Raw genomic sequence first — 119,916 nt, forward strand, 5'->3', positions numbered from 1 at the left:
TGGCCCTTCCCTCCAGCCTCGGAGACCGGCTCGCCCCGGCTCCTTCCCCCAGAGTCCTCATTACCGCCTCCTCGGCTCCCGCGGCCCCGCCCTGCCTGGCTCCCGGGGCTCCCGGGAGGCGTCCTCTCCCCAGCGGCCCCCGCACCTCTGCTGCCCCCAGCTCCCCGCGCGCAGCCGGGGAGGGGTGGAGGAAGGTCACGGTGTTCTCGCCACGGGGCCCTCGGGCCCTGCGGTTCCTGGCTGGACGTCCCTCCCTCCCCACCTGCCTCCCTAGGACAAACAGCAGAAATCCTGCAGCCCCCCAAGGGCCAGGTCCAATCTGGAAGCGACTCCAGCGAGAGCTGCAGGGCCTGCACCTCCACGGGCATCGCCAGCCGCCGGCCCGCAGCGCTGGACGAGCCCTGGCACGTGGGCTCGGGCCACCTAACCCTAACGCTGGCGCAGCGAGGCCCGGGGTTTCCCGCCTGCTTCCCGGCAGGGGGAGCCGCAGGGACGCACCTGAGCCCCAGCCCCGCTCCCCCGGGGCGCCGAGATCTGCAACAAGTTAGAACAGTCCCGGGCCGCCTTTCGGGCCGCCACGGCTGCCTGCTGAAGCCATTTGTGCCCCCGCAGCAGCTGAGCGGCGCGTTCCAAACAGGCTTAGAGGTGACGGGCGGAGAGGCTTCGCTAGGGTGGAAGAGAAGCGTCCGCTGAGAGAGGAAAGTTTTCAGTCCTGCCCAAGGCTTCAAGCGGAACCCTAGCCGAGTTCGCTCTGTGCCTTTCTTCAATAAACCAATAAATACTTAACTGCCAGCCGCTGTGTGCCAAGCATTGGGTACCGCAGATAGATCAAATGTGTTCTCTGCCCTCCAGGAGCTGGTGGGAAAGAAACCCTCCTAAGTAGCAAATACCATCAAAATAAAGGAAATCACAGAAATGGAAAATTAGGAAAGAAGTCATCTACTATGCACCTATTGTATGCTCAAAACTGCTCTAAGCATTTTACATGCGTCATTTTGCTTCAGTCTTCATCTGTTTCTAAGGCATTCCTATCCCGATTTCACAGATGAGAAAACCAAGTCTTAGTTGTTTAATTGAATTGCTCAGGTCACATAACTAATAAGTAGTGGAGCTAGGGTTTTTAAACTGCCAAATTGACTCTCAAACCTTCTGCTTTCTACTGAGAGAAGATACTACGGTATGCTACACTTTGTGAGTACAAATGAGCCTAAAGCTTCAAAGACAAGGTGAAGCCTGAATGTTTTTTTGAGAGATGTTCAATAGAAGCTCCTTAGGTAGCCAGAGATATTTTTCTTGGAGTTGTTGTGAATTTTTTTTCTTTAGTGAACTTTTTTTTAATCTGAAATAATTTCTGAGCAAATAATTTAGCTAATACTCAACTCAGAATTTTCTGAGAGCACCAAGATGATATGGCTTATTAAAAAAAACAAAGGCTATGTAACACTAATATTCAAGTCAACTTTTAAAAGAGGAGGGGGAGTCCTGTGATATCACTATCCGCCCCCACCTGTTTTAATCACTCTTTCCTCCCAGTTCTTGTCAGTTCACAGCACATACCTGGGTGGGATGGAAGGCAGTTCCATACTGGGACCCAGTGAGCCATAGAGGGCTTAATGGGATTTACAAATGCTCTGAGTGGCTGTTTCCATCAGTAACGTGTCTGTCTGAATCACAGTACTTAAGTAGGAGAAAAAATCCAATATCTCCATAAAAATCACTCATTTCTCACTTTCCCAAGCAGACACACCCAATATAGTTTTTACAGAGGAGACAGCCTCCTTACCTGGTGCCCATGGCCCAAATCTCCCTCCCAAATGAGACTCTTGCTCCTCAAATACTTCACTCACCTCAAATGCCCCTGCCCTAACATTGTTCTAACAATGTTCCAGGTACACTCCCATCTCCAGGGCCTGCTTGAATCCTTCCCCCTTGCTCCAGTGTCTGCCCTCTTCCCTAATTTCCTCAGATTTTTTCAAACACCATTCTTTCAGATCCAAATAAATTCCTAACTTGTCGATCAAGCTTTCTCAGCATCCTAGAGATTTTTCCTGCCTCCAGTTCTTCCTACATATACCACTCATTGCTTTATATTGTTGCATCATTTACAAGCATGTTCTGTCTCCCAGATTTGAAGATCTTAAAGGTAAGGACTACATTCAAGTTCTCCACTTCTGTCTGCTCTCAATGGACACTTTTCAAATGTGCATTAATTATAATGGTACTGGCCATCAGTGCTTCAAAACACTACAATTTCCACTCATAAGAAAGAGTATGGCACATGCCTCTAATCCCAGCACTTCAGGAGGCTGAGGCAGGAGGATCCCAAGTTCAAAGCCAGCCTCAGCAATGGCGAGGCATTCAGCAACTCAGTGAGACCCTGTATCTAAATAAAATAAAAAATAGGACTAAGGATGTGGCTCAGTGGTTGACTGCCCCTGAGTTCAATCCCCTGGTACAAAAAGAAAGAAAAAAAAAAAAAGAATATGGACTCAGAAGTCAGATTGAGCCTGATTCAAATCCTAGTGCATCCACTTACTGATCATGTGACCTTGGGAAAGTTTCTGGACCTCTCTGAGCCTTAGTTTTCTTGTTTATAAAACAGGAATGGTAATAGGGCTATTGTGGAACTCTAGTGTGGTAATGCTTAGCACTGGGTAAGAGTGCTTAGTGTGTCATACATACTGAATAAATAGCTGGTGATATTATATTTATTATTACTGATAGTAATGATGAAAAAACAAAAGACGGGTGTGCTAATAGATTTCAAAGAGTACTTGTTTAATAAAAGTCATTGTCCTCCAACATGATAAAATTATCTGTCAAAGAATGTCACATTAGAGAAATTGTACAAGTGAGTAGTTCTGGGAACTTTGCACTTGAGTGAAACTTCATAGCTCTGAGATTTTGCCATCCAATACCAAATATCTGGGACCTCCACACAAAGTTCCCAAGTATATAATCATCTAAACATTCACTGCTTATTTCCAGAATTTGGGATGACAAAGCTAATTCAGTCTTCTAGAACACTGCAGCTGGGAGTAACGCCAAGGACAGCCCTCATTCTGTGCAGCAGGCCTCATACAGTCACCTGATACAAGGAAGTCACCTGGCAGGGAAGTGGCAGAGCTAGAATTAGCAACCAAAATATCCTGACCTCTAGTTCAGAGCTCAACACCACCAACACCTCATTGGCTTCTCAGAGAAAGAGTGGCACTGGGCAGCTTGTGCCCCGCATACCAGCAACACTGGGGTTTGATCTCCTCCAGCTGCATTTGTTCCCAGGAAGTCCACTGAGCGGTCAGAGTTATAGACTGCAGGAAGAAGAGAGTGACTTGTCCCATGGTTGTTAAAATGTAAACTGGCAACTCTGTTGCTAAAACCTCCTGGCTCCTCCAGGAGCTGCTATCTAAATACTCCATATTCTGAGAATAGTTAATGCTCAAAGATGCTAGCAACTGCTGTAGTCTGCATCTCTTCTTGAGTGTTCACACTCTGCATTTGAATCCTGCTTCTATCCAAGTGACCTCACAGTTTTCTCGAAGGTAGCTCTGGGTAATATTAAAAAGTCACAGAACCTCCAGGAATTCATATACAGAGGTGCTTGTGTATATAGAAGCAGACAGGGTGAAAAGGTTGTATAGAACATGTCATCCTTCTGACACACTGTGGGCCTAAATATAGTCTCTTGCAGTGATGTTTTCACCTAGAAGAAAAGCAAAGAAGAGAAATAAATGTTTGTTGAGTGAATAACTGATTACCAAAAGTATAATTCAGGAATCACAGGCAGCACCATCAGTCATTTCTGAGCAACTAAAATTTTACAAACAGAATCATCACTCACCTGGCTTACAGGGCAGAGCCTGGCTAGTATTCTGGGGCTTTCTCAGATGACAGATTGTAGGAGTTTGTGGCATAGAGAACTCACAATAAAATTTGCTCAGTGGTGCATCTTGCCTGAATCAAATTTAACAGTCACAATGGTCCCCATAAAGTCACTTGGCAGAGAAGGACCATCCCTACAGAGCAGAAGCATGCCATGATTGATGAGGAAGCCCCATCAAATTAAGGCCCAGAGTAGACCCAGATGAAGTTCCCTTCCACACCTCACCTTCTATGAATTCAGTCATAACTCTTATCCTGAGGATCCAGCAGGTCTGTTACCGGCTCAGTGTGACCTCATCACACCTTGCCCTTACCTCGTCCCCACACGTGTCCTCAGAGCCTTTCACTCATTATTCACAGCCCTACTTGCCTGCCAGGGTAATGTTGAGCACAGCGACTACACTGGCTGACTTCAGGGTTCCCAAAGCTACCCCCTCTAGAAACAGTGGTGCGTGATCTCTGGGCCTAGAGCATCTGGGGTATAGATGTATAGAATCCCAGATAGCCCATTTGTTCATTGCTTACTGTGTGCTAGGGACTTTGCTAAATATTTTATAGGTGTCATCTGATTTTTATTCTACTGATAGCCAAATGAGGTAGATTTTATTATGCTCATTTCGTATATGAGGAAACGATCAAGTGACTGGTCTGAGGTCACACAACTAACAAGTCGCAGGGTGAAATTAGGACCCAAATGTGTCTCACTCTACAAGCTTGTAACCTCTGCACTCTTGAGGGCTCTGTCACGTTGTCTCTCATTGCTAAGCTACAGCACTGTGCACCCACAAACACCAGATATGCAGGACTGGAGACAGCTGGAACTAGTCCCAGTCTAGCTTCATTCATCCATCTATTCATCCTTCCAGCAGACATTGACACCTACTGTGGGCCAGGACTGCAGCAGGTGCTGGGGATTGAGAATAAATAGCACAGAGATTCTGCCCTTAACATGAGGATCTTAAAGACAAACAGGACTTACTCTGGAGGCTGCTTAGTCTGTGATCGATGTATGATCACTTATACCGACAGACATCATCTTGGCAGGGAGCTCTGGTTTGGACTGAGCTGGCTCTTGGAACATGGATCACTCAAGGTTCAGAACAAGGGGCCAAGGGGCATTGCTGTTGACTCATAGTAAGTATTTATCCCAGGGGAACTTCAAACAGCAGAAAGAGTAATCTAAAACCCACCCTCTCCACCTGTCTGGAATTGCTTTTGGCTACATCTTTGAAAAACCCCACTAAAAGCGATGTTTCTGGAGCCATCCCAACTCAAGGGCAAGTGTTTTGTGTTTCTTCAGATACTAGTTTAACCTGGTAGAGAAAGGTTGGAAGGCCCTGGACAAATTCTGCTGCATGGACCAAACATCTGCTAACATTTCCTATACAGTTAGTGATACTTTTTTTTTTTTCCCCTCATGGGAAACTAATAGGATTAGAAAATTGTGACTGACCCCCATGCCAAAGTCATACCACATCTGCATCCTTCTAGAAGACTGCTGAGTCAGCCCACCACATCCATGGGCTGGGAATCTGTGCACAGAAGATGGAGCTTTTCCACTGCAACCTTACATGGCAGAAGAGCAAAAAGGACTAAGGTGTTCCACCCCCCCCACCCCAGTTTTACAAAGTCACTAATCCCATGCATGAGGGCTCTGCCCTCATGACTTCATCCCTCCCTAAAGTCCCACCTCTTCTTACTGCTCATACTTTTTACAACAAATGGAGCATGAAAGGATGCAAGACTTCTGTAATAATTCTTCTGTGTCCAACAATGTTATTTACTTGCACTTTAAGTATTCTTGTTAAGAATAGAGAAGGCCTGCCCACTGGGACAGCGTGTCCCAAGAGGGAACACTCCAGTTTCTTCCCCTGGGAGGTAACCAGAGGAGCTGAAGAGGGCTCACAGAACTCAGCCAGAAAAGCGTCAGCAAATGACTTCTGTGTTTACTCACTAAGACCAAGTAGGCCACTCCAGCTAGGGATCCTAGAGTATTCAGACTTCCAGCACAACCCAGCCCTGAAAAATGAAGGCAGGTCAGGTCAAAGTGCTGCTCATCAGTGCTTTCCATGGAAAACAAGTATTCCTTCAACTGGGCTCCTGCTCTTTGTGTCCTAAAATATCCATCACAATCCTTCATTAAATATATATATATATGCCACCCTTCCCAAAGAAGGATTTCTTTGATATGTTGGCAAGACGGGAAGCAGAAACTCTTAGTAGGGTAAACTCCTATTGGTCAAAACAGCATTATGCTCATTGAGCCCCGTCAATTGTGACTGCTGTGGGACAAGAGGCTTTTGGTTTGGTTTTTCTAGTTTCATTCCTTTGGCATAAATAGAAGAAGAAAAAGAAAACATTGGGTTATCCCTGGTTTCTCTTTATTCTCCAATTTTTCTGCAAGAATATATATGTTTTCTTTTTGTTCTAAGATTTTAAAAGATAAAATAAGGTTAGTAAGAATTTGGGAAGAAGGAGTTTCTATAATTGAACAAATATGGCTTTGAGCTTTCTAACAGCTCAAGAAAGGTTTCACACTTCTCAGTAATTATTGTGAAAATTTTGTTTGGTTTGGTTTAGGGTACTAGGGATTGAAAGGGGCACTTTACTCTTGAGCTATATCCAAGCCTTTTTTATTTTTTATTTGGAGACAGGGTCTCTCTAAGTTGCCTAGTCTGGCCTCAAACTTGTAATCCTCCTGCCTTAGCCTTCCAAGTCACTGAAATTATAGATATGTACCACCATGCCCAGCTACGCAAATGTTTTCTAATGAACACTTTTCTGTATGCTGCAGAAAATTTATAAGGTCAGCTTTTATAACATGAAAATATTTTGATACTATAAACTATTTTTAAGGGACTGATTTTAAAGTACTGTTTGTTCTGGTCACTTGTTGTTTTCACTACACAGTTTATACAACTTTCTTCCAGCAACTGACCAATGGATGGAATATTATTCAGCCTTTAAAAACAAAGAAATCTTGTCATTTGCAACAACAAGGGTGAACCCATAGGATGAAATGAAGTAAAACCAACACAGAAACACAAATACTACATGATCTCACTTACATGTGGGTTGTGAAATAGTTGAACTCTTAGAAACAGAGAGTAGAATGCTAGTTACCAGGGGCTATAAGAGAAAAGAAATGAGAAAATATAAAAACATCAGTTTGTACAACTAAATCGGTCTAATTTCTAATCGTCAACAATACTCTAATAAAGCTATAGAGGGGAAGTCCATATGCAAAGGGAAAGGCGATTCCAGAAATGGGCATGAACTCAGGCCTGAAGGATCCTAGCATCACAGTCCCTATCCCATAGAGACCACCTAAGGAATAGACATTGGCCTAATCATAGCCAATGAGATATAGGGAAAATTTTGTGGAACTATTGAAAAAGAAATATATACTCTTTTCTACTGGACTTACTCTTGGGAGGACAAAAGACTAAGGTTACTTGAAGCCTTCTTGCCATGACTTAGAGAAAGATGAAATGAACACAGGGAGAACTAGGGTCAAGAATAGGAATGAAATTTGGGCCCAGTGATATTATTTGATCTCCTGGACCAAACCATACCTGAAGCTATTCTACCCTGTATTGTTTGGTTGCATAAGCAAATAATTTCTTCCTCTTTCTTTCTTATTTATTTATTTTCTCAAGCCAAAATGAGCTGAGTTTTTCTGTTACTTGCATCCAAAACATTCCTAAATGATATGCTCGTGAGTTAAATATCCATTTGCAACGGGATGGCCAAGCATACCTTTTAGAAATCATAAGTGTCTTGCAGAGGCTGAAAAAGATCCCCACAGGAGTATTTAAGGGAAGCCATAATAAAAAGTTAGTACTTCTGAAATCTGAACTCTGAGACCAGATGTCTTTTTTTTTTTTTTAGCTTTCATTATCACCTCTGATTATACAGTTATCCTCCTTAATAAGAATGCCTCATTAGAGTGCTATACTGAAAACTAAATAAGATAAAAATATATTAAAATGCCTAGAACAGTGCTTGACACCCAGCGGATTCTCAACATATTTTTATTTTCTCCCAGAATATTATTGTCAAAACACAAAATGCATAGAGACAAGAAGTTTGCACATTATCGAGAACTCCACCGATGCTCAAGATAGTTGTTAGGACTTCTTTTGCATGAAGCATGGTCAGAACATAGGATATTTGCAAGACCGCATCCTCGAAGCAATGATGCTCTTATACTTAGAAATGATGAATCCAAATGTATGTCTCATGAGGAGAATATCAACAGTGGGCACTTCTGTGAAACAAGTATCACAAGATCAGAATTGACTACATGCAGAGTTTGTCAGATGGGAAGCAGGAAGACCTACCAAGGAAAAGGTGATATGTTTGATGTGCTCACTGATAACAACAAGGGCATGAAAACAGCTCCAGAGACCCTGAGGAACCCACGTCGACCCACGAATACAGGAAATGTGTGTCCCAAACCCTGAGTTTCTTTCTGGAAACGCTGCTGATGCTCTTAAGAGCAAGATAATGTAATACAAAGAGCATTTTTTTAAAGTAAGATAGATTGCTGGGTGATGCATACCTGTAATCCCCGTGGCTTGGAAGGCTGAAGCAGGAGGATCACAAGTTCAAAGCCAGCCTCAGCAAGAGCAAGGAGGTGCTAAGCAACTCATTGAGATCCTGTCTCTCCATAAAATACAAAATAGGGCTGAGAATGTGGCTCAATGTTCAAGTACCCCTGAGTTCAATCCCCAGTACCCACTGAAAGAAAAGTGGCGCAGGACTGATCAAACACACACCTGGGATAAGAAGTGGGTTTATTGTCAGGAGCCCGACAAAGCTCTCTGCACGAAGAGAGGGACACCAGCAGCAAGCGAGACAGAGCAGCAGCAACTCCCCCTTGAATGTCACCTTTTATAAGCTAGAATCATGGCCAGGCACTAGGGGCGGTTTAGTCTTGACTGTCATAGTAAGCATCCCCCAATCTTGTAGAAAGCAAGTTTGTTTCTTGGGAACAGAGACAGGCAGTTTTCCTATCTCTCAGAGGGGGAACAGGAAAACCGACATGTCCCTTTATCCTCTCGAGGAGAGAACAGGGAAACCAGTACATCTCCATCTCAGGGGCCGGTGAGTTGTCTCCTATCTCTCAGGGAGAGAACAGGGAGAGACTGGCACATCTCCATGCGGGTAGGTTTTATCTGGGGCTAGCTTCTATTTTGAGGAAATAAGAACAGTATTCATAAAGTGGGGGTAGGGAAAAGGAATATGGCTGCAATTATGCTAACACCCTCCCCCCCAAAAAATAAGATAGGTTCACATTATAATCCCAGATCGCTGTAATCTTCTATTTACAGATCTTGAGCTATAACTTAAACTAAGTCTCAGTTTTCTTATTTGTGACAGTTAAATAATATCATGTGCCGGATAGTAGTTCCTTTCTTCCAAGATGTGACAGTCTCATCCAATTCCCCTGCAAGGTATGTTGTGGTGTAAAGGTAAAATTTCTAAGCTGATTCTAAGTTGCAAAAGTCTGAGTTAAAGTGTAAAAGACCGGGCATTGTAAGGTCTCTAAATGGCAAGGCCTGGGCTAAAAAGTAAAGACTAGGTATTGTTACAATTCCTCTGCTACCCCCGGAACCTGTAATCTCTGTAGCTGTTAGGACAATACCTGAACTGCCCAGTAAATATCTCCATTGATTAATAGCTAAGGGCTCCAAGTAACTTGGCACGTAAGCATCTAGGCTCCAAAACCAATCAGTTTAAATGTGTACCCCGCTTAGGAATGACCAATCACCCCTGCCCAGATTGTTCCCGTCAATGTATGTACTAATCCTGACTCAGAATTGTTGTTCAATTTTTCCCGCGCCTCATGATGATTTGTTCTGATGTATGCAAAGCCCCCCACCCTCTCCAAAAAGTGTACTTAAGCTCCGCTTGACCTCTGCTCTGGGCTCTGGGCTGCTCTCCCTTCCTGAGTGAGCCTTGAGCCCCAGCATGCTGGTTCAATAAAACTTCCCCCTGAAATTGCATGAAACTGGTCTCTTATGTGGTCTCTCCCTCCGACGCTCCACCGGACCCTTACAGTGGTCTGCACTTCTCCATCCCCTGTGAAGGTAGGTTTGTTCTCATGGTTTGCTTTGGAAAATGAAATACAAATTGAACTGAGTTGTGTCTGTTGAGGTGAAAGCTTTAAGAATCAGAGTATGATTCACTAGATCCTCGTCCACCCAATAAAGTGATTCTAGAAGCAAGTGTCAAGACTGGACCTCTGTCAGCTTGTGTCCCCTGCTGTCTGTGATACACAAGCTCCCTGATAAACTGCTCTGATGTGAGCCATGAGCAAGTGATCAATTCTGAGTTGTTCCTTACTTGAACAACCCAGCCCTCCTGTTTGATAACCACATTAGACCCTTTCAATTCATGAAGCCATTTAAGAGATGTTTGGTTATACTTTGAATCTTTGCATATATTACAATCAATATGAAGATACTTCTAAAACTTTAAAAGCAAAATTCAAAAGATTTAAAATAAAATGTATATGATTAGAAAAGAGTGATAGTAGGGCTGGGGTTGTGGCTCAGTGGCAGTGTGCTTGCCTAGCATGTGTGAGGCACTGGGTTTGGTCCTCAGCATCACATAAAAATAAATAAATAAATAAAAGCATTGTGTCCATCTACAACTAAAAATTATAAAGAAAAAAAGAAAAGAATGATAGTACCTAGTGCCAAACAAGAAGTACAATGAAAAACATTCTCACACTTTTGTAAGGAATGTAAATTGAGTAAGATTTCAAAGGACAGTCTAGCCCTATCTGTAAAAATTGGACCTAGTCTAGAAATTTATTCTTAGGAAATTATGAGATACTTATGCAAAGTATAGATAAAGACATTATTGATGTACTTACTGTAAAAAATTGGGAACAACCTAAATGTCTAACAATAAGAAATTAGTTTTCCAGGAGTTAGAGAAGATAATGCTAAGTGAAGTTAACAATCCCAAAAAAACAAATGCCCAATGTTTTCTCTGATATAAGGATTCATGGTAGGGTAGGGAGGAGGAGCATGGGAGGAACAGACGAACTCTAGATAGGCAGAGGGGTGGGAAGGGAGGGGAGGGAGCATGGGGTTAGAAATGATGGTGGAATGTACATGTATGAAGACAAAAATTGGTATGAATATACTTTATATTCAACCAGAGATATGAAAAATTGTGCTTTATATGTGTAATAAGAATTGTAATGCATTCTGCTGTCATATGCTGAGGGCCATTGCCAAGTAGGAATGACGCATTGAAATTTCCTTGCCAGCGTACTCCATGTTAAATGGAAATTTGCTGTAACATTGCATGTGTCTTTGAGAAAGGTGACCCTGCTCAAGGACCAGGGTGGATCCAGGTTTAAGGTGTATCCTGCAGGTTTTAGGAAGTATCCCTGTTTAAGACAATAGGGTTTAGGGAAGTTCCAGGTTTAAGGTTATTGCTGCTGGGTATAGGGCGTTCCTGCTGCCTGAGTTCCCGTTGAGTTCTTGTGGAATTCAGAAAGTATTGGGACGTGAATGCGCGGCAGAACTTGGATTTCCCCAGAACGTGTTTGTACAGGGCCGGTGTGAGTTCGGGAATAAAGAATTGCTGTTTGAATCTACAAGGTGTGTGGTGGCTTGTGATCTTGTGCCCAGCCAAGACTGCGGCAGTCATATATGAATTTTAAAAATTAATTAAAAAATAAAAATATCAAAAAAGATTATAAAATTTTATTCGTAAAAATTTAATACTTTTGATGCTTTTGTAAATGATATTTTTTTCTATTTCATTTTATGTGTTTCTTGATATTTTATAAAAATAGTTCTTTTTTAATTAAAAGAAAGAAAGAAATGGGTTATCCAAAGCATGGTGTAAGGGTCTGGCGAAACGTCGGAGGGAGAGACCACCCAAGAGACTGACTCCATGCAATTGGCAAAAGGGGATTTTTTGGGGATCCATTCCAGCGCGCTGGGACTCTGTGCTCACTCAAGAAGGGAGAGCAGCCCAGAGCCCAGAGCAGAGGTCAAGCGGAGCTTAAGTACACTTTTTGGAGAGGGTGGGGGGCTTTGCATACATCAGAACAAATCATCATGAGGCGCGGGAAAATTGAACAACAACCCTGAGTCAGGATTAGTGCATACATTGGCGGGAACAATCAGGGCAGGAGTGATTGGTGCTCCTAGGTGGGGTACACATTCAAACTGATTGGTTTAGGTCCTGCAATGCCTACGTGCCAAGCAACTCGGAACCCTTAGCTATTAAACAACCAGAAAGTCAGTGGAAATATTTACTGGGAAGTCCCAGTATTGTCCTAACAGCTACAGGGATTACAGGTTTGGGGGGTAGCAGAGGGACTCTAACAATACCTAGTCTTTTACTTTTTAACCCAATCCCTGCACTTTGGAAACTTTAGGATGCCTGGTCTTTTACACTTTAACTCAGGCTCTGCGGCTTAGAATCAGCTTGGAAATTTTACCTTTACAATGGTAGATACATACATAGAGCATTGGGCAGAATATGGAGTTCAATATATATTTTTATTTATTTATTGTTGGTTTTTTAGGAGTTTACACAATAGTGGGATTTGTTGCAATGTATTTAGACATGCATATATTTTGATCAATTTCATTCACCAGCACCTCCCCTTAACCTCCTCTCCTCCCTCAATCTATATTTTTAATAAGTATATATCCATAATACATAATTTTAGCAGGCTAAGTAAAATAGCATGTCGCCCACGTCCTGCACAGCCACAGATTCAGGGTCACTCCACGGGAATTGGGCTGGCAATGAAAAGACCACACAAACACAAAATACCTTTTTCAGGGGTCAGGGATGGCTCTGCGACTTCAGGGGTCAGCTCCTGTGCTGGAGGGCAAAAGAAGAAAGGCAGCCAAGAGACAAGAGAGAGAGTGCACCCCTAACCCCTGTTTTTATTAGGGGAAAGACATTCGATAGAATATTCCACCCAAATAAGGCAAGGGATAGTGTTACAACAAACAGTGGGGTGCAGCCCAGTCCATTGGGTGACATCCAATCCCAGAGCTGCACTTCCTTGCTGAGGGAAGGGAAGGCCCACTTGCTTCACACTGCATTTGATTCCAGTTCCACACCCCTATTACTCAAGGCTAAGGGGGCATGCTCAACCCCTGTTCAGGGTGCCTCCACAATAGCACATATTATATCAATCTTTTTTTCATAAACGTATGTTTGGGACACCAAAGGAAGAGCTACATGAACACTACTGATGGTTATCTTCATGGAATAAGCTACAGTTGATTTGTATTTGTTCCATTTGAGTGCCTGATTCTTTAAAATGTGTGTGTGTGTTTATTTTTAACCAGAAAAAAATTAATCAATTTTTATTCTTAAAAAAAAAAATGAGTGGGAGGGAAAAAGCAAAGGCAGAAAGAGTCAGAGAGACAAGACTGACAGAGTGATTCGTTGTCCTCTGCGGTCATCAAGACATTGTCAACTGTGGCTACAGAGACTGGGAAACCTCCAAGTTCTGTCAAGAAGAGTTATGTTCAAAATGATTGTAACCACACTATATCAAAAGCTAATCAACTATGTTGGACCCAGAGAAAGGACACTTTTAAAAGGTTGTTCAGCATGGAGCGTAGAAAAGAGTCAATCAGCCGAAAGCCATCACTGTCTACATCTGCCCTATTCCCCAGGGTAGCCCGGAGCCCCACACAGCCACTGAGCCCTTGAACTGAAGCAGATCAAGATGTGCTGCAAGTGTGATATGATCACCAGGCTTCAAAGACTTTGTGTGAGGAAAGGAATGTAACCCAGCTTAATAATAATTTTAACATAGGTTATGTGTTGAAATGGGTTCTGGTTTAGATCTGTAATGAAAGGCTCATGGGTTGAAGTGTGGTCCCCAGTGTAACAGTGTTCGCAGGTGGGAACTTCAGGCAGGTGAGCATTCTAACCTTGTCAGTGGACTAATCCATGAACAGATTCATAATTGGATTGCACTCTTGGGAGGTGGTGGAAACTGTAGGAGGTGGGGCCCTCCCAGTTGGAGGAAGTAGGTCGTGGAGGGAGGGTGTGCCCTGAAAAGGTGTATATCTTGCCCACAGCCCCTTCTTCTCTCTCTCTCTCTCTCTCTCTCTCTCTCTCTCTCTCTCTCTCTCTCTCTCTATCTCTATCTCTATCTCTATCTCTCCCCCTAACCTTGGTATAAACACTTTGAAAAACATTTGATGTAAGAAGCCTCTGATACAGGTATTCCATATCTGAGAATCTGTCCCAAGGAATAACTCATAAACATAACCACAAAAACCCAAGAAAAATATTTGTTATAGGATTATTTATAATGCAAAAAAATTAAGACAACTTAAACTTCCAAAAATAAAGAAGACTTAGGTAAAATATGATATATCCACTCAAAAAAACTATGACACAGGCAATAAAATTGTTTGCCCTGGCTATATATAGCATGAAAATTAAATAATTATATGATATTTAGTTAAAAAAACAGGATCAATTTTTATTCATAAAATACAATTATAACCACGTAAAAACTGTTCTTTTTTAAAAAAATAGAAGAAAATATTCATTATGTTTTTATCTTTCAGTGGTGAAATCACAAGTTATATTTTTTTCTGTTTTTCTGAATTCCATTTAATTAATGTTTTATAAATTAGTATGAGGATTGGTCAAATAGTATAAAAGAGTATTATGGTAGACCACTTCTAAGAGGTTCATGTCCTAATCCCCAGAATCAAGGAATGTTACCTTACACGATAAAAGGGACCTTTATATGATTAAGAATCTCAAAAGGAGACACTTATTCTGGTTTATTTAAATGGGCCTAATGTAACCACAAGGGTACTTGTAAGAGAAAGGTAGAAAGGTCATAGAGAGAAGACAATCAATGTGGTGACAGAAGCACAGGTTATAGTCAGAGAATGCAATGATTTAGATCTGGCTTATCCCCCAGATTCACATGTTGGAAACTTGGTCTCCAGCATGACAGTGTTGAGGTAGCAGAAATTTTAAGAAGTAGGAGGTAAGAGGTGGTTAGGTTATGGGGTCACTGCCCTCAGAAAAGATTAAGATAGTTCTTAAGGGACCCTGATTAATATATATATATATATATATATATATATATATATATATATATATATATATATATATATATATGACAGCGGAATGCATTACAATTCTTATTACACATATTACAATTTTTCATATCTCTGGTTGTTTACAATGTCACACCAATTTGTGTCTTCATACATGTACTTTGGATAATATCGATCATCACATTCCACCATCATTAATAACTCCATATCCCTTCCCTTCCCCCTCCAACCCCTCTGCCCTATCTAAAGTTTCTCTATTCCTCCCATGCTCCCTCTCCCTATCCCACTATGAATCAGCCTCCTTATATCAAAGAAAACATTTGGCATTTGGTTTTTTGGGATTGGCTAACTTCACTTAGCATTATCTTCTCTAACTCCATCCATTTACCTGCAAATGCCATGATTTTATTCTGTTTTATTGCGGAGTAATATTCCATTGTGTATATAGGCCACATTTTTTTTTATCCATTCATCTATTGAAGGGCATCAGGGTTGGTTCTACAGTTTAGCTATTGTGAATTGTGCTACTATAAACATTGATGTGGCTGTGTCCCTGTAGTATGCTGTTTTTAAGTCCTTTGGGTATAAACCCAAATGGGCCAAGGACCTGCACAGACACTTCTCAGAAGATGATATACAATCAATCAAAAAATATATGAAAAAATGTTCATCATTGCTAGCAATTAGAGAAATGCAAATCAAAACTACTCTAAGATTTCATCTCACTCCAGTCAGAATGGCAGCTATTATGAAGACAAACAACAATAAGAGTTGGTGAGGATGTGGGGAAAAGGTACACTCATACACTGCTGGAGGAACTTCAAATTGGTGCAGCCAATATGGAATACAGTACGGAGATTTCTTGGAAAATTGGGAATGGAACCACCATTTGACCCAGCTATCCCTCTCCTCCATCTATATCCAAAGTACTTAAAAACAGCATACTACTGATTCTTATAAGAGTGAATTGTTATAAAATAATAAAGGGGACCCCTCTCCACTCTCTGGCTCCCTTTGATGTCATCTATCATGAAGTTCCACAGGAGCTGAGAACATGCCAGAGACATGTCCTTGAGCCTCCAGAACTGTGACCTAAATAAACCTGTCTTCTTTATAAAGTACCTAGCCTCAGGAATTTTATTTTAGCAACTGAAAACTGACTAATACAAACAGAAAGATTCAAAGATGCTACAAGTGCTGGCTTTTAAGATGGAAGAAGAGACAATAGTCAAGGAATGCAGATGACCTCCAGAATCCGAAAAAAATAAGGAAATAGATTTCCCCCTAGAACCTTAAGAAGGAGCACAGTCCTTTTGACACTTTAATTTTAGGAATTCTGATTTCCGATTTCCAGACCTCTGAGGTGATAAACTCGGTTGTTTTATACCATTAAATTATGAAAATTAGATACAGCAGCAATAAGAAACAAATACAAATATATAAAATATTTATGATGGAAAATGTTATTTGGCTAAAACAGGCTTTACTTGTTTAAGGAACTTTAATATTTGTAGTCCAGTGTTACTTCATCATTAAATGTCACAAAACATAAGCAATAGAGCTTAATATGTTTCAGATGAATACATCTTATCTTTTCATTCTTGCTATCTACATGGAAATACCTTATTATGCAGCAACAAACACTGGATTGGAAGCAATTGCTTAATAATGACATTTAGTACACACAACTCTGAGAAGAAGACAACAAGCAGCAGGAAGGAGAAACTAAAAAGGGGGGGGGGGAATTTGATGAATCATAAACAAAACACACCCCCTGAGTTGAGCAACTCTAGATTTATGCAAATTCAACACTGCACAGATTTCTCCAAAAGGCACATACTACTGCAATTTTAGAAAATAGAAAATTCTAAGATAGTTAATGCACAATGGAGCTACAACATAATTGTAATCATCCTTACTTACTGTTCTCCTCATCCAGTCTCTTGTCCCATTCTGGACCCCCAGTTTGATTTCCAGTTGACAATCTTGCTCCCCCTCTCTCGGTCTTTAGCCTGGAGTGTCTGACTCCTGATCTTCTGCTCCCTCACCCCCATAGCCCTCCCTCCACCCAACTCTAGTTTAGATTTGCTCCACCTGTTTTCTCTATCCAGCACTATTTCTTGGTTCACCTCTCAAGACCCAACCTCTAGTCTTGGACCCCAGGAGATGAGGAGAGGAGAGGAAGATGAAAGTGGGGAAGTGGACCATCTTGGAGGAGTGGGCAAAAATATCTTTGAAGCAAAGGCAGAAGAGAGGGCAGGAAGGAAAGTCAGAGAGAGGGCTAGAGGAAGGAAAGTAAAGAGGGAGGTGGAATGAAAAGAAGAAAGAAAAAAAGAGGGGAGAAGTGCACACCACATAAACCAGTCATCAGTAACCTTAGGGAGAAAACACACTGAAAGTTATGGAAACCATTGCATCACATATGAAATGTTTTGACAAACACTAACTTTGGGTAAATGGATCATTAGCTGACTTGGCTTATGGGTGGACTGGTTTTAGTGAATTGACCTATTTTCCAAGGATACCCTAGCACAAGCACACGTGTGTACCACTTGGCAGGTTCTGTACATCCTGAAAGTGGGGGAAAGTGCCTCTAACCATTCTCTCTTGGAGACAGACTACTCAGATCCCTTAATTATCTGGTTCTGTCTGCACTCATCAAACAGCCTTCTCATTATAATTTGGCTTCCCATGTAGATTTTCCTACTGGGAGAGAACAGGCTGACCTGTGAGCAGGAGTATTCTAATCCCACTGGTGGTTACTCAGCCTGGAAATTAATAAATCAGCATTCTCTTGGGAATTGTATTTGCATGTCCATTCTTCAGAGTCTAAAAGAATTTCATTGCACACACAAAATGTTATGTTAGTGTTTTAGTTAAGCCCTTTTGTGTTATAAGTCAATGAAACCCACTTTATTAGACATTAACAAAAGGCAGGAATTTATTATAAGACAGTGGTTGTTTGTCACTCAAGAGCAGAGGGCAGTTGACACTGAAACCACAAACTAGAAAGCCACCAGCACTGAAGCTTCTTGTCCTTCTCTTTTTCTACACTACAGCACTTCCAAAAGCAACACGGGATTCCACACCAGGCCACTTTCCAATTCTCTGTGGACACCAGCTGGATGTCCTATAATTTCATTCAACTCTGACACTAACCAGAGTCAGCTCAGACCCCACAGATTAAAGACTCCATCCCACAAGTCTACCTCTCACTCAAAACACCAATTTTGGGCTGGGCTTGTAGCTCAGTGGAAGAGCACTTGCCTAGCATGTGTGGGGCACTGGGTTCAAAAAATAAACCAAAAGAAAGTCCATCAACAACTAAAAAATATTTTTAAAAAACCCACCAATTTCAAGAAGGGGTCCCCACATTACTAGCAACTCTGTCTTGGTTACAAATCAGGGTCTACATATAGGGTCCCCAGGTAATCCACACTTCAGTCTGACTTGGCCACAACCCCCTCATCAGTTTCAATAATTTGCTGTAACAGTTCATGGAACGTAGGAAACATTTTACTTATGTTGACTGGTTTAGTATAAAGGATATCATAAAGACACAGATGAACTGCCAGATGAAGAGATACACAGGGCAAGGTATGGAAAGATCTGGAGTTCATGCACTTCTGTCCCCATGAAGTTGGCATTCCCCACTCTCCTAATACATGAAAGGTGGAAGCTCTCTATCCCTTTATTTACAGTTTTTATGGATGCTACAGTTTGGATGTGGAATGTCCCCCAATGGCCCATATGCTAAAAGCATGGTCACAAGCCTGCGGCACTATTGATATAGAGGGAGAACTTTAAAGAGGTGGAGCCTAGTGTAAGGAAGGTAGGTTACTAGGGGTTTGACCTTGAAAAAGATATTGGGACCTTGGCTCTTCCTCTCTTTGCTTTCTGGTCCCCATGAGGTGAGCAGCTTTGCTCCACCATATGCTCCCTACTATGATGTTCTGCCTCACCGCCTGCCCAAAAATAAGTGACCACAGACTGAAACTTTGATCCAAAATAAACCTCTTCTCCTTTAAGTTGATTTTTCTCCAATATTTTGTCATACAATGGAAAGCTGACTAACACATTAGAAGTTACATTTCCTAGGAATGCTTAGCTAGATCATCTCCAGCCCTGCTCCCTTTCTCACAGGTTGGAAGGGGACCCTGAAAGTTCCAACCCTCTAATCATAGGGTTGGTTCCTCTGGTAGCCAACCCCCTTTTTCCAAAAGTCATCTCACTTGCACAATCATAGGAATTAACAGAAGAGACTTATGAATAACAAAAGTGGTTCCTCTCACCCCCACATTCCTGAAATCCCGGCATTTCTAGAAGCTGTGGTCAAGACCCAGGGACAGAGACCAAATACAGCACAGCATCACAGTCAGAACCTCACATTCCTGCCATGTTCTGCTCTCTTCACTCCCAGGCTGCAGGGACTTTTACTTTTATCTTCTTTATACCTACTTTTCCTCTCTCTTTGGAGAGCACCATACTTTCTGTCACAGGTATACACCTAAAGAAGGCTGCTTCTCACCTGCTTTAGTCCCAGCCACCAAGAGAGATAAGCACCTGTGGATCCCAATTCTAAATTCCCAAAAAGAGAATCTGATGGCCCAGTTTGGTTCAGGCATTTATCCCGATCAAATTGTCTATGGCTGGTTAGGGAAGCTGCGAGTAGGAGAGAAGTGTTTCCCAGTTCTATGAAGCTGAGAAAAATTCCCAAGAGAGAATAATTTTGGGTGGGACAACCATCCAGAAATTGCCATAGATCTACAAACTCTTCAAGTCACAGATGTTTCAGAAATTTTTAGATTCTAGGATATGATCATGTGCCTCACAAACATTACACCCCAGCAGTCTAAGCCAGTTTCCCATAAGCAAATATACCAACATTTTTGCAATGAATGTTTATGCAAAATAGGAAATACAGATTTATAAATAATCTTACGTGGGTTCAAATCAGATTATGCCTCCAAAAAAAGTTAGGAAAATACTTTTGGTTTTTATCACTTCTGGATTTCAAAATTGCAGATAAAGGATTTGAACTGTACAATTCCAGACTTACAAAGCTGAGGACTGATGCTATCAAGCTACTACCTCCAAGAGACTCCCTAGGTCCTTACTTCTCCAAGGGCAATAAAAAAGGAGTAAGGAGATGTGGTCTCTGGATCTGCAGCTTCAGTGTTGCCTGGGCATTCATTAGAAGTACAGAATCTTAGGCCTTGCTGCAGATATAATGAATCACAATCTGCATTTTTTAAATATGCCCTGGTACTTCATACCCACATTAAAGTTTAAAAAGTGCAGTTCTAAGTGACACTCAACCTCCTTTAGTCATCAATCTTTGTATTGATGTACATGAAGTACAGCACACAACCATCCTTTCTTATATGTTTTTGAAAATACCTCCAATTGTGATTTTTACAATAACAAAGAAACAACCTTAACACCAAGCAGGTGGCATACCATTCACCAGCCTGCTCAGCTAAATGAAATAGTAAACAGTCTGTATCACCACCACTATGCATCACTTAATGAACACTTCTTCCTGATCTACTATTTACATCTGGGTAGGGGCTTCTTTTTATGAAACTATATCTATCTATCAGAGAATATTATTTGTATAATCCTTCATGAAAATGGATCCAATAGAATATAAAGCAGCTGGAGCTATAATTAAAAAATATTTGATGGGCTGGGGATGTGGCTCAAGCGGTAGCGTGCTCGCCTAGCATGCGTGCGGCCCGGGTTCGATCCTCAGCACCACATACCACAAAGATGTTGTGTCCGCCGAGAACTAAAAAATAAATATTAAAAATTCTCTCTCTCTCTCTCTCTCTCTCTCTCTCTCTCTCTCTCTCTCTCTCTCTCTCTCTCCTCTCTCACTCTCTCTTTAAAAAAAAATATTTGATAAAGAGTACAAACATTAATTTTCTTTCCTGCTTGCTGGGGAGAATTTTCTAAAAGGGTAAGCAATACAGTGCCCATACCCAGTATATTTTTGCAATAGGGTATCAGTTTTTTTTACTAAACATCTCCTACCTTGCACCCTATGTTTTGCAATTTATAAGGGCATAAAAAAAAAGGAGTAAGGAGATAGAGAAGGTTTTCTCAAAAAATAACAAGTATATATATTGAATTTACTTTAAAATTGTTTGGAAACAGAAGAAACCTTCAAAATCCCAAAGAAAATAAAGAAATTATGAGCACAGAAGTGTTCCTCAGTCTATAACTTCTTCCCACCTGCCAGAATCAGCAAGAAGAAAATAATTAAAATAACAAAATGGTGACATGGGCAGCTTTTAGGACAACTCAAACACAATGCCCTGAGAATCTGCTAAAAGTAAGTGACTCTTCAGCAAACTAACATCAGTAAGTGGCTGACCAAGCAACAGCAACCAGAAGTATTCCACTGGATGCTCTCTAACTGGAGTCCCCTGCTGTGGAGCGTGTTTTTACCACACCACCAGGCCAAGTTCATCATGGCTGCCCTGAACCAGGATTACGTCCTTTTAACCCATCCTTCACAACACATTTGAAGTCCGTTACTGTAGAATAAAATGAAATTAAAATATTTTAAAAGCCTTAATATTCCCAATTCCTTACCACAGAAATTCTTAGTGTGGATGGGGCTAAGGGATATCTATATCCTCTAAATTTACCTGTTAAATTTTGAATATGTTTATTTTTCTGAGGAAAAGTTTCATAGTTTCCACTGGTTTTTCAAAGGGGTCTGGGACTTTATGTATGAGGATTTCTCTTCCAGTAATTCTCAACTATGTATAGTTTCCCATGCCTTTTGGGTGTATGTGTGCTTATTATATTTCCTCCACTGAGAAATCGTTTATAAATTTACTGTATTGAATGTCTATCATGAATTAAACCAAGTGATAGATGCTACCATATGCTATATGTTACAAATTTCACAGTCAACAAGCCAAACAGGCTCTTGCATTAATCAGCTTTTTGTTTCTGTAACAAAAGTTACCTGACAAGAACAATTTAGAGGATGAAAAGTTTATTTGGGGCTCACAGTCTAAGAGGTTCAGTCCATGGTTGGCTAACTCCATTGCTCTGGGCCCAAGATGAGGCAGAACATCATGGTGGAAGGTCTGGTATAAAAGAGTTGCTCAGCTCATGGAAGCCAGAAAGCAAAGAGGGAGAAAGAGAGTGCACGCACAAGGAGCCAAGGACAAGATATAATCCCCCAATGGCACACACCAAATGACCTACTTCTTCCAGCCATTCCCCAACCTATCTACAGTTACCACCCAGTTATCTATTCAAATTACCAACCCATCAAATGGATTAATCCACTGACTAGTTTATAGCTCTCATAATCTAATCATTTCATCTCTGAACATTCCTCCACTACCTAGCATGAGTTTTAGAGGATACCTCATATCCAAAGCATAACGTTCTGCCCCTGTCTCCCAAAAGTGCATGTCCATATAATAATGCAAAATGCATTTAATCCACTTTGAAGAGTCCCAATAGTCTTTATAGTTCCAGTATTACTCAAAAGTGCAAGTCCAAAATCTACTCTGAGATTCAAGGCAAACTTGGTTGTGAGCCCCTGTAAAAATCAAAAACAAGTTACATATATCCAATACACAATGGCACAGAGTAAAAAATTCCGTTTCAAAAGGGAGGAATGGGGCATATAAAGAAGAGATGGGGCCAAAGCAAGAACAAACCCAGCTGGGAAGATGTTAGATCCTGTAGTTCCATGGTCAGCATCTACAACATATGACAGTGAGATATGATCTCCAAAAGGCTTGTGTCCCACCCCTTTGGCCTTATTGGATACATCCCACAGGCCTCTCTCTAGTCCCAATTCTGCTTATTTTCTGAAATTTTCCTTTGTAGATGTGCCATATTCCTGGCATTGCTTAGTTCTGGGGGTCTCCATTCCCACTTTGGCTCCATTCTCACAGCTTCATGCATCATCCTTTCAGGGGCTCTCCACAGAGATTCCAACCCTACTACAATTTGCCTGTCCTCCCAGGCCTTCCTTTGAAATCTCTGTGGAAGGCTCCATAATCCCTTAACTTCAGCAACCTGCATTCCTACAGAACTAGCACCACATGGACATTGTAATGTTCTGCTGCCAATTTGAGCAATAGTCAGGTCCCGTGGGATCATGACGGCAGAGGCCTCTGGTACCCAAGTAACTAAGCATGGTGAATTGAATCCTAGGAAAAGAACTTCCCAGGAACCCCTATGTGAGCAGGGTGCCTCCAAGGTCTCTTAAATGAGTTTACACTTTTGTAATCTTGAGCCTACAGTGGATATAATCTTGCTGATTCCTTAGATACCCTCAAGCCATCTTTCCTATTGACTGTGGGAAGTATTTAGCTTGTCTTCTGTAGTGATAATCTTTTCAGCAGTCACATTTTTCCTAGCCCTAATTTTACATGTTTTTTTTTCTCTGATCAAACTGAAAGTGTTTCAAATGTTTCCTTTCTGCACTTTGCTCCCTTCTCACAGTAAACCTGACCAAAAATCAACAATATCCATGCTACCACTTGCATGCTATGCCACCTTGAAATTTCCTCTGCCATATTAATTACTCCATCACCTTTGAATTCAGCCTCACAGAAAGTCTCAAGACATGGGCAAAATGTAGACAAATTCTTTTCCAGGATGTAACATGAATGGCTCTAGTCCAATTCCCAACTGAGTCTTCATTTCTGCCTGAAACCTCTGAAAACCTCATGAAGAATGTGGACAATCGTTATTGTCCACATTCTTCTTCAGCATTCTGCTCTTCTGAGTTTCTGCCAGAATCACCCTTAAACTCTGTTTACAACATTCTAAGTCTTCTCCATCCTGCATCTCCAAACTTTTCCAAACTGCTCTATCAAACCAGTTCCAAAGATTTCTTCACCATGTGGTCAGATTAGTAACTGCAGGGACCTCACTTCTGGTACCAATACTAGTCAGCTTTTTATTGCTGTGACCAAGATACCTGATAAGAACAATTTAGAGGAGGAAAAGTTTACTGTGGGCTCATGGTTTAAGAAGCTCAGTCCATGGTTGGCTAACTCCATTACTGAGTCTAAGGTGAGTCAGAACATCATGGTGGATGATATAGCATAAGAAAGTTGCTCAGAACATAGAAGCCAGAAAGCAGAGAGAGAACACAAAGATCCAGGGAGAATATATAATCCTCTGAGGGGACACATCAATGGTCTACCTCCTCCAAGCATGCCCTTCACACCTACAGTTATCACCCAACGATCTATTTAAATTATTAATCCATCAAATGAATTAATCCACTGACTAGGATTAATCTAGCTCTTATAATCTAATCATTTTAACTCTGAACAATTTTGCTTTGCCTTAACATGAGTCTTTTAAGAAATACTTCAAAACCATAACAGCTCTTCTTGTTCTTTTCGCTCATCCTTCAAGTCTCAGCTCAGACCTCATCTTCCCCAGAAGTGGACCCTAGTCCAATATAGACTAGACATATAGAAACTGCCTCTACCATTTAATAATAAAAATATATGTTTGTGTTTCTTCTACTCCCTGGGCCCAAGATAGTTTCCCTGGTGTATGACAAGAATTCAATAAACATTTGCTGAACAGAAAAAAGAAAAAAAAAATCCAAGATAATTTTCCCCCATTAAATGGAACCCACTAGTTAACTATTACTAAAGACTATATAAGATTATTCAAAATCAAGAAGATTTTCATTAGATCATTTGTCCTTCTACAAATCCCTGGGATCTGAGTCAACAGAAGAAAATGTTAAGGGAAGATGATGGCACTGCTGATAGATGTGAATAACTGCATGATGAGTTTTATCCCCGGGCCTGGAGTTGGGAAAGGACCAAAGCCTATGGTTCCACATGATGCACATCTAGGAATTCAATCTGGAACTCTGAGGGTATAATCCAGGTCTGTGGAACAAGATCTTTGCACATATCCTGTGCTACTTCTTGCTTCTCACGTGCTTCAGAAGCTTCATTCTCCCCAACAGGTGACCCTTGTTTTTAGATGCTTAAAATGTTAATTAAGAAAGAGCTTTTCGTTTTTGATTTTCTTACTTTCAAAATGGGTTTGTGAATTAGATCAGTAGAAATAGCTAAGGGAGAAAAAAACAATTTGCCAAATAAGCTTTTTGAGTAAAAGAGAAAAAGACAACATGTTGAAAGAGAGACTATCAAGGGCATAGGGCATCATGTTTATCTGTTTAAAAATTAGCCTCAGACCAAAATTGTTAACCAAATCTAATCAAGTCTTTAAAATTAATTCTCAATTTACAGAAAATATAAGGGCTATATTTTTTAAGTTAAGTGATAACCACAAAAAGGATCAAATAAATTAAAAGGTGGGACATTCTGCTTTACAACTGGCCTGACTCCTCAGATGCCAATGTAATAAAAAAGAAAAGAAGTGGGATTGTTTTAAAATAAAATAAATTTAAAACCATAACTAAATGTGATATATTGACTCTGATAGAATCCTGCTTCTAAAAAAAACAGTTTAAATATTCATATTAGAGACAGTTTGGAGAAATGTGAACATATAATTTAAATTAGATGATATTAGCAAGTTGCTATTAATTTTCTTTGGTCGGATAATGGCATTGTCATTATGTAGACAAATATCCTTATTCCTAGGAGAGGCATACTGAATAGTGAGGTGTCTACAATGTATTTTGAAGTGGTTCCTATAGATATCCTATTAAAGAAAATAAAACAAAATTTTAAAAATTATTTAATCACAGTTAAGCAAATACAAAGGTCATGGTTCTGTCCCCAATAATGGCATTTTATGATTCCTCTTAGAAAAACATTTTAAATTAAATGAGATTAATGAACTGGCAATAGAATATACCACATAATTGTGTTAGTAACAAATCAAAACGTATGTTACCCAAAGGTTGTTGGCCCTCACCAGCCAACAGGTACAGTAAGGCCACATTCACATTAAATCTGAATGTCATTGCTTGGTACGCCAGCCAATCGAGAATTAGTGTCTTGCAAAGTTCTCCCAAGACTCTCCAGGTGTCCCATTCCTGTGGAGGTCAGCTCAGATCTCCCCAGGCTGCTGGCCTGTATCCCCACAAACTGGAGCTATTTACTCACCATCTGCCAGGTTTGAGAACAGAAGTTCCTGTCCACTTAACACCATCACAGTGCTTTAGAAACCCGCAGCACTGCCTCAGCTGAGCTGGAAGGAGACTTCCCTCCAACACCAATTGTTGAGCCCCTGATGCTCACCATACTGACTCTTGGCTCCCCAGTCACTGCCAAGGATATGAAGAGAATGAGGCCCTTAGTCCTGAGGTAACTTCCCTCAGCAAGTTTGCTTTGGACTCCAAAGCATCACAGAATTTAGGTGAGCAGGTCTTGTAGCATCCACACTTTGTCCTCCTACAGAGTTCTCTGGGGACCCCAGCACTGCTCCCCTCTTGCCTGGACTTACTGGCTATATTTGCCCTGCAGTGATTTCTCCCTCAAGGGCCAAGTTGTCTTCCTGAAACTTGGCTGCAATCAAATCCCCTCAAACTATTAGTGGAAACAGTATATGCCTGAGTCCCTGAATGGGCATGAAGTAAGAGTTCTTCAGTCCCCAGGTAAATCATCAGGTGGAAATGAACACCTGAGAGGAAAGGAATCACCCAGTTCCACATATCACATGGTGGTGTCTCATGCAGCTCCTACTCAGGTGAGACCCAAGATACTGGTACACGGTGTATTTGACATTTTATTTAAGAAGGTACTTTACATCTACAAACTCCCAACCTAACAAGGGGGTGTGCAGTTCCTTCACCATTTACTCCCCAACTTACAAAAGTTTCTGGAAGAAAATGTCGTTTTGTTTTCTGCTATAGTTTTGGTGTATTTTTTCTACTTTCTCTATGAGCACATGTGCACATATAATTGTTCTCCCTGTAGATAATTTTAAAGTATACTCTTCATCATACCATAAAATATTTTTTGAAAATATAATTTTAAAATTGATAAAGGACTATCTCTGAAATCAACCTAGCATAATTTTAATCATCACATAATAATGGAATAATAAGTTTTTCTAAGTTTTTGTAATATAAAAAAATACCATGATACCACATTTTCTTTATCCATCATCTGCTGAAGGGCATCTAGATTGGTTCCATAGTTTAGCTATTGTGAATTGAGCTGCTATAAACATTGATGTGCCTGCATCACTGTTTCATGCTGATTTTAAGTCCTTTGGGTATAAACTGAGTGGGATAGCTAGGTCAAATGATGGTTCCATTCCAAGTTTTCCAAGGAATCTCCATACTGCTTCCCATAGTGGTTGTACCAATTTGCAGTCCCACCATTAATGTACGAGTGTAACTTTTTCCCCATATCCTCACCAACATTTATTGTTGCTTGTATTCTTAATAACTAACTGCCATTGCGACAGAATGAAATGAGTAGTTTTGATTTGATTTGCATTCTCTAATTGCTAGAGATGTTGAACACTTTTTCATATATTTGTTGATCAATTGTATTTCTTCTTCTGTGAAGTGTCTGTTCAGTTGCTTTCCCCATTGATTGATTGGGTGATTTGTTTTGTTGTTAAATTTTTTGAGTTCTTTATATAACCTAGAGATTAGCACTCTATCTGAAGTGCATGTGGTAAGATTTTTTTCCCATTCTGTAGGCTCTCTCTTCACATTATTGTTTCCTATGCTGAGAAGAAGCTTTTTAGTTTGAATCCGTCCCATTTATTGATTCTTGATTTTACTTCTTGTGCTTTAGGAGTCTTGTTAAGGAAGTCAGGTTCTAAGCCAAGATTTGGACCTACCTTTTCTTCTATTAGGTGCAGGATCTCTCTTCTAGTATATAGGTCTTTGATACACTTTGAGTTAATTTTTGTGCAGGGTGAGAGATAGAGGTTTAATTTAATTTTGCTAAATATGGATTTCCAGTTTTCCCAGCACCATTTTTGAAGAGACTTTTTCTCCAATGTATGTTTTTGGCATCTTTGTCTAGTATGAGATAATTGTATTTATATGGGTTTGTCTCTGTGTCTTCTATTTTGTACCAATGGTCTACGTGTCTGTTTTAGTACCAATACCATGCCATTTTTGTTACTATTGTTCTGTAGTATAGTGTAAGGTCTGGTATTGTGATGCCTCCTGCTTCACTCTTCTTGCTGAGGATTGCTTTGGCTATTCTGGATCTCTTATTTTTCTAACTGAATTTCATGATTGCTTTTTCTAATTCTATGAAGAATGTCATTGGGATTTTAATAGGAATTGCATTAAATCTGTGTAACCTTTCCATCTTCTAAGATCTTCTTCAATTTCTTTCATTGTGTTCTTTAGTGTAGTTTTCATTGTAGAGGTCTTTTGCCTCTTTTATTAGATTTCCAAGTATTTTAATTTTTTTGAGGCTATTGTGTATGGAGTGGTTTTCCTAATTTCTCTTGCAATGGATTCATCACCTATGTATAGAAATGCATTTGATTTATTAGTATTGATTTTATATCCTGCTACTTAGCTGAATTCTTTATTAGTTCTAGAAGTTTTCTGGTGGAATTTTTTGGATCTTCTAAATATAGCATCATGTCATCAGCAAATAGTGGTAGTTTGAGTTCTTTTCCTATACATATCGCTTTATAATTTCTTTCATCTGTCTGATTGCTCTAGTCCCTGAGTTTCAAGGACTGTGTTGAATAGAAGTGGTGAAAGATGGCATCCCTATATTGTTCCAGGTTTTAGAAGGAATACTTTCAATTTTTCTCCATTTAGAATGATGTTGGCCTTGGGCGGAGATGGATAGCTTTTACAATGTTGAAATATGTTCCTCCTACCCTTAGTTTTTCCTAGTGTTTTGAACATGAAGAGGTGCTATATTTTATCAATGCTTTCTCTGCATCTATTAAGAGAATCATATTATTCTTGTCTTTAAGTCTATTGATGTGATGTATTACATTTATTGATTTCCATATGTTGAACTAACCTTGCATCCCTGGGATGAACCACAGTTGATTGTGGTGTGCTTTTTAATATGTTTTTATATGTGATTTGCCAGAAGAAAATGTTGTTTTTCTATGTATTACTTAGAAGCTCTGAGAACTTTACCTTTTTTTAATATTTATTTTTTAGGTGTAGATGGACACCACACAATGCCTTTATTTTTATGGGGTGCTGAAGATCGAACCCAGGTCCTACCCATGCTAGGCAAACGCTCTACCGCTGAGCCACAACCCCAGCCCAGAACTTTACCCCTTAATTCTTGAAGAAGTAGACATGAATGTCCTTGAGGTTGCTGCACTAAGTGAAATAAGCTAGTCACTAAAGCACACATGCTGAATGACCCCACCTAAAAGAGGTACCTGGAGTAGTCCAAGAGAGAGAATACAAAACAGTGGTTGCCTGGGGCTGGGGAAGGGGAAAGAGGGATTGCTTCATGGGTAGAGAGTTTCTGTTTTTATAAAATGTAAACACTCTGGAGATGGATAGTGGTGATGGTGTCACAATGGTGTGGATGCACTAAAGGCCACTGAGCTGTACACCTAAAAGTAGTTAAAATGGTAAAAGTTATATTTTATCACAACAATAAACAAATAACGCATTTGTGCACCACTATGGTAGGGGTGGGGAGAAGCAGCAGCAGATGCAGAGGTGTCACGAATGGAGCAAAGGGTTAGTCCAGACCCTGAAAGTCAGAGAGAGAAGTGATCTGCCCGGGATCTCAAAAAAGCACTATCCACAAACAAGACTAAGTGGAATGTGAAGAAAAGAGAAACAGATTGGGGTGGGGGCCGGGTGTGAATAATAATTATCCCTCAAAGGAATGCAGCATGTCAGCTTTCACGTATCTGTGAGTGGCTGACCTGGCTACCATGACAAGCCTGGAAGGTGAGTCAGGGGTCAGACTCCAGGGCTTCAGGGAGGGATGGCTGCCCTGCCATAGGGAGCTACTGGCCTCTGCATTTGCCAGTGAGAAGCTTCCAGAGGTGGACTTGCTCACCCTAAATCCCACAGTTACTAACTAGCAGGGCAGAGGCTTGGCCTCACTTCTCTCAACTCCTGGCGCTCATGCCACAACCAGGGAAGACTTAAAACAGAAGGAAACTGAAAAAGTCAAAAATAATTCCCTACTGCGTCAAAGAATAGAAGGATTCCTATTGTACGTTAAAACTCAAAGGACAAAAGTATATAATTTGAGGATATATTTGAAACCGTACAGAATCCTCCCACCCCTGCCTCTGAGTAGGACAGTTGGTAAAAACAGAAGTCATCTGACTCACCCATGAGGTGGTGGAGAAGAATCTGCAAGCAAACACCCTGAATTTATTTCCAGTACTGTTCTCATTCTGCCAGCCTTGGCAGCCAGCCCACTGGGTGTGCATCGGGGCCCTCCTTTGGAGACATGGCCAGAGCCCAATCTTAGGAGGACACTGGTAGGCTAAATCATGTGGCCATTAAGCTAGAATTTAGAAGGACACACACACACACAGGAGACATGAAGCCATCTGGCTGCTGCGGTGTACTGGCGGTGAAACAGCTAGATGAGAGCTCAAGACCTCTGTGACACAGGGGCAGCCTTCATATTGTCCCTGTGTCCTAACCTGTTCCAGGAAGAGGCAGCAAAACTGCCTGCAAGAGAAAACACGTGGCCTCAGAGGTGAACCAGGGACATCTGCTGAGGTGCCAGGGATTTATCTGAGCAGCCAAACTTTCTCGTTCACTGACAGACAGGCCTGTGTGTGCTGGAGAAACCCGTCCCACAGCTCAGACTAAGGAGTTGTTGCAGAATTTGCCCACAAGGGAAGTGAGCTAATGACTGGGGCGTTTCACCTTCTGCCTAGATGCATCATAAAATCAACTTGTACAGCCTGACTCAGAGAATACATTTGCTCACCAAGGGCTCTGAGGCCTTTCACAGAGAAGCAGGTTCTTAGGTATTCATTTTCTATGCCAGGAAGAGGGCCAGTGGCCTGAGCCTGACAGCTGATCCAAATTGTGGTCAAATCTTCTGACGAGCAACCCAAATCTGCCTGTGGCATCTGCTCCACATCTGGAACTTGTGATTCACCAGCCACTCTCTTCCTAGCTCTACCTTCTCATGCAGGCCTGAGCATGCAGGCCCCACAGAGCTGAGGCCTCAGTGCCCAGACTTGTCCATCCACCCAAGCCTTCATCAGGGTTTGTCCTTATCTCCAACACAGCCTTCCCCTCCCCTGTAGACTCAGCCTGATTTACCAGCTTCAAGTCCAGATGAAATCCCTTCCTGAGACCATCTCAGACCCATCTTGAGCTATGGTTAAAGGCTCTCAGACTGGGATAGATTCAAGGTCTCCTGGACATTAGTGTCTATTCTGGTCCTTTAAATTTAGCAGGGACATGCCCAGTTGGCCCACCAGAGAGAGCAACAAGTAGTACATGTTCTAGCCAATCCTGTTTACACTAGACCTACTATTTTTGCTCTCAACTCCCTGGTTCTCAGAGTCCTGGCTCCATATCCCAGCTGCCACGGCTACTTCTGGCCCCTTTACTTTGGTGACCCTTGGACTTCTCTTTTTAGATCACAGCCTCTCACATGTTTCTGACTCAACTTGTTTCTGCAGGGCTGGCTTTCCTCCTAGACTAAGTGGGAACTCAGTGAGGACTCCTGATCCAGCCCAGACCCTGGGTGCTCCCTCAGCTGGGATCCTGTTGAGGGAAGGCAGAGAGGGAGAATTTGTTCCTGTGTTCTCTGCATGGCTTCTGATCCTCAGTTCTGTCTTGCCCTTCAATTCCAACACCTGTGCTTCCCTGGTCATGCTCCTGGCTGCTGAATCTTAATGGGCCCTGGTCCCTGGAAAATTCTCCCTTGCCCAGAACAGCTCTATCCTCTTGGCTTCTGATTTCATACTGGCCTTGCTGGGTTACCTCAAGTCCATTCCCCTGCTATATCACTGAGATCAGAGCATGGGAAGGGGCTCACAAACTTCTGAGTCAAGTAGGGGTCAGAGAAGACAGAGCAACACAGCCTGAGGCAGAGCCCTGACAGAGCACAGAGGCTGGGGACAGTGGCACATCTCTCAGGCTGGGATACATTCAAGAAGTTCTCTGGGAACTTTTCTCTACAGGGATATAGTGAGTCTTTATGAGGTGAAGCCTAGTGGGACAGCAGAAATCAAGGCACCTGACTACTCTAAACTGTGTGCATGTGCAGGAGGAGGAATATGTTGTTCTAGAAAATATCTTGGACAGCTTTCAAGTTCCAAAGTCCTAGAAGCAAAACGTGGCCAAGGATCAGAGACAACCCTCAGACCCCTCTTGCTCAGAACTTTTTCCTTTTCTGCTACACTCTATATATGTGGTTTTAGTAACATATTTGTCATGGATGTACTAACTCCTCCACCAACAAGCAAATGAGTCCACCCAAGATTCTCCCACTCCCAGTGTCTCCACACCCTCCATTCCAGAAGGCTCGGAAACAAAGGCCTGCCCCTTTACCAGCTCTCATCATCCTTGGGGGACCCAGGATTCAAAGACCATTTTCCCCTAAAATCCCAACAGGCCACTTGTTTTTATTTGTTTAGTTTTTGGTTTGGTTTTTCCAGAAGCCTAGAAGATAGCAACTGTGCTTAATGAACATGGTCAGTGGCGGACTGGTGAGAAGCAAGGCTCTGGTGCCTGGCCCCAGAGGGATTCTAGCCCTGCCTCTTGCTAGTGGTGCAACCCTGGGTAAATGACTTCTCTATGCATGTTACCACACCTCTAAAGTTAAGACTCTAATAGTCCCCACCTCACCACATTGTTGTGAATATTATTTGCATTAATTTATGTAAGAATGATGCCCCTTACGTAATAAGTGTGTCAATGCTATAGGCTTTTTGTATACTGATTATACTCCTTGTATCAGACTTTCTCTAAATACTCTACATCCAGTAATTCATTTTTTCCTAATCGAAGTAAAACAAAGACAGAACATCATTCCATTATTCTAATTTTAATTATTGTTAATGTTTACCATAAACTTGGACAGAAGGATAATTCCATAATTATAATTTAAACTGTGGTTAATATTAATGTATAAGTCCCATAAACAAAATTTTGATACATTATCAAAATTCATCACAATTTCTGCTACTCCAAAAATTCTAGCCTTCGTGAGTTTTATGTATAATGAATATTAATGCCTGATCAAAAAATAAACTAAGTCATAATAGATCAGAGAATATCAGAATATACAAATCTGATGTGTAAAGATGATAAAAATGAAGCACCCAGGAAAGAGTAATTCTTAATGGTGCCTCTCATATAAACACATGCCTATATCATAGTATATCATAATAAGGACACATTTCTGAATGAATCTTTTATCTTATCATTAACTCATGAACAATTCTCAGTGAAAGCTGTCCAAATTCCCATGTCAATGTATAGTCTTTGAAATTAGCACTTCAGTTACTAAAGAACAACACATTCATTTCAATTTCTGCAAATGAATTGACCTCCTCATTGGATGTTGGTGGTTTTTTACTATCATAAATGATTCTACAGTAAGCATTTTAGCACAAGTGGCTTTTTCTTCCTTTTAGATAATTTCTTAAGCTAATATCAGAGATAGGCTTACTAGATAAAAGAGTCAAATTGAAGCTATCATTGCTTCTACAATCTCATGGATCCCTGAGATAGTTAGTAGAGGGTTCTATCCAAGGACTAAACTCTCCTGGGAAGAGCACAAAGAAGGAAAAAATGAGCTAACATTTGCTAATGTATCAGATATCATACAAAGCTTCAAACTGAACTTCTGATATGCTGCTGATCTGACTTGCCCATATTTGTCATCATTGCTATTGTTTTGACCATTATGAAGGCAGTTGCAGATAGTATATTAGAAGCTTTGTTCATTCTATATCATTTAATCTTTACAACCATAGATTGAGACAGATATTACCATTCCCATTTCATAAAGAAGGATGCAGATGCTCAGACAGTATAAACCAAGGTCCCACAACTAATAAAAGGAACCAGATACCCTGTCCAGATTCAAGTGTATGCTCTTTCTGCTCTGCCACAATGTACTTCATCCTTTCTCCTACTCCCCACTTCTATATGTGCAGATTAAGAACTTTTCCCCTGCTCTGGATGGTGGAGGAAATGCTAGAGATGTGGGCCTAGAGGGAAGGTCAATCTGCAGGACTTCTCTGATAAGGACTGATCACTCCTGGACTTCAATCTACAAATTATTTCTCTTTTTTTTCTTGCTGATGAAAAATATAATAATAAAGATGATTTTATTAGGTATACACACACATACACTCTCCAAAAAGAAGACTACTAAAAATAGAGGACCTGCCACCTATCAAAGACACTGACCAAGGATACCAAATGTCCTTCAAAGCCAAATATCTTTCAGAATATTTCAGCCTGAGCACATGGAATGGTGCTATCCTTATGCTAAAGTATTTCTCCCATGGAATTATTTGATCTGGCTTGATATTTGCCAATTTGTGACATTTCTACATCTCAATTAAATTGTCTAGCTCAATCTATATTAATTATAGACTTTTGTCCCCCTACCAAAAGGGACTTTTTCCTGCATGTTTTGAAATAGTGTCTCTGAAACACACTGAATTCATAAAATTCCAGATGTTGCTCAATAATGCCTCTGAGCTACTAATATCCTGGCTTTCTTGAGACTACAAGAAACTAGATGGAACTGAGGCTACAATTGGAGAGGGTTTTAGAAAGACAGGATGCCATCTGTGCAGACCAAGGAGACTAGATTTGATGACATGAATAAATTAGGAGCCACTCATGGACCCAGGAGCTGAGCTCTGCAGATGTACAGAAGTAAGCAAATAGGTCATTTGTCAGGCATCTTTCATATGCAAATGATAGAAACCTGACTGGTTAGAGCAGAGGAGGAATTATTGGCACCTCAATCAAAATTTTAGGAGGGGTTTTCAAGTGTAACTGGATCCAAGGTATACCAGGAATTTATCGCCATCTCTTTGCTCTGCTTTCTGTCTCCAGAGAGAATACAGCCACAAGTAGCCCCAGGCTTATTGTCCACAGAAATTCCAGGGAAGATATGTCCCAATTGTCCCACTGAATGTCCTAGAACTACTTTTCAATTGTACTGACCTCCAAATCCAACTCTACTCTTCTCCCTTCTCTAGCTGAGGTTGGTCTGTGTGGATGCATCAATGGCTCCTTTCCCCAAGACCTTCCTTGGAGTATTGCCTATGGAAAGAAGGTAGACTGGAGGAAGGGAAAATAAGGCTAAGAAGTTTCTTTCCCAGCCCCTTTGTAAGGGTCTGTTTGGGTTGGCTGTGTTTCTCAGCAGATAGTCAGTTGCTGATCACAGCTCTCCATGCCTGATCCTCTCCTTCTCTACCCACTCCTTCTCTTTGAATTCCAATAATGCTTCCTAATCTTACCTCTTCGACCTAAGAGTGAATGCCCACCAAAACTGCATTATCCATTATGATTTTCCTACCTACACTCTGCCCACATCTCTGTGGAAGGGTTGGCTATTTGATAACCCAATCTGAAAGTCTCACCTGTTTCCAGGATCCTGACAGATACAGCTAAAAAGTCTATCCCTAAGTCAAACCCATGTTTCTCAATGGCTAGTCCTGAATTCACATGCCTACTCCTGGAATAAAGATCAGAAATCACCTCCATTCAAGCCACAGGTACTGAAAATAGAGGAGGGGTGGTCTTCCAAAAGGACAGGGAAAAACAGCCTATGATCACCACAAACAAAGTAGTTAAAAGGGAATTCTAGACATAGATACTGGGCTATCCACACATTCTTCAGAAGCAGCACTTCCATATCAGTAAAGACGAATTTCAGAGAGTAACTGCATGCTGAAATAGCACTCAGGATGTCTTTCATCCATGTCCAATCAAATCAATGCCTTCTGAAGATCTGGCCACTCATTTTCTGAGCTCTAGGCCTGTTGACAACTCTCTTCTGAAGCAAATTGAAATCTCTATCATCGATTCACTTTGAAATGTCATAAAGTAGCTTAGGCCTTGGCTGGCTGAGCAATAAAGCAGACCCTCTTGGCAGCTCAAATGAGCTGCCCCTGACAGAAGGACAGGGGGCAAGGCATTAAACATTGCCAAGAATGAACAATTTGAAAGCTTCCTAGTTGCAGGAATGACAAGGCCAAAATCATAACCACTTTGAAAAAAATGTCATCATTGAAGGATAAATGTAAAACGAGACAATAGCAACCTCATCCCCAGACCTGTAGAAGAACACTTTGCCTAATACCCCAGGAAAAGCCTATATCTTAGCAGGGATTTCTTTTTATATTTGGTTACCCTGATTATAATGACTGGCTGTACCATGAATGAGTTGCTCTGCAGGTAGAATCATGGACTACTACCCCACTGGATCTCAGTTAAATATTTTTTTTCCTTAAAGAGAGAGTGAGAGAGGAGAGAGAGAGAGAGAGAGAGAGAGAGAGAGAGAGAGAGAGAGAGAGAATTTTTAATATTTATTTTTTAGTTCTCGGCGGACACAACTTCTTTGTTGGTATGTGGTGCTGAGGATCGAACCCGGGCTGCACGCATGCCAGGCGAGCGCACTACTGCTTGAGCCACATCCCCAGCCCTCAGTTAAATTTTTAACCATTACTAGAAAATTCGCAGTACAGCTCCTAGCTGCCTCATCCTCCAGTCTGTGTTTTGATGGAGCCTTTACTGTGCCTTTTTAATGGGCAGGCTGACAGCAATGTGCTGAGAATATTTAACTTTCCTTATCCATTTTTTCAGTAGAGCATAAGATGCTACTTTGAACCCAACTGTTTGCCTCACTTGGTCCCACTAATATATTATTCCTTTTTTAAATACAGTTCCATTGCAGTTCTCTTCAACTATAATAACACTTTAATGGAAAGAGATATTCTCTGGAGCCTATAAAGGAAGAATTTGGAGCACTGAAAGAGAAGAAATTCAAGGGCTCTTGCTGGTAGAATCCCTTAGCCACATCCGAGCCTATGAATATACTGAAAAAAATTGTGGGCATTGGAAGTAACAGATCAGGTTTAAATCCTAGTGTGTGACCTTGAACAGGTGATACGGATGAACTTGAGTATTATTAGTATTATAGCATTATTGTCTCAAAGACACTAATTACATGATAAGCATTAAAAATAAATGAGTTCTCTGAGCTCAGGAATCTTTGATTGGCATGTCTCCAGACATTCCTGCTTTGAAGGACTCATCTAAGTAAAAGTTATCAATAAATTTGGAAGATAGAATAGTATAGTGGAAACATGTCAAACAGGTCTCATCTCACTATTCATCTATGTTTGATGGAAGCTTCCTGGAGCACAGTACTCAAGAGGATTCTGAAGTGATAATGATATCTGGACTCAGTGGAAAAGAATGCCTTGATCCAACTAGGACCAAGCATTACATTCCTGTTGTAGATTGAAAGTTTTAAGCTTGAAAGTCAATTCTTAGGTTAAGGAACATGGATTAACTCTGCTACACTAACAAACAACAAAAAATAACCCTACAATTTCAGTGGTTTTTAACCTGAAACATATATTTTTCACCACTCAGAGGGTCCAGCTATGGGTTAGATTTGCGTCTTATTCTGCTTTCTTCTCATTCCAAAACCCAGGAAGAAGGTCTAAAACTTACTATGCATATGGTAAAAAGCAGAAACAGAAATGGCCAAGCCAAATTAGGCAATTGCATTTAAAGCTTTCACTCAGACATAGTATATGTCATATTTCCAAATTTAATTAGCCAAAGCAGCCATAGAGCGAGGCCCCAAGTTAATGGGGAGGGGAAGAGGAGTTCACCTACGCCGTTAGCATTTGGGAAAGAGGAAAAGGCAAAGAACTGGGACTCTCCAGAGAATATATGGGTCTAAAGGAAGAGATGACAAGGGAACCAAGTAGATCCACAAAAAAAAAAAAAAACATCATCTAGAAGGTGATGAGCAGGTGAGATAGCATCCAGAACATACCACTTAGATAAGCAGATCAGCTCAAGACCTGCAGAAGGCTCAGAGGTCTCAGAACAAGGAATGAACTAAGATTAGAAATATCTAAGAAATCATGTCTATGGCATACTGGTAAAGTCGGTGGGCAGGTATCTTCTAAGAAGGCAATTTTAACAGGGAGCCAAGCACTATTATATCATTGAATAAATATTTATTGAGTACCTTCAGGGCAGTGGGCATCATACCAAATGTTGTAGATATGCTGGTGTACAATAAATGAGACATGGCTTCTGTACTTACATAGCTGCATTGAATAGTGGAAACAGACTATGAAATATTAAATTTACTCTCCATGGAAACAGATTATGAAATCTTAAATTGACTCTCAATCTTCTTTCAATCCAAAAACACATTGCTAGCATTCACTTTCTTCCACTCAAAATGACTATGCCCCATCTTAATCTCCCTCTACAAATTCATTACCCCAATATATGTCAACACCCAATAGACAACCTACCACCATACCTTGTTTTTTTTAAAAGACAATTAATAGCTTTCCCTCATCTTCCCACCAACAAAATACTGACATATTCAATCAGCATACATTCTCTCTCCTTCTTTCCATCACAAAGAACAAAACATCTCTGTCCCATTTAGACCTCATCTACTCTTAAGCTCTCAGTCTTCACTCCTGCAATTCTTCAGTTTCTCTCCAGCATTTTCCTTCTCTACTAGATCATTTGTATCATTACACAAAGATGTTGTAGTTGGGAAAGGGAAGAAGGACAGGATTTTCCCTTCTAAGGAGTCTTTGGAAATAGTTGAGCGTGTATTTTAGTGTCACAGTGACCAGGGAGCCCTAGTGACATTTAGTGGAGGCCAGGGATGTTAATTGTACTCCATAGTATTTAAAAAGAACTTTCTTAATTCTCATAACTTCCAACTATTACCAATTACTTATCAAACTATCCATAGCAAAGCTTCCTGATAGAGTGGTTTATATATACCCCTTATCTCACAATCTCTCCTCAATCCACTCCAATCAAGTTTCTGTCCTCATCACTTGCCAGAGACTCTGTTTTCAACAATGACAGCCATATTGCCAATTCAGGGGTCACTTCATGATCTTTATTTTATCTGGTGTCTCACAGTATCTGAACCAACTGACCACTCTTTCTTTCTTGAAATAGTTCTAAAGCATTTTGAACTAAGAAAACCAAAGTGATTTATTCTTCTTACCCAAGCAATTGGCCAATCAGTGAAAACAAAAATCTGCTACTCTTCTTTCCCTTGTCTCAGGAAAGGCTGTTCAGGTGTCTGAGCCAAGAACTAAAAACAAAACACCAAACAAACAAACAAAAAACTAAGAGTTACCCTGTAGTCCTCTCTCCCATTCCCCACATGAATCCATCTTCAAGTCCTATACCCAAGAATCATCTCAAAAGTCTACATTTCTCTTCATTTCCACTATTGTTCCTCTGATGCAAACCATCAGTATTTCTTGTCTAGACTACCAAACAAGCCTCATTGTTCTCCCCAACTATCTATGACTCCTTCTTCATACAGCTTTCAGAGTGATCTTTTTTAAATGCAACTATCATGCTTAAAACCTTCATCCTTACCCTATGTTGCAAACCCTTACCAGAACTGAAATTTACCTACTTCTTTGACTCCTCTTGATACCACTATGTTAACCAAACTGGTCTTGTTTCCTTCCTTGAAACACCAAATATCATCCATACCTTTTGAGCATCAAATGTTATAGAATTTATTGTACTCAAGTTAGGCTTAAAGTAGATGTTGGTGGGAAAATAGATTGAATTTTCACAATTTATCACTCTAGATGGTCAAGAGCCTCTGACCAGAAAGACAAAGAAGAATATTATAATTAATAAAGAGATCAAGAAGATATACAAACTCATATGTATCTAACAACAGAGACCCAAAGTTCATGAAACAAAACTGACAGAATTGAAGAGGAGAAAAATAACAGATCTACAATAATAGTTGGAATCTTGGACAACCTCACTTTTTTTTTTTTTTAGAAAGAGTGAGAGAGAGAATTTTAATATTTATTTTTTAGTATTTGGCGGACACAAATTCTTAGTTTGTATGTGGTGCTGAGGATCGAACCCGGGCCGCACACATGCTAGGCGAGCGCGCTACCGCTTGAGCCACATCCCCAGCCCCTAACCCCACTTTTTTATTGGTTCTTTTTGGTTATACATGACAGTAGAATCTATTGATATATTTATACAAACATGGAATATATCTTTTTCTAATTAGGATCCCAGTCCTGTGGATGTACATGATGGTGAACTTTTAGTAATGGATAGAATAATTAGCAGAATATTTATAAGGAAACAAAGAATTGAACAACACTACAAGCCAACTAGATCTAAGAGACATATATAGAATTCCCCACCCAATAACAGCAGAATACATATTTTCTAAAGTACACACATGTGGAACATTCTCTAGGACAGGCCATATGCTAGGCCATAAAACAAGCCTCAAAAATTTTAGAAAACTGATATCATATAAAGGATATTCTCCAACCACAATGGGATGAAAGTAGAAATAAATAATAGGAAACATGGAAATTTATAATTATGTGGAAATTAAACAACACACTCAAACAACCTATAGGTCAGCAAAATTTTTTTAATATTTATTTTTTAGTTTTAGGTGAACACAATATCTATATTATTCGAACCCAGTGCCTCACACATGCTAGGCAAGTACTCTATCACTTGAGCCACAACCCTGCCCCACTCAGCAAAATTTTGTCAATCTTACCTGTTTCAGTAATTCACACCTACTACATTAATATCCTAGAAGAAAACTTGTATGGTGTCTAGGAAATGCATGAGTTCCTTTACAGTTAGCTTTTGCTGCATTACAAACCACCCTACAACTGACACAAAACAATAACATTTACTCCCATGCTCACAGGTCTCAAAATTGGCTGACAGTCATTCTGTAGGCTGTAGGTCTGTGGAGAAGCTAGGTAGTCAGGCTGAAGAGGTAAGGGACCCCTGGGGGCATTTTTTCTCTTGGCAGAGGACAAATGCTCATACAGCTCCTTCTAAGAACTAGGCTCAGATCTTGGAGATATCACTTCTTCCCAATTCTATTGACCAATTGCTTCTGCCCAATTCTCTTGGCCAAAGCAAATCACATCCAAATCCAATATCAAAAAAAAAAAAAGGGAAGGATACTCTACTCTCTATATAGAGGTTGGAGGAGACGGAATGAGTATCTGTTGAGCAATAATCTGTCTTCCACAGGCCACTTGGAGAGAAGCTTTGAAAAATGGTGCTATTGTTGCTGCTATGGATGTGGAACAATAATATTTTCTTATTAACCATGTTGGTTATATTAGAAATGAATGATTAAGACTCCTTTTCTTCCTGAATTTGTAACTATTAAAAGCCATTTAGAAGTTTTAAATTCTTCCAGGCCATTTTAACCAAATTCAATCATCAAGTGTTTACATACTAATTTATTCTTAGCCAAACAAAAATTATGAGCTCAAAGAGAACTTCTGCTTCAATGATGATTTTTCTAGTCCTGAACAGAAACTTTTCAAAATGTACTGTATATCAAGGCAACAAGAATGAGTCTGACACCATCCATAGGAACTGAATAAATACACCTTTTATGAAAACCTTCCTAAAAGTCTCTCTGCCTTCTAAATTTTGACTTATTGTAGAAAACTTCAACTTTTCAAAGAAATCTTTGTGAACTTCATCTCTACTGAAGTATAAAATATCTACTATAAATTCAATATGGAGTCTAATCTTTCCTGGCTTGAAGACCTTGCTAATAGTTGCATGTATGCACATGTGCACACATTGTGAATAATGACATCATCCCAAATTCTGCATTACTCAGTCAATTGATGATACATAGCCTCTTCTCATGCTACAGCCCCCTACCTAATATCTGTTCCCCAAAGATTCCCATCTATTTGTATGATTTAGAACTTGGTGAAAAGAAAGATATTTTCATCTTAATTTCATGCCAGAAAATATGAAGTCATAAAAACATACTGAAAAGGATAGACATTTTTAAACAAGACCTTAAGAGCCAGACCCAATTCCTGTTGCCAAACTCAATGAAGAACTGTTTGGAATAATAACAGAACATTGCTCTGGGAATAAGCCAGCTAGAAAGGCTGATACATCATGACATCTCTGGCTTGTATAACCTCCCTGCCCTTGTAATGAACTCTATAGAGGTAGCTCAGCCAATACTGACAAAGAGCAAGCAGTGCTTTTCCAAGGCACACAGCACCTAAACCCTCACTACTCAATTCCACTAGTTAGAGGAAAGATTCATTAAATTAATGGAAAGTCCAAATTTTTATTATTCCCAAATACAAATAATACTTTTAGATTTAAGGAAGTGACAAAGGAATCCAAGTTTTTTTCCAGTTCTCCTTCCAAAAATGCCATTGAAATAATAAAGATGTAGTAAGAAAAGGCAAATAACAATACTAGAAAAATCAGGAAGAATATTGTCAGCACCAGAAGGAAAGCTGATGAATTTCTAGAGGATAGTAAGTAGATAGGCTAAATGTAACTCTTGATATATATCTTAAGATTATGCCTCAATGTAATAATTGACTTATACTGGGCAAACTGATAAAAAAATAATTTGTGCCACAGTTGAAGATCCAAAACACTAAGGAAAGTAAGTAGATAGGTTTTCCCAAAGGAGCCATTAAAAAAGAAAAAATCAGTACAGCAAGAACATAGAAAACAAAAACAAGCAAAAAAATAATAATAATAACCGGCAGGCTGATTATATTAAAGGGCCTAAATTTTAGACCTGGGTTACTTTTTCATATGCTGGATCTATAAACCAGCAGTTCTCAATGTGTAAGACTTGTGTGATGAAACTATTTTCCAAGTCATACCAAGTTGTTACTTATTTTTTATCGTGTTGATATTTGTATTCATAGTGCAAAAATAATTATAGGTAAAACTACTAGTGCCATTTTAGTCTGATTTGTACTGCTATAACAGAATACCCAAAGCTGTGTAATTTGTAAAGAACAGAAACTTATTCTCTTGCTGTTCTGGAGACTAGGAAATCCAAGGTCAGGACACTGCCAAGTTAGAATCTGGTTTCTGTCCTTTGCAGATGGTGCCTTAAACACTTTGTCCTTGAGAAGGGAAAAATACTGTGTCCAAACTTGGCAAAAAGCAGAAGCCAGAGAGAATGCTCCCACAAGCCCTTTTCATACTGACATTAATACATGAATCCTAAACATCTACCATTCAGGCTCGCCATCCAATACTGTTGCATTGGCAATTAAGTTTCCAATACATGAATTTTAGAAGAGACAAAAACATTCAAACCATATTAAACAGGAAACCGGTGTTAATAACCATTATGTTCTTCATCGCCAGGCACTCACAGAATTTAAAAAAAAAAAAAAAGCCAATTTTATGTAATGCCCCTAATGAAGCAGTAAAAAAAATTTATTATTAAAATCTCACCCTTTGATCCTTTTTAACATTCTGTGTGACCAAAAAAAAAAAATCTAAATTAACACTTCTTTTGAATGCTAAAATGTGATGATTGTCTCAAGAAAAAAATATTCATGTACAATTGTTTGAGTTGCAAGCTGAATTTGCTGCTACTTTTTGTGAAGAACCATCTTTTTTCCTATAGTCAAACAACAGTAATTCCGACTTCTGAATTGGGAATCTATCAGACATTTTGCCAAATGAATGAAGTGAACTACTTCTACAAGGAAAACAACTGACAGATTTGTTGCCAATGATAACATTCTTTCAAGTGAAAGAATTTGAGGAAGCTTCTAAATGCCACCATAAGCTTGACAAAAATCTCAGTGCAGAGAATTTTTTTATTTGCAAGGATAATATTAATGACTGTATGTCTTTAATATTTATTTTTTTAGTTTTATTGGACACAATAATCTTTATATTATCTTTATGTGGTGCTGAGGATCAAACCCAGGGCCTTGCACATGCTAGGAGAGCGCTCTACTGCTGAGTCACAATCCCTGCCCAATTGTATGTTTTTTGATGCTGTATAATGAGCTGTATCAAAATTTAAAAGATTTGCGTAATCCAGGGGCTGGGGATATAGCTGAGTTGGTAGAGTGCTTGCCTTGCATGCACAAAGCCCTGGGTTCAGTTCCCAGCATCACAAAATCATCATCATCATCATCATCATCATCATCATCATCATCTAGTCAACTAATATTTTCCAAATGCATGATGTTACAAAATCATGAATGGGAAATTAAAAACTGCAAGCTACAAAACAGATCACAAGACTTTTAATAAGATAGAAAGTGTTTGCTGCTATGGTTTCAGATGCAGCAATGGAAACATTATTTAAGAAACTTACACTTGTCAAGTGTTGGTGTTATATCAAAGAAGAGTTTCCACATTTATCTAGAAAAGTTATTAAAATACTGAAGAGTATTTTAATGCTGGATTATCTTCATATACTTTCATCAAATTAATATTTTGCAATAGATTGATTGCGCACACAAATGAAGAATCCAATTGTCTTCTCTTGGTCATTAAAGAAATTTGTAAAAATGTAAAACAATGTTTGTCTTTAATTTTTTTGTTTTGAAAAGCCTAGAAGTTTTCATAAAATATTATTTACATTAATGTTCAGTAAGTTTTTTGTGTTTTAAAATAGTAAATACTTGTTTAATTTCTAATCAGTAACTATCAATAGATGCAACTCTCACAAACAAAAGCTGTGTGAGATCTTCAATAATTTTTAAGAGTATAAAGTAGTCTTAAGATAAATTTGGAGAATGAGTGCTATATTCATTTCCACACTTGCTACAGTTGGGAATAAAAAGGAGATGGAGAGGTGGAAAAATAATGTCTTAATAAAAACCCAAATGGGAAGGATAATGATACTTCACAGCAGTGAAGCCACTTAATTTTATCTGTTATTTGGGTAAATTTCTTCATATCTTTTTATAGGACCAAGGTCCTGTGGGAACATAGACACTCCTAAGGTACATTAGCAGATGCTGGAAGTGATAGTTGGAGAGCAGGTTTTGGAGAGCTCATGAAAGCTTTCCCACACCCCTCATTCATACATGGAGCTGCTAGGCTAGTCCCAGACAAACCTGAGAAAAATAGAGGGACCAAATGAATAACCTATAATGAAAAGAGAAAAAAGTCATCTGATGTCAGTTTACAAGTCCCTTCCCTTAGGCAAAATACATGAATTCATACATGATAGCAGGTACTTTCTTACCCTAATGCACTAGAATTTACAAGATAAGGCCCTGACCTGGCTATAAAGACAAAATAGTCATGATGTGAAAGATTTCAAGGCACAGACAAAACTTCAGGACAAGTATTCAGATTCTCACAGATGATGATGCTTAAGCAGTTAGTCATCTTTTTAATCAGCAGGAGTTAAATGTGTTAACCAATACTGGTGCCTTTATGAACAAGAAAAGGATAGTATTTTCTTTTTCAAAAATAAACGAGTCTGCTACAAGATACATTTTCTTTCAGAATACCACAAATTTTCTTTTCCTTTTAGTTGTGACATCTTACTTTCAGTCTGGAAAACAAATTATTACCCTATCAGTGATAAGGTAAGGCACTTCCATAAATCAATAATGTTTCATTAATTCTGAGAACATACAAATCACTCTAAAATTATCAGTAAAATGCCTTGGCTGTCTAAAACAAGTCGATTTAGTTCCTTTGACAACTGATAAAATTAACTGCTTTCTCTATCTCAATTCTGGTAACTTAATTTGAAATTTTAAAAAGCATATCATTGGTGGAGTTATGGGTCCCTAGGAGAACAGGGAAAATGGCAAACAGTCCTAACTTAACATGCTTAATTTCTCATATAATATTCCCAGGTTCTCATTTTTTTTTTTCCTCAGGAAAGGTCTGAGAACACCTGGTCCCTGTCCACTATTACTTTCAATATTCTTTGAAATTCCCACTCTTCCCTAAAATAGCTGCCAGCAGTCAGAAGCAAAAGGACTAGAGATCTAAAATGGAAACTTCTCACTTTAACAATTCCTCTTGCTCCAGAAAAGTAAGAGAACACATATGCTTATGAGAGAAAGGAGGTCACACAGATATAATTAAAAGGTGAATGAGGAGTGGTATTATGTCCGTTTCGATGCTAGCATCTTCCACTATCATTTTGGGAGAGAACAGATGTCACGGAGCTTGTCAAGGATCTTAGGATCTTCCTCACTAATGTATTTCCTAATTTGTTGTAAGGTAACCTCTGGGACTTCTTAGGAAATGTAAGAGGCAGGTGGATGTGCAGGTTACACGTGAAAGTCTACTCCAACATTCCTACCTCCTTAGCTTTTGGAGTCCTAGTATATATTATCCTAGGGAAGTTCTGGCATCGAACTTTGCTGAAAGTAGGCCATTGCTGAGTCCAAAATTTAGTCATCCAAGCCAGCTATTAGAACCATTTTTAGCTTTAGCTAAAATATTAAATTCAGAGTTGCTAAATGTACCCATATCAAAATACTGATCCTGATACAAAATTATATTTTATTATTTTTGGCCTAACATCCAGAATCTATTTTCACTTTTATTTCTGGATTGATGAATCATTAAAGTCCTGCATTTTTTTTTTTTTGAAGTGTAAACAATTTCTCCCTAGGTCAGAAAACCTGCATTTGAATGCTTCAGCATGCTGAGATCTGACTCTAGTTTAGATCTAGGCTAGGAAATATAAACAATGGGAAAGAATCTTTAGAAAAATAAGCATCTCTTTAAAAGGGAACTGCCTCAGAGAAGATGATCATAGAGTTTTCAAGAAGAAAAAAATGAGTCCTTTTTGTCCTAAGAAGAGGGGTTGCTTTTGCTTGCTCAGAGAACCTGTATGTTCAGTTGTTCAGCTTCATCCAAACCAATCAAGAGTCTTAGAATTCTACTTTTTCCCATTGATCTGTCACATAAATGACTCATTGCGTCTCTGAATTTAGTTTCCATTATAAGTCTGCAACCCTCCCAGTTTTATTTTTAATAAGGCTAGTCTTATGATTATATGTAGTTAAGAAATTCTTCTAGGGTTGCCATAAAAGTTTTCTGATTTTCTGAATGTGACTTGAGCTCAGATCTCAAAACCTGAAGTTTGTCATTTTCTTTCTGAAAATGTTCTAATGCAGTCATGAGATGTCATCCCACCCCACTACCCGCACTTGGTCACCAAAGATAACTACTTTAATAGGTACTACATCCCAAGAAGCCACAGGTGATATTTTTAGTACTTACAATCCTACTGTATGTTATAAATTACTAGAATCCTGTCTTCCACTGTCAAGAAACTAAGCCCTTTATTCACAGCCAAGGACATCTACGAATCAATCCCAAATTCCTTAAGGAATAGAAGAATTTTTTTTTTTTTCAAAATTAAGTAGCACTGAGCCGACATATAATGAGTTGATCCTTTCGTCTGAATCCAGTCAGAAAAACAAAACCCACACTAGGTATTTCAATAGAGAGGGAAATTGGCTACATAGGTGTTAGCTGAAAAAGTAAAAAGGCAAATACTGAGATCACCTAGAAATAACTTCAGGAAGCAGCTACCATTCTGGGGCTGGAGAAACAAAAAGAAGAGAATGAGATAGCCAGGACCTAGAAGCCCAGAATAGGGACCTCATGAAGCTAGGGCTTACGCCTCTCAGAAAGTGCAATCATCTGGCTGTTGGCAGTACTCGCTGAGGGGGTACCATGAGGCTGTGGGGAACTGTGCTACAAGTGAAGCATTGCCAGCCTGCAAGCAACACTAACAAGAATAGGAAGTCTCTTCCCTCCTCCAGCCTCCAGGTCTTCTATAATGCCTGCTAATGACAGAAACTAACAGGAAGCAAACTTACACAGGCGTCTGGGAAACAGAGTTTGAAGATGACTGGCACCAGCAATCACAGAAAGTAGATTTGGAGCTGAAGGACGATAGGTGAATAACTGGCACGGACAGTGTTTAGGCCTAGTGTTCTTTTCTGACCAAGTTACAGATTTCGTGTTCACGCACCTTCTAACTAAAAGTATACAGGTAAGTGGTTTTTAGTATATTCACAGAGTTGTGCAACGAACCAATGTATCTAACTGCAGAACATTTATGTCACCTACAAAGAACTCCTGTTCTATTAGCAGTCACCTTCCATCCCTCCTTCCCCCCCCCACCCCGCCCGCCCCGTCCCTTACAAACACTACAATCTGTCTAGGATTTGCCTGTTTTTGACATTTCATATGAATGGAATCATATAACATATGACCTTCTATGTCTTCTTTCATTTAGCTTAATATTTCCAAAGTTCATCCATGTTATAATATGTATCAGGACCTCACTGATTTTTATAGCTGAAAAATATTCAATATTAACATGTTAAATTATACTTAACTATCATAAAAAGAACAATAATAAATAAAATGTCTTTAAAATATTCAATAGTATGGGCTGGGGACGTGGCTCAAGCGGTAGCGCGCTCGCCTGGCATGCGTGCAGCCTAGGTTCGATCCTTAGCACCACATACAAAGAAAGATGTTGTGTCCACCGAAAACTAGAGAATAAATATTTTAAAAAAAAAATTCTCTCTCTCTCTCTCAAAAAAAAAAAATTCAATAGTATGTATATGCTATATTTTATTTATCTACTCATTAGTTGACAGATATCTGGTTTGCTTCCAGTTTTTGGCTAGTATAAATAATACTGCTATGAACACTCATGTCTAGGTGGTCACCTTCATTTCCGTACAAGAAATTCACCTTAATAAAATGACACAAAGTAAGGATAAAAAAAGATACGCAATGCAAACAGTAATAATAAGAAGTTGGAGTCACTATATTTATATCAAGCAAAATAGACTTTAGATATGTATTATGGTTTGGGTCTGCAATGTTCTCCAAAGGTTCACATATTAAAGACTTGATCCCCAATCTAGCCACATTCAGAGGTGAAATTGTAAGCCCAAATAAATCTTTCTTCTTTTAAGTTGATTTGCTCAGATATTTTGCAACAACAATGGAAAACTAACACAACATGCAACATTATTAGAGATAAAAAGAGACAGTTCATGAGGATAAAAGGGCTAACACATCAGAAAGATATAAAAATTAAAAATATGTATAGATTGAATATAAGAACGTTAAAATACATGATGCCAAAATTAACAGAATTAAAGAGATAAATGGATGTCTATAAATATGGTTGGAGATTGTAAGACCCTTGTTCTATAATGAACTAGATTTAAAAATCAATAAGGGTATTAGAAAATCTACACGACATTACCAAGTACTTTGACTTAATCGGCATTTACATAACTCTATTCCCAATGACAACAGAATACACCTGCTTTTCAAGCACACCTAGAATATTCATTAAGATAGATTATATGGCCAGAAATGGTGGTGCACACCTATAAATGCAGCAGCTCAGGAAGCTAAGGTAGGAAGATCGAAAGTTCAAAGCCAGCCTCAGCAACTTAGCAAGGCCTTAAACAATTTATCAAGATCCTGTCTCAAAATTTAAAAATTAAGGACTGGGAATGTGTCTCAGTGGTTAAGTATCCCTAGGTTCAATTCTTTTTTTTTTTTTTTTAGAGAGAGAGAATTTTTTTAATATTTATTTTTTAGTTTTTCAGTGAACACAACTTCTTTATTTTATTTTTATGTGGTGCTGAGGATCGAACCCAACACCCCGTTCATGCCAGGTGAGCACGCTACGGCTTGAACCACATCCCAGCCCCACTAGGTTCAATTCTTTCTTTTTCTTTTTCTTTTTTTTTTTTTTTTTTTTTTTTTTTTGGTGGTGCTGGGGATTGAACCCAGAGCCTTGTGCATGCAAGGCAAGCACTCTACCAACTGAGCTACATCCCCAGCTAGGTTCAATTCTTGATAAAAAAAAAAAAAAAAGATAGACTTTATGTTGGTCCATAAAATATGGCAATATAAATCAACATGTGTTGAATTCAATTTCAAGGTATCAAATTTTTAACAAAATCTTAGCAAATCAAATCCAATAAAATGTAAAAGTGATGATGATGCTTATGACTAAGGAATACAAGATTACTTTAACATTTGAAAATCAAATAAAGCATACTTTTTCATAGATTATTAAGCTATCCATTTTCTTAATTTCAAGGTTAAGGACTTAATAATAGTTTGTAGTGTGAAACAAAAATACTACATTTTAAACCATGAACTCTCTTATTGGAAAGATTAATATTTCATGTGACCTTCTATGTCTTCTTATTCCTAATGTAACCACAGCCACTTTATTACTGCTTTGTCATATGTCACACTGCCTTGTTTCACTTATACTAGATACTAGAATAGATATTTCTATGTATAAATCCCAGTGAATTCTCTTATTGAGGTTTATATGTGTGTCAATATTATTTGTTTTGCCTTTAAATAATAAGGTGTTCTTGTTTAAAAAGAAAAAGACTGTGCACATCAGGATATTAAATTGCATCTCTTTTTATACAGGCAATGAATATGAACACAAAAAAATTACAATACCATTTAAAATCACTAACAGAAAAGAATAAATGAAATATTTAGGTGCAAATGTAGTGAAATATTCACAGAACTTCTATTCTGAAAACTACAAAATACTGATGAAGTCAAAAAGAATCTAAAAAAACAAAGATCCTTGCCATATTCATCAGTTAGAAGATTCACAATATGAAAGATATCAGTTTTCCCCAAATTGATAGCTTTAATGCTATTCCTACTGAAATTCCAGTTTGCTCCTCTTTCCTTCCTTTTTTTTTTCTTTCTTATTAAAAAAAATAACATTTAGTTTCTTGAAGAGGTATTAGCTTCTTCAGATGGTCTATTTAAGCTTGTATCAATTTGCAAAAATTACATTTTTCAAGGAATTTGTGAAATTTATTTGGCATAAACCTGCTCATAATGTTTCCTGCACTTTGTAAACATAGACAAGATCACTGAAATATTATAGAAAAAAGCAAAGGATTTACAACAGGTAAAATCATTTCAAAAAAGAAGGACATGGTGCAAGGAATCTATCTACCCAATTTCAGCAATCAAGATGGATAAACACAGAGCAATGAAATAGAATAAAGAACCCCAAAACGGACACATACAAATATGCACAAAAGATTTTTTAACAGGGCTAGGATGTGGCTCAGTATACTTGCAAAAACCTAAAGAGTACACCAAAAATCTCTAATAATAAACAGAATCAGCAAAGTGGCAAGACACAAAATCAATGGACAAAAATTGGTAGCTTGGGCTGGGGATATGGCTCAAGCGGTAACGTGCTCACCTGGCATGCGCGGGGCGCTGGGTTTGATCCTCAGCACCACATAAAATAAAATAAAAAGATGTTGTGTCCACCAAAAACTGAAAAATAAATATTAAAAATCCTCTCTCTTTTCTCTCTCTTTAAAAAAAAAATTGGTAGCTTTCCTATATACCACTAATGAACTCATTGAGAAAGAAATTAGGAAAACAATCCCATGTACAATAATCTAAAAAAAACCTGGGAATAAACCTAAACAAAGAGGTTAAAGACCTCTACAATGAAAGTTATAAAACATAAAACATTGAAGAAAGAAATTAAAGAGCTGAGATTGTGGTTCAGTGGTAGAGCACTCACCTAGCATGTGTAAGGCCCTGTGTTCTATCCTCAGCACCTAAAAATAAATAAATAAAATAAAGGTATTGTGTCCAACTACAACTAAAAAATAAATATTAAAAAGAAAGGAAGAAATTGAAGAAGACACTAGACAATGGAAAGACATTTCATGTTTAGGGATTGGGAGAATTGATATTGTTAAAATGGCCATACTACTGAAAGCAATCAAGAGATTCAATGCAATTTCCATCAAAATACAAATGATATTCTTTATAGAACTAGAAAAATAATCCTAAAATTCATATTGGAAGTTATAAGACCTCAAGTTGCCAAAATAATCCTGAACAAAAAGAACAATGCCAGCCAGAGGCATCACAATACTCAATTTCAAAACATTCTATGAAGTCATTACAACAAAAAAACAAGAAGGTATTTGCATTAAAATAGACATGTAGATCAATGGAATAGAATACAGGACCCAGGAATAAACCCACATGTTTATAGCCACGTGATTCTTAACAAAAGAGACTATAAAACATACAGTGGAGACAAGACAGCCTCTTCAGCCTTTGGTCTGGGAAAACTGAACTTCCCCCTGTAGAAAATTGAAATCATATCCCTATCTCTTATCCTATATAAAAATCAACTCAAAATGCATGAAAGACCTAAAACTTTGAGACTACCATAGAAAAATATGAGAGAAACATCTCAAGATATAGGTAGAGGTGACAATTTCCTAACGGAATTCCAACAACTCAAAAAATAATATCAAGAATTGACAAATGGGATTACATCAAATTACAAAGACTTATAGCAAAAGAAACAGCCAACAGAGTGAAGAGACAAACCCTATAGCAGCAAAGGATTAATATCTGACAAAGGATAAATATCCAGAATATATAAAGAACTCGAAAAAATTAACAAGTAATCCAATTAATTAATAGGCAAAAGTGCTGAACAGATACTTTCTAAAAGAAGTATAAATAGCCAATAAACATGAAAAACTGTTCAACATCTTTAGCGATTAGGGAAATGCAAATCAAAACTCAAACATTGAGATTCCTTCTTGCCCCAGACAGAATGTCTATTATCAAGAAAACAAAAATAACAAATGCTGGGACTGTAGCTCAGTGGCAGAGCTCTTGCCTCACACTGTGAGACACAGGAGTGGTGGGGTTGGGATGTGAATCCTTATCACCACATAAAAAAATAAATAAAAGAAAGGCATGCTGTCCGTCTACAACTACCAAACACAAAATAAAAATAACAAATGCTGGCAAGGATGTGGGAGAAAAGGAACCCTACAAACTGTTGGTTGAAATTTAAATTAGTACAGGCCCTATGGAAAACAGATGGGTTTTCCTCAAAAAACTAAAAATAGATCTACCATACTATCCAGCTATACCACTCCTGGATATAAATCTGAAGGAATGAAAGAATACTGTGAAGATACCTGCAATTGTGGCACTATTCACAAGAGCAAAGTTATAGAATAAAGCTAGACACCAACTAGCAGTTGGATGGATAAAGAAAAGGTGGTATATATACACAATGGAGTATTATTCAACCATAAAGAAAAATGGAAGTGTATCATTTATAGAAAAAATGATGGAACTGGAGATCATTATAAAATAAGTCAGACCCTGCAAAAACAAATAGCACCTGTTTTCTCTCATGTATAGAATTTAGAAAGTTAAAAAAAAATGTAGCATAAAGTAAAAGGGGAATGTGCCTTTTTCCCCACATCCTTGTCAACACTTATTGTTGCATGTATTCTTAATAACTGCCATTCTGACTGGAGTGAGATGAAATCTTGGAATAGTTTTGATTTGCATATCTCTAATTGCTAGAGATGTTACATTGTTGGTGGGACTGCAAATTGGTGCAACCAATCTGGAAAGCAGTATAGAGATTCCTTAGAAAACTTGGAATGGAACTACCATTTGACTCAGCTATCCCACTCCTCGGTCTATACCCAAAGGACTTAAAAACCTCATACTATTCAATTCTCAGCACTGCAAATATATAAATAAATAAATAGAAGTTCATAGACAACTAAAAAAATTTTTTTTAATTCCTCAGCCAAAAAAGAAAAAATCAACTATTTCTTAAAAGATAAACAGCAAACTGGGAGAAACATACCTAACACCATATTCACAATCAGTATTTTACAAGATTTTACAAATCAGTTAAGGAAAAAAAAAAAAAAAAAAACACCCAGAAGGGAAATTGGAAAACCCCCTGAAAAGCAAGTCACAGGAGACTAGATGTAAATAATTGATAAACATCTTTTTTTCTCTGTATAAATGTATGTTTTCATTTCTTTTTTTATTAGTCGTTCATGACAATACAATGATCTTGACATATCATACATTTGAATCAAATGGGGTATAATTTCCCATTTTTCCAAGTGTACAGGTTGCAGAATCACATTGGTTATACTGTATGTATAAACGTGGCTGTGATAAACATTTTTTTAAAAATGTTTAACCTCATTAGTAACCTCATTAGTAATCAAGAAAATATACTTTAATATCAATTTTCACCTATCAAATTGCAAAATTTAGAAAGACAAATAACATACAAAGCAATACTGGCACAGGCATGGAAGATAGGGATTCTTGTGGGCTATATATTGAACTGTAACTACAGGCCTAGAACAACAGTCTTTAGGAGAGTACAATTTAATACACACCTTTAAATCCTAATAAGTCATTGATTCTATGTTAGGAATCTAACCCACAGAAATACACCCATAAATGCACAAATACGTATATATAGGACATTGATTGTAGCATATTTCTAGTGCTGAAAGATAAGAAACAACCTCAAATTTCCCCACAAGGGAATAATCAAATAAATCAATGGAAAAGGATGCATCTGTTCAAAAAAGTTGTATATGCTAGAATGAAAATGTCTTCAAGAAAATTGATGTCAAACTGTGTTGCTGAAGTAATTTATACTATATATATATATATATATATATATATATATATATATCAGTGATATATATTTGTATGTGTATATATATGTCTGGATATACAAAAAACTATTATTGTCATTAGCTTTGGAGAGGGGAATGAAAGGGAAGAGATAAAAGAGACTCAATTCTGTACTTTAAAAATTACAATAAGAATGATTTCTCATGAAATGTTAATATTTATGTTTCTTTAATAGAATACATGGAAAGCACTCAAAGTTTCTCCAAGCAATGTACTGCATATATTCAAGGAGCTGCTGTTATTATACTCCTTATTGTCAGCATCCTCATTCTTTACAGCTGCCAACACTGATCGGCCTTTCATCAGAGAAATTTAAACAAGATTTACAAACAGAAGTTCATTTATTCACAGAGCACATCTTTGAGGCAAGGCTATAATTCCAAAAACTGCAGACATAATAAATGACTTGCCCAAATTCTCAAACAAGTCAGGAAATGATGCAGAGCCAGGATTCCACTCTTGTACAAATAAATATATACACTGGCTCTCAGTGTGGTACTATAAATAACCCCATCCCCTGGCATTTCAGTCTCTCCCCCAAGTAATTGAGAGTTTAAATGACTTGCAAACCTTCACTTTGGCTTTAAAAACTGCCAGTGTCTGGCATTCTTTGAAAAGAGATGGCTTTTAAAAGTTGAACACCAACCTTCCCAAGAAAGTCAGGAGAATAAGATTAGTTTTCACCTTCTGTAAGAGGATGACCCTAGAAGAACATAATGTTTTTCCAAATGACAGCTCTGATCATATCATTTGGCAGAAGTACTCTAAAACTATCCCAATCTGAAAACTTAAGAAAAGGAGGTATGAAAAACACTAATCTGAATCAGGAAAACGGGTCTAAATTGTGCCTCCTCTAATAAATGTGTGTGATCACAACTAACTTTATCAACTTCTTTAAGTTTCAGATTCCTTATTTGTGAAATTAGAATAAGAATACTTCCCTATTTAACTTCAGAAGTTGTCTTGAGGTTCAAATAAGAGAAAGAGATTATGGAGGTGCTCTGCAAAGTTCCAGATAATTGTTACCAACATATGAAATTGGACTTCTTCATACAAACGTACTTCCTATCCCCTCCCACAAGATGTGAAAAAATATCTGATTTGCTATATTCAAGCCTCTCAGTTTGGGGTCTAGTAATTTTTAAACCAACACTTCTTGGCTGCAGCATCTAGAAAAAGAGTATGTGAAACTTATTTGTGAGAGTAAGTGACAAGCTTTTCTTAAACATTATACCAGATGTTACTCTTCAATATTTGCCATTGCCTTTTCTATGTGAAAGTTCCTTCCCTCAGTTTCTGATGCTTACATGATACTCCTTTTTCCAAATCTCAGCCAGAGCTGCATTCAAGGGTAGGCAGTTGGGCAGCTGTCAAATCATTTTCCCATTAAAAATAAAACAAACAAACACTGAAATATCACTGGGATAATTAGTAACTATAGAATGAATTAAGGTCATCATAATCAAATTATGACACAGGTGGAGGAACATAAATTTGCCCCTCCATGAAATACAGTTTAGGAAAGTGGAAACTAACAGTATTAGTCTAACATTTATTATATGCTTTTTACATACCAGGCCCTATGACAAGGGATTCACATGTATTATTTCATTTAAACCCAGAAACTATTTATGTGATTGTTTTTAAACCAATTTTTCTGGTGAGGAAATAGAGATGCCCAAGATCGTACAACAGCAGGTAACAGAGATATGATTTAAAACAAGTCTTCCTCTGGGACTTATGCTTACTATGCATCACAGTAAGCATAGCTAAATCTAGCTAAGTAGAGTCTAGCTAAGTCTGTCATATGTGTTTGTGTCTTGCATTTATGCAGGTACAATTCAATGAAATTCATCAGGTAGACTAAATCCAAAACCAAATAATTCATGGGCCATGCTATTGGTGAGGAACCACAGATCAATTTTAGAATAAAAAATTTTAACTTTCTAAAATATCTCCAAAGAATGTGTCTGGTTCAGAAAAAATGCAAAAGCAAAAAAAAAAATAGACACTACAGAAAAATGTGAAATATGTTGCCAAAATGTTTCAAAATATCAACACTGCTTAGGCACCTGCTTATAATTTCAATTGATGAAAATTAATTTTTCACCACCACCATGAAATAAGTGTTAAACACATATTTAGGATTCAATGGCATATATAACATATTTCACTCTCTCAAATTAGTAAGAAGTATATTTACTAGGAGGAATTAGGAGTTTATGAAAGCACTGGAAGATCTGGAACAACAGAGTTGAAGCTGGGGGTTCAGGGATAATTTCCAGAACACCATTACAGAACCGGCCCAACATGAGCACTGTGTTTATGAAGTAGGGGAGTCAGGAAACTTGTAGTAGCTGCTGACTCTGCCGTGATTTGAACCAGCAAGATAGATAGCCCTGCTCCCTGCCTTTCATCATCCTTGAAATTCGGATACCCAGCACTGGGACCTCTGCTAGAACTGTCTCAAGAGAAACCAACATCTGCCAGTGGAAATAAAAGAAGTGGCAGAAATACAACTTCCACTTCAGAACATTCACCATCAACTTCCACTGTTATATCTGTTCTAAAAAACTAGGTTTATGAACCTAAGCTGTAAGGTCTTTTGGGAAATGTAGTCTCTAAGTTTCTAGCCTCAAACAGTAAGAACTGCTAGTAGATAGCTGTAGTTGAATTAAATGCTTCAATCTGTGAGGTTAGCTACAATCAGGTATCAAATGATTAACCACCCTAGAGTTCCTACCACCTTGTGCCAACCCTGACAATAGTTCAGGGTAGAGACTTGACTAGGAGCAGCCCACTCAAAGTTGAGCCAGTGGTCCATGGCCTGATGAGAAAACAACTTGGGACAATCAGATTATTTTCTCAGGTTGAGATTGGAACACTGAAGGACTGAGCCAGTGAACTGAGGGCTTTACAAATTTTCAGTCAAATAGATTTGGGGTCAGAATGATGATAGATTGTGTGAGAAGAGTTACTATAAAATATTGAGAAATATGGAATAAAATGTTACAAAGGATTGCATCTGGGGGCTGGGGTTGTAGCTCAGTGGTAAAACGCTTGCTACCATGGTAAGGCACTAGGTTGGATCCTCAGTACCACATAAAAATAAATAAAATAAAGATATTGTGTTCATCTATTAAAAAAAAAAGATTGCATCTGAAAAAGAAGCCAATGAATTTTTTTCTTGTTGTAGTCAATCCTTTCAAGTACTGCTGTTAGGATCTATGCTTATATTGCTGGGATATAATTAAAATTAAAAACAAAACAACAAAATGAATACCCCAAGCTTGTACCTTTGAGTCAGAACACCTAACCTCCATATCACAAGACCACTAGCTGAAGAGCAGGTGTTCCAGACAGTCCTTCAACTCCTCACCTCCATTCCCACCTACTGCATCTGGTGTTGTAAAACTGAAAATCAAAAAATGTTAATCAGTTTCTGAAAACCTTGAATGCCAAGCTAAGGAGTTAATCACCCAACAAAGGGGATAACTTTGAATAAGGAAATGACTTTAACCTCTTTAAGATGCTTATCTGTGTATAGGATAAATTTTATAGAGAGTGGCTGGTAGCCAAAAGATTGATTAAGAGATTGACAGTAGGATTAAATTGTTGATAGTAGAATCAAAGAGAGAAAGTAGATCCCAGAGATCCAACAATGGAGGATTTTTTGGTGGCTGTTCAGATATTAGGGACAAGAAAAGTAAATTTAGTGCTTATCTCCCACTTTTCTAAAATCTCTTCTTTTTAAGCACTTATCTCTCATCTATTCCATGGGATTCTGGTGGTAGATCAGAATAAACTCATTTTCTCAACTCTGAAGGAGATATGTGTCCCAGGTTGGCTGCTCAGAGTACTCCTTCTCTGTACAGTGTTTCATTCACAGACTCATAAAACCCAAAATGAGTGAAAGTCCTTTCTGGAAACCTTTCTCCCAATCCTGCTAGGGAGAATGCTTTCTTCCTGTAAGTTCTGGGATATCTTGACCACAGGTCATCATACTGCCACAGAGAGAGGGCCTATCAAGAGACAGAACCAAACAGAAATCATTTGAGCCATTGAATCCTCCCATGCTTCTACTAATGGACTTTTATTTGTGAGCTAGGAAATTAACTTTTTTGCTTATGACTGTTTAAATTAAATTTACATCTTTTTAAAAAGGAACTTATTAACAGGGAGTCAGAGATGGCTTAATTTACTTATCAATAAATATTAGATGTTCTACTTAATGAACAATTTAACACCCAGTACAATTGAGATAAAAAGGAATTCAAAGACATGGTCTATATACACCTTAAGATCAACTCCAGTATTGTCACCAATTATCAATGTCATGTGATAGCTCTGGGATTCATTCTTCCATAAAACTAAGGAAAAGAGGGATTGAATTACATTGTTATGGCTTAGGTATGAGAGAATGCAAGAATGTTCAGGGGTGAAATGATTAGATTATGAGAGTTAAAACCTAATTGTGGATTAATCCACTGATATGGATTAACTGTGTGGTAACTGCAGGCAAGAAGGGTGTGCCTAAAGGAAGTAGGTCATTAAGGGACATTGTTTAGGGGTTTATATTTTGTCCCTGGTGAGCAGAGCTCTCTCTCTCTCTTTCTGGTTTCCTGGCTGACTTGTCCTCAGCTGCTTTTCTCCACCATGCCAGGCAACCAGAATGTTCTGTCTCACCTTGGGCATAGAGCGATGAAGTCAGTTAACCATGAACTGAACCTCTGAAACTGTGAACCACAATAAACTTCTCCTCAAGTTGTTCTTGTCAGGTCTTTTGATCATAGTGATACAAAGCTGACTAAAACATTATATTTTATATTTTCTTAGGCTCTAAAATTTGTAAGTTCTTTGACATGACATAGGAGAATTATTGTGTCACTGAAAATTCTAAAATATGGAAGATTGATATGCAAAACTGGTTAAATGAAAAGAGGAAGATAATAAGACTGTGGTGATCATTTAGAAGGAATCTTTTCTTCAGCCTGATCTAGGCAATAGGCAAGAATTGTGGAGGGGAGGATGAACATTAAAAACATTAGCAAAAAAGTAACAATTTAATGCCTGTATGTACAGAATACAGATGAGTCAAGTTTGCTAGTTTGGGATTTTAAAAGAATAAAAAAAATATTTAACAAAGTCAAGGCCATTGGTTCACTGAGCATAAGTATTGGGAGAGAATTAACATGCTGAATCGAAGCTATTGATATATATATATATTAACATAGAGCATGAAAATTTGAACTTGAAAATAAGAACTGAAATTCAAGTGGGAAATCAGGGTTTGAGTGATAATTATAAGAATCATTGAACATAGAGGAAATTGTCAAAGTCCTGTGAGTGAAGAAAGAAAATCCATAAAAGAAAAAACATGATTAGTTTTCTTATTAATAGCAAAATGTTAAAATTATCTTGCTTTTTTTTGGGGGGGAAGGGCAGTAATAGGGATTGGACTCAAGTACACCCGACCACTGAACCACATCCCCAGCTCTATTTTGTATTTTATTTAGAGACAGGGCTCACTGAGTTGCTTAGTGCCTCACTCTTGCTGAGGCTAACTTTGAACCCACAATCCTCCTGTCTCAGCCTCCCAAGCCACTGGGATTATAGGTATGTGCCACTGCACCCAGCCAAAATTGAATTTCTTAAGTCATTAATCTTAATTTATAAATGCTATTAGTCTGCCTATAAATCTCATAATCTTTCCATAAAAATATAGACACTTTCACTTATGCTCTGCTAATTCACAAACTAAACAGACTAAATACTCCTTAAAATATTTAATGATTTGCATATTCAATTAATCAAATTTTTCTAAGACATTTTAAACTACAATTACAAAACCTAACCAGTGAAATCCATAAGCATTTATGTAACTCCAGCAAATCTAATACTAATATACATGTGCAAAATTCTCTCAAATGTTTCATACATTTCAATAGCTGATGAAGCACACATCGCTACAATAATTCAACGTTCACAGAAATCATGAAACTATATGATTCTAACATCTTTACATTAAAGATTACAAACTGTGGTAGACATGGAGATGTTGCCACCCCAATCCTCCTTCAAGAAAGGACTTGCTAACCTGCTTGGGGACAGGTATTGTGATCAGCAGGTGTCCTCCAGCTAACTTTTTCAGGACGTGCACAGCAGCAGTCTCACCCTTCCCAAGGTAGCCCACTTCTACTAACAAAGGGAGGGTACAAGGAAGAGGTATAAAGACCTGGGATGGGACACTATGACCCACAATACTGGCTCCAGAGCTTCGTGTCTAATTATCTGCTTCTGTAAAACCGAACTACAATAGAAACTAAAGCAAGCAATCAAGAATTGCCATCTCAGATGTCCTACAGCAACCAAGACTACAAATCTGGAATATTAGTTGAAAATTGTCACTAATCCAGGTTAACAAACCAAGTTCCTTTATTACAATGAGTATCTACCTGTTCACCCAATATACGACTGTAATCTTATTCACAATGATTTTCTTCCCTACATAAATTAAATTTGTGCATGCATACAGCTTATGGTTCCCACAAACAACATTGCCCTTAATAGTCTCTACTAATAATTAGTTTTGGGAACTTAAGTTATTTACCTCTCTATGCTCAATGTCCTTACCTGTAAAAAAGGTCTGATCTTAAGGTTTGAAGAGTAAATAAGTTAATACATTAAAAAGTGTATAAAATGGCTCATATTATGTACTCAATAAATGCTAACTATAATCATCATTGATCTGAGTTCTATTTGTGCATATTTTATATGTCTTATCAACCAACATTTTATAATTTTACAAAGCAATTAAAGAAAAAGTCTTTAGATAATAAAGACCCTTAATTATCAGCCTTTTCAAATTTTAGTGAAGTCCTATATTTTGGTCAAACTTATTCAACTTTACCATTTGGAGTGCCTGGCTCATTTGTTTTATTTTTGATGGTACCGGGTATTGAACCCACCATATCACACATGCTTGACAAGTGTTCTACCATTGTGCTCTATCCTCAGCCCCATTGGCTGAATTTATTTCAAACACTATTTTCCCTACCAGTTTAATGTTTTGGGTTTCCCAATTCATGAAGACATAAACTAGATGTTCTAAGGATTACAAGGGGAGCATACACCTAAAGGGCTTTTTAAAATATAAAACACAAAAATATAGCATTCCAATATTGTTCTGAAGCTATATAACTCCTGGAATGGCAAAATTAGATTCTTTCGAAGTAAAACAATGCCCCCTTCTCAAAAATCATCTCCATTAAAATGGAATTAATTTAAAAGGAATTTTAAAATAATAATGATAACAGATGGACAGCCTACTACAGAGCAAGATGAACATGTTGAAAAGGTCTTTAAAACATTTGGAACTAAATGTCAATCCTAGGCAATAATCCACACAGTTCTGAAAATTGTGTTTAGGGTTAGGCCCCTTTCAGCACCTAAAATGTTCGATCACATATCAAAGAAGTACATTAAGAAAAACAGAAGCTGCCCTAGCTTTTGACCCCAAGTTAGGACTATTTTGTCGCGTAGGTAGTGTTTAAAATTGTGATCCAATTTTCATTAAGTCATTTCCATGGAGCCTCAAAAGCTTAAAATACTGCGAACGGGACCCACAGTTAACACTACTGTACTTTACCAACCCCACCCATATTCGTTTCAAGAGGCCAATTTGGGAAAGGCTCCAAGGCTCCAAGAATCTCCCAGAAAAATGGAAGGGCAGCCTGTAGCCTTTGGCGATGCTGTTTTTTAAAACGGGAGAGCAGCCCGCAAAATGAGAATTCCTGGGAGGGTCGGCCGCTAGTGGGAGGTGCGGACAGTGGACAGCGGGACAGTACCCCGAGGCCCGAGCCCACCTGGGCCTCCCCGCCATCCTGGCTGTCTCGGCTGTGCCCGGCCCCGACACGCCGACGTCGGGTGTGGGGCCGAGGAGCGAGCAGGGGAGTTTCTTCCCAGATTCCTGCGGGAAAGCCAGGTAAAAAGACAGCGGGCGCACGTCCTGGGCCTGGGGCGCGGCCTGGGGGAACAAAGCGGTGGAGAAGACCTGCGCGCTCTCGGGGCCGCAGCAGATCCACACTCATCACCCCGACCCAGGCCGATGAAAATGCAGATTCCCGGCCGCTCCAGTCCGACAGGTCATCAACTCTATCTGGCTGCACCCTGGAATCTGCATTCTAAACTAGAGCTCGAGCCGTCCGCAGGCCAGGGAAGTTTGAGAACAATCGCTTCACGCCCGGCCGCACCGCTATCTCACCATCCCAGCGTTGGCCGGGTAGCGACGCAACCCAGCCTGGTCCTTTCCGTTAGTCCCGCCCCGCTGCTCAGCGCGGATTGGTGACGGGGAGAAACTCTGCCGCTGATTGGGCAGCGGCGGAGTCGCTCCTGGAGACCTCAGGGTTCGGCTGCTCTAGAGTGCTAAATTTATCTTCAGACCAGGACCGCGCCAGCAGCGAATCGGATCTCAATGGAGGTGGCATAGGCGGTATCCCTGATCTGAGAGCATCACCCCGTCCCCGCATCCTTCTTTCCTCTGTTTTGTTTTTTGCCCCCCTCCCCCTCCCTCCTCCCTCCAGTCCGCGACGACTGGCTCTTGACCCCCTTCAGGCCTCGGTGAAGGTGAGAAGCAGAGGCGCCAACCGCGGCTGAACGGCGCGCTCTGAAATGGCCGCTGCCTTGAGCTGTCTAAAATGGCGGTCGCAGGCACAGCTGGGGACCGCGGCGCTGCTGTGCAGCCCAGCCGCGGCCAAGGCCGTTCTCTCCAACGCAGCTGGAGAGGCAGTAGAGGGAAGGCGTTGGATGCCGAAACGAATTCATGTGGTCGTTAGCGGAGGCGACCGTCAGGGACGCGAGAGAAGTCCTGAGGCGAGGGTGGGCAGGGACAGGAAGCACGCCCCCAGACGGGGTGGTCTGCGGGCGGCGCGCACCTGTGACAGGGAGGCGCCGAGGGTGGCTGGCCCGGCCACACGTCGAGGTAACGGTGTAGAAAAGCACGTAGGTGCCGGCAGAGCTGCCCTCACGCACTCCAGCCTAGCCTTTGTGATTGGCCTGCTCTCCTGCCCCGAGGGGGGTGTTCACAGCTGGAACCGCCTGCGGGTGGATGCGACAGGGTGCCTTACCTGTCAGTTTAGTCAGAGGAAGAGAGACGTTTTCCCGCCTTTTCAGGGAGTGGAATGAAAACTTTCCTCAAGGGAGTAAAGATTCTTTGTCTTCAGGTGCTTTGGGGAAGCCCCTCTGTAGAGCTAGGGATGAGGCCCTCCTATGAAAACGAGGCTTCGTGCTCTTGGGTGTCTTCTGACGGCGAGGGAGAGGCATCCTAACCCCAGATAACCCCGCCGCTCCACGGAGGTCTCTGGCTAAATCCAAATTGAAACTGAAAGAATCTGCGCTTTTATTTTCAATAAGAAATAGGATTTTTGTGCTGCTGCCAGTTTCCAGCTGTTGACTTCCTGGCAGTTATAGCCCAACTCCTGGTCCTTTTTTTTTTTTTTTTTCTTTTGGTGCTTAGGGAATTAAAAGAACAAGCTAGGCATGTGGGCTATGTAGTCAAACTTTTGGGACTTTGTTCTTGGTTCTTAGAAGATGTGTTAACTTAGTAGATACTTAACTCCTCCTTGTTGATAAAGTGGAGTTGAGAGCCCCTGGCTCTTGTTTGAGGATTAGACAAACTGATCTGTATTAGAATTTGAGCACAGCTACTTGCACATAGTAAATAATGATTGCTCAATAAACCTTAATAGCCTTGAGAAATTGCTTGTTGAGGGGACAAAACTAATTGTTATATTTCATATAACACTTCTGTGTATAATTCCATGTTAGATTTGGTGCTTCATTTTAGAGACATTAAGAAGAGGCTTTTCTTGAGTTCAGTTTTCCTAGTTTTTTTTGGGGGGGGGCTGTTTTTTGTTTGTTTTTGTTTTTTGGTGGTGCTGGAGATTGAGCCCAGGGCCTTATGCATGCTAGGATAGCACTCTACCAATTGAGTTATATCTCCAGCTGGTGGTTTTGTTTTTGATGTATTTTTTTGAAGTCAATGGGTAGGGAAGCATTTCAAAGCGGTGAAATTGCCACAGTATTAAAGAAGATGAAAATATTCAGTTTTACTTTGCTAGATGCTAGGCATCTTCTGTTTCAGTCCAAGAGCAACATTGCAGTGAAGAACCGTTAGTACTGCCTAGATCTAAAATTTATTGTGATGAATGCTCATCTTAGAAATTTGTAGTTAATTCTGCTTGTTGCAATGTCTAATTTTAATTTTTCTCATTTTAGGCTTTTGGTTACTCCCCTTTCCACCCCATCCCTTAATTTTATTCTTTTGAAGAGTCTACATTTCAAGCTGCCAAGGTGGAGAGTGTGATTGCAGAAGGGAGTACTCCTCATTTCAGGTATCTTACCCACTAGCATTTTGATTCAGGATCTAACATGAGATTATAAGGCTTATTCTGTGACCAAGATTATAAAGTTTAAATCAAAATAGGTACATTTTTATAGACACAATTTGTATGTTTTAAGTTACAAAGTTTAACTTTAAAAAATAGTATTTATTAGAGGTTCTTAAGTTTGTATTACTCTTTCAATTATGCTTTTTACTATATGAGAAGAAACCTTTTAAAATGAGAGTTTACGTTTTCTTTAGTTCCTCGTTGGGTTTTCACCTATAGTATAATGGAATCCAGAATAGTCAATAAAAATATACATTACTTTGGGGGGCTGGAGTTGTAACTCAGTGGTAGAGGGCTTGTCTTGCACATAGGAGGCACTGGGTTTAATCCTCAGCACCACATAAAAATAAAGATATTGTATCCATAAAAAAAAAATATATATATATATATATATATATACACACACACATACATACACACACATATATATACACACACACACACATTACTTTGAGTCTTAAGTTAGGTAATGTAAACATATATGTAATTTTTTAAGTCCAGAGAAATAATACCTAATTTTTGGTCTATAGTTCATTGTGAACACATAATATACAGGATACAGTAGAACTCTGTCTTGCAATGCTTTCAACAGTGTTTTTTGTTTTGTTTTGTTTTGTTTTTTTGTTTTAAGTTGTAGATAGACTTAAATGCCTTTATTTATTTTTATGTTGTGCCAAGGATCAAACCCAGTCAGTGCCTCACACATGCCAGGTAAGTACTCAACCACTGAGCCACAACCCCAGGCCTGAACAGTGAATGTTTTTGATATAGCTCATGAGAATTTTTGCCAGCCCTAAAGAGAGACTTTGGATGTATGATTATATCAACACTTAGTACATCTAAGGCCATTAGTAAAACTAAAGAGATTCCAAGATAAACCATGAGATGGGATTGGTAAATTATGGCCTGTGCTCTTTGTTCTTGAACATAAAGTTTTATTGGAACACACCCATGCCCATTCTTTTGTGTATTGGTTATGGCTGCAGTCATGCTACAGTTAGGGAGTTGAGTAGTACAACAAAGGCTATGGCCCACAAAACCAAAAATATTTACTATACAGCCCTTTCCAAAATGTTCACCAACCTTAGAAATAATCTTATTAACTATTATATCTTTGTTCAACGATCCTCAGGCTTTTTATAGCATGTTAATATTCCAAGTTTTGATAAAAAGATTGCTACTAGCAATAATTTTAATAGTTTATTTTAATGTAAATTTATTTAAATATAAGTTAAATACTACTAAACTCATTTCTATAGCTTTTATTTTTATGTGATAATCTACCTTTTAAGAAAGGTGTGCCATACCTGAGAGCACCAGGAAGTCGCATGAGAGATCACCTGATAAACGAACGTGTGATGTTCCATCTGCGCATTGATGCATAGGCAGCATTTACAAATTAACTGATGTGTTACTGTGTATCATCTCTCGTCCTCTTTGTATCCTGTCTTATAATTTCAACACATTTGTGATACTCAATGTTTATTCTAAATTAACCATGTTTTGTACCACAAATTCATTGCCCATGGATCTTTTGCTGAAACAAGGAAATCTTAAACAAGAAGTAGAATCTTTTTGTTACCAAATTGTATCTGAATCAAATGATCAAAAGGTTGGAATATTACAAAATGAAGATGAACAGTTGCAGCCTTCGGTTTCTAAAAAATCAGAAGGTGAGCTTTCCAGGGTCAAATTTATGTCTAATTCCAACAAAATAACATTTAGTAAAAAACCAAAAAGAAGAAAATATGATGAAAGTTACTTGTCTTTTGGATTTACTTACTTTGGAAATAGAGATGCGCCTCATGCTCAGTGTGTATTATGTAAAAAAATTTTATCAAATAGCTCTTTAGCTCCTAGTAAGCTTCGAAGACATTTGGAAACTAAACATGCCGCATATAAAGACAAAGATATAAGCTTTTTCAAGCAGCATCTTGATTCACCTGAAAATAATAAACCCCCAGCACCTAAAATTGTCAATACAGATAATGAAAGTGCTACAGAGGCATCATACAATGTAAGTTACCATATAGCCCTGAGTGGAGAGGCTCATACTATTGGAGAATTGCTTATCAAACCTTGTGCAAAAGATGTAGTGATGCGAATGTTTGACGAACAATATAGTAAAAAAATAGATGCAGTACAACTATCAAACAGTACTGTTGCTCGAAGAATTAAGGATCTGGCTGCTGATATTGAAGAAGAGCTTGTTTGTAGACTGAAAATATGTGATGGGTTTTCACTACAACTAGATGAATCAGCTGATGTTTCAGGACTTGCTGTGCTGCTTGTGTTTATTCGTTATAGGTTTAATAAGTCTATTGAGGAAGATTTACTTTTATGTGAATCTTTGCAAAGTAATGCTACTGGTGAAGAAATATTCAACTGCATCAACAGTTTTATGCAAAAACATGAAATTGAATGGGAAAAATGTGTCGATGTTTGTAGTGATGCTTCTAGGGCAGTAGACGGGAAAATTGCTGAGGCTGTCACCTTGATAAAATATGTGGCTCCTGAAAGCACTAGTAGTCACTGCCTATTATATCGACATGCACTAGCAGTTAAAGTAATGCCTACATCTCTAAAAAATGTGCTAGATCAAGCAGTACAAATCATCAATTATATTAAAGCTCGACCACATCAATCCAGACTACTAAAAATTTTATGTGAAGAAATGGGTGCTCAGCACACAGCACTTCTTCTAAATACAGAGGTAAGGTGGCTTTCGCGAGGTAAAGTTCTTGTAAGACTTTTTGAGCTTCGGCGTGAACTACTGGTTTTCATGGATTCTGCTTTTCGACTATCTGATTGTATAACAAATTCATCCTGGCTGCTAAGACTTGCATATCTTGCAGATATTTTTACTAAATTAAATGAGGTTAATCTGTCAATGCAAGGGAAAAATGTGACAGTTTTTACAGTGTTTGATAAAATGTCATCATTGTTAAGAAAATTAGAATTTTGGGCTTCATCTGTAGAAGAAGAAAACTTTGATTGTTTTCCTACGCTCAGTGACTTTTTGACTGAAATTAATTCTACAGTTGATAAAGATATTTGCAGTGCCATTGTACAGCACCTAAGGGGTTTGCGCTCTGCTCTTCTAAAATATTTTCCTGTAACAAATGACAATAATGCTTGGGTTAGAAATCCATTTACAGTAACTGTTAAACCAGCTTCATTAGTAGCACGAGATTATGAGAGCCTAATTGATTTAACATCTGATTCTCAGGTGAAACAAAATTTCAGTGAACTTTCACTAAATGATTTTTGGAGTAGCCTAATTCAAGAATATCCAAGCGTTGCAAGGCGTGCAGTTCGTGTACTTCTTCCTTTTGCAACAATGCACCTGTGTGAAACAGGGTTTTCATATTATGCTGCAACAAAAACAAAATATAGGAAAAGACTTGATGCTGCACCTCACATGCGGATCCGACTTAGTAATATTACACCTAATATTAAACGGATATGTGATAAAAAGACACAAAAACACTGTTCTCATTAAAATTGGAAAGTTTTGCATGTCCCTTGATAACCAAATGTAACATGAAAATAAAAGATGATTTACTTCATCTCTAGTATTTGAGATCTTAAATGAAGTTATTCAAGATTTTTTATACTACATAGATGTTAAGAAAACTAAAGAATCAAAAAAAAATAAACGTACTTGTTGGCATTTTTTTTTTTTTTTGACATTGTAATCTCAAGGATATCTCTGATCTTAACTGGGAAATGATGGTCCACAAGATAAAATTCCAGTTCCTCATAATAACATTCCTCCTCAGGATCTATCTCATCCCTACCCATTTTTCTAGCCATGCTTTCCTTGCAACTCTCTAGCCCCATGGAACATCTTGCCACTCTTTAAACAAATCACACTGTTGCATGTTTTCAGGTCTAAAAAAACTATTTCATCTCCATCTTGCTTTCTGATAGACTCCTATTTGCTTTTCAGTATGCAGTGCTACTCTAGTTTTGTTTTTGTTTTCAGTTATTCTGTTAACTAGAATTCGGTGTGGTCATTATGCAGAAGTCACTGAAGAATGTCATAGTTATGTGATTCAAGCTGCACTATTGAGGAAGAGGAAAAGAAGTAGGGAGAATATTTTCAGATATTTTGTTTCCAGTTCCAAATAGATTATTGCAAATTCCATATACTGTATTCTAAATTAATGAGACTTCTCTGAATAGTACTTGAAGATGATTAAACTTTAACTCCTTATCAGTTTATTCTTGTAATACTATAAAAGGCTCCTGCTGTCTGGACTACTTTTCCCCTATCACATGATACAACACAGGCCCACCATCTGAATGTTAAATATTTTGTGTTGCTCCTGTGGTCAAGAGCCATTATTTATTTAACCTTATTGAAACCTAGCCTACTCCACTATTTAACCAGCTGACTACACCATTCTGAACTTTCTTAAACCTCAGTTATCTATAAGGTTATAATTGTCTCTTTTGAAGATTGGATGAGACTATATATAAAACTCCCACAGTGGGTGATCAGGAGTAAGTGTACAACTTATGTTACTTCTCCACCACATCTAACTATGTTCCAGTTAAATTTGACTCACTTCACCCTTCTGAGTTTTTATTCTCTAGAGACTCAACAGTTTCCCTGGCCATAGGACCTATCCTGACCAAGGCAATAAGATTAAACATTTCTAGCCCAGGCTTTTTCCCTGTCACCTTATTAAATACCTTTTTATTGTCGGGTGCTTTAGTAGGGGCTTTGTATATTATCAGTAATCTTTACAATCCTTGGGATTTAGGTAATTTTGAACTTACCCAAGGTCATACAGTAAGTGAAATTTAGTTTAAAATAAGTCTTTCCAAAGATGGAATTTTTTTCAGTCATTACCTTGCAGACTTTTCTGATACCATCAAAGAGTGACTTAGGTGTATAACCTAAAACTCCTTACTAAAATCTGGATTTTTTTTTTGAAATCTGTTTTCTTCTGAATTCATCCAAAATTAGCTGTCTAATTTTTGATAAACATGAATGTCATGTATAAATTATATGAGTCCTATTTTCATGTAAGAATATGGATTAAATTGCTATCAAGTAAATTTCCCAGAAAGGTACATCATAACTGCTCATACATACAATACTGTTTATGTACTAACTCCAGAATTAAATATGCCCTAGATTGAGAAGTTTGTTCAGTGCCATGTCTGTCTGGCTCAGACCTGAAGTCTGATCACTAGACTCCATGCAACTGCGGAACCTGAGCTCTTGATTAGATAGGCAGTATCCTCTATTCAGGATGTCATCCTCTTAAGATGAGCTCTCTTATGTTCCAATCTTTTTCTTCTAACATCCTCCTCTGGGAATCTATAGATTCCTACACTTAAATCCAATCACAATTGGGATCCTGTCGTCTATTACTAGATATTGCTGATGCTACCCAACTTTGATGCCAATTCCACTTGTTTATAATTTACCAGGACTTTCCTATGGGTTGTGAGGCTAGTAAGAACAGGGTTTTAGAACCTAAAGGTGGGTCTGGTACCTGCTGTATGATAGGTAAGTCTACTTCCTGACAGCAACTATCTAATTTAACCTAGTATAGTTACCATGATAGAATCCAGAAACAATATTCTTTTCAGGTTATGTTTAACACAACCTGCCCTTCAGAATTGGCTTTCTCTTCTATAAAAAGCAAAGCAGCACTGCCATCCTACTAACAGTCCTTTGGTTACCCTTCTGCCAGACAGCATCCCCAAGACTGACACTAGAGCTTCTAACTGGAGCTAGCAGGAATTCTCTGAAAACTTTTCACACAAAAAAGAACTACTATTAGAGAAGAAATGAGAGACATTTCACTGAATAATAGAAGAGCTATTTGGGTCTAACTGATATTCGTGAGGCACCCTCAAGTGATAGCTACCCTCCTTGCCTATCAATGAAACAGTAAAGTTCTGATGTGCCCAATCCCAAAGGACTCTAACCTTATTCCCTGTATTTCAAGTAATTGGCTTTAATGAATATGTTTTTTTTTGTTCAACTTTCTTTACCCCACTGCACATAATAATAACACACTCATAAGCTCTCGGTAGCTAAGGCTTCTTTGGGTCATTTGTAAAACTTCACAAATATCTAATCGTGAAAGGTACTTAGTAAATTTTATATCTTAGCTTAAAAAGTAAAGTATTAAGGTGAAATATAATTCATATTTTATTATGAAAATTAACATGACCCCTAGCTTTACTTAAACAGAAAAGTCAGTGATTAACTAGACTTTGTCTATCATGGATTTCAAAGTCAACATTTATTTAATCTCCCCTGTTGCCAAGAATCCATCAGCTATGTAAACCTAAGTACCTCTGGAACTTATCTATGCTTATTTCGTTTTTTAAAGTTGGTATAACTGTTAATGAGTACAATGGAAAGAATTCTAAAGTGGGTGTCAAGAGATTTGTATTCTGCAACTAATTAATGCCTTAGATAAGTTCATTTCCCTCTCTAGGCCTTAGTTTCTTCATTTAGTAAACGAAAGGGATTGAACTAGAATGAACTCTTAAAAGTTTTTATCCATAAGATCAATATTTTTACAACTGAAGATTACAGTGATGATACATACTCAGTTATTTGAAATAGAACTTTCTTATAAAACAAGCTTTTTCAGTCTTTTATCACAACACTTTCTATTAGCCAAAAGAAAAAATTTATAAATTGCATCATCATGCATACTTACTGGATGGAAAGAAAGATGAACTTTTGGAAGGGAGACATACTTTTTAGATTTAGAAAATATTGAAGAGGAAACTAAAACATTTCATTAGGCCCAGCTAGCTCAGTCAGTAGAGCATTAGACCCTTGAGGCAGTAGTTTCAAACTGGCTTTTTACCATAATCCACAAAAAGAAACACTACATTTTGACCCAAGTGTGTGCATGTATACTAATAATAAACTACTAACCTTACATTTAATTTCGAATTTTACATACTATATGTAACTTTTAATGATGGTTAGGACCCAGAAATTAATTTCATGATCCATTCTTGGCTTATAGCCCCTGTTAAACATTGATGAGTATATGCCATTGCCCTTACAGAAAATTGTTCAGAACCTGGATAAGCCTAATAAAGTATTGTATTGCTCTGGTCACAGGAATAGCAGGTGACCTGATACAGGCCAGTAAAAAGCAAGGACAATTTAGGGGAGGCTTTCAAAAGGTGTTTCTTCATTCTGAGGAAGAGATAAATATCCTATGTGTGTAAGAGCTGGAATATTGCAGCTTCCTAGCTGCCAGCCTATGGATAAAGCCAACGGATAAGAGGGCAACCCAAAAAATTAATGAGATACCAGAACAATCGGTCACTGCCTTGCCTTTATTTTTGTTGTTGTTACATAGGCAGTAAATGCCCTTTATTAAGAAAATTTAAGTTTGGTTTCCTACTACCATAGGCAAAATCATCTTAATATAGTGGTCTTGAATTTCGCCAAGGAATTACTGAAACCCAGCCATGCCTCTGTCTTATATAATATCACTGTGAGCGAAATGGACTCAAATCAAGACAAAGTTGATGATAGAGTAATGCATTTCTGCATTATTAAATATCCAAAAACAAATCCATACTACACATAAGAAAGATTTAATTAATGATGTTTAAATTCATTTTTCCAATTTTATAATAGAGTATAAAAGCGAATATAAGCTTCAAGAGGGCAGGGATGTCGGATTTCTTTGCCTCTGTATTCTCTGGGCCTAGAAGAATGTCTGATACCTAATAGTTGGTTACTAAAATGTCAAATGTCAGCATTACAGTGATGTGAAAAGGTCTAGGATTGAATCTCAGCTCTCATACTTTCTAATTGTGGAGACTTGTACAAGGTACTTAAGTATCTTCATTGCTTAAGTTTCTTCATCTGTTTTAAGAATATTTTATTCTATTTTACTCACAGGCCTTCTCTGAGACAAGAAATCCTATTATGTAAAATTATTATGTAATGTGCTATCTCATTACTAAAAATCATTATTTTAATACCAACAGTGTTATAACACAACATTGCCTGGTAGAGATCCTGTTAACTTGGTTAATAATATCCTTTTTTCTTTTTGACCATATATTGGGTGCCAGATATCATTTAATTATGACAGCAACTCTATGAGGTAGGCTGTCACATTCCTCACGACTAAAACACTCAGGGTCACTCCAGGTGAACTGGGCTGTGTGAAATAATCACACAAGAGACAGAGATATCTTTTTCTTTGGGTCCTGTGACAGCTCCTCTGACCTTAAGGGTCCACAGAAAGAGCACATGCTGAACCCTTTTATTGAGGAGAAACCATTCAAATGAGGCAAGGGGTCAGGTTTCAGGGGGCTGAGTCTAGCTTCATGATGTCTGCTGTCAGCGAGTTGACTGACATCTAGGAAGGCCACATCCAAAGCCAGAGCAAGAGAAGGGGACACACAAAGGGCATTTCCATGAAACATTCTATCCCAAACAGGGCAAAGGGGTAGTATTACAAAGGGATAGGTGAGTGTAGCTGAACCCCATGGGTGACATGACTACATCTGAAGACACGCCCTCAACTTCCTGAACTGTGACAATGTTCAGGTCACTACAAAATGTAGTGACCAGTCAAAGCCTCTCTCTTCAGGATGGAAAGCATGAGTCATTCCGAGTGGCTCCCCACAGTAGGCTATCAGCCCCATTTTAGAGATAAGAAAACTAAGGCTTTAGTCATCTATTACATAACAAATTACCCTAAAACCTAGTGACTTTGAATCATCAACAGTTATTATCTCATAGTTTCTATAGGTCAGGAATCAGATGCAGCTTAGTTCAGATTTTGCTTTATAGTCTCACGAGCTGTAACGAAAGTGTTGGCCAGAAGTGCAGTTATTTCAAGGCTCCACTAACAAAGGATGTTCTAAGCTCACTCCTGCCCACAAGATTTAGTTTCTCACAAGTTGGAAATTCCTTGACACATGGACTTCTGTAGGCAGCTCACAACATCTCAGCTGGCTTTATCAAATTGAGCAAGTTGAATAATGTCAGACTGAAGTCAATATTTTGTAACCTAATTTTGGAGTTGACATGCCATCAGTTTTGTTATATGCTATTCATTAAAAGTAAGTCACAGGGTTGGGATATAGCTCAGTTGGTAGAGTGCTTGCCTAGCATGCACAAGGCCCTGGTTCAAACACCAGCACCACACACAAAAAAAGCACAGTATCTAACCCATGTTAGGAGGGAGTGTATTGCACAAAGGCATGAATACCGGGGGCAGAAGTCATTGTGAGCCATTTTAGAAGGCACCTCCTACAGGCAAATTGCTGGTCCAGTTATACAAAGCTAATGAGTAGCAAACCTGGGATTTCATGTCATAATCTGCCAACAAAACCCACAGTGTTTCCATCTATTCTTTTTATTTTATTTTTCATCTGTTCTTCTGGTAAATACATAGGAATGATGTTCTGTCAGCATAAAGTTTCCTAGAATACACTTTCCTAGAATTCTTCTAAAATGTTACAAGTCTTTTTCTCAAGGATAGAATAAGCCATCTGCCTGCATTCTAATTGTTTTTCATAGGATAGTTCATCCTAATTTTCTTTATAGATAGGTCAAGGTAAACCATTTTTATTCTTGGTCTGTATAATAACTTCCACATTTTGGCAATATAGAATTTTCATTTTTAAGAAAGTATACAAAGAAATTACTTCTCAGCAAGATTATGTAAAGGAAACAACTTGGCAGCCACACCAGTATTACTAATGGGCCTTTGGGGAGCATATCTTTTTGTTAATTTTATTCACATTTGAATGGGAAAGAACATAAACATTTGTAAATAACAATAAAGATGTACACATGGAACTGTATAAAGTTCAGAGAAGAAATATAGTGAAAGAAGTGTGTTAATGAAGAATTCGTTCAGGAAAAAAAATACATTGAGACTTGAACCATGGATCTGAGTGTATCAGGTTATTATGGCACTGAGTTGTTTTAAGAAAAAAAGAAAAGTATCGCCCAAGATTTTTTTTTTTTTTTTTGCAGGGGTGGGCAGTGTTGCTTTTATGTATTTATTTTCCCATATTTGTAATTGGTACATTATAATTATACATAATACTGGGATTCATTGTTATATACCATATAACAACATAATTTAGCATGGTCCAAGATTATTGGAGCCTAAGCTGATTCCTAGCAAATTTGAAATTTTGAGTGTTTTCTGAAATATAGGGGACAGATGAGATCTGATTGGCAAAACAGCAGTCAAACTTCAGGACCAGCAGTGATAGAAACATGGAGTTGGGGTGTGAGAATGGAGGGAGTACATATGTCCTAAAATAAAGGGTAACTGTTGGAGAATGGAATTTGAAACTTCTAGTTCAATTGGTTTCTTTCCCCATTCACTCTCTTCAAAACCAAGGGTACCCCAGAAAGGTATTTATCCCTTGCTAGCACAGTGACTGGAAAGTTGGGGCAGATAAGCCAGGCAGTAACCCAGAAGGCTATGTCCAGGAAAGGAAACCTAACTTCATACCTACAACACTAGCCAGTGGCATACCCTGTCCAAGATTATATTTTATTCTTCCCTTACAATCACTAGAGCAAACTATGTTGAACAGAAATGGTATCATGTACATAAAACAGGAAATACCAACACAAAAACAAAATCAAAGCCAGGCGCAATGACGCACACTTACAATCCCAGCAGTTTGGGAGGCTGAGAAGGTTCAACAATTTAGCAAGGGGCTGGGGGTGTGGCTCAAGCGGTAGCGAGCTCGCCTGGCATGCGTGCGACCTGGGTTCGATCCTCAGCACCACATTCAAACAAAGATGTTGTGTCCGCCGAGAACTAAAAAATAATAAAAAAAAAAAAAAACAAAATAAAGGTATTGTGTCCATCTACAACTAAAAAAAAAATGTTTAAAAAAAAAAACAATTTAGCAAGGCCCTAAGCAACTCAGTAAGACCCTATCTCTAAATAAAATACAAAATAAAGGCTGAGGATGTGGCTTAGTGGTTCAATCCCTGGTTAAAAAAAAAAAAAAAAAAAAACACAAAATACCCAAAGAAGACTAATATCATGAAAAGGTAATACCAATCAACAAACAAAAGACTAACACCCAAGAAACCAGTTATTAGAGTAAACAGAGGAGGATCTTAGAAATTATGATTATATTTATTTAGTGCATACTTGTATGGTGTCAGGCATTGTTCTAAGGACCTTAAATGTAATTTTAATTTAATTCTTATACAGGCTATCCCCAGAGGAATGTGAGAGAATATTGCATCATGAAAGGAGAACTAACTTATGAAAAAGAACCAGTTAAAGATTGTGAAAATTAAAAAATTAAAAGATGAATGAATGAAACAGCAAATGGACTTTGATGAAGTGCAAATTAGCAAAACTGCAAAAGTAAGCTGAAAAAATTATTCCAAAAAGAACAAGGATTGGGGGAATATGATTTTAGAGACTATAGATCCAGAAACTAATGTCTCTTTCATAGTTCTAAAGAGAGAGACAAGAATTTGGGGGAGGGAATAATTGAATAAGTGATAAAAAAAAAATTCTTAATATTACTCTAGCATAATTTATATTTAATGGCATTTGCATTTTTTTAAAATGATCAAGCATTACATAAGTGTATCTATTTTTTATTACAATTTGCATCTAAAATTCCATCACTTTGTAATATGTATTTCTAAATTATATTTTATGTTTTTATAACAATTATGCTGGGTTTTCAAACTTTATTTTGAAATAAATTTTCACCTAACAAAAGTTGCAAAAATACCTTTCACCCAGCTTCCCCTGTTATCAACTTACATAAGTACAGTGTAATCATCAAAATTAATCGATTAACATAAGCTCAATACCATTAACCAAATTATTAATATGCCTTATGTAAACAAGGATGCAAAACAAGTCAACGGGAATGATTAATGTACACAGATAAATGCAAAATAGAAAAAAAGAAAATGAATAACTATTTCTATCTTTATTTCTATAGCTTGTCTTGGTGCCACAGTTTACTATGTCCTTTCATCTCTTCATATTCTTTTTCTCAATATCTTCAGCTGGTTAAAGTTTCCGTGTAATGTGTTGATCCTCAAACTTGAGAAATTTTGAGTTCTTGATGTTCTGCTTTAATAGGTTCCTGTGGTCCTTTTAACATTTGCCACTGTACCTGGCAATACAAGGAGATGATCTGAAGTATCTCCTGAGTTTAAGACTTCCTCATCTTTGTGCTCAACATATAGCAGCAATCATATTTCCCTGATATCAAGCCTTTGCAGTAACCTGTTTTTCCTTCTATTGTTCCAATGTTATGAAAAGCTCAAAATAACCAAGTAATAGCATAAAACTTCCAGTTAAGTAAAACCATTCTTGGGTTCTCTGGGGAGAGTATTCCTTCCTTGGACACAAAGACCTTTAAATAGGCAAAGCTCAAAGTTGTGGGAAATAGAAAGCAAAACATATTATGAGTGGATCAGTAGGTACGATAGTGGAGGTATTCATCTCACTTCTGGGTTTCCCAGCTGATAAATTACAGATAAAAGAAAAATAGCATTTTATGTTGATTATTGGTTCCCTACACATAATGCTGTAAGATAGAAGTTTGAAGACTTCTTTTCTATAAAGGGCCAGGTAGCAAATATTCCAGGCTTAAGGGCCACATAACATGGTTTTTTGTTTACAACCCTTGAAAAGTATAAAAACCATTCTTAAAAGCTATACAAAACAGGATGTGGGCCGTATTTGCCGAGACTCTAATTTGCTCTGATAGGGCAACACCTAATTTTGCAAAGTGTTCCCTCCCTGTTGGCATTGGAACTGAGTATTTAAAAGGCCATTTAAGAGTTCTTAAGACGGGTTGGGGATGTGGCTCAAGCGGTAGCGCGCTCGCCTGGCATGCGTGCAGCCCGGGTTTGATCCTTAGCACCACATACAAACAAAGATGTTGTGTCTGCCGAAAACTAAAAAAATAAATAAATATTTAAAAATCAATCTCTCTCTCTCTCTCTCTCTCTCTCTCTCTCTCTCTCTCTCTCTCTCTCTCTCTCTCTTTTTAAAAAACAAAAGAGAAAAGTGTTTCCATTCCCCATGTTTGGTTTTACCCTAGCAAATAACTATATATCCCTTTGAGAAAAGGCTGAGAAAAAGATTTACATATCATAATCAAAAGCTCCTTTCTTAAAAGTATATAGAATACTCTGTACTCAAGGGTCTCAGGGTCTGAACTTCCCAAGACTAAAAAATGGTTGAGGGCTTTTACGCTGAATAATATCCACAGTCTGGCCTCTGTTTTCCCAGCTTAGAGTATTCATTTGTATAAATATTTAAGTCCTAATGAGCTACCTGTTACACAGCTTTCCATCACTGTGACAAAATAACTGAGAAAATCAATTTAGAGGAGGAAGGATTTATTTTGGCTTACAGTTTCATAGGTTTCAGTCCATGGTTAACTGGATTCATTGTTTTTGACCTGTGGTAAGGCAGTACATTATGGTGGAAGGGGTGGGTGGAACAAAGCTGCTTACCTCATGGAAAGCCAGGAATAAGAGAAACTGGGTTAAGAGAAGGGGCCATGGACAAGAGACACCCTTTGAGGATAGACCCATGGTGACATACTTTCTCCAGCTAGGCCCCACAATAGACCACTCAATTAGGAACTTATCAATAAACCAACCCATTGATTAGATCAGAGCCCTCATGATCCAATCACTTTCCATAAGCCCTATTTCTGAACATTGCTGCATTGGGATTTTAAGCTTTCAACACAAGAGTTTTTAGTGGGTATTATAGATCCAAACTATTTTTCTGGTACTAGAAACTGATCAATTAGCCACCACCAAAGATCTGTAGATCAAAACTTTGATCTACCATTCTAACCCTACTTGGTAATCATATACAACATGATGATGGCAGTTATGTTCTGCTACCTGGCCTCTGCCACCTCAAGATCCTTCACCATCCTTAAATTAAAAAGCCCATTTCAATGCTAGCACATGAAACCTTTATGCCCAAGGGACAGCCATTACAGTAATGTTTAGGGATTCATGTATCTTCCTTACTAATCTGTTTCTTCATGCTATGATATGATATGAAGAGAATGTGCTCTAGGCCATTTGGGTATACAGGAGTAGATGATCTTAAAAAAAAAAAACACTTCAATGTTGCTTTCTTCTGAAAACATTGGAATTTGTTTTCAACATCATACCAAGAAATTCTGGCAACTAACTCAGTTTTAGTCACCAATTGAGTCTAGTTTTTAATTAATCAACTGAACACATCTAGAACACTCATAGCTATCCAAACTAGTAACTAGTATGACCCCAAAATTTCTAGTAAGTGTTCTCATATCAACCAAGTCATCACAATCTAAAATTATGTTCTTTCTCTGATCTTGCACCCTTGGAGTCTCTTCCTATGCATATCCCTAGCATTTGGCTTCTGTAATTTAACAAATCTTGTCATTTGGGGGGCAAGTAAACCTTCTCTTCCCATATTTATTATGTAATTCCCTAGAGCATACTGTGGTCTGACTCAATTTATATATAGGCAGTCATTGAAAAGTAGGGTAGAGAAGGAAATTTGATGTCCCTATGCAAGGTGGGGCCTGTATTCATCTACTATTGTGCAGCAAATTACCCAAAAGTTAGCAATGGAAGATTATAAGCATTATCTCAGTTTCTTTAGATCTGGAATCTGGAATTCTATAGCTGAGCAGTTCTGGCATAAGTTCACTCATGAGGTTGATGTTAAGAAATCAGCTGGGGACACAGTCAGCAGAAGGCTGTAGGATCTAATTCCAAGATTTCTCACTCACATATCTAGCAAGATAGTGCTGATTATTAGCTGAGGGCCTCAGTTCCTATCATGTGGATTTCTCTGTAGTAAATACTACATGACATGGCATCATCTGACTTTTCCCAGATTGAAGAGAGTACAAGACAAAAACTGCAATATCTATAGGTAACACAGGTCTACCCTATTCAATATAGGAGGGGACTATACACAGACATTTATTACTAGGAGTTGGAGATTACTGAGGCCTTCTTGGAGACTAGTTTTATAAGATCATAGTAGAGTTTTCAAGAAAAGTGAAAAGACAATCTTATCAGGGGACAAAGGAGAGACTACTTCTGTAAGTAAGGGACAATGGATTTGAGGAACATAGGATGCCATATTTGGAGTCTTCTCTTTTCTAGTCAATGTCCTAACTTCCACATTGGAGATTAAGTAAAACTATTAATTCTACCTTGGTCATAATTCATCATTCTTCTAAGTCAAATTTTGCTTCAAGTTTTTGGTGTGTTAGACCTGTAGCTATAGAGACAAGGGATTTTTTTAGGAAAATCAGAATAAAACCCTGGTTTTCTGAACATGCCCTGAACTAAGAATTTGAAATCTGGAGTCTACAATTTTCTTTAAGCTTTTTTTAGCACAATTAATACAGTTAGAAGCAATCAGCAAAACCCTGACCCTTGTGCTTCTTGTGCCTTCCATAATGACCTATCACTGCAACAAGTTGGTCCACCAAAGAATTGCCTTTAATAGGTACTTCATTCCAGATAACCAAAGGTAATAATTTTTAGAGCAAAAAAGAGAATATGTTTTTATACATAACTGAAATTTTTTCTGAATTGATCTAGATCCAGGGACTCGAATTATGTTAGTAAGAATCTCTACTCTTGACTATATCATTCTCTGTTGTGTTTATTTCTAGGAAGACTCCTTCCATGTGATAGCAGAGATGGTCTCTGTCTTACATTTTACTAGCTTGGCAGTTCATAGATGATAATTTTTTTTTAATTTCTTTTTTTAGTTGTAGATGGACACAATACCTTTATTTATTTATTTTTATGTGGTACTGAGGATCAAACCCAATGCCTCACACATTCTAGGCAAACATTCTACCACTGAGCTACAACTCCAGCCCCACAACTGTTTCTCCACTATGTATCATTAACCACTTGCTTCTTCTAATAGTAATCAAATTCTCGCTTTCATATACAATTAGTTCAGAAAACTGATCCCACATTTATATTTCCTAGAAATTTGTTTGCTTATAACTTTTCTTATTACTGCATCAATCAGAGTTCAGCTGCATAGCAGATAATCCAGTTTAGGCAAAAAGGAATTTAAGGAAAAAAGCTAAACGCTTACCACTGAAAAGACAAAAGGAGCAAGCTCTTAGACCAACTCCTCAGAACAACCCCTAGTGTTCACAACCACTGTATTTCTACCGTGATTAGAAAAACTCAATACAATTGTTGCAGAAACCTGCTGCCATTTTTGCTCACCACACAACCACATTACCTCTGCTACTGATGCTATAGGAAACTGCCAACTCCAGACACAACACACATCACCTCTGACAGATCCACACATGCATCTTTCCTCTCTTGTGTTAGTTCTGAATTCATTTCTTACAAGATACATTGAACTGAACTCTGGAGTCCTAATGGAAAGAAAGTCTAGGAAGTGTCACTTGTTAGCTTTCCAACTTTTGCAAATTGGAAAGGGGTTGGGCTTCCATAATATTCTCATAACATTAATCCACAGCTCTCATAATAATTTGTTTATATCAAAAATTGTTATTGTACTATAGAATTGTTAGTTATAATGTCTATGTTAGATTGAGATTTCTTTAAAAACAAGATAAATTTTTACTCATGGTTAGGATACCCTACATTTACCAGTGCCTCCCTCAAACTAATTCCATAATTAAACACAATACTATTTTACAAATTTTTGTTGTTTACTAGGAATCTTTGTGCATCAGAGTATAGTCCTTTCAGTCAGACCCTACTCATTGCCTCCATCCTAACCCCTTATTGAAATGGAAATTTGCTTCACATCATTTCCTTTCTTATCATAGAATATGCTGACTAGAAATATCAAGAATCTGGGATCAATTTACATTTGAATTTTGGCTTATTTGCTTACTAGCTATATAACTTTGGGTAAGTTATTTATCCCTCTAAACCTTAACTGTACTATGAAGAAAATACTTTCTTCATAAATCTGTTATGAGAGTTAAAATATATGAAATTACCTGCCACATAGCACATACTCAAAAAGTAGTACATATTATTATAAAAATGTCTTCTCCTATCTCGTACATATAACACTGAAGTTGGAAAGAACATAAGAATTTATCTAATCCAGCCCCATAATACAAATAAACCCAAAGTCAAAGGAAGTAAAGTTTCACATCTCTTGTTTCTACTTGCCCCAGCACATTCATGGATCATCTCCTGTGTATCAACACAATATTTACTACATGTTGACACAATTGAACCTCAGATTTCCTGATTAAATACTTACTTGAATAGCTTTTCATCTTCCCTTTGAGTGAGATTTAGTATGGAATTATCTTCAACTACTTGGCCCAGAAATAGCTATCTTATCTCTATCCATGATATTTAGTCTCAAGGACAAAATACCCCTATGTGCCTCACTCTGAAAGACAGTTATTGCCTCAGCATTCTGGAATCCAAGAACCTCCTTTTAGACACCAGAACATGTAGTCTTGATGCCAGCTACTTATTTTATCATCACTGTAGATTGACCTATCTTTGGCTATTGAATCTCTCCTACATTGTTAAACATCCCTCTGCTATCATTCAGACCCAACATTGTGGCAGTGTCTAATGCATAGGTTCTCGGCTGGGGAAGAAGATAATTTGGGTCGTTCAATAGACATTTGGTAATGGTGGAAGACATTTTTCATTGTCACAACTGTGGGAAATGTTCTACTGCAGTTAGTGGATAGAGGCCAGGGATGCTGCTAAATATCCTACAATACACAGAACAGGCTCCTATAACTAAAAGATTATTTGGCCCATAATGTTAATAGTGTTGAGGTTGATAAATTCTGGCTTTTTAGACCAAAGTCTTGTTCACTTAGCCTTGTCTTATAGTGTCATAACTTACTAATAAGTTCTACAATAGGACATTTCCATCAAGATAAAATGCCTTATCATTTCTTCCCATAGAAACTTCTTCCTCTGCCTTCATTAAGGGTTTTAATCATTTATAGTCTAATACTCTCTTAATAGCTAATAGCTCTCTTTTATCTTTTCTGTGTTTATAAGTTGTCTCCCCAACAAAGCCATGAGTAATTTGGGGGCAGTATCCCCATTCCCTATATTCTGAAGCTCTTTTGTGTGTAACAGTATTAAATAATCCATAAAAATAATAACCTGGATTCATATCAAATCTTTCAGAACGCTCCTACTTTCTGGGCAAGGGCCTCAAAAGAAAAAGAATAGGGTCCTTCTTTATGGAAATATTCAAATTACTTGAAGTCAAACAAGTCAAATCTCCTTGGCTTCATGAATCTCCATCCATTCCCACCCATTCTTGAGTATTCCTGGGTTTTGTCTCAGCTTTTGATTTCTTTGCAATCAGAGTTTGCTTCTGTTTATCTTTAAGTGCTTTCTCCACTAGTTAACATAATACCTTGTGTCTCTGACTACTCTCTCCAATAATACCTACAGCACCCAGGATTTCCTGTGTCATAACACTTCACATTTGATTTTCTTTTTCAGTGCCTTTCTTCCCCAAAAGACTTTTAGCCACATGAAGGCAGAAAAAAATCCTGTCCTCTTCATTATTATATCCCCAGCATCTTAACAGAATGCCTAACACATAGTAGGCATTTAGTAGATATTTATTGAATGAATGCAGCACCTCGGTGCCTGGCCTGAAGTTATACTGTCTCACATTTCTCTCTGGCCCACATTAGTAAATAACAAAATTTATTTCCCTTGTCATAAATGTATTTGAGATTTTTTTTTTCCAAAACGAGTTTCATTAAAATATAATGGAGGGCTGGGATTGTGGTCAGAGGTATAGTGCTTGCCTAGCAGCATGCATGAAGCACTGGGTTCAATCCTCAGCACCACATAAAAATAAAATAAAGGTATTGTGTCCACCCACAATTAAAAAATAAAAGTTCAAAAACAAAATAATGGAGTGTTAGAGCACTTGCCTTACATGCATAAGGCAATGGGTTTGATCCTCAGCACCACATAAATAAATAAAATGAAAGTATTGTGTCCATCTACAGCTAAAAATTTTTTGAATTTAAAAAAAAACAACAGATTGGACTCCAAAAGGACATTCTATGGGGCTGGGAATGTGGCTCAGGCGGTAGTGCGCTCCTCTGGCATGCCTGCGGCCCGGGTTCAATCCTCAGCACCACATACAAAGAAAGATGTTGTGTCCACGAGAACTAAGAAATAAATATTAAAAAAAAAATTCTCTCCCTCCCTCCCTCTCCCTCCCTCCCTCCCTCTCTCTCTCTCTCTCTCTCTCTCTCTCTCTCTCCTCTCTCACTCTCTCTTTAAAAAAAAAAAGGACATTCTATGAAAGAAACTGCAAAAAAGAAAATTGAAATTTTTAAAGTATAGCTTTCTGTTCTAACACTGATTAATTCCCAGGCTCATGAGATCTGTTTCACAGCCTACTTGACCATCTCATTCACCCAGGGTAGCCTACCTTTCTCCTCTTTCTTCCCTGAGGTCTCAAATAGGAAAGTCTTGGGGAATGTTGTGCATGAATGGGCTGAGTCTTATGTGATGCCCTTACTCTTTTCCTGGTGCCTGTTAGAAGTTTATCTTTCTGTACTTCCATCTATAGTGACTGGACAAGGGAGATGGTAAGCCTTTTCAGTCAATGAGGGGGAAAGAAAAGAAACTGTACTACTTTTGTCTAATTAAACCACTTCTTCTTAATTGTCTCATTTGGAGAAACAGATATGCCAAATAAAATTCAAAACTCCATTCAAGCCAAACTTAATTTCATAATCACTTCCCCTTCTAGTCTTCCTGTTACAAAAAATTAGCTTGAGAGTATATTAGTCTATTTAGTATCCTATAACAAAATACCATATGCTGGGAAGTTAACTACAGTAATTTATTTCTCACAGTCTAGAGACTAGAAGTCTCAAAATGAAAGTGCCAGCAGACTTATCTACTGAGGGCCCTTGTTTTGATTCAGCCATGGTGCACCTTCTCTCACACTGTGTCTTCACATGTTAGAGAAGTAAACCTTGGTCCTCTTTTATTACAGCATTAATCTTATTCATGAGGGCTGTGACCTCTTGATCTAATCACTTCTCAAAGCAGGGAGTTAAGATTTTAACATACAAACTTTGAGGATGGCAGGGGCAAGGTGGTATAACATTCAGATCATAGGTAAGAGAGATTTTCTTTTTATAAAGCCATGCTTGTTATTACTTGTCCTGTGATCAAAAGGAATAAGGCTTTTTAGGAGCAGGAGTCCAGGGATGGAGTTAGAGAGAAATGTTAAAACTCTTTAAGCATACTGCCCTTACAATTAATTCATCAACTTCAAAGCTTGGCCTCCTGGTTCTATCTGTCCCTAACCCATCTCCCAATGCTAATTTTTGTCCTGGTTTTTAATCTCTTTTTCTCCCTCCCCCTGACTTCTTCCTCCTTTTCCTCTTTCTTTTCTCCCTCATTCTTGTTCTCTGCAATTTCTACTCAACATATAAGTACTCAACCAAGAATTTATGAACTTCTGAAATGCCTTATTATCCACTAACTAAACTGTGGGTATGAGTGAATATGTTTGCCCCACTCCATAGGCTGTCAGAGGCTTTTCTTGATTCCCAGAGCTTACTATCAGCCAACTTCCATTATATTTAGTAACTCCCCAGCTTAGTGTGACACTTCCTCTTCTTGATTCTTGAGTCAGGCAGATATCCAATTCAGATTTAATATATTGTAGAGTTACCCTGGGGCTCTTTGCTGATTAATCTGAGGTAGTATATAAGTGGTAGTACAGCATTTGGGCTCTAACCCATACTGCCTGGCCTCAAATCCTAGTACTACTACTTAGTTCTGTATGCTATTAAAGAGAGAATAATAATATCAACCACCACCAAAGGTTGGTATATATATATGTAAAGCATTTAGAACATAGTCTGAAACATGATCTACTAAGTATTAGTTATTATTATGAATTTACCAATGACCTTACTGGGGAAAGACACAGGTTACTTCTAACACACTATTCAACAAATATTTATTGAATGACCACAAGCAACAGATAATGTGCAGGCAGAATATAGAGATGAAGCAGAAACTAGTTCTAACTTCAATGAGCTGCATTTGGTCTATAGATAGAACTGAGGGCAAAGGAATAGCTGCTTTTCTAGATAGTCCTTTATTATTATCTCTTGACTTGAATGCAAGAAAGAATGTTTACCCTTTGACTAATATTATATTCAGTTTTCTTCAGAAGGTCAGAAGCACATTTTGTAACCATATATCATGATCCCCCTTGCTCTCTCCTAAATATACTAGGGATTACAAAATTATATCTCTTCCTATTTTACTATCAACAAAAAGAAATAATAGGGGTTGGGGCTACAGCTTAGTGGCAGAGTGCTTGCCTAACATGCATGGATGGGGCACTGGGTTCAATCTCAACACCACATAAAATTTTTTTTAAAAAGGCATTCTGTCCATCTACAACTACAAAAAAAAATTAAAAAAAAATAATATCTTGTCTTTTCTCCAAACCTCAGTTCTTCAAATTCTCAGATATGATAACTTTGGATAATTCTGGTCCTTTTTCTCTCTATCTGGCTTTGATTTGGTGGTTTGTCAATACATATCTGTTTTCCCTGTGTTTATAGTGAAATGTGGAAAAGTAAGCTGAGTCAGAAAAGTGTCAGAAATAATTACCATTGTTGTGGTAATTATTTAAGGCCCTTTCTCAACAATTTTTCCCAGATTCAGCTGCATATCTCTCTGGCTTATGATAACATAGTAAAAGCATGCAGACAGGAAACAAATTTAAAATGTTTTCACCAGAAGATAACAAACAACACTTTCTAAAACAAAGCATGAAGTTCTAATATAAATGGTGCTTGAGAGGGGAAAAAAAGGATTTTAAAAAAAGATACAGTGAATTAACTAAAAAATAACAGCCAATTCTTTGTTCTGGTTATCATTCTTATTCAAAACCAAGACATTTTTATTTGTATACTCTGATAAGCACTGTCTCTTCTAAGGGAGGGAAGGAGTCAGGGACAAGCCCTGAGCTTAGCTGTAGGAATATGAAAATGGAGAAGTGTAGCACTGTGGGACAGATTAGTCTCTGGAGAGCACTGGGTCAGCATTGTTTTATCATGGTATATTTGCTTTCTGTTTTGAGTTCTTTAGTGACTCAAAAATGTTCTCTCTCTCTCCACCCTTTATCTAACCAGCCACAATAAAATCTGTCAGAGAACAGTATGTTTATTACTAAGGAAAGGCAGGTATTTGATGCAATAGTAACCAAAATTTGCTTAATTATGTAAAATTTGCCATACTATCATCAAATTTCTTTTTTTTTAGAATTGATTCATTATTCTCTTTTTAAGCCAATAATTATTCAACTAGTGATAATTAAAATTATTTTAGTAAATCATTAATATCTTTCAATAATCTTTAAAATCACAATTAGAATAAATATGCTTCAGACAATTTTAATTACATTTAGTTCCTTTTCAGTTTGATGGGGGTAAATAAAAACTCTTCTATATTTTAGTTTGAATACCAAAATGTGAGATTCAAAAAAGAATACAACTGGTTAAGCTGTAAAAACTACCTACTGCTTTACTTGACATCACAGAATTTTCCCATTTTCTCACATTATCTTTCCCATTTCCACTATTTTCAGTCTAAAATTTGTAGCCATGATGAGTACTCAATTCTAGATCCAGACATGCTAGAATTCTCAATAGTATATAAATCTTTCAAATTCTCACCTCATCATTAAAGTCACTCTTTAAGGTTATATGCAACCTGTGGCAAATTATTAGGAACATAGAATATCTGAACATATAACAAGTACAACTCTTGTTCACTGCCTAAATCTGAATCAGAATCAGGGATCCTGAATTCCTGGCCCAGGAAACCTATGAATAAACAAATTTTAAAGGTAGAGTATTTGGTCAGGGAATGTGGTATCCTGGCTTCTACACCTTGTGCAACCTTCGGAGCAACTTTCTAAATAGAGACCTGTGGAATTGTGATACTACTATCTATACTTTAACAAATCCCCTCTTAGAGATACTGAGATCTAACACAGGAAAGTGCTTTGAACTGCTCCGAAAATAGTGCTACATAACTTCGAAGATTATCATTATTGTCACCATCTTTATACTTGATACTTATTCTTTTTTTTTTTAAGAGGGAGACAGAGAGAGAGAATTTTTAATATTTATTTTTAAGTTCTCGGTGGACACAACATCTTTGTTGGTATGTGGTGCTGAGGATCGAACCCGGGCCGCATGCATGCCAGGCGAGCGCGCTACCGCTTGAGCCACATCCCCAGCCCTTGATACTTATTCTTGATGTTCTTTCCATTAGAAAAATTCAGATTTACAAAGAGAGATATATGTATTCATATAGCATATCTCTGGGAGAAATCTCTAATTTCAATATGCAGAATAAGTAATTAAGAAAATTAAGTTTTAAGACAATTTAAATGATCCAAGCCAGAATTCCAGTCTAGTATATACGAATATATTGGCTCTCAGAGCAACAGCATTATAAACTCACTGGTAACTGAGTTAATCTTCACATGACTAAGTCTAGCAAATTTTGTAATTTTGTTGCTGAAAGCTCAGTCCTTGTCCCCAATGTTAATCCAATAATGAGGACACTGTTTTGAGAAAAAGGGAAAAGAAGGTTCATTGCTTTGCTAGCAAAGGAGAAACAAGGAACTCCTATCCCAAAAGCTGTGATTCTGCCCATCCGCAGGAACAGGGGGCTTTTATAGAGATGATATCAGAAAAAAAAATGAAATTAGGGAGGAGAGATCAGGAAGGGGAAGATCAGGAAGGAGAAGTTTAGGGAAAAGAATATCAGAAGATCAGGGAGGAGATGGGAAAGGAGAAGAAGGTTTGGGAAAAGAAGATCAAGGAAGAGACTGGGAAGAAGAAAGTTAGGGAAAAGAAGATCAGGGAGGAGAAAAGAAGATTGGGAAAAAGAAAAAAACATGGAAGTTTCAAGCCAGAAGGGATATAGTCAAAGCATCAAGAATAAACAATGCATTACAATTTCACTTTTAAAATTTCCTACAACCAGGACTTCCTTTTAAATGAATGGCTTTTTAAATTAAATTGATGATCAATATTTCAAAGAAAGTGAGAGAATGAGAGAAATTCCAGGTTTCCTAAGATGACAACTCTACTTGATCATAATAGATTTCCAGATAGCTACTGTGTTAATAGTTCTCCAGAGAAACAGAATCAACAAAGGGTGTATGTGGGGAGTATGGGGGACAGAAGAAATAGACAAAACACAGAGAGAGAGAGAGATTTTAAGGAATTGGCTCAGTTGAATGTGGAGGCTAAGTGAATACAATATCTTATGAGCTAGTCCAGCAGAATGGAGATTCAAGGAAGAGTTGCAGGTCAAATCAAATTGCAGATTGAATTCAAAGGTAGTCTGCTGACAGAATTCCTTTTTGCTGGAGAGAGGTCAGTCTTTATTCAGTTAAGCCCTTTGTTTTAGTCAGCTTTTTCTCTACTGTGTCATTCAGAAGAGTATAGCAGAGGAAAGCATCTCAGGACATGGTCATTGATAGGGAGGGAGAGGGGGAGAAATTGATTAAGCTCAGTTTACAAAATATATACCCCAAAAGCAAGACCCCAGTGACCCACCTCCTCCAGCCATACCCTATCTGCCTTCAGTTACCACTCAGTTAATTGCTATCCAGGGATCAGTTCATTGATTGGGTCAAGGCTCTCATAACCCAATCATTTCACCTCTAAACCTTGTATTGTCTTACACATGAGATTTTGGAGGACACCTCACATCTAAACCATAACAGCCTTCAACTGATTGGATGTGGAAGGAAATCTGATTTACTCAGAATCCAGTTGAAATATTAATATCATTCAAAAAACACCATCACAAACACATCCAGAATAATACTTGACCAAATATCTGGGCATTATAGTCCAAATAAATTGACACATAAAATTAGTGATCACAGCTGCTTTGTTTAGTGGCACTAAACTATAAAATATAAATATACATTATTACATATTATCTTCATTCAAAACACTTTGATTTTTTAATTGACATAAAATTGTATGTATTAATAATATGATATTTAGAAGTACATATAAGTAGATTGACTAATTAGTTAATGTATGCATAGTTATTTTGGTGATGAGAACACTCGGCATTTTTCAAAAATATAATGTTACTAAATATGGTCACTATATGGTCACCATGTTGTATGATAGAGCTCTTGAATTTACTCCTCCTAACTAAAATTCTGTATCCTTAACATCTCTCCAACACTCCCCCCACTTCGCCACACACACAGAGACACAGCTGTCCCAGCCCCTGGAAACTATCATTCTACTCTGTAGTTCTATATGATCTACTTTTTTAGATTCCCACATGAATGAGATAATGCAGCATTTGTCTTTCTGTGCCTAGCTTATTTCATTTAACATCATGTCCTCCAACTTCATCATATTGTTAATATATATGGCAGTATTTCCTCTTTTTATGGTTGAATAATATCCCATTGTATAAATAAATATTTTCTTTTTTATAATACACATCCTAGCAGGTATGACGTGATATAGCCCATTGTGCTCATTGCATTTTCCTGCTATTAAGTTATGTTGAGCATTTTTTCATATATGTGTTGCCGTTTGTGTGTCTTCCTAAGATAAATGTATATTAGGGTCCTCTAACCAGTTTTTGTTTTCGTTTTTAATTTTTTAATTGTCAATGGACCTTTATCTTATTTATTTATATGCAGTGCTGAGAATTGAACCTAGTGCCTCACGCATGCTAAACAAGTGCTCTACCACTAAGCCACAAGCCCAAGCCCCTCTGCCCAGTTTTTAATCAGGTTATTTGTTTACTTACTATTGAGTCATTTTAATTCTTTATATATTTTGGAGATAAACCCTTTAGCAGATATATGATTTGTAAGTATTGTATCTCACTCTGTAGATTATCTTCACCCTGTTGATTGTTTCCTTGAATGCACATTTTAGTTTGATATAATCTCACTTGTCTATTTTCATTTTGTTGCCTTGGATTTTGGGGTCAGACCACAAAAATCATGCCCAAACCAATGTCGTGGAACTTTTTCCCTCGATCTTTTTCTAGTAGTTTCATAATTTCAGGTTTTACATTTAAGTCTTTAATCTATTTTCAAATAATTTTTATATCTAGTATGAGATAGTGATCTAATTTCATTCTTCTGATGTATATATCCACTTTTCCCAACACCATTTATTGAAAAGACTGTCCTTTTCCTATTTTGTGTTCTTGGTATCTTTGTTGAAAGATTGCCTATAGATGCCTATAGATGTGTGCATTTATTTTTGTGCTCTCTGTCCAGTGGTCCATGTATCTGTTTTGTTTTGTTTTATATTTGTTTGTTTTGCCAGTAAAATGCTGTTTTGGTTACTATAGCTTTGAAGTTGGATAGTGTGATACCACCACTATATTCTTTTTGTTCTACATTGCTTTGATTGAGCAGGGTCTTTTGTGGTTCCATGTGAATCTTAGAATTTTTTTCTATTTCTGTGAAGAATGTTCTTGGTATTATTATAGGGATTACATTGAATCCGTAGATTGCTTTGGGTAAGTGCAGATATTTTAACAGTATTCATTTCTCCAATCCATGAACATGGGATATCTTTCCTTTTCTATGTCTTATTCAATTTCTTTCATTAAATTTCTTAAATTTCATTAAAATTCAATTTCTTTCATTAAAACATTTCATTAATGTTTTATACTTTTCAATGTACTAATCTTTCATCTCCTTAGTTAAATTTCATTCTTTAGTATTTTTTCTGTATTTCTTGTAAATGGGATTGTTTCCTTGTTTTTTTTCAAATAGGTTGCTGTTAATATATAGAAACACTAATGATTTTTATATGTTGATTTTGTATCCTGCAATTTTACTGAATTGTAGCAGGTTGGGTTTTTATTTTGGGAGTGTTTGGTTTTTTTTTTTTTTTTTTTTTTGTGTGTGTGTGTGTGTGTGTGTGTTTGAATGCCTTTTCTTTCTCTTGCTTAATTGTTCTGGCTAGGACTTCCAGCACTACATTGAATAGAAGTGGTGAGTGTGGCATTGTTTTGTTCCAAATCTTAGAGGGAAAGATTTCATCTTTTCCATGTTTAGTATGGTGATTTCTCTGGGTTTTTCATGGATGGACTTAATATTGTGCTGAAGAATGTCGTTTCTATACTTAACTTGCTAAGGGCTTTTATCATAAAAAGATGTTGTATTTTGTCAAATGCTTATTTCTATTGAACTGATCATATCTATTAGTGTGATGTATTACATTTATTGATTTGTGTATGTTCAAACATCCTTGCATCTCTAGTGTAAATCCCACCTGACTATAAATTTAGTTTCCTGGTATTTTGTTGAGAATTTTTCTTATCTATTTGCCTTTATTTTTTTCCTTTTTCTTTTGCTTTTTATTCCTTTTCTTTTTATACTGTCCTTTTCTGGCTTTAGTATCAGAGTAATGCTGACCTCATGAGTTTGAATGCATTCTCTCCTCTTCAATGTTTTGGAAGAGTTGAAGCATTGATATTAGTTCTTTAAATGTTTGACAGAATATTCAGCAGTGAAGTCATCATGCTCAGGGCTTTTGTTTGATGGGAAACTTTTTTATTACTGATACAATTCCTTCACTCATTGCTCTGTTGAGATTTTCTATTTCTTCATAATTCAATATTGCAGGTTGTATATGTCAAGAAATTTATCCATTTCTTCTAGGCTGTCCAATTGTTAGCACATACCTGTCCAATTGTTAGCACATACCTGTCCATATTCATCTCTTATGATCTAATCAGTATAAATATATGAATACTATTTATGCCAGTGATATTGAGCCCAGTTGTATATTCTATTAATCTGTATTTCTATTGTATTAGGGGGTTTTATTTGGTTGGGTTTTTTTGTTGTTGTTGTTTTGTTTTTAGTGGTGGTGCTGAGAATTGAACCCAGGGCCTTGTACGTGCTAGGCAGGCACTACCAACTGAGCTAAATCCTCACCCACCCACCCCCACTGTATTAGTTTTAATGTCTCTTTTTTTCATTTCTGATTTTATTTAAAGTCTTTCTTTTTTTTCTCAATCTACCCAAAGGCTTGTCAAATGTTTATCTTTACAAAAATCATTTCATTTCATTGAACTTTTTCCTATTGGTTTTCTATCTACTCCATTTATTTCTGCTAACTTGGTATTCTGTTAAGAGATAAAAAGTCAAGCAAAGCCAGGTAGAGTGGTGCATGCCTATAATTCAGCAACTCAGGAGACTGAAGCAGGAGGATCACAAGTTCAAGGCCTCAGCAATTTAGTGAAACCCTATCTCAAAAATAAAAACGACTTGGGATGTGGCTCAGTGGCATAGTGCCCCTTGATTCAATCCCCAGTAGAAAGCAAGCAACCAAGAAAGAAAATCAGCCAGTAAAGGAAAAGCCACTGGAATCAAAACTTTTGAATAAATATGGATGTGCCAGGTGCAGTGGCACACTCCTGTAATCCCAGCAATTTGAGATTGCAGGAAATTTGGAGGTTGAGGCAGGAGAATCAAAAGTTCAATCAAGGCCAGTCTTGGCACCATAGCTAGATCCTGTCTCTAAATAAAAATAAAAAAGGGCTGGGAGTGTAGCCCTTTAGTTCCCCTTAGTAAAATTCCCAGTACTACCCCCCCAAAAAAAAAAGATGTAGATGTATGTTTATCCAAACCTCAGTTTCCTCGTCTGTAAAATGGATATAAGGATATTTCTTCTGAGCTGTGAGTGTAGTGCAGTGATAGAGCACATGCTTAGCATGTGTGAGGTTTTGGGTTCAATCTCTAGCACCCTGAAAAAATTTTTAACTTCTATACAGAAGTGTTCTTGAAAATGTAAATGAGCGGGCTGGAGATGTGGCTCAAGCGGTAGTGCGCTTGCCTGGTATGTGTGTGGCCCAGGTTCGATCCTCAGCACCCCATACAAAGATATTGTGTCCGCCGAAAACTGTAAAATAAATATTAAAAAAACATAAAGGAACTCACTTTGAGTCTTTAAAAAAAAAGAAAATGTAAATGAGCACTTTACAGATTATCATTTACATATATAACCTGCTTTTTAAAACTTTTAAAAATTTGTTCTTTTTATATATATAACAAAAGAATGCATTTTGACCTATTTTACATACATGCAGTATAACTTCCCATTCTTGGGTTGTACATGATGTGGAGTTACATTGGTCATGTATTCATATATGAACATAGGAAAGTTATGTCCAATTCATTCTACTGCCATTCCGATTCCTATTCACCCTCTCTTCCCTTCATTCCCTTTTGTAATCCAATGAACTTCTGTTCTTTCCTACCACCCTCTTATTGTGTGTTAGCATCCACATATCAGAGAGAACATTCGGCCCTTGGTTGTTTGGGATTGGCCTATGTCACTCAGCATGATAGTCTCCAGTTCCATCCATTTACCAGAAAATGCCATAATTTCATCTTCTTTATGGCTGAGTAATATTACATTGTGTATCCATTTGTCTATTAAAGGGCACTTAGGTTGGTTCTATAGCTTAGCTATTGTGAATTGAGCTGCCATAAACATTGATGTGGCTGCATCACTATAGTATGCTCATTTTAAATCCTTTGGATATTGATGTGTGGGTTAACTGCATCAAATGGTAATTCCATTCCAGGTTTTCTGAGGAATCTCCATACTGCTTTCCATAGTGGTTGCACCAGTTTGCAGTCTCACCAGCAATGTATAAATATACCTCCCCCCCCCAACATCCTTGCCAACATATAATCTGCTCTTAACATGTATTTTCTGCCCTCTAAAACATGCCAAAATACTTGGTTTATTGCATGTATATCTCTCTATTGCAGTTCAATAACAATAGTTTGCATTTTCTAGAGAATGATTCATCAGCTACATTGTTTTACCACATTTCGGTCATACTTGGATATAAGATGTATTATAAATAAACATTATCACTAATAAAATTTATAAAGTACTATATAGTTTGCAAATGATTTTCTTTTTTTTTAAATTGTAGGTGGACACAAAACCTTTGTTTTATTTATTCATTTTTATATGGTACTGAGGATGGAACCCAGTACCTCACCCATGCTAGACATATGCTCTACCACTGAGCTACAACCTCAACCCCTCTTTTTTTAATAAATGAGAATGGATTCAATATTACCCCTATAATAACATTCTCAATAACTTGTATTCATATATGTTTTATTTCTTTGTGGGAAAAAAAGGAATACTAAGAATTACACATAACTTAAAGCATATTGTCATCTAAGTTGTTGCAATAATCTTGGTCACCTTTTAGCAGTATTTCTTTTCTAAACTATCTCTAACTTTAGTTTTCCTAAGTGAAATAAATTATGATTACAGTAAACTGGAAGCATCTGTTTTTCTCCTCTACTTAACACTTTCAGTTTACAAGTCTAATATTTGAGTGTGTTGATGAAGTCATTGACATAACCTCAGTCGTGCTACTATTTATACATTTAAGAATTTAAAACAAATTTTTACTAGGGCTGGTAATATAGCTTATGGTGGAATACTTGGCTAGCATGTGAAAATTTCAAGCACTTCAAAAAAAACCCAACAAAAACAAAAAATTAAATGCTATGTTTGACTTATAAAAATTTTAGCAGGCAGGGGTATTGTCTATTAATTCTTTTGGTCTAACAACATGCATCATAAGGGGATCATAGGCCATGGATTGCCTGGTATACTCCTGATTTTTGCCTGCTGTACCAATGTAATTAATAATAACCCCCTTTTTCAATCTCCAAGTATAATGTACTCACTGCTATTTATCAATGTATACTCAATTTCTAGTATTACACATAGCATGTATTAAGAGCTCAGTATTTGTTAATGAATAAATGATAGTCCATATCCAAAGAGATAATCCCATTATATATAGTTCAAAGAATATAGTTCTGCATTAAAATATTATGAGCATTTTGGTGGACTAAATGAGGAATCTCAAGAAAGATATGTTCATGTTCTAATCCCCTGGAACCTTATGTGGCAAAAAATGTGATTAAATTAAAAACTTATAAGAGTTTATCCTGGATTATCTGAGTGCAATCACATGTATCTTTATAAGACAGAGGAGGTTTTGTGATACACAACACACACACACACACACACAGAAGGCATTGAGAAGACAGAGTAGAGAGATATGACCACAAGCTAAGGAACAACAGCCAACAACCACCAGAAGTTGGAAAAGACAAGAAATTAATTCTCTTTAGAGCCTCCATTCGTAATATGGCTTGCTAACACCCTTTATTTGGGGTTTAGGGCCCTTAAGAATGTGAGAAAATAAATTTATGTTGTTTTCATTCACCCATTTTGTGGCAATTTTTTATGGCAGCCAGAGGAAGCTAATACAAGCTTTTTACACATTGCTTGCAAAAGTAAAAAAATAAATAAAAGAATATCCTCATGGTTACTTATGTTGTTGTAGAGGAGAATTTTGTGCACTTGGGAAAGTATGAGATTCTTCCACATTTTAACTAAATAAAATTGGAAAAATTACTCAAATTTCAATTTCTTGTATCTGTAAAATGGGAGACCTGACACATCCCTGCTTAGCCCAAAGTGGTTTTATATTGAAACTAAATTGCAAAAATGTATATTTCATACTCAATAAATATTTATTGATGCCTACTATGTACCAGGGTTTATTCTAAGCTTTTAATCTCTTGTTTTCCAATACATTGTCTACCAATGTATTTGTGTGTGTGTGTGTGCATGCATCTTTTAAAACTTTTAAAATGGACACCAAACGACAGTCATGGTTCCTAATGTCATTGAGCTTACATTCTAATGCAAGGAGCAGGCAATACACAATAAAAAAAAGTTCAAAACATTATTTCAGATAATAATAAGGACTTTGAAAAAATTAAATGAGGTAACCTAATAAAGTGCTTGGGAAAGAGAGCAATTTTACACAGAGTGATCAGGAATGGATTTTCTAAAAAGATGGCTATTCAGCCAGGCATGGTGGCATATGCCTATAATCCCAGCAGCTCACAAGTTCAAAGTCAGCTTCAGCAATGGCTAAGCACTAATCAACTCAGTGAGACCTTGTCTCTAAATAAAATACAAAATAGGTCTGGGAATGTGCCTCAGTGGTCAGGTGCCCCTGAGCTGAATCCCTGGTACCCTTCCCCCAAAATGGCTATTCAAGTTAAAACCAATTTAGTGGTGGGGAAAGCCATCTAAAAAACTGGGATAAGAGGCTGAGCGCGGTGGTGCACGCCTGTAAATCCTATCAGCTTAACAGGCAGAGGCAAGGAGGATCATGAGTTCAAAGCCAGCCTCAGCAATTTAGCAAGGCACTAAGCAACTCAGTGAGACTCTGTCTCTAATAAAATACAAAATAGGGTTAGGGATGTGCCTCAGTGGTCAAATGCCCCTGAGTTCAATCCCAGTACCCCCAACAAAAAAAAAGAAAAAAGAAAACTGGGATAAGAGCTTTTGAGCAGTGGAACTTAAAAAACTAACCATAATTTTTGCATGTTTGAGGAATGAAAGCTTTTCATGAGTTTGAAAAATAGAAAAAGGTCCAGTATGACTAAATTATAGAGATCAAGGGAAACAATGCAAGATATGAAGTCAGATATTCAAAGGTCAGATCATGTAAGGTCATGTAAGCCTTAATAAGGAGTTTTGATTTTATTGTGAATATAATGTATATCCATGATTAGAAGGTTGTATGCATGAAACTGGCATTATCTCATTTACAGTCTTAAAAGATGACTAGATTCTGAGTAGAGAATGTATTAGAAAGCAAAAAATGAAACTGAGGGACCAGCTCAAAGAGACTATTACAGTAATATAGGCTAGATATAATGGTGGTTAGATTATGGTGACAGCCATGTAGACCAAGCAAAGCGGATCAAGTTTAGATATATTTTGGAGACAAAACTTGTGATGGATGGGATATGGAAGATGAAATAGAAAAATTACGACTGATTCAAAGACTCTTGGTCTTAGCAACTGGCAGATGATGAACAATAGGAGAATAACATTTTTTTTTTTGTACTGAGTATTGAACCTAGGGGCACTTAAACACTGAGCCATATCCTCAGCCCTTTTATATATTTTGCTTAAAGGGTCTTGCTAAGTTGCTTTGGGCTTCACTAAGTTGCTAAGGCTGGCTCTGAACTCACAATCCTCCTGCCTCAGCTTTCCAAGTTGCTGGGATTACAGGCATATGTCACTGCACCCAATAGAGAATGACTATTCTGAACATGTTAGATTTGGATTACCTAATAGATATCCAAGAGAAAATTTTAGTGGACATTTCAGTACATGTGATATACATTTAGAGCTTCCATGATAGGGAAGTGTGGATTAGGGATGAATATATGAATTTGGAAGTAATCATCATAACACTGATATTTAAAATCACAGAATAGATAAATTACTTTTGGGGAAAGTACCCAGAGGAAACAGAAGGTCCAGAATAAATCCTTGGGGTACTTCAATATTTGGACATCAAACAAGGCAGAAAACAGAACAAAGACTGAGCTAAACTGTTGAAAGAGCCAATGAGATAGGAAAAAATCCTAAAGAAAAATGAATCAATAAAATGTCAGCAAGATAATATTCACTTCTGTATGTGTAAATAAATCTATTGGTAATACAGATTTATTTACACATACAGAAGTGAATATTATCTTGTACCACCAGCACTAGAACCTTATAATTTTGGAAGGAAGATGAATATAAGCCTCATAAAAACAATAGAGTATATTGCCCTCTAACTGGTCTTCCTATCTCCAAATTTGCCTTTAATTTACTTCATACAAGCCACAGGTTAATTTCCCCCAAAAAACAGTACTTGTGTCAATGAAAAGTTATTGGCTTTAAACAAAAATGATCATAGTTCTCATATGTTCAAGAATTTTCTTTGCCTATGTAGTCAATTATCATCTCATTCTGGTGCTAAACAAAGGATGGCCACAGCCTCATCTCCTGTTAAGCCATTTATGAGATCTTATAGCATTTTTTTCTTGGTTGTCCTATTTATCATTGATTTCACCCATTCCTTCTCTTGTTTGTAACTAGTGTATTTATCTTGTCTTTGTCTAAATTGTGAGCTCCTTGAAAACAGGTTACATCTAAGCTCCTTGCTTAGCCACTAGTATAGTAACTAAATGTATTTATTTTTCTTCCAAATGGGCAAAGACCAACAAAATTTAATCATATAATATTTAACACTGGTGTTAAAACGGAGCAAAGTTTGTGTATCATAAAATTAGATTAGGGTTAACTGTGGGAATGAAGGAGAGATGAAGTAATCTGAAGCCAGATTAAAAAGGGCCTTTTATACCAAACTAAGGAATTCAGATGCTATTCAGTTAGGGGAGAGCTAATGAAAAATTTTTTAAATATTTTCTAGATGTTGATGTACCTTTATTTTTTTATTTATATGAGGTACTGAGGATTGAACCCAGTGCCTCACACATGCTAGGTGTACCCCTAAGCCACAACCTCAGCCCCGAGCTAATGAAATTTTAACACTAATATCTGTGTCAGGAATGAATCAGTAGAAGAAATAAATGAGAGTAGCCTCAAATTGGAAGCAATGGGACATTAGTAGGAATGAATTTTTAGGGGTAGCCATACCAGTCTAACTGGCTCCCCAGAAGAAGATTGGGTGTCTGGGAGTGGTGAAAAATAAGACCAATGAAAGAGGAACAGAATATGAAGGACTTGAAAGCCAAGCAAAAGCATATGACTTGTTGGGGCTGGGGATGTGGCTCAAGCGGTAGCGCGCTCGTCTAGCGTGCGTGCGGCCCGGGTTCCATCCTCAGCACCACATACAAACGAAGATGTTGTGTCTGCGGAGAACTAAGAAAAAATAAATAAATGTTAAAATTCTCTCTCTCTCTCTCTCTCTCTCTCTCTCTCTCTCTCTCTCTCTCTCTCTCTCTCTCTCCCACTCTCTCTTTTAAAAAAAGAAGAAGAAAGAAAAAAAAAAAAGCATATGACTTGAGATCCCTGGTTTCTAATGCCTGTTTCCCTCCGTGGGGAACACCCCTTTTCTTTTCTGGAATGCAGTTTCCTTTTCCTAAGGTTTTCTTCAACAATAATGTTAATTTTCTATAATGCTCTGACCTGATATAGAGATTCTCAACCCTTGACTGCCCATTAGAAATTCAGCAGATTAGACAAAGGGGAATGAAAAGAAGAGGGGTTGGGAATAGGAAAGATAATAGAATGAATCATACATGAATATATGGCCAGTGAAACTCCACATTATGTACAACCACAAGAATGGGATCCTAATTAGAATAAGTTAGACTGTATGTTTGTACAATATGTCAAAATACACTCTACTATCATGTATACCTAAAAAGAAAAAAAAAGAAAGAATACATGGAGACCTTTAAATATTATTGATTTCTAGATTCTGGATTTCAGATATTCGTACTTGTCTGAACCTGATTGTCTGACCTTAGATGCAGTCCCCAAGTAATTCCACTGTACAGCCAAGGTTGAGTTCAACAGATGTAGAAAACAGTGAAGCATCAAGATTATTAAACATAGTAATGATATGTTGGAGGGAATGTTTTAGGGAAGACTAACATGAGTATATAGACTATAGAGGGAAAAGACTGTAGCAAGCAAACAAGGATTTTTCAATAATTCAGGAGAAAAACTTCTAAGGCCTGGATAAGCATGCATGCAATAATACTATAGGGAAGAAGATGAGTGAAAGAAACATTTAGAGAAAAGTAATACCAGAACTCAATAGCAGATTGAAAATTAAACCTGATCAAAAGGAAAGAGAAAATATAAAGTCAAATTTCTAGCATAATACATTGTGAAACAGCTGGTTACTCATGATTATTGACCCAACATTAACTATTATGTCAGGGTCTACTCTGTGTGCTTTATCTCATTTAATCTTTACAACTCTATAGATACCATCATCATTACCATTTTGCAAATTCAAAAACTGAAGACAAGAGAGCAATTAAAGTTGCCCAACGTTACACAGCAAGTTGTAGAGAAGATATTCCACCTCAGTGGGTCTGACTCCTTTTCCTTAAAATAGGAAGATGATCCGCTACATATTGAATCTGGTGAATTTGAACAAGCAACTAGAAAAAGCAAAGTGACTATAAAGAAGGCCAGACAAGAACATAAATGACTGAATCAAGTTAGATTTGACTATAGAAAATAATCTTTTTCTTCAATGATAGGGATCAAACCCAGGGCCTCCTCACATATGCAAGGCAAATGCTCTACCACTGAGCTACATGCCCAGCTCCAAGAGGAAAACATATACAAGAGGCTCCTATGCCCTGTGTGAATTTCAGGCCCATTATTGCCACTTCTTAAGACTTTTTCTGAAAAGATGGAAATCTGGGTTCATATATACAATCTCCTAATACTTAAATGTCAATTAACTCAAGTTTCAACACACTGGGTTGTGAGCGCAGTAGCGCTCATCTGTAATACCAGTGGCTGGTGTGGCTGAAGCAGGAGAATAGTAAGTTGAAAGCCAGCCTCAGTAACTCAGAAAGACCCTGTCTCTAAACAAAACAATAAAAAGGGATGAGGATGTGACTTACTGGTTCAAACTGGTTTTGTACTGGGTTCAATCCCCAGTACAAAAACAAAAAACACTAATGTGGCCCAAACTAAATATGGCTGCAGATTTGCCTCTCTGATCAACAGGCTGTTAGAAATTCAGTATTGGATTTAGATTGGAAGATTGGGGCACAGAGGATAGAAATGTTGTAGAAGTAGTATGCACTGGAATAACTACCAGCATATAACATTTGTTAAAACAATGCAAAAATATATGTTAACAAGACAGGACTCTTTCATGTTTTTTTTTTTAGCCTTATAGAAAGCTGACAAAATAGAAGTGTAAAACTAGCAGTTGGAAGTATGTTTAATTCAGTTTTCTATGAACTAAATTTTAAAATTCCAGACAATGACTTGAATTTTCAGGTATCCAATATGTGATGAAAACATTTGAAATTGTGAAAATATTTTTATCCCCACTGATTGAAAGATAAATAAAAAATTGTGTTTCATCTACACTTTTACATTTTCTTTGCTACTTTGGGTTACTCCTTCCCAGTCCAGTTTCTCACAAACACTCATATTTTAAAAGCCTATAGCAGAGGGATTTACTATTAGCAAACATTAAAGATTAAGTAAAATCTTTTTAATTTTTAATCATTCAGTTTCAAGTTCCTTAATTATTAGAACATTCAAGTTTTAGGGCTAAGTAACTACTCACTTTGATGTCTAGGTTACTATAGTGTTTCTGAAGCCCATTCTCACTATCAGATAAATGTATTCATTATCAGACATGAGGAATGTAAACCAGTTGTGTAAAAACACACATATGAAAGTATTTTTTGCAACTTCAAAATCCTACAAAAAAGTATAAACAAATATTATTCTGGTATTATTTTGAAGCTAGAAGTGTCCTGAAATTATAACATGAAACCTCTTGTATTTGAAACAAAATTTGCATCTTTCCCAAAAATGTTTCCTTTTTTTTAACACACAATTAAGTTTATGAATAAAAATGCATTTTTCTAGTTCTTAAAAATAAAGTGAAATTGATTTAGTAGCAATAATTGTAGTAACAATAAGGTGGAGAATTTTTCCTATTCCATAGCAAAAATCTAAAAATGCAGAATTGTGTCAAAAACCTTCAGAACCACACCACTCCCTTCTATTATCAGATTTAAATGTTCAGGATAGTGCATCTGTTATGAAAACGGTATTCAGGACTAGGTATTTGGAACACCTAGAACTGTTTTGACATGTCAAACCTAAGTTTGGGTCTTTGAAAATCCTGCCCTCCATTGGACACTAAGTCGTTCAGGATATCACAGTTTTTCTTTTGATTACATTGTATCAAGAACTGTGCTCAAAATGGAGAAGGGGACATTTCTGTTGTTAAAATATATAGAAACATGACTCCATTTTTGTAAAGCTAAAATGTCGCAAATGGTGGAACACTTACCCTCTCCTTTAATATATTACCTGAGAAATATAAATAGTTCAACCTGCCAGCTTTGAAAAGCCTAACCCTGTGTCATAACGTGGACTTTATATAAAATGGAAATAAAACTGCTAACAAGAAAAAAACAAAAACCAAGAGTGAGCAATTTAAAACCCTCCAAGCGCCCCGCGCTCTACCAACACTTCTTCAGAACAAGTCTGGCATATTCTGAGCATTCTTCGGTGACCGGTGGCCAGATGTTCCTTTGCGGAAAGCTGTTTCTAACCAGAGGTACCAGGACAATAAGCCCCTTCCTTTCATCTCTTTCTCATTCACTTTGCAGACGGCAGGCCAATAAAGAGCTTAATGTTTTCTTTCCGTACTGGGGCTTTTCGCTTTCGTCTCGTCTCCTCAGCCCTATCCCTGGATCCCCTACCCCTAAGCCTGCCGAAACCGAGGACCTGAAGCGATTCCTCGCGCGGCGCCCCGGGGGCGCCAGGCCTCAACACTGCAGGCTGGTCCCAGGACGCCTGGCCCACGCTGGGCAACCTCAGCTCCCTAGGGGCGCCAGGGAAATCAGTGCTCAGACACGCCACGGACAGGGGTTGGGTAAGGTAGGAAAATCGTGCGTTTTCTTCCCAGGTTGCAGCAGCAAAAACGAGGAGGGAAAAGAATCGTGTACAACTCGAGCTCGGGATCCGGATTCTGGGAACAAAGAGCCTATGCAGGAAGACGAGGCAACCACACCAACGCACTCAAAAGGGCTCTCCAGCTTTTACGCAAGCAGCCCGCAACTCAACAACGCTCGGCTCCCCTTACGCCACTGGCTTGGTCCCAGAGCCTTCGCGAATAAGGCTTTGCGCACTGCGGCGGGGCTGCGCCGCAACCGAGCTTGGCCCTCTGGCTCCTCCCCGCCGGCCTGCGCGGATTGGTGGCAGATGGCAGCCAGGCTGCTGATTGGGTGGCGAAGGAGCCATTCGGGGCGGCTCTGGTGGGTTCGGCTGCCCCAGAGTGATAAGTTCGGCTTCTGACACGCCTCAGCGCCAGCAGCGAGTTGGAGCTCTATGGAGGTGGCGGCTGGTACCGGGTGGTGGCTGCAGCAGGGACTCCTCTGAGCTGAGAGTTTCAAGCCGTCCCCGACTCCTTCCTCCCCCTTCCCTCCCCCTTTTTTGTTTTCCGTTCCCCTTCCCCCTCCCTTCCCCGTCCCCGACGACCGGATCCTGAGGAGGCAGCTGCGGTGGCAGCTGCTGAGTTCTCGGTGAAGGTGAGTGGAGTCGCCGCCGCCGAGCGGAGCGCTCTAAAATGGCCGCCGCCCCGGTCGCTTCTTCTCGAGTGGTACAAAATGGCGGCCGCAGGCGGAACCGGGCGGGGCGACCCTATTTTAGCGTTTCCTCTGCACTCGGGGCACCTGGAAATTCCTGGGCTTTGCTCTCCTTTGCCGTTTCTGATGGAGTAGAAGGAAAACTGCAACTTGACTACGCTTCGTGTCGGGTGTTGGCAAGGTGCGCCGACGAGGCCAGGCAGGCCGAGGCACGGTGTGCTTGGGCGGCGGGCGAGCGTGGCGCGGGCGCGCGCCGCGGCGGGAGGGCGATGGGCCGCGGGCAGGGCCCAGCCGTTGGCGCGGGACCAGCGACGCGCAGGAGTCCCGGAGCCCGGCCACCCGGCGGGGCGAAGTTAAGCGGGGCCTATCGGCCGGCTGCCCTTCGTGGGGGGAGGCAGAGGGTGAGGGCTTGGGCCCCTTTGTCGGCCCGCGGAGGCAATGGCGAGGCGGCTGTCAGTCCCGGGGGATTTATGGGTGGGAGGGGGCCTACCCGGAGGCGGCGGGTGGGCCGGAGGCCGCCTTCCTGCCCCGAGAACAAAGAGCCGGGCGCTGAGCCGGCGGGGGCGGCCTCCGCCGCTGCTACCGCCGAGGGACCCACGGCCTCGCGGGGCGCCTGTCGGTAGCACTTACCTAACTCCATCCGGGGTGGGAGGAATCTGCTGCTCTATTGTTCCCAGGAAGGGAAAACGGGGCGGAGGTTTTGCTGCCATGTTGCGGCCCTGGTCTTCCGCCTGCCGAGTGCCTGCACGCCTGGGCCGTCGGCGAGTCTTAACACAACATGCCTTCTGCGAGAAGGAGGGACGGACAGTGAGGAAAGAAGTGGAGCCGCCTTAGGCCTTGTCCAGGCGGTGCGGCTCGCCACCGAGGCAGCACAATTATGAGAGCAGACAATTCCCACCTAGTGTTCTAGGTGTTGATAAGTTATCTTTTAAGTTTTAAAGATAGTAGCATGTGGCTTGGTTTTGAGCAGTTTGAGTTCTTGTGTGTCTTCGAGGGCTGGTCTTGCGTCCTTGAGCAGCCGGCAGTTTCTTTAAAAAAAAAAAATTTTGCCCATTTGTTTTTTGAGTACGTTCTATTTTTAGTGTTATGAGACCTGCAATGCAGTGAAAGTTAAATCAACTGCAGTGCCAGGATCTGAAATAATTTATTTAATGAAGGTTTATAGATCTGTGTGTGAGCAGTGTCTAATTTTGATGCTCTTTCTCATTCTAGGTTTTTCATTTCTCCCATCCCCTCCCTTCCCCACCCTATCCATTAATATTATTCTTTTGAAGATTCTTCGTTGTCAAGCCGCCAAAGTGGAGAGTGCGATTGCAGAAGGGGGTGCTTCTCGTTTCAGGTATGTGTAGATTTCTTTAGGGTGATGGTTTGGAAAAGTGATCACAAAATAAGAAGTCACTTCACTAATTTCTGACTTAACATGCTACAATTTTTAAAGTCCTAAAGTTTTTTTTTGTTTGTTTTTTGTTTTGTTTACTGACAGTTTTCTCATTAATTACTCAAAGAATAAATGCAATTATTAATGTTTTCTCAAGGCCCAAGTTCATCTGTGGTGTAATTTCTGAAGTTTTTTTTTTTTAAATAACCTTTATTCCTTTAGAATGAGACATGATTGGTATAATGAAGAAAAAAAATTTTTTTTTAATAGTGCTTCTTCGGGCGGAGGAGGAAGTAGGGGTGCACCTCAGCACTATCCCAAGACTGCTGGCAACAGGTATGGTAAACATGTAAAAACATCAACTTAATAGTAGATTAACTCTTGGTCATCCCTTAAATAGATCATCTAATGTGAGTTGGGACTCTGAAACTGCTTATTCTTGGGTTATTTTTAATGATGTTATTTTTTGAAATCAGTTATTATTCATGCAAGGTGTTTAATATCTCGTGATCATATTTCATATAAGTGTTCTCAAGGTGTGGCTCCTGGACCACCTGCATTAACATCATCTGAGAATATATACTGGAAATGAAAATTATTAGGCACTACCCCAAACCTGCTAAAGCAAAACTGGAGTGGGCCCAGCAATCTGTTTTATGAAGCCCTGTGAATGATTCTGATATACCATACTATTTGAGAATCAATGATATCCAGAGTTACTTTGTTGTGGGGCAAGTAGAGAAAGCATAGCATAGATTTTTCTGTTTGGTAGAGTTTCTGATCAGTGTGACATTTGGTGTGTAACTGGCTGCTGTTTCACATTTTCTTGATTTATGAGTCTCTTTTTTGACGTTAATCAGCGAGTTCCTGGGGAAAACCCCAGGGCAAAACGCTCAGAAATGGATTCCTGCACGAAGCACTAGACGAGATGACAACTCCGCAGCAAACAACTCCGCAAATGAAAAAGAACGACATGATGCAATCTTCAGGAAAGTAAGAGGGTAAGTTTTAAAATCTGCTTTCACAAGAAGGAAGAAGTATAGATTAGCTGTATTTATATACTATATATGTTATACTATTCGTAAGGTAATGTTCATGCCCAGAGAGCATGTTTTTTTCTAAATGTTTATTTTTTTAGTTGTAGTTGGACACAGTACCTTTATTTTATTTATTTTTATGTGGTGTTGAGGATTGAACCCAGGGCCTCGTACGTGCTAGGTGAGCTCTCTACCACTGAGCCACAACCCCAGCCCAAGAATATATTTTAGTGAATGTTAATGTTCACAGTATCCCAAATAGTCTTAAACTGAAGAGAATCACATCAGTATTTGTACTGCTGGTTCTAGTCAGTTGGTTATACCCATAAGCCTGTTGTCCTGGCATTTCCATCTTGGCTTAGTGTGTAACCCCATTATACTAGGGAGTATAACTATCACAGCTAATGGTCTCTGCTTAGTCCCTGATAATGAGGCCTTTGTGCTCTTAGTTTTGAAAAAGGTTTGTTGTCAGACAGCTGGGAACCCCCAATTTGACAGATATTATAGTCTAAACAACAGTGACAAGGAAGAACCTTTATTCTGTTTGCTGATATTTCAAATGTGATTCTTTTTTCCCCAGCATACTCAATAAGCTTACTCCTGAAAAGTTTGACAAGCTATGCCTTGAGCTCCTCAATGTGGGTGTAGAGTCTAAACTCATCCTTAAAGGGGTCATACTGCTGGTGAGTTTTAAACGTTGGAAACTTGGGAAGACAAAAATATTAACCCTAGATTGTTTTTTTGTTTTTTGCCTTTAATCATATCTTAACCCTGAGGTCTGAGTTAGATGGACATGTGTTTCTGAATGCTGATAGTAATAAAAACAGAACGATTAGCTTTGTCATAAGATATAAGAGTGAAGTTTAAATTGTTTATACTGTGTTCAAAGGGCTATCAGCAAGCTATTTGTTTTCCTTTTGTAGAAATGAATTGTATGATAGCAAAAGATTTTTAGTGCCTTTTTCCACACACACACACACCCCAGTACCACCGCCACCCCTTTGAACCTCTGGCCTCTTATGTGCTAGGCAAGTGCTCTACCACTGAGCTACATCCCCAGCCTTCCAGTGTCTTTTCCAACTTGGTGGTAGGGGAAGAAATGAGAATACATGAGGTCTTTTTTAACAATAAAAGAAGCAAAGAGAAATAATCTATCATGAGATTTAAGACTACCCCAAAAAAATGGTCATAAAAGGACTTGTTTGAAAAGCTGCCAGTTGATTTATTTTTATAAATGACTTCCTCTGTAGATTGTGGACAAAGCCCTAGAAGAGCCAAAGTATAGCTCACTGTATGCTCAGCTATGTCTGCGATTGGCAGAAGATGCACCAAACTTTGATGGCCCAGCAGCAGAGGGTCAGCCGGGACAGAAGCAAAGCACAGTATGTGGTGACTTTTATTTGCTTATTTTAAAATTGATTTGAAAGATGTCGTTAATAAAGCCTGTGCCTTTTATTTTATTTTCAGACATTCAGACGCCTCCTAATTTCCAAATTACAAGATGAATTTGAAAACCGAACCAGAAATGTTGATGGTAAGAATTTGTTTATATTTGAGGGCTGGGATGTAGCTCAATGTAGAGTGCTTCTTTAGCATAAGCAAGGACCTGTGTTTGATTCCCTGCACCACACCAAAAAATTATATTTGATACTAATTACGTACAGTATATTTTCGACCTAATTCTAAGTGTTGGCTTTATTCTTTTCCCCCTTCAGTCTATGATAAGCGTGAAAATCCCCTCCTCCCTGAGGAGGAGGAACAGAGAGCCATTGCTAAGATCAAGATGTTGGGGAACATCAAATTCATTGGAGAACTTGGCAAGCTTGATCTTATTCATGAATCTATCCTTCATAAGTGCATCAAAACAGTAAGTATTACTGGGAATTTACACTTAAGTTAAGATAATCAATGAGAGCATCTTTGGGAGGAATTGAGTCAATTACAATTGTTTTGTGCCATCTTAGAAAGTAGATTCAGTGGGGCTGGGGCTCAGCAGTGGAACACTCGCCTAGCACGTGTGAGGCCCTGGGTTTGATTTTCAGCCCCACTTAAAAAAAGATGTTGTGTCCAACTACAACTAAAAAACAAGTTAGTGGATGGTTAGTGAAATATTTAGATGGCCAACAAAACTAAATGCTGTAGAACAATATTTAATATGAAAATATGCCGTGTGTTTTATAAAGTAAATGTTGAAGGGATTGTCTTGAAACAAATCAATAAAACTATACTAGATGCTGTAGGAACTATGAATGGATCAGTGCAAAGCAAAATACTACATAACCCAGAATAACTAAAATTTTGTCAACACTGGCCTTTCATTCTTTTGGTAGCTTTTGGAAAAGAAGAAGAGAGTCCAACTCAAAGATATGGGAGAGGATTTGGAGTGCCTCTGTCAGATAATGAGGACAGTGGGACCTAGATTAGACCATGAACGAGCTAAGGTGTGTATGTTGCTGATGAAAGCAGTATATGTACTTTATTTTTTGACATTAAAGGGGGTTGCCATGGTCATTTACCTTGGTGATAGTTTAGGAGTCTTAAAAGCCTAAGACAGTACACATTTATTTTAGATCTTTCAATTATGTATTTTTCTCTTTTATCAGTCCTTAATGGATCAGTACTTTGCCCGAATGTGCTCCTTGATGTTAAGTAAGGAATTGCCAGCGAGGATTCGTTTCCTGCTGCAGGTAAAACTGGTTTGTTTGAATACGTTGGTAAAGCTGAGTTTTTCTGTTCAGGAATATAAAAATGAAATTTACACTTTTAAATTACAGGATACCGTAGAGTTGCGAGAACACCATTGGGTTCCTCGCAAGGCTTTTCTTGACAATGGACCAAAGACGATCAATCAAATCCGTCAAGATGCAGTAAAAGTAAGATATGTGTGTATTTAATCAAATAGACTTGAAGTATTTTTATAGTAGCACAGGGACACAAACCCTCCCCATCTATTTGAGATTGTCAGTGGGAAGTTCTTACAGAAACATAGCAGTCTAACATTCTGTAGGTTTTTCTGTTTTCCCCAATATTAATTTTAGTTTTCAGTAAAATAGTGTTCAAAAATGAAAGTACTTATTCACCTCATTTTCAAAGGATCTAGGAGTGTTTATCCCTGCTCCTATGGCTCAAGGGATGAGAAATGACTTCTTTCTGGAGGCACCGTTCATGCCACCCAGGATGAAAATGGATAGGGACCCACTTGGAGGGCTTGCTGATATGTTTGGACAAATGCCAGGTAATTTTTGAACAGAACAGAAGTTTGGTTAAACTAAGAAATTAGTCTAAATTTTTTAATAGTAGAGTTTTAAGAGTTGCTCATGTATGTATTTTAAGGTAGTGGAATTGGAACTGGTCCAGGAGTTATTCAGGATAGATTTTCACCCACCATGGGACGTCATCGTTCAAATCAACTCTTCAATGGCCATGGGGGACACATCATGCCTCCCACACAATCACAGTTTGGAGAGATGGGAGGCAAGTTTATGAAAAGCCAGGTAAGAAGGCATTAGGAAACAAGTGTTAATATTGCAATGTCAATTTATTTTGCTTCTTTATATAAAGATACAGCTATTTTAGGTGTCCTTTCTAAACTAAATTTACATCCTTGGCAGTTATTTCAAATTGAGTGAAATACTTATTAAGATTAGTAAAGTCACATTACTTTGATCGTTAGGCTAGATTTTATTCTTCCCTGTTTCATCTTTTACTTTCTCTGGGCAAATTCAATTAAGCTTTCCCTATGGCTTGGCTCATCCCTTTGGTACTTGATTACCATAATTTGTGGACCCCCTTTTTATCTAGACTTTCTTTCTCCCTTTCTGAAAATAGGGGCTAAGCCAGCTCTACCATAACCAGAGTCAGGGACTCTTATCCCAGCTGCAAGGACAGTCGAAGGATATGCCACCTCGGTTTTCTAAGAAAGGACAGCTTAATGCAGATGAGGTACATTTGCCTATGTTACTTATATATGGTAGTTTGTCAATTCAGAAAATCTATTGCCCGATGATTATAAAAAGACGCGTTATTAAGAGGACTTATGCTGGAGTTCTTTTCTTTTTTTCTCTCTTTTTCTGTCTTTCTTTTTCTTTCTTTGAATGTCCAGCGTCCTGTGAGCGAAGATTATGAGATATGAGGGCAAGACTTTATTAGTTAGGGTGAGGAAAATGGTTGTCAGTATGTTGTTCCTGGTTTCCTTGTAAGTAGAGTGATTTAGCAAGATGTTTTCTGAACTTCATTTAATTTACTGGGTTTTTATTTTAATAATGCTAATCCTAGGAGAATTCCAATGGAAATGTAAGGTTTATGACAATATCTTATTCTTCCGTGGATCAGGTCTTCAATTTTCTTGCCAGAAATTAAATATATTACGTTAATATTGAAAAACTTTTTTTTAGTTTGTTTTTAAGAAACATTTCTGCCCTAGATTATATCATGTCTGTAGAATTAATTTTAGGATATCAGAGTGTTAAATTTAACGTTAGCCAACTATATGTATTAACTTGGATGTCTGGTATGGTTTGTTTTTAATTCCAGATTAGCTTGAGGCCTGCTCAGTCGTTCTTAATGAATAAAAATCAAGTGCCAAAGCTTCAGCCCCAGATAACCATGATTCCTCCTAGTGCACAACCACCACGCACTCAAACACCACCTCTGGGACAGGTATAGGCCCCATAGTATGACATCATTCTTCCTTTTTAACTTCATGTTTTCTTCCACTAATGTCACATGTTCCTTTTATCTGTCATGTTGCTTATCTTTTAGACACCTCAGCTTGGTCTCAAAACTAATCCACCACTTATCCAGGAAAAGCCTGCCAAGACTAGCAAAAAGCCACCACCGTCAAAGGAAGAACTACTTAAACTAACTGTAAGCATCCAGTGGTTCTATAAATAATCTTTAGTTCTTGGGGTATATTTGGAATAGAGAAAACAAATAGTAATTGGATTGTATTCTTTTTAGGAAACTGTTGTAACAGAGTATTTGAACAGTGGAAATGCAAATGAGGCTGTTAATGGTGTAAGAGAAATGAGAGCTCCTAAACACTTTCTTCCTGAGATGTTAAGCAAAGTAATAATCCTGTCACTGGATAGAAGTGATGAAGATAAAGAAAAAGCAAGTTCTTTGATCAGTTTACTCAAACAGGAAGGGATAGCCACAAGTGACAACTTCATGCAGGTAGAATACTTCTCCTGATTGTGTAATAAGAATTCTCCACTCATTGAAAACTTTAACAAACTGACTGTTGTGTGTTCCTTCTAAGGCTTTTCTGAACGTATTGGACCAGTGCCCCAAACTGGAGGTTGACATCCCCTTGGTGAAATCATATTTAGCACAGTTTGCAGCTCGTGCCATCATTTCAGAGCTGGTGAGCATTTCAGAACTAGCTCAACCACTGGAGAGTGGCACCCATTTCCCACTCTTCTTACTTTGTCTTCAGCAATTAGCTAAATTACAAGATCGAGAATGGTTAACAGAACTTTTTCAACAAAGCAAGGTCAATATGCAGAAAATGCTCCCAGGTAAGAGAATGCTGGTTTGTTAACAATAAACCTAGAGGTTCTTGGTAACTTGAGTGGATTTATGTGGATCAGACAACTTTACCTTTCCAAGTAATAATAAACGTTGCCCTGGATACATCTTAAGATCTTATTTTAAAAGGGGATTATCATATCTTTTTACTTGATCCATGTATTAAGAGTTCATTTTGCGGTTGTGGGGTTGTAGCTCAGTGGTAGAGCACTTTCTAAACAGGCCAGTAAAGTGAACTGCTACTCAATGATGCAAATGATTTTATCTCTTCAGAAATTGATCAGAATAAGGACCGCATGTTGGAGATTTTGGAAGGAAAGGGACTGAGTTTCTTATTTCCACTTCTCAAATTGGAGAAGGAACTTTTGAAGCAAATAAAGTTGGATCCATCCCCTCAAACCATATATAAATGGATTAAAGATAACATCTCTCCCAAACTTCATGTAGATAAAGGATTTGTGAACATCTTAATGACTAGGTAAGATGAGTGGCCTTCTATAAACAGTAAAATCCATGTTTTATTTGCTAGAGAATAAGTCTGCAAGGCAGGGAGCTAAAAGTTGTCTGTTTCTTGAGCCAGATAACTCACTTTGGTTCTAAAAAGGCTTCTTTTTGTCCAGCTTCTTACAGTATATTTCTAGTGAAGTAAGCCCACCTAGCGACGAAACAGATTCTTCCTCTGCTCCTTCCAAAGAACAGTTAGAGCAGGAAAAACAACTGCTTCTTTCTTTCAAGCCAGTGATGCAGAAATTCCTTCATGATCATGTGGATCTACAGGTCAGTGCCCTGTATGCTTTGCAGGTGCACTGCTACAACAGCAATTTCCCAAAAGGTGAGATGACAGGTGTTAAAAAGGAATTAGGAGTTCAGGGACAGTGCATGATGAGATGGCCCACTAAGTGGAGATTTTGGTTGTTTTTTTTTTTTTTTAGGCATGTTACTCCGCTTCTTTGTTCACTTCTATGACATGGAAATTATTGAAGAAGAAGCTTTCCTGGCTTGGAAAGAAGATATAACCCAAGAGTTTCCAGGAAAAGGCAAGGCTTTGTTCCAGGTAAATTTTTTAATCTGGTTTGGGGTTTCTTGGTTTTTGTTTTTCCAGTTTCGTTGGTAGTATTTCAATGAGTAGTGTGCTTCCCTCCTTTTCACTCTTGTAGCCACACAAAAATACCTGTATTTTTATTTGTGTTTATGTGATGCCAAGAATTGAACCCAGTGCCTCACATGTGCAAGGCAAATGCTCTACTAGCTGAGCTACAACCCCAGCCCCCAGTAGTTCTTTTTTAAACTAAAATACAGGCAAAAGATAGTCCTGAAAGTTTCTTAATCCATACATATAATTTTGTACTGTTCAAAGCTATTAAAAGTGGACAGTTAGCAGCATGAAGTAAAGCTAGGAGGTGAAATTATGCTTAAATCCTAGTGGTTTATGTTTATAATGTGTTTATAAGTGTTTAATACAGTTTTGTATTAAAAGTACTTAAACAATTTTGGTGATTGGAAGTTTATTTTTTAATTATTCTGTCTGTAAGTAAAGAATTTAGTATCAAGGTTCTGGTTTAGTAGTTTTCCAAGGGACCAGGCTTTGGGAAACTGTTGTACAGCGTCTTACCTTACTCCTAAGGGTTACAGAGTAGCCTCCCAGGGATCATCTTGAGACTAAAAAGATTTCCTGAAATGTAAGTGGACAAATGTCATACTAACCTTGAATTAAAACTTAAGGCTGATTTACACAGTACATTTGCAACTGTTCGCAGTAATCAAAATGTGGTTTAAGACTTTTGCCCTTGGGTAAATGTTTGGTTTGGGTTATGTCTTGAACCTGCTGTTGAATAATAATTACAAATCTGATTTACAGGTGAATCAGTGGCTAACCTGGCTAGAAACTGCTGAAGAAGAAGAATCAGAGGAAGAAGCTGACTAAAGAACCAGCCAAAGCCTTAAATTGTGCAAAACATACTGTTGCTATGATGTAACTGCATTTGACCTAACCACTGCGAAATTCATTCCGCTGTAATGTTTTCACGATATTTAAAGCAGAAGCACGTCAGTTAGGATTTCCTTCTGCATAAGGTTTTTTTGTAGTGTAATGTCTTAATCATAGTCTGCCATCAAATATTTTAGGAGTATCTTTAATGTTTAGATAGTATATTAGCAGCATGCAATAATTACATCATAAGTTCTTAAGCAGAGGCAGTCTATTGCAAGGACCTTCTTTGCTGCCAGTTATCATAGGCTGTTTTAAGTTAGAAAACTGAATAGCAACACTGAATACTGTAGAAATGCACTTTGCTCAGTAATACTTGAGTTGTTGCAATATTTGATTATCCATTTGGTTGTTACAGAAAAATTCTTAACTGTAATTGATGGTTGTTGCCGTAATAGTATATTGCCTGTATTTCTACCTCTAGTAATGGGCTTTATGTGCTAGATTTTAATATCCTTGAGCCTGGGCAAGTGCACAAGTCTTTTTAAAAGAAACATGGTTTACTTGCACAAACTGATCAGTTTTGAGAGATCGTTAATGCCCTTGAAGTGGTTTTTGTGGGTGTGAAACAAATGGTGAGAATTTGAATTGGTCCCTCTTATTATAGTATTGAAATTAAGTCTACTTAATTTATCAAGTCATGTTCATGCCCTGATTTTATATACTTGTATCTATCAATAAACATTGTGATACTTGATGTACTTTTATGTGACTTTCAGTAGCACCTGCAGCTTTATGGGGAATTGTTAGCTTTTGAGGGTTAGAAGATGCATCTCAGTTTGAAGATTTAGGAACTTTTAAACTATTTTTTCATGATAGGACACAAAATGAGTAATTTCTCAGGTCAGTTTATTAGAACTACCAACAGTTTCTGTAATCAAAGACCATAAGTCTCATGAATTTAGAAGAATGTTGCTATCTATGCATAGCAACCAAAACTGGTATCTTCTTATCAGGCTGAAGTAGGTTAATAATCTGTTCTCGGGAAGATTTCACATCCCCTCTTGAAAAATCCATTGTCCAGTAAAATTATCTGGCATCTTTATTCAACTAAATGTTCATCATGGGGGTTAAGATGTATTTTTCGGAAACTCCTTAAGGATTTACCCATGCTCCCAAGCCTTGGAAGATTTTTCACAATCGTGGGCCTAATGTTAAAACTTGGGCAGGGACACTACTGCCACCTGAGAAGAACAACCTGGTCATGGTTTACAGAAACCTTCAAGGCAGGCAGTAGTACATCATGCTAATGGGCACTGTTGAAAGAGGCCTCACCTACTAGAAAGGGGTGATAGGTAAAGCCAATATTTTTGTGTTCCATTGAGATCAGAAAGGCTAACCTTTTGTGGGGATGGTCATCACTAAAATTCTAACAATTTATAGCTTTTGGTAGCTATCACAGCAAAAATGGTAGGTGAACGACCTACTTTAGACTTCAGGAGACTTGAAGGGTATTCAGATAAAATTGTGTTGTTATTAGCCATCTGCTCAGTGCTACATGCCAAGGGTGAAAATTGATGGCAAAGGTAGGACGTGGTTAGGGGGCATGGGTTGGCCACAGGGTTTATTTTATAGCCATAATTAATCCAATTTGGCCAGGGACTAGCATCATATACAGAGACTTAGAAATCTTATTCCAAATTTCTGATGTTGTATTCACCTCCTTTTCTCCCAATCTCAAACCTCAATACCCTTTGTACCTCTACTCTCAAGGTCACCAGTAACTCAAATGTTCTGCATTAGATTTTTGATCATCCCACTCATTCCCACCACTACATCCCTTTTATAGCATAAATGCCCCACTATTGAAAAGTGTGACATCCTCTAACAAGGCTCAGGAGTTTGTACCAAATTCTTGATTGGGAAGAAGAGATTTTTAACCAGCCCATTAGTCCTTGTGGCTTCTCTTACAAGTATCTTAAAAGAATTCTCCTGGAGACAGAATCCCAGGCAGAAGCTCACAGTTGCTAGTGGACTGAGTGTCATGCCTCCACCCTTCACTACCTTGGCTTCTTGTAGCAGAGCCAGAATATGGCTTTTGGGGTCTGTTAAATAGGTGTTGACTTCCTCCAAGGCTTACAGTGTGGGAGAAAAACTTTGGAAGGAATTTGGGTGGATAGTCATTAGAAAGAATGCCCATTCTCAGCCCCTCTGTACTCCACTGCCTGATACCCCTGCTCTCACCTTTCTCCTGTCTCCTGAGAGGACCATCTCCCTTCCACTGTCCTCCAGAAGAGCATTTTCCATCCACAGTTTTGAAAGGGAAGGACACAACTTCAAAATCTGTGGGAGGGGGCAGCAGGGGCCAGCTGTCCAGTGAGGACAGGAGAGAGACCAGGATTTACAAATGTCCCCACTCACCTCACTGGCTTTAGAAGCAATCTTCCAAAGAAAAAGCAACCAAAGAGATGTCCAAGCATGGAGTGGATTGGTAGAAACAGAACACAGAGCTACATGGGCTACCTAGACCAAAAACCTGTCCTCCCCACCCCACATCTGGTTTAGGAGGATAGGCAGGAGCCCCATGACCCCTGAAGAGACCTGACTCCTGCGCCCTCTGCTTTGTAGCCTTGTAGGTGAGATTCAAGGTTCTCTGTCCTATACATCCCAAAGAAAAGCAAGACCCAGACCTAGCGAACACAGTCGCCAAGAAAGGGGAGTGAGAATTTTGCCCTCAGCTTGGTTCCCCATCAACTATGGAAGATGCCTTGATGGGCCTGATGAGCAGTGAATCTTTAAAGGAGAATAAACTATTGTTTGAAGCCACCTAGTTTGGCACTCTGCAAAACTGCAGCCTTGGGGTATCAGTCGCCTGCCCCCACAGACTCACCTCTGAGGGCACTATGGCCTCCAGCTGTTCCCCTCCCTCTCCCCTCAGACCTCTGGAGTTGTTTCACAGCTCAACTGAGTACAGAGGTGAAGGGAGAACTTCCACAAACTAGTGGAGGAAAGAAGAAAGGAATGTGGTAGTGATTAGAACTCTGTTGAGAATTCTTTGAAGAAACTTACTGCACTAGTAATCCACCTTGACAATGAAAAACTAGAAAATAAAAATAAACCAGAAGAAAAGATAAATTAACATTGTCCATAATTTGCGATGGAGTGACTTTTGTTAGTATCAGAGGAAGTTCCAGATTTTATGGGATTGGAGGGCTCTTTCTCTTTCTGTTACTAGAAATTAAATCAAGGAGTACTCTGCCACTGAGTTACGTCCTCAGGTGTTGAGGGCTACGAATCAAGTCAAGATGGCGCCTGGCAGTTTGCCAGGAGGAGTTGTTTGTGAGGCAACACCACCAAGCCATTAAGATGGTGGAGATTTCCTTATCGGCTGATTGCTGTATCTGGATGATGCTAATTGAGTCAAGCTGTGTGTAATCAGTTAGGTATATATACCGCAGTTGTTCCATAATAAAGCAGTTCCCGTTTCAACCTTCAAGTTGCTTGTCACCTCCCAGTTATTTTGCCCAGCCCAACTGTGGCACTCAGGCCCTTTTATTTTTTAATTTTGAGATGGGTCTCACTAAGATACTGAGACTGGTCTTGAACTTGAGATCCTCCTGCCTCCACCTTCCAAGGCACGGGGATTATAGTCATGTGCCACCATGCCCAATTTGAAGGGTTCTATCTAAGAAATTGAATCCAGAATTATATATACAAGATGAAGTATTGGGTCTTGGAGGAAGCCCAAGCAACTGCGGAATCCTGATGCATAAACTTTATAACTTTACAGAAAATACACTCGTGTGTGGAAAAAAAAATCCACAAGTCAAAAAGGAAAATGTGCCTTTTAATGTTTGATTCGAAATGCTACAAAGGACAATCTAAGAAAAATATTTGCTATACACAAATTATAGGCTTGGCCAAAAAAAAGCTCTTTAAAAAAAATGCCCCCTATTCCTACACACACAAAGTGAATTTTAGGGCTGGGGCTGGCTGTCACTAGTTGTAGAGCACTTGCTTAGCATCCAAGAGGACCTGGTTCCGTCACCAGCGCTGGAAAAAAAAAATCAGTGCGGAAAATGTTTCGAACCCTGACTATATTAAGATGTTGAAAACTCGGTCCTTGTCCCAAGTACCAATCCAATAACAAGAACACGGTTTTGAGAAAAACGGAAAGGACAGTTTATTGCTTTGATAGCAAAGGAGAAACACAGGGGACTCCTATCCCAAAGTCTGTGATTCTGCCCATCCGCAGAAAATAGGGCCTTTCATAGAGGTGATTCAGAGAAAATGAGATTAGAGAGGAAAGATCAGGAAGGAGAAGATGAGGGAAAAGAAGATCAGGGAGACATTTAGGGAAAAAGAAAAAAAAATGTAAGTTTCAAAGCCACAAGGGATATAGTCAAAGCATCAAGTGAACCCCTGTTACAATTACTCTCAGAAATGTCTTGGGATGTAGACAAATGTCAGTGGAAGACCTAGGATTTTAGGTTTTGGATAAGCCTGAATCTTTCTGTTTAAACAGCTCATTGAAATTGGAGCTGGTTTCTAAGTGTGGTGAAAACAAAGCAAAACATGGCTCCTAGGTACTTCCCTAAGCTTCCTCTAGCTCCCACCAGCCTCTTGATCTGGAAACGCCCTACCTTTCCACACCCCTCCCCTACTTGATGACATCACCTTCTTTAAGCCCAAGTGAAAAATGTGATGGTGCCCTCTAGCAAGGGCACATTTGTCAGGCTATAGATCCTTGCTACTCAAAGTCTAGGCTTTGATCTAGTACACTTGGAAGCTTGTTAGAAGTGCAAAGTAATAGCTGGTCTCCCTCCACAGCTACTGGATCAGAATCCCCAGGTGATCCAGTAGCCCATTAGAGTTTGATGAGTTCTGATCACAAGACAACCTAGGCCTGCCACAGTGGTCCACTTTATGCATTGAATGTAGCCTTGCGGCTTTGCCACTGCAACTGATTTTTTAAATGGATGTCTTTCTTTCTCTTTCTCTCTCCCTGCTCCTCCCAAACCTCTTCCCCTCTGTAAGTAATCTCCAAGGAAATAGGATTACCTTTCTCCCCCATCCGAGGCAGATTTATCTGTCCTTGAGTACACACCCACCATAGGAATGAAATTTCCAGACTTTGAGGATGGCCCTCTTACTGACTGCCAAGGATTATCTTCCCAGCTAAGGTGACCCTATGTTCGGCTTCTACTTCAATTTAGAAGCAAATTCTCTACTCTTCTATCTTCCTACCATCCAAAGTACTGACATGCCAAGTAGTGTACTGAGACATGACTTCCTTCTCTTTATGAGGATGACAGGTTCCAGCTCTTTCCAAAGACAAAACCTCCTTAGGCATGGACTCCATTCCCTAGAGCCAGATCACAGCAAAGCATTTGCACCCTCACCACAGAGAACCAGGGCTCACTGGCCCCAGCCCAACTGTCCTGTGGCCCACCCCCACCCCCCCAGCTCAGGGGACAACTGAGAACGTCAAAGCAGCCTTGAAGAGATTTGTTTTTGTTTTTGTTTTTAAATGTTTGTTTTAGCTGTAGTTGGACCCTATAACCTTTATTTTATTTTTATGTGGTGCTGTGGCTCAAACCCAGTGCCTAACGCATGCTAGGCAAGTGCTCTAAGGCTGAGCCACAACCCTAGCCCCTGAAGAGGGTGAGGGGTTGGGACAAGATCAGCTGTTTACAATGTGAGATTCCAGAAGTTCGAGTCCCTGGCTCTTCCTAGAGAACAAGAGGATGGAAACCTGTGT

The 119,916-nt window shown here is 38.3% G+C and overlaps 2 protein-coding genes, 1 long non-coding RNA gene and 2 other non-coding genes across 9 annotated transcripts; 3 read left to right on the forward strand and 2 right to left on the reverse strand.

The window, feature by feature from the left end:
- Positions 1–2,757: 2,757 nt before the first annotated feature.
- On the reverse strand, positions 2,758–64,769 carry LOC144377098 (uncharacterized). The gene is made up of 3 exons (XR_013437763.1): positions 63,615–64,769; positions 6,951–7,011; positions 2,758–3,703 (listed from the first exon to the last, which is right to left on the reverse strand). It is a non-coding gene; the product is annotated as an uncharacterized LOC144377098 (long non-coding RNA).
- Positions 49,686–49,758, reverse strand: Trnaa-ugc (transfer RNA alanine (anticodon UGC)). Its single transcript has one exon. It is a non-coding gene; the product is annotated as a tRNA-Ala (tRNA).
- Zbed5 (zinc finger BED-type containing 5) lies at positions 62,872–96,641 on the forward strand. Of its 5 annotated transcripts, XR_013437762.1 has the most exons (4): positions 62,872–63,114; positions 64,765–64,880; positions 76,154–76,312; positions 94,636–96,641. XR_013437762.1 is itself a non-coding variant. In XM_021727361.3 (3 exons), the coding sequence occupies exon 3, from the start codon at positions 66,436–66,438 to the stop codon at positions 68,437–68,439; it is 2,004 nt and encodes a 667-aa protein (XP_021583036.1). In that variant the 5' UTR covers positions 64,766–64,880; positions 65,616–65,648; positions 66,230–66,435; the 3' UTR covers positions 68,440–68,506. The 5 variants fall into 5 exon arrangements, 3 of the variants coding, with proteins under 3 accessions (XP_005326854.1, XP_021583036.1, XP_040140681.1); XR_001229797.4 differs by having other exon boundaries at positions 62,877–63,114; positions 76,154–96,641; XM_021727361.3 differs by lacking the exons at positions 62,872–63,114; positions 76,154–76,312; positions 94,636–96,641 and adding exons at positions 65,616–65,648; positions 66,230–68,506 and having other exon boundaries at positions 64,766–64,880.
- Positions 96,642–104,083: 7,442 nt separating this feature from the next.
- On the forward strand, positions 104,084–114,927 carry Eif4g2 (eukaryotic translation initiation factor 4 gamma 2; the record flags this gene model as incomplete). The annotated part of the gene is made up of 22 exons (XM_040284745.2): positions 104,084–104,227; positions 105,559–105,623; positions 105,933–105,998; positions 106,523–106,663; positions 107,280–107,382; positions 107,950–108,081; positions 108,167–108,233; positions 108,415–108,566; positions 109,030–109,140; positions 109,303–109,386; positions 109,474–109,572; positions 109,793–109,934; positions 110,033–110,193; positions 110,528–110,641; positions 111,233–111,358; positions 111,461–111,565; positions 111,659–111,874; positions 111,960–112,218; positions 112,502–112,706; positions 112,849–113,060; positions 113,161–113,282; positions 114,087–114,927. Coding segments are annotated over 22 exons (2,892 nt in total), but the record flags the coding sequence as incomplete, so codon positions are not given.
- LOC120890218 (small nucleolar RNA SNORD97) lies at positions 110,695–110,837 on the forward strand. The gene has a single exon (XR_005734459.1). It is a non-coding gene; the product is annotated as a small nucleolar RNA SNORD97 (small nucleolar RNA).
- Positions 114,928–119,916: the final 4,989 nt, after the last annotated feature.

Source organism: Ictidomys tridecemlineatus, chromosome 4 (genome assembly GCF_052094955.1).
Source record: "Ictidomys tridecemlineatus isolate mIctTri1 chromosome 4, mIctTri1.hap1, whole genome shotgun sequence".
NCBI classification, from domain to species: Eukaryota; Metazoa; Chordata; class Mammalia; order Rodentia; family Sciuridae; genus Ictidomys; species Ictidomys tridecemlineatus.

Coding starts and splice junctions, on each gene's coding strand:
- Zbed5 (XM_005326797.4), top strand. CDS start 66,436: ATGTTTTGTACCACAAATTCATTGCCCATGGATCTTTTGCTGAAACAA.